This window comes from Helicoverpa zea, chromosome 4, assembly GCF_022581195.2.
Source record: "Helicoverpa zea isolate HzStark_Cry1AcR chromosome 4, ilHelZeax1.1, whole genome shotgun sequence".
NCBI lineage: Eukaryota > Metazoa > Arthropoda > Insecta > Lepidoptera > Noctuidae > Helicoverpa > Helicoverpa zea.
The window spans coordinates 3,896,071-4,040,249 of NC_061455.1; the positions used below are offsets into that span (position 1 = coordinate 3,896,071).

At 37.4% G+C, this 144,179-nt stretch overlaps 8 protein-coding genes and 2 long non-coding RNA genes across 12 annotated transcripts; 3 read left to right on the forward strand and 7 right to left on the reverse strand.

The window, feature by feature from the left end:
* Positions 1–5,401: 5,401 nt before the first annotated feature.
* Positions 5,402–15,640, reverse strand: LOC124630039 (nose resistant to fluoxetine protein 6-like). The gene is made up of 13 exons (XM_047163747.1): positions 15,271–15,640; positions 14,775–15,072; positions 13,970–14,158; positions 13,668–13,747; positions 13,308–13,501; positions 12,308–12,422; positions 10,824–11,038; positions 10,248–10,435; positions 9,808–9,934; positions 8,080–8,266; positions 7,252–7,394; positions 6,449–6,557; positions 5,402–5,845 (listed from the first exon to the last, which is right to left on the reverse strand). The coding sequence occupies exons 1-13, from the start codon at positions 15,455–15,457 to the stop codon at positions 5,778–5,780; spliced, it is 2,100 nt and encodes a 699-aa protein (XP_047019703.1). The 5' UTR covers positions 15,458–15,640; the 3' UTR covers positions 5,402–5,777.
* A 12,008-nt stretch (positions 15,641–27,648) lies between these two features.
* On the reverse strand, positions 27,649–30,278 carry LOC124629815 (malate dehydrogenase, cytoplasmic). The gene is made up of 2 exons (XM_047163384.1): positions 30,045–30,278; positions 27,649–29,074 (listed from the first exon to the last, which is right to left on the reverse strand). The coding sequence occupies exons 1-2, from the start codon at positions 30,045–30,047 to the stop codon at positions 28,082–28,084; spliced, it is 996 nt and encodes a 331-aa protein (XP_047019340.1). The 5' UTR covers positions 30,048–30,278; the 3' UTR covers positions 27,649–28,081.
* Positions 30,279–30,896: 618 nt separating this feature from the next.
* On the forward strand, positions 30,897–37,174 carry LOC124629755 (leucine-rich PPR motif-containing protein, mitochondrial). Its single transcript, XM_047163287.1, has 9 exons — positions 30,897–31,178; positions 31,648–31,832; positions 32,301–32,499; positions 32,667–32,985; positions 33,071–34,627; positions 34,727–34,963; positions 35,226–35,372; positions 35,590–36,307; positions 36,411–37,174. Exons 1-9 carry the CDS (start codon positions 31,045–31,047, stop codon positions 36,839–36,841), a joined length of 3,927 nt encoding a protein of 1,308 aa, XP_047019243.1. The 5' UTR covers positions 30,897–31,044; the 3' UTR covers positions 36,842–37,174.
* Positions 37,175–39,781: 2,607 nt separating this feature from the next.
* LOC124629650 lies at positions 39,782–47,282 on the forward strand. Its single transcript, XM_047163151.1, has 16 exons — positions 39,782–40,143; positions 40,232–40,359; positions 40,450–40,498; positions 40,989–41,109; positions 41,297–41,377; positions 43,563–43,782; positions 43,956–43,991; positions 44,285–44,406; positions 44,813–44,989; positions 45,234–45,368; positions 45,514–45,684; positions 45,767–46,051; positions 46,134–46,197; positions 46,318–46,600; positions 46,728–46,882; positions 47,054–47,282. Exons 1-16 carry the CDS (start codon positions 40,013–40,015, stop codon positions 47,143–47,145), a joined length of 2,250 nt encoding a protein of 749 aa, XP_047019107.1. The 5' UTR covers positions 39,782–40,012; the 3' UTR covers positions 47,146–47,282.
* Positions 42,007–42,964, reverse strand: LOC124629564. The gene is made up of 2 exons (XR_006984310.1): positions 42,868–42,964; positions 42,007–42,529 (listed from the first exon to the last, which is right to left on the reverse strand). It is a non-coding gene; the product is annotated as an uncharacterized LOC124629564 (long non-coding RNA).
* LOC124629563 lies at positions 47,279–109,161 on the reverse strand. Of its 3 annotated transcripts, none has more exons than XM_047163007.1 (5): positions 108,767–109,161; positions 53,811–53,939; positions 52,954–53,655; positions 51,522–51,620; positions 47,279–50,772 (listed from the first exon to the last, which is right to left on the reverse strand). In XM_047163007.1, exons 1-5 carry the CDS (start codon positions 108,830–108,832, stop codon positions 50,356–50,358), a joined length of 1,413 nt encoding a protein of 470 aa, XP_047018963.1. In that variant the 5' UTR covers positions 108,833–109,161; the 3' UTR covers positions 47,279–50,355. The 3 variants fall into 3 exon arrangements, with proteins under 3 accessions (XP_047018963.1, XP_047018962.1, XP_047018964.1); XM_047163006.1 differs by having other exon boundaries at positions 52,954–53,664; XM_047163008.1 differs by lacking the exon at positions 108,767–109,161 and adding an exon at positions 81,875–82,430 and having other exon boundaries at positions 52,954–53,664.
* Positions 109,162–111,240: 2,079 nt separating this feature from the next.
* LOC124629732 lies at positions 111,241–113,034 on the reverse strand. The gene is made up of 2 exons (XM_047163259.1): positions 112,723–113,034; positions 111,241–112,557 (listed from the first exon to the last, which is right to left on the reverse strand). The coding sequence occupies exons 1-2, from the start codon at positions 112,922–112,924 to the stop codon at positions 111,341–111,343; spliced, it is 1,419 nt and encodes a 472-aa protein (XP_047019215.1). The 5' UTR covers positions 112,925–113,034; the 3' UTR covers positions 111,241–111,340.
* Positions 113,035–113,167: 133 nt separating this feature from the next.
* LOC124629733 (WW domain-containing oxidoreductase-like) lies at positions 113,168–116,069 on the reverse strand. The gene is made up of 7 exons (XM_047163260.1): positions 115,756–116,069; positions 115,446–115,683; positions 114,931–115,199; positions 114,404–114,583; positions 114,057–114,171; positions 113,796–113,936; positions 113,168–113,657 (listed from the first exon to the last, which is right to left on the reverse strand). Exons 1-7 carry the CDS (start codon positions 115,842–115,844, stop codon positions 113,388–113,390), a joined length of 1,302 nt encoding a protein of 433 aa, XP_047019216.1. The 5' UTR covers positions 115,845–116,069; the 3' UTR covers positions 113,168–113,387.
* A 9,883-nt stretch (positions 116,070–125,952) lies between these two features.
* Positions 125,953–127,845, reverse strand: LOC124629734 (THAP domain-containing protein 2-like). The gene is made up of 3 exons (XM_047163261.1): positions 127,632–127,845; positions 126,916–127,090; positions 125,953–126,798 (listed from the first exon to the last, which is right to left on the reverse strand). The coding sequence occupies exons 1-3, from the start codon at positions 127,700–127,702 to the stop codon at positions 126,571–126,573; spliced, it is 474 nt and encodes a 157-aa protein (XP_047019217.1). The 5' UTR covers positions 127,703–127,845; the 3' UTR covers positions 125,953–126,570.
* Positions 127,846–131,433: 3,588 nt separating this feature from the next.
* LOC124629888 lies at positions 131,434–132,302 on the forward strand. Its single transcript, XR_006984356.1, has 2 exons — positions 131,434–131,719; positions 131,890–132,302. It is a non-coding gene; the product is annotated as an uncharacterized LOC124629888 (long non-coding RNA).
* Positions 132,303–144,179: the final 11,877 nt, after the last annotated feature.

A 144,179-nucleotide genomic window follows, 5' to 3' on the forward strand; every position in this document is an offset into this window, starting at 1 on the left:
ACGCTATTCTACAACAGTACGTATGTTGCAACCATTGATTGCAACGTTGCAAGTAGCTTGTTACAGTAACGCCCCGAGCGTTAGCGGAGTATTTTGTTTATTTTGTTCCCCGCACTGTTATTGTTACAAAGAATCAAAATGTGTATGTTTATTTTTGAATAACACTCGTTTCTCTTTATATTAGCACTGTATACGTGCTACGCTATATTAAATTTTCGTTTATTTATTTTATAAAACACAATTTTTTCTCTGAGTTGATTTTTTATTTTAAATTATGAATTTTTCATTTTAGATTTCATCACAAAATAGAACAAAAATAAAATAAAGCCCTAACTAAAAGAGCATTTTTAAGACATAGAAGTACTTCCATCCACATTTTAAGGCAGGTACGATAGCATGACTTTATTCACAAAAGGTATGCGTCGACCGGACCGCAACGACCACCACGCACGCTGGCCACGCAATTGATTTTAGTTATCCCTGTATGAATTCTAGTACCGCAGCCACTATTCCGGCATAACCAGGCAATGCTATTCATCCCGCGTCGGGTTAGTCGATGAAAAGCCTTACGAACATAGAACTTTTTACAATGCAACGTAGTGTGTAGCATGTTGCGCCCATTGGTTGCAATGTTGCGCATAATTCGTTACATCATTGCCCCAAGCGCTATGCTAAGCCACTCCGTCCAGTTATCTGAACTTCTGCAAAATAAACTTGTGCTGCAGTTTTTCATTCTTCGCATTTTTCTTTGATTCTAGTTTGATGTTGTTTTTTTATTTTTTACTTGTTGGAATTTTATTTTAACTCTGGCGTTATTGAAAAATAATGTCTTTGAGTTATTTCTGTCCTTTATTATAGAGGTCTGTAGAAAACGTATCATTTTTTCAGTAAATATGTTTTCATAAAACGATTCAGCTAGCTGAATTTCATATGAAACTTTGCAACGTCGTAAAAACGATACAACTTTTTCGCCCCTCATGGCATCTTGTCATAACATTGAATCGATCTCATAGTTTTCTACCACATCCTACCAATATGTATTTCTTTTTGATCCCAAACAAATTATCAACAGAACCACTAACATTCGAATAACTACGAACTTTCAATGTTAAAGAATAATCAACATCGGTAGAGAGGCTCTAAGGATTATCTCGAGAACTTTCTTCATTGATATCGTAAGTACTTCAGCTACGAGTCATTAATGTTTGTAAGTTTACTCTGTCTGCTTGTATGATATTGTTATGTTTCTTTGTCGAAATAATTGTAGCCTGTGAACGTAATGTGTCGCAATCACTTTATAAACTGCCCAGATAACAAAATATATACTTATGCTACACTTAAAGTGCTACGTATTAAAATTAGTAACTAAATGTTCTATGGCTCAGAATCAGTGCACTTTGGAACGAACTGAAAGAGATTATATTATTTTCGGAATTGGACAAAGGCATAGATCGAAAATCGACTGTACATCAGATACTTATTATGATAACTTTTCCATCATAAGTAAGGCATTGATATGTCAAAACTGTGTAAACAAGCCCAAAAAAAAAACAACCATAAAGTTGAAAAATTCTCTCGATTATTTATAAGAACCGCTACATAATTCGAAACACAAGCGAGGCAATATAATATGCAAGAAAACGACACTCGTAAAATGTAACTCGCCTCACAAGGGAAATTGCTTGAAGTGACGGAGCAACAAGACATACGACACAACATTCTTAACATCTAAAAATCGAAACTTCACATGAACAGGTAAGCAGTTTATTTTAGTACCAAACTCTGCAATAGCAACTGTGTACGAAATACACTCGCAAGAAACTTGGCCCACTAACAATTTCCAATACCACATGCGACTTTACTTTTGCGACTTTATTTTTTCGACTTTATTTTTCCGACTTTGGTAATGGAACGTTGTAAAGTGTTGTTTGAAAAGGACAAAGTATACACGTTCCGTCTTACGTAATGATCTGATTATTTCAGTGGCTGTTGAAGGGGATCGCCTAATATGAGCATAACATAGTAGTGTTTCGTTTTGAGCTAATTTTGTAAGACAAGTAATTTTCGGAATAAGGTTCTTTGCTTTGTTCGACACCTTTAGGTTATAGTAAGCTCGTGTTTAATAATAATATAAAGCCTTTCAATCGTGCCTATGAATTAATAAAAAAACGTTAGAATTCCACAAACAGTTCCATATTTATTACCTCAGTAGACTGTAAATACCTTGTTGTTCAACAATGCCTTATTTTTCCTTGGTGAAGAAATTTCAATTGTATTTATTTAGTCAAAGCTGAAGAGGTATATACCTTTTTGATATAAGTATATGGAACAAAGAAACAATGTTAGATGTTAGTCAAATTGCAGCTCCCAAAACTCCCAGTTCCCCAGTACAAATGTAGCGTTTGTAATGGAGTTTAGACAGATGTAACTTGTGTCGGCATCCGTTCTAGATGCAGATAGCTTATATAAATACTGATGCAGTACACTGAGTTGAAAAAGTTGCAGAAATTCACTAATTTGGAACAAAAGTACAACTAGTTCTGTATCAGATGTTACATTGATATATTTTATAGGCCTTAAAAGTCTACGATTGTTGGCAGTAGATCAAAATTTAGTGTCAGCAGAATTGAAAATTTCAATGTAGGCACAGTGTATTTCTTTGACGTACCTATTTTCTTTTGTAGTAAGTCAAGGAAAGCAGTAATATATTATATAGCGAATAAACTATCAAATGAAACGAAAATATACCTACTTTCAACACGTTTGTACTGCGTATTTCGAATCGAGGCTATTCTGTGAATGAGCCTCAGCCTTATTAAATTCAACCCATATTCCTAAACAATGTCCAACATTCTATAGCATCTTCGAAGCCCAAGACATCTTCACAGTCAGCCTGCATATAACTAACCTAGATATTAACAACATCTTCTATAGAAACCTCCGTGCTATTGATTAGCAAGCCACCATTGGGACCAACCTGGTCCTTCTGTGGCCATCTATTTCTATAGTTCCATCTCGGTCAGAGCTTTGGTCCTAACAGTACCTACACTGTTTTGTGGCTCAGTTGAAGGACTGATCTTTGTGTAACAGTTCGCTTAAACACGGACCGAGTTTGTCTAAAGTCGGGCGTTTCGACGACTGCTGTTTAGTACCTATGTTGGGATAGATACAGTCACGTTTGAGTGCAGTTTTGCTGTGCAAATAATTTAGGTGCTTTTGTTGTTCGTGTGTCTTTTGTTTCAGTCGTTTTTAGAGAATTTAGAAACGGACAAACGAAAATATTCTTGTCGAGATAAGAGCACGTCTTGATACCAATAAAAGTTTTCCGTTGATCTGTTACCGGCTAAATACCTACTTTATCTTTACAATATGCGTACTTTTATTCATCTTTACACTGATTTATGCCTAAATTAGCCTAAACAAACTATCGGCCGACTAAAAGTGTGCAAAATTTTATTCACATGCCGGAACATAATATACGAGTTTTCACTCTGATTTCTCAATAGGTAACAATGCCAATTAACACGCAGAGATGTAAAACACACACCCATTATACTCGCTATATTTTTTGTCCATACATTTGATACGTTTTGCTCCAATTAACATCATTTTACGGCAAATTAGAGCTGCACCAACGATGAATATTCAGTCGCTATCAGCGCAAACGAAGTTAAACCAATTCCTGCTTAATATGCCATGTGAGAGGCCAGTGGGGACCAAATATTACGTACATGGAATACTGAAATATGAACGATATGGCATTTCAATTTGATTAGAAAATATTATAAGCATATAAAAATGGAAATATGACGATTTCTGAATAAGTGAGGATCACAGCCATTTTGGATCTGCGAAGTCGATTTAGTATCGTCAGTAGTACCAACAGAAAAATCTTGAGAACCAGAGTTGTCATGCTGCAAAAATCAACGTGCTTGACTTCTAACCCGCGTGCGGGAAGTAGTTACCTTGGGAACCAGGTAGAACCGCGAGGAACAACTAGTATGACATAATGAGTAGCATCCTTCATACCATTTTATTAGAACTGCCATTTTTTTATGAATATTAGCTGCCACTTTACTTGTTCGAACACAAGCCTAACAAAACAATAGAACAAACAAAATATACCTACAGATTTTTGCTATATTTATACACACAATTTCATACTTTGATTACGTAATCAGAAACTTGCACCCTAGTTGAGATAAACCAGCGCACTGGTTGCATGTTCATTTAAATATCATAATTAATTTACCGCCCGTTTTAGATTAGAATTTTCCATATACCACTAAAATAGTTAAAGTTAAAACTAAAATATTATATAACGTAATTTATTGTTTTAATTTAGCTAGTGAAAATGTTGGCATGTGTTGTAACATTTTGCTAACACAGTTTAAATGTTACGTGTAGGGAATTAGAGGTTTTGTTCGTGACTCAAATAATAAGAGTCTTATTATTGAATATAATAAAGAAATAGGTTACGTAATAATTTGGGCACAGGCCTCCTTTCACATGGAGAAAGATTGAGCATTAATCACCACGCTTGAGGAGGCCTGTGCCCAGCAGTGGGACGATAAAAAGGCTGTAACAGTAACAGTAGCGTAATAATTTACGTATGCAGGACACTGGATAGGTAAAGATAAAATGTATCAGTAAACGGAAACCTGGACTTATGACATGAGGTCGCCATAATTAACTACCTAAACTATTGTGATCAAAAATCGTTTCTTTACCTATCTTGCCTGATGCCTCGCTTGTGACTTTATACGCAAAACGATGTTTAAGGGTGCGTCCACATCTGGCGAATGCGCCGCGAATGCGCAGCACGCGAGCCGATCGCGAGCTGTCCGCGAGCTGCGCGCGTGCAGTCACTGCAATAGTTCGGTGCGCCTCTTTAGCGCAACTCACGCAAGGCTCGTATAGAGCGCGCGAGCGGCGCGCGATCTGCGCGCAATCAGTTCTCGCCCTTACAGTTCCGTATATTGGCTCAGTACTATCGAAGATGGCAGACGTCGCGCGCCGCCTGCGCGCCGCTCGCGTGCGGCGCTTAGGTCGCGCGCGAGCTGCGCGCGGGCCAAGCAGAAGCGGCGCACGAACAAAAATGCACGCGCGCAGCTCGCGGACATCTCGCGATCGGCTCGCGTGCTGCGCATTCGCGGCGCATTCGCCAGATGTGGACGCACCCTTAGATAGAGAATAGTGAAAAACAAATTAAAAATAACTGCTGCATCTCACAATAATAGAACTAGGTACGTCTCAAACTTTATGAGAAAAGTTATTAACTAAGAAAGTAGACAATATTTCTTAGATAAACAGCGTCTAGGATATTAATTCTGATGAAGCGCAACTACTTTATATAAAAAAGATAAAAAGAGAAAAGATAATAAAATAAATAGAGACGTCATAAAATTTTATGAAAACAATTTTATTGAGATAGTCTTTTTATTATAGCCAGCAAAGGGCTTGCAGCTATCCCACTAAAGTTCCACAGAGTGCAGATTAAACTATTGACCAACTATCGAGTAATCATCAAAATTATATACCAAATTTTATTAATGTTTTTTTTTTTAATAAAATGGCTGAGGAAAAAACATGAGTTCTTTATCTGAGTCATGAAGATTTGGTGATTAAGAAGTCGTTCCCTTCTGACACGGGCACATACCAGTGTTAGTAGGTATGCGACACATTTATTTTATATAAAAATATTAAATCATTTATTAAATAACTTGAATACATAAATATCACATCGCTATGTACAAGTAGCCAGTCGTCAATATATTTCACGAAGTTTTTTCAATATCTTTCGTTGGATCTTCATCTATTTCCTTTCTGTGGGGCTTCTTACCACCTGTAAAATGAAATAAATTATTTAAATTATTTCTACTCATATTTGAAGAGTTATCATTGATACTATATTAAAATTGATAAACCGGCCAAGTGCGACTCGGACTCGCGCACGGAGGGTTCCGTACCAGAGCAAAAATGAGCAAAAAAATCACGTTTGTATGGGAGCCCCCCAAAATATTTATTTTTTCTAGTTTTCAGTATTTTTTGTTATTGAGAACGGAAATACATCATCTGTGAAAATTTAAACTCTCTAACTATCACAATTCATGAGATAGGTACAGCCTGGTGACAGACGGACGGACGGACGGACAGAGGAGCGAAAACAAAAGGGTCTCGTTTTACTTTTTGGGTACGGAACCCTAAAAACCACGCAATTTCTAATGCACTTCATCAATCAGAACAACAAAACGTCTAAATTCGCGCACCAGGATAGAAGTATGTAGTATATAGCCATCTTCGATACATGGGCTAATTAACATTGAAATATTGTTTTTTGATCCGATCTATAAGTAGGTCTTGAGATTCACACGTTCTGCAGCCTTATAATATCAGATAGTATAGGTTAATTTGTTCTATGTAAAATATAATGGAATGCTATATCTACCTCCTCCTAATAAAATCTTGAAGAGCGTAGAACACGGCGCATCGATTAATACAACTAAGAAGAATGTCACCGCAAACGATAATGAGTAGTGCGCTAAGAACTTGAATACCTGAAACAACATATGGAAATTAATAAAGGAAATATTCAATTTCGCTTAAATCGTCCCAATTTCGCGGTCTTTCGGGTATAAATAATATACGGCTGCCTCGTCTGTCTAGTGGTCCCAAGCGCGGCTTTTGTGCTCGAGTTCTCGGGTTCGATTCCCGGGTCGGGCCGAAATCGCTTTGTAGGTTTACTTAAACTTTCACAAAGCAGCCCGTAGTGTGGAAGATGGTGATTGATTCACCCATCCATTGGGGAGCACGTAAATGTCGGTCCTGCGCCTGATTTCTTTCCGGTCGTGTCGGATTGCCGTCCCATCGGGCTGAGAGTGAAGGAATAGGGAAGGGTGAAGGAGTGCACCTGTGTCTGCGCAAATGCTCGTGCACTATAATATGTCCTGCGAAGCTAGCTGATCTCCTTAAATGAGAACAGCCGCCGGCGCCGTGGCCGAAATCACGCTAATGTACTGAGTATAACCTCTACACAATGTATTAAAAAAGCCGCGTGAAAACTCCTATCAATTTGGCTACATAGACACTTAGTTATTTACATTGAACGATTTTTGAAGTCACCGAGAATAGACAAAATATATTACGTAGTTTTGTAATAGGTACAAAGTGATATAACACCATCCTTACTTAAGCATAAGTAGATACATCTATAAAACTGATTGTTCCAATAATAAGAAACTCAATACTTACATAAGATTTAACGGAAAAGTATGGAGGCGTAATAGCGCTAAAGTTGACAGCATTCATCAGCCCGTAGTGGAACAAATATATACCATACGACATTCGAGATTGTAACTTCCATACGCTTAGTGATAGGAACCAGTTTATAGGACCTGAAAGATAAAAAAATAAAGCACTTTTAATCGACTTTCCAAAAAAAGTGGAGCTTTTCTATTCTGATGTTCATATTTTTTAAGGGAAAGAAAACTCTTAGAATGGGATTTAGTTAAATTAGATTATTCAAGTTTTTCGATTGGTAGAAATAATTAGTAAAGTTCTTTTAAAGAAATAAATTCTTAGAAATATGGAGCAATCCTCAATAATTCAGATATCTTCAAATGTCTTATTCGATCACATCAGACTAAACTGTCGGCCGATAATAGGCTCGATGGTTATATAGTTAAAAGTTTATTTTGAAGGTAATCACAAATCAATGAAAATTTTTAGTCGCTCTCATATCGTTCGGATAATGGATTGTTGTAATGTGGACACAAACATTTATGTTTGTTAAGAAAAGTTTGCAGTGTATGAGGCTAATGTAGAGCTTATTATTCCATTAGTCGTTGTGAATCTTTAGACTGCAAAAGTCAAATTTTAGTAATCTCTCACATTTTTTTTGCCTCCAAATGTTTTATTATTCGGCTCATCCCCGCCCGAGGGAATTACTTCCCTTATGGAAATAAAAATATAGCCTAGCTAGCATTACATTCACAAATATACATAGTTCTTTCAAAATTTGCTTGCTATTGAAAAAATAGGTACAGTCAACAGGATCTTCTAGATAAAATCACTTCTTACCTCCATAACCATTAAAACATGCAAAAATCATGCATCCAATAAAAAGTCCCCATAGAGGTCGTATAAAGGAGTTGTAAAGACTATCCGCCACTTGATTGTCCCAATCAGCTTGGCTGATAGGATAACTCGTGTATATGATGAACGTTGATAACGTAAAGCATGCTGCCCAGTAACATACTGTTCCAATCTGTGTTAATAATATAGAAAAAAACATAAAAAATATAAATAAAAGCAGCTATATGTAGATGGATCTTTGGAATAGAAGACCTTTAAAATCACATCATATATCACAAATTTTACAAAAGAATGATGATTGGATGTTTATTACTCTTACTCTTTCACGGAAAAGCTACTGAATAAGCTTATCTAGCTTATACACCAAAATAGCATAAAGCCTACCTTAAATGAGGGCGAGAGAAATAATTCACTCAGGCCTCGGGTAAACCCACGGGCTGTAGATACTCATGAAATAATTAGGTAACACTCTTCAATATTTTGCGTCAAAACACTACCTACTTATCAATGAATCGCTTATCTATTAAACCTAAAGCTAATGCAGACGTAATTTAATCCCATAAATTAATCTTATCAACTTAAATGTGACATTTGAAAGTAATTACAGTAATTCTATCTTCATACCGAGTTTGTTCATTCATTAAAATAAAAGGTAATAAAATAAGTATTTAGGGAAATCCTCACGTGGATATTATCAGAGATCATAAAAACTTAGGATTTGGATAAAACACTACAAAGGGTTCTAAAGGCAAAAGTTTTTACGAAATACTATTCTGATGAAGTTAGATCTGTTTGTTTTATGGGCATTCTCGTAGACTATTCGATGTCGATCAAACTAGTGAAAAGTTGTGGTCCAACTACGTTACATTGTTACTACAGGATATCTTCAAAATTCTATCGCATGCAACAAACAATAATTAGATTTTTTCTCGCCAAACTTTATGTTAAGTCATGATGTCCCAGTCCAGTGGTTTAAGAAACTCCTTGAGCAAGCGTGATGATTAACGCCTGTGATTAATTGATGAGAATGATTAATTCCTTCTCCGTAGAGGAGGAAGTCTGAGCCCCGCAGTGGGAAACTAAAAAGGCTGATATGATGATGATGATGAAACCTAAGTGTAGGTATGTCTTATTCCAAATTATGATTATGATGTAATTTCGCGTCTTTTTTGTCCGGGTCTCACGGTTTACATTGACGTTATCAGATAATACAATCGTGGGTAATCGGGGTTAATCGGTAATCGTGCCACTGAAAATAGCATAATCTGGATTACGTATACGTGCATAATCAGCGCTCTCTATGAAATTAAGCTCTAGCTTTTATTTTGTTACTGGCACAGTATAATGGACAATACGGTGGTTGAAAACCAGTAAAATTCAATACTTTTAATGAACTGTCAAAAACGGATACGTTTTATGCAATTTGTGTGAAAATCCAAACTATGACATCGCAAATGGACATCAAGCTTATCTAAAAAAAACATCACATCAGTAAATAAAAGTAAGTACTTACCTACATTTTGTTATCGATGCTTTACTAAATAAATATAATAGAGTATTATGTATAGCCATACAATTACCTACCTAATAATCTACTGTTAGATGATTATCAAGCTGATTGCAATTTTGAATCTCAACGTTTCATCCATTATATAATATAGTTTTCGTATACATATGATGTACCTACTTATTTTATATGTAATATAGTCGTACCTTTGACATTTCCAATTTCTTAGTTTTCACAATATACCCGAATAGCATGCCGACGAAGAAAGGGGAGGCTCTTGTTAACGTGTTCATGTAATAGTTGACTATATAGTCGAACATACGGTCAGGTTGCCTGGAAAAAGAAAGTACTTAAGATGCATGAAGGTTTAATTTTTATTTTCAATTTTGCCAATATTTAATTGGACAAAATCTCAGAAAAGTCTGTCTCCTATTTTATACACATTGACTTGCCTATACTAGGAAGGACTTTCTTGTTTCGGTGTAATCACAGAAAAAGGTACATAAAGATAAAGATTATTTATTTGTGCACAATGACTGATATGACTATGTAGAAAAAAACAAGTTTAAAAAGGTGTTACATAAAACATACGATACTTCATCTGATAAGACAGTCAGCAACTTTGATACACAGCTTAGGTACTTGCCCCATCATAGTAGAAGGAAACTCCTTTATAAAGATGTAAGTAGTAGAAGCTGTGAGGACAGCGGCCAAAACAGATAGTAATGCTGCCCATGCGATTCGTTGCTTGCCCATAAGCACCCAGAATAGGACGATTGGAGACAGAATATGCAGTTGGACGTCTATGGCTAAGTACCACGTTTGGCCGACACACTGAAAATTTTGTAAATAGATCTATCAACTTATGTTGATTATGTATGTGTATTATTAGTATAAAGTAAGACCTAAAACTAAGCGCAGTAAGGGTCAGGCACATATCAACCGGTAAAGAGATCATCAACGTATCAATTCGAGCCGTTCAATATAATTTGTAGAAAACTATGCACTGCATCACACACTGATCGAAGTTATCATTTAATGAACGGTTTGTTTAATCCTTTAGTTTCTTTATTTCTTTCTGTAAATTGTGATAGATTAGATAGGTACACTGAAAATTTAATAAGATTCGCACACATTACATGTCTTTTGAGCGTTCTCAATTTAAAATGAGCTTTCCTCGCTACAACGTTCATGGATGTATGCAAAATATTGCTTAACTTACCGTAAAAGTAGGATTCATATAATTCTGCATATGCAATAAAGTTGACCACCAATAAGTTCTGCATCTATTGACTTGATCCTCCACCATCTCCCATACAGGGCCATCAGCCATGCGGTGCAAGTACGTAGCTTCAAAGAGCACAACCACAGCCAATAGAGGAAACATACGTAGGAGTCGATTCAGCCAAAACAAGTGGATGTTTTTGAGGAGTTGCACTGAAATTATGGAAATAATTCTTTGGGTATAAGCTTGATAAGGATCAGGTAAAAAGTAGTATCTTAAAGTAAATATTAGATAAAGAAGTATCATTTGGACCTGCTTTGAAATTAATAATACATCAAAAATAGTCATCAAAAATGATACCAAAAATAGTCTTATTAGGTAAATACAACTGTTTTCACTTTGTTTTCTTTCTTTTAAATTAAATCTTTGTGCAGTTCTTTTAATTAAATTAATTGTGATAAAAATCATACATAGACTTGTGAAATATTCAGTATCGTCCCACATTGATTAAAATTCCTTTAATGAAATAATTACTCAGATAGCGAAATTGATTGAGGAATTTTTATTTATCAACAATAATGGTTTCGAAACCTCAAGTTTTCGTAAACAGAACAGTTTTGACGGTAATATATCATCGTGTGACATTTTTATCATTTTTTACGGAAAGTTCCCAATTAATCCAATTGTTTTATCATTTCGAAATGTTAATATTTCCTAATATTGTTTCCTGTGCCCGCGGCGGTAGCTAAATCAGTGTTTCAATTACTTCTTTACTTATCAGTCTTTATAATACGTTTTCTTTTGAAACATCACTAAGATTTCCTCGAATTTATCCACAATGATTTATCATTATAGTACAAATAATGTTATGAAATTATTCTCCTCTTTAATTTATTTTTTCGATATCGGTTGTTTTCAACGCCATTTCCTTATTAAAGCATGAAAAGTATACCACGTGTGGGCATACATACTACACAGGTGATTTTATGAGTTACTTTGGTAGAGTCAGAAATGAGACGATTTTTTACCACAAGTAAAAAAATATTCATTTTCAAGCGGCAGTTTTAACAAAACGACGTACAAAATTATTAAAAAACTTGATATGTCACAACATTGTAATTGTAAACAACCACAAACTGCTGTAGAATAGCAGCCCTCTGATCAATCAGCGGATTTTTCAGCATGTCTTCTATTTACCTACTTTTTATTCTATTCAGATAAAAATCATTACTGCCAGTAATTTTAACTTTCTATTAGGACGAAAGACGTGGTAAGAGTGATTAAAACGTGTTCGCATGAACACTAATCTCGAAGGCGTTAAAAATACGCCAACTCTGACTTTTACTATGACGGACATTTAACGAACGTGCGAACAAGCTCTTAAGAAAACAATCACGAAATAACTAATTGAATGTTTCTCAATGTTGTTTCTTGGTACTTCGAATTTTGATAAATCATATCAATGCCATATCATTACTTACTTGAATTGAATTTTCCCAGAGCAGTATATACGACTAGAAAACCACTCAATGTGAAGAATGTGTCCACTGTAACTGTGGCTGATGTGATCCATAATGATTGCCATGATGATGCCCACTAAAATATACAAAAAATAACATCATCATCAAAGTCAAAGTCATCATCATCGTCATCGTTCGGCCCTTATCGCCATTTCTGACTCATTTTTAAATTATGACTAATTGCTCAATCAATCTGACTAAAACAAACAACTGATTGGATGAATTAACACTTAAACTATTCGATAATATCAAATACTAGTAAGAATCTATTAGATTCAGCCCTTATCACAATTTCTTACTTAAAATCATCGCGATATGACCTTCAGCTTACCTATATTTAATTTAAAGTATAACTAATCGTTAAGCGTTGTCTAGTTAGTAATTTTTTTATTTAACTTTTTTTTATAATCACATGCAATACGAGTTGTTACTATTTTTCCAGACACCAATCGACATTTTCTTTTATTAGTATGTAAAGCTAATTGTGAAAACTTGTAAATGGCCTTCAAGTGTCATATTATTTCTCTCATATTGTTTCCTCTAGCTGTAAGTTTTCCGAAAATGTTTAAATAAACTAAAAATATTCGCTTATAATCAACATTATTAAACGGAACAGATTGGATTAATAAATAACACTTAAACTCTTCGATATTATCAAATACTAATAAGAATCTACTGGATTCAATTTACAAAGCTTATAAGTGAGATTTGATCTCGATGAATTTACAAACTAAATACTCACTTTTTAATTGCGCCTTTGAAAGTACTGTATTAATTAAAACATCTTTGATAGGTTTACAATAATGAGATTTCCCCACTTCATCTGCGATACGTCTCATACCTACTCGAATTTGAATGCCTATCTATCTACATCTTCAAAGATCTCAACTCATTCTATCGTTTCAACGTAGCCAACAAACACCTTTATACCTAATATTAGTAAAGAATTACAATCACTTACCGTAAAGGCATCTAGCGGGTTTTGGAAAAACGCTACTGATGAAAAGGTATGTCCTAGGACCACCCATATCATAGCCATTGCTCTGATGCCATCTAAACACTCTATGCTATTAGGACTTGACTGGAAATTCATCACACGACGACCGTTCGTGTATACTGAGAAACATCTACCAATCACGCTCACTGTCTTAGGATCTGAAATACATTGACAACTTTATGGAAGACACTAAAAATAATAACTTATAAATGGTTAATTTGCGATAGATTTTACTTATGGCCGACGTGATGACGTTTTATTCAGAGAAATACATTTCTTAAAATGCACTCATGTCCTAAGAAAATATTACAATTTATGAAATACCTTTTTCCAAAATAATTGTGTGCCATATATCGTAGGATGTGCTTACTACAGTTAGTAGTCCAATTATAGAGAAGAGCACTCTGAAAAAAATCGAAAGGAATTACAACCTATATTAATAACGCAGTTTAGCATCAATAAATTGCATTGCAAGCTTCGCACATCATAAAAAAATAACTTATGACATTAACTAACTAAATGGTACTTTTTGTGAAAATAAAATCTTTCATTTGAATCCCACAGTCTCTAAAACCACTACCCCTTTCAAAATTTTCTATACACCATGTAGTTACAGATTTACTTACACAATGACTGTATCACCAGGTACCCAAGGTTTATCATCAGGCAGACGGCAGAAATCATCATCATATTGGAAGCCTACAGCAGTCATGTTGAATGCGAAAGAGTTGATCGCTTGTTCCGTTGTGCAAGGCTTGGGGACACAGACGGCTAGCCGGAATGTAAGCGACGCCAACGGGTTGTTTGGTGCTAGCCTACAAATAAACAAATTAATAACATCAAGAATTTCTAAAATGCGGCTAATTTTAGAGAAGTCACATTTTCTTTCTAAATTGTTATTGAATTTTTGAGACTCTTTTAGTATCCAAAAAAGTCCTTATTTCCTTTCTGAACAAACTGTTTCGAATCTTAAGTAGTCAAAAGTTGAAAACGTAAATATTCTTGAAAATTATATAAAAATAGAACATTGCATATACCCGTTCAAAGTCTGCATTACAATATAGATAAGTTAATTATATACTGATTTCTTACACTTGCGCGAATATAAGACATATACCTAAATAAAACTACTTTTACGGATCTTGTCGCGGTTATATTAATATGATTTAATCTCGACGTTTCGGATCCTTCACAGCATCCATGGTCTCAGGCAGACTAAGGTGTTGGTCGCCTTGATGTTTTAGTTACCAACAGCTACCCTACAATTTGTTGATTATTGACAATCTGATTCACGCAAAACTAGCTCACTGTATCCTTAGGTCTAGCAGTTTTCGGCTTGGATTTGGATTATGGGGATTAAATAATATTATTATAACCACAATTAAATCCGTAAAATGAGTTATATTTAAGTTATAATTATAGTTAAATTACCTATCAACATCAACAGCACCAGTCAAGGCATTCATTCCATTTTTCATAGCATAAAATTCTCTCAAACTCTTTATCGTTTCACCGTCCAAGCGTAGGTTATTAGGGTTGAAATTCGTCTCAGAATTCATCCATGGTGTAACGAATGTCTGATTTAAAGGTACTCGTATCATGCAGTATTTTCCTTGTAATTCAGTATCTGCTATATTTTGGTTCAAGCCAATACATTGGTGGTAATTGCCCATGTCCATAGTGTTTCCTTCTAGAAATCCTCTGGGTACCCTCATGCCGGCGTCCGCGACTGTTGAAAAAAGAAAGCCCCATTTTGAGAAGCGATTATTTGCTTATTTCCATAGCAGTTTTTTTTCGGTATTCTGGCTTCACTTAAAATTAACACACTTAATTGAAGATTTAAAGAGAACCTCTCGTCATTTTTTTAAATAATTTAATAGTTAAAAGTAAGTTAAGGGTCACTTAGTAAAGTCAAAATTGTACTTACAAAACAAGGATATCAAAGTGTTATTTCTAATAATTTGTATTTGTTGATCACATAATTCTGCATCCAGCACTTCTTCATAAAGATCTTTATTAAACGCTTCATTTCGTACCGGCAACACTATCGACCCTTTTACTAAATTAATAACTACCACGTTAACAAATAAACTTAAAAATAATTTAAAATGCATTTCGAATTTGCAATTATCACAGATATTTTATCATTAATTACGCATTTATTGGTTATTTTTTTCCTTTTTCAAGTTTGATAATTTACTTCACAAAAATATGCACACTATTTTTTATAATTGTTTTCTTTATTAACGGACTATCACGATCAAATAACAGGAGCCGTTTGATTATTTTACGATATTTCCTTTTTAATTATGCCGGCTAATCTAATCAATGTGCTGCGTAATTTGATTCACGAAGAAAGATTTTGAACATTGATTTCTAGATTATTTGAGGGTGTTGACCCGCGTTAGAATTGTCATGATTATGCCATCGATCATCTAAGGGTATCGAAAAAAAACATGATCTATTTTTGGCGGTGACTTCAACTGATTATTTTCGAAGTACCTACCATGTTTATCTTCTGGTCGTTATCTATGCACTGAAATGCACTTTTTTTTTGCTTAATCAAACATTGCATTTTTGCGTACATGTTTCATGCTAATACCTACATACCTAAGTATTAAAATCATGAATGAAACCAAAAAATATTACGTTGACAGCAGGTTCAAAAACCATAAAAAATGAGCAAAAACGTTATTATTAAAGGCTAGCTCTCCGTAGCCCCATAATACTGTTCTGTACTGTTGATGAAATTTTGTTCGTAAAGTGAGCTCCCAAAGTCCACTGGGAAGTGAAGACCCCATCCTACTTATTAGTATTCTGAAAACTTGTCATCATGTCTGATTTTCTACTGAAGGACGAATCTAAAGGGGATATCCTGATACCAAGTCGTGCATAAGTAGGAGGTACCGACCTACAGCAACGGGGATCATATTGTTTGGTATTGCCAACATAAAAGTCTCCCGAGCCTTTGCCCAACTATGTATGTTGGGAGTCTAACGAAGCCACGCAATGATAAGTAGGTGATTTAAGTCATATTTGATTTTATGTCTACTGTTTGTTTTTACTTTTGTTGTAATTTTACTAATGTATCTCGTAAGTTTGCACAAAATACCTAAATATGTTATTTCTTCAAAATACTATCTATCTAGGAATTAATCGATACCTAAGCATAGTTCTAATAAAGCTACTTCTAGGTCGTTTCCGGCTTAACAGAACATTTCCTCGAGTTAAATTATCTTTTTTTTTTGTTTATAATATGAAAGTAGGTGAATGTACGATAGAAATACTGTAGATCGTCACGAATCATGACTCATGAAGGCATAGCTGTAAAAGATGGAAATTATAATTTTAAGATTTAAACACACAGGTCGAATATTTTTTAAGGAATATTCTTGCAAGAGCAGTTCGCGAACGAGATGAAAAACAATTATGATCAAGATATTTCCCGCGTTTTCACCCACATACCTGAAAAACTACTGCCCGTACCTGCCCCGATAAAATATTTTATTTTTTTATTTATTTTATTAGGAATTCCAACAAGAAATACACAACTTCATTCATAAAAATACACAAATACAACCATGTGTTTCCTCACTTATAACATCCATAACATAATACCTATAGGTAAAAATAAAAAAAGTGACATAAAAACCAAATATTTTTTTTTAACAAGCAATTATGCGATATATACAGTCATGGTCAACTAATTAAAGACACTGTTGGAATCTTACCTTACCGGGGCATTTCATCTGTATTTCTTTTTTTCGATTTCCATTGGAGCTTTCTTTTCTATTTTAAAATATTTAACAGGGCATTGTGAAATGTTAAAACTAATGACTATATTCAATAATCCCCCGCACCCAGTTCTTTTTCGCTTTTTCCGAATCTCGGGCGGTATGATCCATAACGAAGCCTGGCCATCTAATTAAAGACACTCCATTTGTTCAGAGGAAGAAATACAAATTATTGATATTATTGGAGTTACCTATCTACAAAAAAGTTCCCTATACTATAATTAAACATTCCAATAAGTATTAATATTTGGTTTATTTCCTTTTACCTCAATAACAGTACGACATCCCTGAACAAGCAAGCGGTCAGTTTTGTAGCACTCGCTAAGGGATCTTTTTTCCATGCTTAATTAAAATCTGTGTTAAATTGATCGATGTTCCATATACGACTTATTGCCATGGTATTTTTCGCCTATTACCAATTTTTGTTTTATTGGATTTGCAATAGGCCAAACCATATAACCATACTCTTGCAGCGTTTTTCAGGACTTTTCTAATTTGGAAAGTCCTAATTACCGGTCAATTATGCTTAGCTTATAACAATATGCTTGTTTCTGAAATATTATAGTTCTTGAATTCGCCTATTTTTTATACTACCTTTCTGAAGGGTCTTGCACTAAAAAGTGGCGAGCAGCCCCACACTATAACATTTTCGCCTCCTACGTTTGAGAACTTTCTTAGTGTACTTTGGTTCCATCACATGTTTTGGAGGTGACTAAAATCAAGTTTTTTTTTAGAATTCATCAAATCCCTTTGTTTTATCACATAAAAAAATAATTTTTCAATACTCGTTCAGAGCAACTTTCACCTTTGATAGAAAACGCCAAACTACAGTATGGACATGCGGTGCTTTTCCAAAAGTAACATCTTCCGATACACATGCACTACAGGTTTTCCAGACCCGGCTGTCATCTTAAAGTTCTGCAGACACAATTTTCGTCCTTTTAGCATCAGATGACTCCGAAAAAAGCAGTACAGAATAATATGAATGGTTCTCTAGTTCCTTATAACACCACTGTAAAGTCTGTTTGTGGACAAGTTTTCCTTGACGTCGGTTTTCAGTTGTTCTTAAACCTTGACTTTTTTAGTGCCATTAATGCTTTTGCTTTTTTAGTGGCATCTTAAATAATAAAATTACCATGTCCTTAATATTACAGTTTAAGTGTTATGAATGAATCCGCATGACAAAACTTTATTTTAAAACCCTAAAACATTTTACTTATCAGAAATTTTGTTTTCGTCGTATTGATTGGACTAAAATGAAAAATTGTAATGAAGGAAACCTAAATTGTTACCTAATTTGAGTTTTCATAAATATTTTACTCACTTCAAAAAAAGTGTGGCGACTATTTCTATCTTTCGTTTTTTTTTTCTTAACTCGGCTATTACTGTCTTTAATTAGCTGACCAGCCAAGTATCCACTACAAAAGTTAGTGTTCAGTTCCCATAGAGCTTTGTATCTAAAGTAGTAAAGAAAGTAAATATTTTTTGTCCTTAATTTAAAGAACACTATGTAATGTTTGTTTTAATAATAATTACATTACATTTTATACCGTGCTTAAGCTCATGTCAGTACCATAACTGTTTATTACACTTCGAGTCAGGGGGTGTCTTTAATTAGTTGACCATGACTGTATATGCGAATATAGCCCATGTCACCCAAAATAGTGTAGCTTCCTCAACAGTAAAATTAATCACACATTAATCTTAATAACATTTTAGTACCTAGAGATGATTCAGATGATTGAAATCTCACGCGTTTCCTGGGATTACTCATGAAAAATTGAAATCGCCTCACCACTCCGAAATAAATTGATTGATTGTTTTTTATTTATTTAAATAGTTTGTACCTACCTACATTATCGATACGATAATTGGATAATAATTTAACATTCCGGTTAGGTATACAATGGTTACCTATGAAAATGCTTCGATAAGGCCGCTTATTACCATCTAGGTACCTAATTATTGTTAAGTGCCTCTAGATCTTATCTTCATATTTATTCTAAAGAGTTTTTGGTATTTCCTTATAGGTACCTGGTTACGCGTGCTGAAAGTGAGATAATGGGTTACTAGGAGGTCGTAAACTAGGTAGGTACCTACAAGGAAACGTGAGAGAGACATAAGGCGTAGGACATTATTAAAGGGTATAATTTAGGCGGTCACCAAAAATATTTTTAAGACTCTAAGCTGAGGCACCAAATAAAATAAACAACTCCAAAAAAAATCAATTGACTTTATTATGAGGGCCCTAAACGATCAAAATTATGATCCAAAGAAATGAAATAACATCAGAAAAATCACAAACCTTGCACAAATATTATTTTTGGTTCCTAAAATGGATCAACGGTCATCAAATTCTATCCAACTCAAAGATTAATATTACTACCAAAAATCATAGTAGTAGTAGTCTTGTCTGCCCTACCCCTAGAGTGCAATTCAAAACCGAGTAGGCGCGGAGGGGCGAGGCGGCCTGCGAGCTGAGGCGCGTGGTGAGCGTGAAAACCATCTGCGACGATAAGCTCGCATTTGACCACCGGAGCCCCGCAGCGCCGGAGCCGTGACAGAAGCCATGCTTGCTGCATGTTGCGTGCTTACATTTTAAACGTACTGAGTTACACCCAAATTCATATAATAATAAATAAGCGACGTACGTTTGGGAACCCTGACCCTAGTATATTACCTAATTGGTATTTGGGAAATATTCTAGCGATCGTTACCTTTATTAGCCTAGTAAAAATTATCAAATTAGAAATCATGGTATTACATATTTGGTAACAGCTAAGTAGTGACCATATATAATATTTAGTCTAAATTGTATTTTTAAGGCGTCCATATATTTTTATGCAAGACAATAATAGGAAAAAATGGATTTATTTCGTAATATTTTAGGAAACGTTATTTGGTGACGATTAATCCATTTTGGTAACCGTTTAGAATTTTTTGGTTGCGAAATACGTAAGTACTTTTTGGGCGGTGTTTAAACACAAGCCATTATAAAATATACATAAGTACTTTTTATACAACTTACCCCAGGAGACGGAGAGAAGAGACGATGAAAGAACAACAATAATTTCATTTATCAACTACACTAATTTTATTTTTCTTTTCCCGCGCTTTACTTAAACATTTTGACAGGTAGAAATCATAGTCAAACAAAGGCACTACCATAAACGAAATAAAAAAAAAACTAAATAAGTTGAAATATTTAAACTTTTTGAACCATAACTACCAACCTGGTTTTTAGGGCTCCGTACCCAAAGGGCAAAACGGGACCTACTAGATTTCGCTGTTATTACCTAAGTATATTAGATGATTAAGTATTTATGTTGCCGCTAATTATTTAAGGGGTCTCCGGGGACGTTATGTATAAAGAATTGAGACCTGATAAATAAATAAAGATTTACTTCTCACAGCGTACCATAGGTACCTAGTGCAGTCAGATCACTGAGTTGCCTGAAAGTCTTTATAGGTTGCTAATCTACTGGTTGCTATAATAATTAGGGAAGGAACTTCAATAAACAAATGGTAATTTTTTTGTGTAATTCAAAAACCATAATCCTTAGTGTTTATTTCCTTGACGCACTTGAATAGGTTTGTTGTAGGTATGGATCATTAGTACCTTGGATTCTACGTAGGTGGGTACCAAATAAAGCAAGCGACCTAAAGTAGAATCGGATTTGGAATAATTTGATCATACCTACTATATAAGTATAATACTTAACCACCTATCATTGTTATTCTATCAAGTCGGTCAACTTTTGAAAATTATTGTATTTTCCTTACTTTTTAAGTATTAGGTACAAAAACTACCTATTTCATACCAGTTATTCATCATAGTTCAAGTTCAAGGTAAGATATCGATGACCTATACAACTGATGACGCTAGCGACCTCCTTGCTAGACACTGAAGTAGATAGGTACCTAATACCTAAGTAGGTACAAATATAACAAACATAACAGTGCTTAACAAATATAACAGTGTCAGAACTCAGTTAAACTTATACGAAACAAATTAATGATGTTGCCTAGTTTGTCCAGATCCTTAGCAAATACTTATGAATGAACTCAATATTGTTTAGTCAATCTACCCCATTTGTCCAATAGTAATACAGCTTCTCTCATTGGACGCCGTTCTTCAGCATCCTCTAATTTATACTTACTTGTCCATGGTACTTGTAGGTTTTCTTACTCATAACCACGATCTAAATCAAAATACAGACTAAGTGGCGCTGCTATCAACATATTACCAGGCCTCTGTCACTCGACGTACTTGCGCGCGATAAATGCCTACCGCTCGCTGGGTTACCGGTAGCCCCACGCGGCTCAGGGCTTTCAACAGTCACACGCGCCGCGCGCGCTCCAATATTATTATTTTTATTTCGTGGCATGTTATGCTGTTGGTTTTTATTAGGTTTTTTAAGCTACCTCACAAACTGATGGATTATTTTGAGTTGTGTTGGTTTATATGAGACTATTGTAAGATTTAGAAACATTTTATATGTATGAACTTATCTAGTAATTCTATTTTTTTTTAATAAATTAATGCTTATCTACTTTATGATTTTAACAACAGAGATCATTAGGTACTTATTTTACTTTAGATACCTACTTAGTTATATGAACTGTATTGTGAGTTTTGTAGCTCAAAACACATCTCGAGTGTAAGTAGGTATAAATATGTAGTTCTGGTCCAACTAAATGACGACTCGGAACATTACGCGTGTCGCTACGCAGAAACCAATTTTAGGTATGTATCAACACTCGACGGAGTTGAACCTTATGGGGTATGGCACTTGTGCTCGAAAAATAGTTGGAAACCGCCTTTGATTTTGACGAAAGCTTTACTTAAGTACTTACCTATGCTTACGTATTAGGTAATATTTAGTAATATGTACCCATACTCCATTTTAGTAGGCAATACAATAGTTAACTAAAGAAAAATATTCTTGACTAGCTGTTGCCCGCAACTTCGTTTGCGTGGGCAATATAGAATCGTCAAAATACTACTTATCCCGAAGGTGCATTCTTTCACGTGACAGTATAATTAGGATTAGCACTTAGCAGTCGCATAGATTCAATGATCAAGGTTGTGTTGTGGATGTGACCATTTATCTAAACAAAAGAAGTAAAGTTTGTGACGTTGTGAATATCTCTGGATCTAGTCAGCCAATTTGGAAAATTATTACGTATGGTGCGTAAGTAATTTTCACAGGAAACAGCTATAATCTATGTCTATATGCTTTGAGTCTGACAAAGCTGTCATTTGTACATTTTCTGCAGCTGCTGTGACTAATCAGAAGCCAGAAAGTCTGTCAGTCTTACCATGGATAATGTCTTGTAATGTGACTGGATTGAAGAGATCAGATAGGTAGTCGCTCCAAGCAAAATATTGGTACTCGAACAGATTCGGCGACTGGAAGCCAACACCAACATAGTTGGGGAATAGCTGGATGGATGTTGAAATGAGTCATCATCATCAGCAGGCGCATAGGGTAGGATAGTTTCACTTACTCACTATGGTAAGGCTGACCCCACATTAGGCGTGCGCGATCCTCGGGCGTGTGAGTAGCGCGGGCGTCGCGAGCGCGCTGCGTGAACATCGCGTTTTGCTGCCCTGCGGCATGTGTGAAGAGTGCAAGCGACGCGCTCGAGGCGAGCACGCGGCGCTCGAGTTGCGTTCTTACCCCTTCGCCCGCTATCCCCGCCGCCCGCTAAACGCCTTAGCAGTTAAACGTCAAGGAGAGCGGCGCGTGCGCGCCGCGAGCGCGCTGCAAGTGCCGCAGGGCAGCAAAACGCGACGCTCACGCGGCGCGCTCGCGACGCACGCGCGGCGCCCGCGCTACTCACACGCCCGAGGATCGCGCACGCCTAATGTGGTGGCCTAAGCTGGGACTCCACCGAAATGTTTGCATTAGTTCACGAATAGGCAAAATGTACGTATCTGAGAGAGTCCACTTCATGTGTTCGTACTTGAAACCTGCAGTTTTGCCAAGATTTTCAAAATGTACGCTCGCAATTTGTCATTTCTTGGTGGAGCCAGCAAATCAAAAGAAACATAAGTGTTGTATACTGTGCGTCACTATCGCACACTGGGAAAATTTCGCTCTTGCGGAGGACGTTTATATACCATATTTTGTGTCACACGTAAACAGGACGTAAGTATCCACCGAAACACTTTCAAAGATCTGATGAACGAACAAATCCTTGGTCACCTGGGGCCAATCAGAGCTCTATGAAGCGATAATACGCTTTGGCTCCTACTGTTATTGTGGTTTCTGAAAATTTATTCACCTCATTCAACGATGAATGCAATTCTGATGGTACTATTAAGAACACTTGCTTAGCGCAGAAGCTGACGTTGGCAGGTCAACTCTTTTGACTTCTCGAATAGGATACCATTGGTTTTTGTGCAATGCACACCTGCAATGCATTCTGGATTAGGATAGGTTATAGGTGGATAGGATTTGCAACAGAGAACAATTCTGTCTTTGTAATTGAATGATATCAAACGTAGTTTTATATAAAAGGTTTTTTTTTAGACTTGGCTCGGGTCTAACTGAGACTGTTCGTAATCGTGAACAGTGTATTAATTGCGATCGGAAGTTGAAAGTAAGCATGTCTCTGGTATGCGACGCGTATTTTGTACGTTTTCAGACGCGATAAGGCAGCTCCCATTTCTTATCTGCACTTTGTATCTGGGCTGGTTTTTAAAGCTACAGAAGCCTACATTATCTCACGCTTAGCAGCGCTTGCGAGAGATAGATCCTGATTTCTTCTAGGATTAAGTTTTCATATTTTGCATCAGAAAAAATAATACTACTCACTCAAAGTAATTTGTTTAAGGCCACCACATTAGTGGAAGATAAGCTAAACTATGTTTATGAAAAAATCCTGATATGAACTCCATCTGTAACTTTAAATTATAATTAATTGTTCCACTAAAGTCATCATTTTTGACATAATGTTCAAAAAATAATTTAGATGGCACCGTTTTAAATTTGGCTGAGATCTATTAATTTTCCTTTCATCAAGGTAATAATTATAGTTGGATTTTGATGTGGCACGGCAAACTGACAAACACTATTGAAATGTCTATCGAAAAATTACACTACGTGTTAAAATATGGTGAATTACGGAAAATACACAACTCCATCTATTGAAATAATAGTATATAAAGAATGTAAATGGTAATTCATTGTTATTTACCACCTCGCTTCTTGATGTATTTTATTTACCACAGATGGAGCTACTTTAACCTGTACTGTTTTGTCAAACAGATTGCGTGTCGTAATATTTTACATCTTGAATTCACTAAATTAATCATATCTTTCGATAGAGTGAACCGATTTCGATGAAACAAAGCCTAAGTAATACCCCAAGTTACGTAGAACTTTTGTATATAAGCATTGTCTGCATTAAATTCGTAGATTTTACGTGAATCCCGAACAAACAATCACTTTCTACAGATTTATTATATGTATAGATATAGATATTACTTTTTATTTAAAAACTCAGTTTTAAAAAAGGCTATCTTAAAATAAGCGTAACTTTGTTTTCCTACTTAAATATTAATAAATTGTTAGAAGCAACCCTAAGCACGGCCACGGCACGGTTGCGGTCACTGAACTGTGCGCTATCGCATTGGAATAACAATCAAGCGCTCGAGCTTTTAAGGTTCATTTTATAACGCAGCTAGGAATTTGTAGGTAGTTGGGGAACTTGTAGGTGCTTATAACAGTAGGTACGGCCTTTTTTGTATGGAGTGATTTATCTGTTACGTAGTAACTATTATATAATCTGTGATATTACTCCAATTTACTCCATGTAAACCATTGCAGATAGCTAGTTCAGTTAACATATTTTATGTTTTATACAGATAGTGATATCATTTGTTTGTTATGACGAACATAACATTCCACCCTATTATCACCATCCAATACGTATGTAACATTATACAATGCATTGGAAGATTTTATCGTAGGTTCGTGATGTTTTTCAGAATTTTAAGGCACACCTAATAAATATTTTAAGATGTTCTTAGTAGAATTAAGTTTAAATATCCTTGCAGTGGAATCCTAACAAGGTCGTTCCGGGGGATCGGTAGTGGTTGTCTTCACCACCACTTTTACTGAAATTATTTTTGAGCAAATGTACCGAAAGTATGTATCTATACTTTGTATCTAATTAACTTTAAAGTTGCATCTTGGATATGGATATGTTATGGACCAAGTGATAAATTGAGCAGTATACATAATGCCCGGTCATTATGAAAAATGCCCAATATGAGAGCGCAATTTGATAATAATTATTCAAATAATCAAATTGACCGGGCACTATACATATTGCCCGTGACCTTTTGGGCAAAGTAATACAAGCAAAGTAATAACATATTTATATATTTAATTTTTTATTGTTATTGCCATTTAATTTAAAATAAACTAAATATTAAACCACTTAAATAATTAGCCTCATGATTTGGATTAATTATGAAGGACTTCTGCCTTAAAAATCCACTAGTTTTTGCATTTAAAAGTTAAGGAAAGTCATATTTAAAGGGTGCTTATTAAACAGGCTCCTTTTTAATATAATTATTCGCCCCGAATAATGTATGTTGCCTTCTAAATTACTAAGTCAGCCACAATTAACGAGCATCTAAATAATACTATCTCAGCCACTCGTTATCTTCTAAGTAAACCGCTCTAAATACAACTCCGCATGATGGTTATTTTTTAGCATCTAAATTTGTAGCATGCGTTCTAACAGTAAACTTCTAAAATACTATTAAATGACATCATAAAATTTATTTATTTAGCTTCTAATTTTTTAAATCAGTACGTTTAAAATGTAAGCAAGCAACATGCAGCAAGCATGGCTTCTGTCACGGCTCCGGTGCTGCGGGGCTCCGGCGGTCCCATGCGAGCTTATCGTCGCAGATGGTTTTCACGCTCACCGCCGCAGCTTCGGCTTGCTGGCCGGCTCAGCCGGCCAGCCTCAGCCGCGTCGGCTAGCGTTAAAACTACCTGCGCCTCAGCTCGCAGGCCGCCTCGCCCCTCCACACTTACGCGGTTTTGAATTGCACTCTAGGGGTAGGACAGACAAGACTACGTGGAGTCGGTTTTGCAGCGATACGTTTTCGTCACATCATCCTCCGAGCCTTTTTCCCAAACTATGTTGGGGTCGGCTTCCAGTCTAACCGGATGTAGCTGAGTACCAGTCCTTTACAAGGAGCGACTGCCCTATCTGACCTCCTCAACCCAGTTACCCGGGCAACTGTTACGTGGGATACGTTTTCGTCACTAACTTCAATTTTTTGCTTTATTATCAAATTGCCCAACTGTCATGTAGCAATATAATAATGCCCGTGCAATGTGATAAATAATGAAGTTAAGATAGTTATTAATCACTTGGCCCGATAAAGCTAGACATTATTCATAATGCTCGGGCATTATTAATAATGCCCGAATTAATCACATGGTCCATAACAGATATATCAACAGTGCATTTTAATAGAACATGTCAGGAAGTATTTTAGCATGACGCTATCACCCATAGCCTTAACTACCGAACCATCGGGTCATAGGCCACGGGCATATCAAACCGTAAAACAATTAAATATGGCTTTGTCACCAACTGAATACCCTAGTTACTCTACTAGAGATAATACATCTTTTTATGAATTGTGTTTTAACTATAAAACATAGGTATATCGTAAACGCTGCTCCACTGACCTGATAAAGAAAATATTGTTCATAAACAATATAATCTCTTATGAGTATCCTGCATTATAGATAAACAATGGATAATCGACTATTAACTATTATATCTTTCCACTTATTTTATTTTATCATTTCAATAAAACTGCAGATTCATTTCTATAATCTAGATTATCATAACGATGAAAAACAAAATTCCGAACAGGCACATTGATTAAACTCGAAGATTGTACTATGATATGTAGTATTTTACACAATATAAGTAACTAGCTGTTCCTCGCAGTTTTACCCGCGTCCCGAGGGAACTACTATCCGCACCAGCATAAGCAGCTTGTAGCCTTTCTTGATATTTAATGAGCTATCAAATACGAATTTCTCTGACTTCTCTAGAGATTAGCGTGTTCATGCAAACAACTTTTCAGCTTTACATCATGAGTAAATAATAAAACTTAAATAAAAAAATAAAAAAGGCTTGTATGCTCAAACGAAATCTACAATTTTGTTACATTATATAATAAAATGTACCTTGATATAATAAATGAACGAAACATTAGCTACTGTACATAATAGAAAGTAAACTATACAAGGTCCCTAAAAATTGAGTTCATAATAATCGTATGTCATTGTCTCATTTCAACCTTGAGACCTAGTGTTTCAATTATATTCGATTGCAGTCAATTGTAGTCTAATAAATTGAGAATAACTTAACGATTGTCGAATAAAATAAAATGATACCTATCATATGGGGGCTGATCTACAAAATACCGCTGATGAGATAATTAAACATAAAACATAACATAAAATAATAATAATCTTTATTTACAGTGACCTTCATCAAGCAATGGTTCAGTGTGTTATCAATTTACAACTAACAGAAAACATGATAACAGAATAGACTTATGTAATATCTAATTATTCAAAATATGAACCAGAAATATAAAATAAAAGTCTCAAAAATATTACGAAATTTATATAATATAAATGCTTTGAAATATGAAAATAAAAAACAGTATATTCAAAACCATAAAAGAAATGCCTAATTAAAGCAAATTTTTGCAGTCAGATGATATGACAGATTGGACAGACATATATATATTACGTGCGACCTTCGAAACTAATAGCTATGTTGATCACAATGAAGCCGTTCTGTGATAACAGTAATTAATGAGCGGCTACAGATCGTACATAATGTATAAACTAATCTATATTGCTTATTACTCTATGTGCTAGATCAATCTTTGCAAACGTCCATGGCCTCTTGTTTTTCTTCGGCCAGTTCCTTGCCCGTAGCATCGAGCATTTGGCGAGCGAAGTCATTGATGGTCAGGCCTTGCACGATCTTCCATTTGCCATTGGCGGTTGTGACAGGGAACGAAAATACGACGTCACGGGGGGTACCATATGATCCGTCGGAGACAACACCCATGCTCACCCAACGGTCGCCACTACCCAAGAACCAATCCCTCATGTGGTCAGATGCGGCTTTCGCGGCAGACAAAGCAGAAGACATTTTTCTTGCGGCGATAACGGCAGCTCCACGCTTCTGAACTGTTGTGACGAAGGTAGATTTCAAGTAAGCATCATCATTGATAGCTGCAGGCACAGGTTTCTGAGCACCACCAACAGTCACAACTGCATTGGACGCATCTGGGAACTGGGTAGATGAGTGGTTACCCCAAATAATAACATTCTTTACATTCTGTACAGGAACACCAATTTTAGCTGCCAACTGAGACTGGGCACGGTTCTGGTCAAGGCGAGTCATAGCTGTGAAGTTCTCTTTAGGAATGGATGGAGCATACTTAGAGCAAATAAGAGCATTTGTGTTAGCTGGGTTACCAACAACCAGGACTTTCACATCCTTGCGGGCAACTTTGTCAAGGGCTTGACCCTGTTCCTTGAAAATGCGAACATTGGCGGCAAGGAGATCTTTCCTTTCCATACCCTCTTTCCTGGGCATGGCACCAACGAGGAATGCAGCAACAACATCTTTGAATGCTTCCTCAGGTTTAGCTGTTGGCAGAACACCAGCGAGAAGAGGCAGGGCACAGTCAGCCAGTTCCATGACCACACCTTCAAGGACTCCCATCATAGGGGCGATATCAAGAAGGTGGAGGTAGACTGGCTGGTTGGGGCCGAACACGGCACCAGACGCAATCTGGTAGAGCAGAGAGTAGGCGATCTGACCAGCAGCGCCGGTGACAACAACTCTGATAGGTTCAGCCTGAAAATGATCAAAGATTTCAATGTAGCATACAGTAAATTGAGTCACTAAAGTAATTAATTAGAATGGTTACTTGCTTGATAAGCTTAACAAGTAGGTCATAATTATCCACCTGTAAGGGTCATGATCTGACCCTTACTGAATAGGACCCATAAAAGGGATTTATATCTTGTTTACAATTAGTTGAGAAATATAATCCATATCCTATACAAGTGCAGACTCATTAATATCTTTTAACTACCTCACATTCATAGAAAAATAGCATTTAACTTCAGGCAATCAGATAATCTTACTACTTGTCTATGTGTACTGTAACATGATGAGATATTTCAATGTAATCTATGTTATTCATGGCATTTAATATGAATTACAAGTGCTAAATTCATGAGTTCTAACTCTGCAGCTCTGTTAACACTGGATGGTATCACAAAATACCCTACATAAAAAAATATGCAAGAAAAATTATTCTACAGTAAAATTAGAAACTTGAATTCTTTCCAAAAACTAAAAAGTACCAACGCCTTCAGAACTCATGTTTGTGCCAATGCAGCACAGCATTATTATTATTATGTAACAGGTGCAAAACAAGATCACTGCCAAATTACTGTTAGACAGGTTACCATGGTTACACAGGACAAATTAACAGTAACTTTCAAAAAGTTTAGGGATAATTGGGCATGTTGAAACAGAAGAATAAAACTACAATAAAATTAATATAGTCGGTGTGTGAGCATGGCAAGAACAGGTTTTTTTTTTTAACGAACTTGAAAAAAAACTTAATTTTGTATGCCATTGTTTCCTGATTGAAGGTTCAAAGATCCACAATGGCTGCTAACTTCTTATATCATTCTACCAATCTTTACAGTCGTAATTCGCGTAACAATCGAGTAATTGATAAAGAAACCCCGCAATAACACGCTAGGTAATTAAAGGTCAAATCAAAGTCAAAGGAAGTTGTAATAAAACTTACCATTTTAATATTTTCTTGTTGGTTGTTAGCTTCTTTAAATCCAAGAGATTTTTAGTATTTATGATAACAACCGGCTAAACCTTCTGCTCGAAATCAACTGTGCCAAATACCGCCAGGTATGTAAAAATGCTTGCGTCGTGTGAACTCGTGTACAAGCCCGCCTGAGTAAAAAAACAGCTGACGGCTGTCATAGTTGACAGCCGGTGAAAATCATCATACACTTCAAGAAAAATGGCAACACAGACACAGCCACAACACTAGCCGACAGCCGTACCTCTGAAAAAATACATTCCGGCTTCCGCATCTTTGTCGTCCTATTTATGTGTGGACTATTCTTGAACTGATGCTTCCACTAGTCCGTGTTCACAATTTAATTCGAACAAATTCTTTAGATTTCTGCAATTTCAGCTTAAAATTAGCTTAAGTTACGCGAATACGAGGAGTATGGAAGGGCTCTTCTGTTTACTTCGACCAACTTAGCATCGCTGCGAGAGGCAAAGTCGGCGGCCCTTGTGTCATCTCGTCTCGCCGAGTAACTTCGCGAATGTTTTGGAGGACGAATAAGGTTTACCTATAGTTCGGCCATTCAGAGAATGCGTTCCTGACACGTCGCGATTGAACTGACGACGTAATAACATTCATTGATTATTGATATAATAATGTTGTTTTAATGCTCCTCAATTGTTAAAACGGTAAACAACCAGCAAAAATATTTTTATCGTAACTGCAACGCCATTGCAAAGTTACGTCGTCAGTTCAATCGCGACGTGTCAGGAACGCATTCTCTGAATGGCGAACTATAGCAACACCTAACTGCTCCCTCATGCCCATAGACACTTTTTTGACTATGCTCGTGAAATGACATAACTATAACCTCAAAGTTCTTTTCTCAGGTAGTTCCTGGCTGCCTTTGAGGTTTTGAAATAAGTTCAGTGATTCCTGCCGTAATTAAAGCGGGATTGTTTCTATTATTAATGTTTTAAAGATACCCCGAAACAAAATGTCTTCGCTTTTAAGGTCTACAAAGTTTGTGCGGTACTTTACTGGTGCGGCCCGAACGCTTATCCTGAACTCGGCTAAGACCGCTGAAGCGAATTCTTTAATTAATCCTAAAGCTCTATGTGCCGCCAATAAGTAAGTATATAATAATCTAATATATTGATTATGAATACATATACGAAATTCTGTCATATGTATTATCTAGAACATAATATTCTCATAAGATTGAGGTTGCTGTATTATAAGCCTTAAAATTGTCTGTAATGTACGAAACTAAGTAATAAAGTTATGTAAAATAAAGACTAACGTTTAATTCTGTTTTATAGACAATTCTAAACTCATAAAACAGAAGATCAACTTGTTGTATCCTATAAAAACTCTGAATAGGGTTATGTGTTAACAATCTTATCTGATCAAAAATATCTACTTTATATTTGCTCACCAGCAGAGACACCTATGCTGTGGTTTATGATCAAAATTGAAATTATATTAAATTGGAAAGGCACCACATCTCCAGGACATTTATTGATATGAATGTTAAGATTTTATGTACCTTCTTAAACATATAATTTTTTTTTTTATAAAAAATATTTTTCGTCTCCAGTGTTTTAATGAGAGACTATGCAACAAAGAAGAAGGAGAGCTTAGAACCCCTGCTACAGAAACTAGATGCTGAAGTGCGTAAATTTGGAAGAATCACAAAAAAGGACATTGATGAAGTATTTGACGAAATCAGGTCCAAAAATGACATCACCAGCTCACAATCACTGTTGGTCATCAGATGTTGTGGTAAGACACTGTAAATTGTTGTATTTGTGATTGTAAAGATATGTTTGTGGTTTTGCTCAGACTAGATCTTTAATTTCATTGATAGTTTTTTCTAAAATACTGTTTTAACACTGAATCAGAACTATCTTTCGCAGTAACTTGTGTAATAAGAATTCAAGAAAGAGACTTTGGTTACTAAACCACTGCCAACTTTTACAGAAGTTGCTATGAAAATTCTTTAACAAATAGTTTGCCATAAGACTGTTATGGCCTTACTACAAAAACTTTAAACACTGTTTTACACTTGTCTAAAAAAAATTTGGCTCCAAAATGAACCATATGTCAACGTCATAATTTGACATTTTTTTAGACAAGTCTTAAACTGACGTTTAAAAGTTTTTGTGGTAAGACGGTATATGTCTTATATAATTTAAAAATTAATTCTAACTTACTTAATCAACTTTAGCATGGGTTATGAACTATTTCTAGGTGAGTTGGTACCAGAAGAATTACCGGAACAAAGAACTCTACTGGTACAAAAGATATGGAGTGTTCTCACTGAAAGAGGCATACCTATGGACATCTCACACTACAATGCTTTGTTGAGGGTCTACATTGAAAATGAGCATCAATTTTCTCCAGCTAAGTTTCTTGAAGAGTTGGAGAGAAAAGGATTGCAGCCTAACAGGTAAAAGAAATCTCTTTATAGATCATTTTATATCTGACTTGGTTCAGTCTAAACCAGCCCAGGGTTCTACTTCATTCCTAATAAAGGGTTAAAAAATATGTATATTTTTGTTTACTATTAAACTCTCATTTGCTTTCCTAAACAAACTTGTTCTCCTATTAATTCAGAGTAACATACCAAAGACTGATGTGGCGTTACTGTCAAGAAGGTGATGTTGAAGGTGCCACTAAAGTGCTGGAAAAGATGAGAGAACTCAGCATGCCTGTGTCTGAACCCGTGCTGAATGCTTTAGTAATGGGCCATGCGTTCCATGGTGATACTGATGGAGCTAAGGCTGTTCTCCAAACCATGGCTGGAGCTGGACTCGAACCTTCAAACCGAACATACACACTGCTGGCATGTGGGTATGGCAAGAAAGGTGACATTGACGGAATTGAGGCAACCATCAAAACTGCAAATGAAAAAGAAGCTATAATGACTGACAGAGTAAGTTTAGAAAAAAATCTATTTATAAATATTGTGCCTTCAAGTTGTGCATTGACTTTGAAATTAACTGATATTTGTATTGTAGGATGTTCTGGAAGTAATCGAACATATGGCCACCAGCGGACATGGTGATAAGGTAGAACAACTGATCCCCTACTTGCAAAAAGGTTTAGGATATAACCAAGATGTGTGTAATGTCATACTGAGGCTACTAAACAAGGGACAAGAGGAAACTGCCAGGAAAATCATGAAAACAATGCCAAAAGCAACCAATATTGAAGATACTCCATTTAAGGGTGCATTCTTCGTTAAGCAGCTGCTGAGACTTAACAAACCAGCTGATGAGGTTATTCAGACCTGCAGGGAGTTGCAGAATGAAGGTCTTGTGCCAAGTGCCTTATTTATCGCAACAGAAGGAGCCCTTCAACATGGTCAAGTGGAATTAGCGCAAAAGCTTTTCACAGAATTAAAGAAAGAGGGTCTAGAAATAAGGCCACATTACTACTGGCCTTTGCTGGCTCAGAAAGGCAAAGAAAATGATGAAGAGGGCTTACTGCAAATCTTAAGAAATATGGCCAGTGAAGGTATTATGGCAACTGGAGAAGCTTTGAGGGATTATGTTATTCCATACTTGATAAAGAATGGCACTCCACAGAATGTTATAGTCAAACTACAAATCGCGAATATTCCAGCTATACATAGTGCAAGAAATGTGATGGTTGAACTCCTAGATTCAGGAGACCTGAAGAGTGCGGCTCAAATCGCTCTGCAATACCGTCCGAGGGGCAACTACAACCTCGTGTCTAGGTCCCTCATCCAAGCAGTGACGAAAACTAAAGATATTAACTCATTTGTATCCATACTTCATGTTCTTTGTAGCAAAGCCCCAGGTGCGCAAGCTGAAGAAGAATCCGCCAATGACGATGCACAAAGCGAGGAAAAACAGGATATCTACGAAATTAGCCGCATCGTCAAGACGTCCATAAAAAATTTGGCCAAACCGGAATACGCAGAGGCACTTCTCCAAGGTATTTACTCTAAAGGCTTAAGAATAACAAATGAGGCGGCAGAAGAAATCCAACAGTTTCATGGAGAAAAAATGACGACCACGCTGTCGGAGTTGCTAACGAAGTTATCGACGTCTAAAATGGAATTGGTACCTATTGAGGGTCAGCGCAGGTCGGGTGCCCCCAGAACTACGGCGCAAATAGAAAATCAGCTATCTCAACTCAAGAGCAAGGGCGCAAACAACTTAAACCGTATTCAGAAGCAGCTACTTGTAGCTTACATAAAGGAGAACAATGTCAGCAAGCTGAACAGTTACTTAGATGATTTAAAAACAACAAACTTCGAACTAACACCAGCAACATTAGCTCAGTTATTCGAGTTTTATTGTGAAAATGATGACATTGAACGGGCTGACGCTTACAAAAAGCAGCTAGCCGAAAAGGACCCGGAGTTTGTTCTAAACAAATATAAAATAGTGTTAATGGCGTACGCCTTAATTAGGGCCAACAGATTCAATGAGGCTGTGGAGTATTTGAAAACTAATAAGCTGACAGAAGAGAACCCAGGCTTTATGTTGAACTCGAAATGCTGGCAGATATTAAATACATTGGCAGAACAGAAAAATGAGGCACAGGTAAGTGTCTTTTGATCATTGTATATATTCAAATTACTTGATAATTTTATTTTTTATGATAGTATTTCTTCTTGAAGTAATTTCTGTTTTAATTTCCAGGTGAAAGAAATGACAAGCACACTACTTGACTGCAACTACATTGAGCCCACAAATGTGATTTTGGGTCCTTCCATCAAAGTACACATACTGAAAGATGATATTGATGGTGCATTGAAAGAATTTGAAAATTGTTGTAAAAAATTCAGAAGTACTCCTTGGAAAGGCGAACTGATGAAAGCATTGATCATGAAGGAGGATGCTACCAAACTGCAGTGGTTGGCCGATCTTAGTACACAGGTATATGTCTATTTCTGTGCTAAGACTATAACTCAATGGCAGTTCTAAATATTTAGTCTGCTTTGAATATTATATTGACGCATAATTCACTATCAAGAACATAAGATTATTATAATATTGATGACAATAAAGAAAAAAAATATACAGATTAAAATGTACTTCAAATTAATTTTTCACTAAAAATGTGCTGAGACTCGCATAGACACATTTTTCTGGCAATAGTATCTCAGAAGTAAACAGGTTATAAATAATTTGATTCCAGGTGCATGGAGAAGTGAACATCCTGCATGACTTGGTGCTCGCGTTCGTAGAGTGCGGCCGCTTGCGTCAGGCGCGGCGGATCCTAGAGACGCCCGGCTTGCAAACCCGACACCGACGACTTGATGACGCCTGCCAGAGATATGTGGAGGTAATGGTGTTGTTTACTTTTATTTTTCTTATTTCTTTCTCAGTAAAACTGATCTGAAGTACAATTTTTTTTTAAGATCAAACTGATAAAAAATCGTCCAACCATTTTGAATTTCCTTCGAGGCAAACAGAAATATTTTTTTTTATGAATGTATAGTATTTTTGACTAATTCTTTGGTTGTTAGCCCAATGCTTATGTTATTTCATATGTTTTGCAGGAAGGGAAATCTGAATATCTTGAAGGTCTACTCGAAGCTACAAAGGAATTATCACATATTGACCGCTCTAACATTTTCTATCATTTACTCGTAACTTACTGCAAGGCTAATGAAACTGACAAGGCCCTCGGTCTTTGGACAATTTTGCAAGAAGAAGGCGAAATCCCCAGTGACCAGTTCCTTTCATATCTCGGCCAACATTTGAAATCAAAGAATAGGGAGGTCCCGTTTATTATACCTGACCACAAACCCGTTAAAACTGTCAATAAAAAAGGCGATGTTGTTGAAAAAATTGTTGCGAAAAAGGAACCACAGAAACCAACCAAAAACGATGTGTCTGTTCATATCGAGACCATGATTAAGGATGGGCAATTGTCGCAAGCAATGGATACCGCTATCAAGTCTATTGAACATGGAGTGATGCCTAAGAGTAGCGTCCTGAAATATTTACTGAAATCTTTGGCTGATGAAGGAAATGTGGAAAAAATTCAACAATTGGGCAAATACATTAACGATTCACAGAAACGGAATGTGACATACGACGATAAGTTAACAAAGGCTATATTCGCGAGAGGAGCTGGGTCACAACATGTTGACAATTTACTACTTGCAATAAAATCGTCCAAATCAGAAGAGGAATTAGATATTGCATTAAGGAAATTCCCGAGGAGTGGTGCCCTTGCTGACGCAATTCAAGATACAGAGCTTGTGACTAAATGTGAGTACTGAGTAACATTCATATCTTCTTCCAAATATGAAGCATATTCTGATTTTCACCATGAATGTATTCTTGTTTTAAATTACAAAAACCTTTTTTTCAGGCACTCAAATAGCCGAAATAGCAGCAGAAAAAGGAAAGTTACTCCCTGCCAATTTAATATGGATGGAACTCCTATTAGCAGGCAAAGACAAAGAAGCTGATTTAATATGGTCAAAATGGCTGGTCAATGCACCAGTTGTTATGTTCAGAAGATTATTGCAGGAGTGTCACACTAGAAAACAACCAGTACTCATTGAAAAAATGATCAGCACATTGAGATCTAATAAAAACTTATCACATGCGTCGTTAGGCAATGCTTACTCACGCCTCATAAATTATTACTTGGTGGAAAACAATTCAGAAAAGTGTGAGGAAGTTTTATCTGAGGCTCTAAAACTGGGCGTGAAGACTGAACACTTAAACAAAACCACTTTGACACGGCTCAAGGGTGCCGTAGAAGAGGCCGGAAGGGTGTTTAAGTTCTCTATCTGAATTTAAGTAGTGATAAGTCACCTTGCTTCTTGCATTTCAATGTTAAAATACCACGAATGTTCATCTACTATCCAAAGTATTGTATTATGTAGTATATTGTACAATATTCATTTATTTGTTGATATATCTTATCATTGTTATTTTTTCCAACATATTTTATGTTTAACAGCTTGGTTAAATATCAGGATTATTTTTAAGATGCCATGTTTATTGTCGCCCTATTGTAAAGAATATAAATGATTATTGACTAACACTAAAATTATGGATGTTACAAGGATATTGAATTGCATCTGTAGTAGTTAATTTTAGTTACGATTAAATTATTAGTTAATACTTTTGATGTGTTCATTTATCACCCTGTCCTACAGTAGCAAATCAAATGCAATGCAATGTAGTTTCTGAAATGCATGACATTATTTATTCATCGACTGCTATCAATCAGCAAAATTGTCGTGCGCGCTCTTTCGAGAGGTGATACCGAGAGGTGCGTGGTTGCAGGCACGGCACGCCGAGTATTGAAAGATTGTGAGGGGTACCTACATATCGATGTTAGAGCAGTTCATACGGGCAAAATAAGAAAGTTTATATGAAAACTACGATTCTTTTAGTAGTTACATAACCTAATAAATATAAAAAATGTCGAAATTATTGACAGCGCAAACTTCTTTGCAAGGATTACATGTTGAAACACGAAAAAAACTTTTTGCAAAAAAATAAAACTGACTCCCAAAAACACTGAGAAGCAAAAGAAAAACTATTCTTAGGTGCATCGGCCTAGAAGTCAGTGTCTAATGGATGTACCTAAGTTTATTTCGCCACCGACTTCTAGGCCGATGCACCTAAGAATAGTTTTTTTTTTTGCTTTTCAGTGTTTTTGGGAGTCGGTTTTATTTTTTTGTAAAAAATTGATTATTTTTAGCTTTTCAGTGACAAGCATAGTTGTCACTATCCGATTAAGTAGAAAGTTCTCATCAATACGAATAATATAAGCCCAAACACGAGGTAGTTTACATATTCAGTTGTCGAGTTCCCTCATCCTTCTCTGGTCTCCATCATCAGGTCAGCTCCAAACCTTCACTGTTGCAAAGGTCTTGTCAATAGGAACAATATAAGCCCAAACACGAGGAAGTTTACACATTCAGTTGCCAAGTTCCCTCGACCTTCTCTGGTCTCCATCATCAGGTCAGCTCCAAACCTCCACCATTGCATAGTGTTATCAGACATACGCCTTAGTGTCAAGTTTTTACCCTGCGTATGCCTACAATTTTCGAAATTTCCCTCGATTTCTGAAGGTTTCCATCATCAGATCGGCGGCGTATGGTGGCGTAATGGTATCTGGTGATTATGGGACCACCTGGGAGGTAACCCCTATCAAACAAAAAAAAAACTTTGGTAATCGGTCCAGGCGCCTAAAAAAAAAAAAGATCCCGACGAATTGAGAACCTCCTCCTTAGGGCACGCCACCATCGTGGCGGTAAGTCCCCTCTTTGAGGAGTGGGTCGGGAGGAGTCATGGCGCCCTCACGTACCGCGTGACGCAGGTCCTCACCGGACACGGTTGTTTCGGGAGGTACCTGCACCGAATCGGTCGTGAGGAGGCGCCCGGGTGTCACCATTGTGCGGACAGCCCCGAGGACACGGTGGACCACACAGTCCAGGTGTGCCCCGCATAGGAAGGGCACCGCCGGGTCCTCGTCGAGGTTTTGGGCGGCGGCGACCTCTCGCGTCCGGCCCTGGTTCAGGCCATGGTCCGGGGCGAGAGGGAATGGGATGCCGTCGCCTCCTTCTGCGAAGCGGTCATGCTCGAGAAGGAGGAGGCGGAACGCCAGAGAGTTCGCACCTCTCATCCCGGCCGCCGCGCTGGACCAGGTAGACACCATGGGCGCCGGGTGTCGCGTGATGACTCCCGGCCACCGTAGGCGTGGGTCTGTGGGCGGTGAGTTCGGGTGGCTCATCGTCCCTCTGTCTGCTTAGACGACAGACCCGTGTCGACGGCGCGCGTTGTTCCACGCGCTCCTCAAAGAGATGTCAGCAACCCCAGCGGGGCCCAGCAGGGCCAAGGCCTGTCGGGGCTCCGGGTTGTTCGAAAGAGATACCACGGCCCTGGTACCTACATAAAAGGCCTATGACGGAACACGACGGTTTTAGTCAGTAAGAGTCTGGCACTCCCTCACCGCTGCTAACCCACAGCGGGAGGGGTCATTTGATAATTTTTGACGTCGTTAAAAAAAAAAAAAAGAACCTCCTCCTTTTTGGGAAGTCGGTTAAAAAGAAAACGTGTACGTTACCCAGGCCAGATGTTGTCGAAAATGGTCATTTGAATCTTATAGATAATTAGTTGTGCGGCTTCTGTAATTGTTGCGCACATTTTTTTTGTTGCGCTTATAGTTTTTTAATTATTTCACAAAAACATTTCCTGCTGGGGTAACGTGACGCCAGCCAGACCCTTTTTCTTTCTAATGGGAATATTTAAATAGATATTACCTTTAGAATTAGTTGTCTAGATAAAGTAAATGTTGTGCCATATTTTGTATTTGTTCTTTTTTTCGGTTGCGAAGTTATTCGAGATTTTGCTGGGATAAAGGAAGTGAATGACCGTGGTAACCCGACCAAGTTTAGGTGGTTACGAAAAAGCGAAAACGCAGAACATATATTTATCTTTTGAAATGATAAGAACCCGCTTAACCATTTCAAAGATCTAGCAAAACCAAAAACGTTACCCCGGCAAAATCTCGAATAACTTCGCAACCGAAGAAAGAACATATACAAAATATGGCACAACATTTGCTTTGTCTAGACAACTAATTTTATAGGTTATATTTATTTAAATATTCCCATTCCCACAGGCCTCCTCTCACACGGAGAAGGATAATAAACTACTTTACTGAAAATAAAGTACTACATATTATAAACAATTATTTACAACCTTTGACTAACGAGATTAATATCCAGAGTTTACAATCATAATGAATTTAATAAATGTTTTGATGTTTCGTTAAATTTCAATTGAATTTGTTAAATCTGAACGCAACAAAAACATTTTTGAAAGTTACGCAAAAAAAAAAAACAAAGTAAAGTGGCGGGAAATTTAGCGTCTCTCTTTTGTGCGCGTCGTGTCGTTTTTACATGCCCTGCATTTATTTTGCTCAATAAGTGCTATTTCTTGAACAAAATGTTTTACCCTGTAGATTCTTTGAAACGAGGAGGCCGATTTTATTTGTGCTGGGTCGCAGATTCATGGCCATTGCGATTTGCAACTATTACTCACCGGCAACTTTGGTCTCAGGATATTCGAAAAATATGGTAAGGTGCATGCAAAAAATGAATGTATTTATAATATTCGAGTTCTTTTTTGCCATAACAAGATGTTATTTTTCCTTTTCCCATCAAGTGACGATTTACTAGAAGTTATCACGAACGAGTCGGGTCGACCCGCCAAAAGATTCTCCCTTCGCCTGAGTTCACAACTTCTTCGTGGTTTAGTCAGACTTTATCAAAGAAAAGTTACAGTTTTGCTAGGTAAGTTACTTTTGAGCTACATTATTAAGAACCGTTTAAAGAATTATTTCAATATCACGAAGTGTTAAATGAATTGATGTTCTGTTTTAGGTGAAATATGTATGATCAACGCCAATGTAATAAAGCAGACGAACAAAAGGTAAGTAGATCAAACGTTCATAATCATATTGGTAGGTACCTATGTAGATTCTTTTTTGGATAAAATCATGAAAATGTGGAAAACTGTAAGTAAGATAATAATGGTAGAATGGTTCTCAGGCAGCAGGCAGGGCAGACTGGATTTCTTATTAGATTCTGATAAGCGACTTGCTTCACAAAACCTAAAATGAAGGATAGGTACATAATATTAGCAATATATAAAATGACTAGCCTTTGCCCGCAACTTTGTTTGCGTGGAATAGTGACTACCAGCAGATTTTTGATTTGACCAATAGATGGCGCTATATGTCCGGGATAATTTTATTTTTATTTTTTTTTGTAATAAAAACTATCCTATGTCCTTTCTCAAGTTTCAAACTATGTCTGTACCAAATTTCACACAAATCGGTTCAGTAGTTTAGGCGTGAAGAAAAGACAGACAGACAGACAGAGTTACTTTCGCATTTATAATATTAGTTTGGATTTCTTAGATGGAATATCCAGGAGGTAGAGATAGTAGAACAAGTGAGGCGTCCACTTCAGCAGCTTGACATACAAGAGATTATTCAAGAACAACCTGAAAATGAACAGACGATTGAGGAAATGATACAGGTTTTTTCAATTTATTACTTATTTGTATCGTTTATTAATTGTTATTTGCTATATCAGGAAGCACAGTTTTTTTTAAGTTTAAAAATTAATAAAATTCCCTTTTTATAATTCTGCATTGTTTGCCCAATAAGTAGGTACCTTTTGTAGTTAGATCACTCTACAAACTGAAGTTTTGGTTCATTTTCAGACAAGTGGCAATGTAGTGTCACATATTGATGAAATAACTCTGAAAGAGTCAACCATTCCTGAAATGATAATGCCACCAAATGTAAGTTACCTATAACATTTTTTTAAATATATTCAATGTTTTTCTAATATTTATTACAAGCTTAATTTCATATAGAGTTACTATATGACATCAACTTTTGTAAGTACCTTTATTTTTACTTGTTGAGTATAATGAGAGTATGATGTACCTACCTGCTTAAAATATTATTTTTTTTACATTGTTTTGAACCTAAATCATAACTATATTTCACTTGAGTCAGCATTTAGCTAAAGGTAAACAATATTGATAGGAATTTTTACTAAAATAGATATTAAAGAAATAAACTGGATCAATTGATTATGTAAAGCTGGGTAGGGTAGGGTGGCAGCCATTGAACCACCAAAAGTTTGGAGATCTCTAGCGCGCTCGTTTTTACAGTCTAAGAAAATATTTTTGTCTCAAATGATAGGTTATTTAATAAGCTGCCAAATTGTGTTGAAATAAGTGGAAAACATTTGCTGTTGCCTGATTTATACATGTTTTTTTAAAACATGAGAAATGGTTCATAGCGTACTCCTAGGGGTACACAAAGAACCGGGGGGGTGGTATTAAATGAACCATGTGGTACACAATGAATCACGGTGATATAAAAAAAACATTATCATTTGTTTTAAAGAAAAATAAATACACTATTTATAACTTTTTATAATTATTAAGTTTCGGGTTATACATACATATAAGAACCAACAAATCAGCCTTAAAACTTAATTTTTAACAATAATTATGAACATCTTAAAAGTTACGCACAAACTCTTTCCGGGAAAAAAGAAAAAACATTTTGTACTTGTATATTTATATGAATTAAAATGCTCTTAGCATTATAAAGTCGACGTGTTTTTATCACATTCAGACTTATGTATTTTTATTGTCCAAATAACAAATTGTAACAATCAACATTTCTTTATGCTGTCTTCATGTTGGGCAGTAAAAAATTTACTTGCATCATAATGGGGCTCTTTTGTACAAGACGGATTGTTCCTGTACTTTGTTTGTGACATATCTTCGCACAAGCACTTCGTCTGTCGCAATATTGGATAGAGAAGGTTGCAGTTTTTGCTGCTTTTCGAATGCTTAATCCTGACAAGTGTTTTTTCTATACCTCTTTGTGTAGCTTCCGCGGTGTGATACCCTTTTTACGTGCTTTCCTCCATGCTGAAATAGACGAATAATGGTAATTAATGATAGGTACTCACATTAACACTTAGAGGTTAACTGTCTAATAATACTTCCCACCTGTTCATATATCATACAAAGCACTAAAATGTGGTACACATACACAATGAACCGTGGTTCATTGCTTACCCAGGATAAATGGCTCACAGCGTACCCACCCCCTCTTAGGAAATGTTAGGTCATGTTTTATACAAAAACCGTTGAGAATTAATTCCAAAAAATAGTCTCAGACAAGCCTAATGATCTACATTACACATACATTCACACATATTTAAGTAAGAGTTAGATTATTAAAGTAACAACAAAAAGAAACTCACCTTTTTTTGTCGTTTTTGCTTGAGTAGAAGACTAAGACGCGGCTCACGGGTGAGTATATCGCGACAGACCCACGGCGAATAGACCAAACTTTATGACGTGGCAAGGGAGTCTCGACATAATTTTTGCGCGAGCTAGCAACGTTAGGTATGGCCGGTAGGTACTATGGTTCATACTGTACACGCGGTTCATTGGCTACCACCCTACCCTACTCACTTAGAAGTGTAGCACGTAACGTATCAGATACGGTATCAACCTGCAAGTGGGTACAGCTCGTCCACGGTCCTCGCGAGCACACTGCGAGCCGCCTTTGTATTCCCAGTGAAACCGCCACTCGGCGGGTCACTGCGAGCTTACAGCGCTCCACGCGCGAGCGGCTCGCAGCGGGCTCGTGCCTACGTACCTACTCACTTGATACCGTATCTGTCTCTGATACGTGCTACACTGGTAAGTGAGTACCCAGCTTAATAAAGTAAGTTAACAAGCATTTTACTTTTCCAAAAAAGTTGGTTCAAGAGTTTTAATAAACAAAGAGATTGTTTATCTTTCGATAAGTGCTTACTCAAAAGGATTATGTGTACCTACCAGGCGATCTACCTCCCGCATCACAATAATAGTGACCTACATGTACCTACTGTAAAGTTTTATCAAAATTCAGTTTTTTATACCTATAATAACTTACGCGTTTATAATGTAGGACGGATTCGGCGAAGAGCATCCGGACCTAGCGCTACAAATGCTTCAGGACCGCACTATAGAGATGATGTTGGTCCAACCAGACGTGTCCACTGCACACAGCGGGTTGGACGTCGCACTCGATATCACGGACAAGTCTCACGACAAATCCCGTCTCATGGTCCACGAGCCGGCACAAATGGAGAGGATTTCAGAACATGACCTTACATTGTTCAGAAAATGTAATTTTATTTTTTATTGTTGTAGTAAACGAAAAATTTACGCTCCATGTAAAACTTTGGTACTCAACTGCATACGATTACTGGAAGCCGACGCCGACGTAGTTGGGAAAAGGCTAGACAGATAATGAATAATCGTAAACAGCCATGTTTATTCTAAAACCTCTTTGTTTCAGCCACTGGAATGGAATTAATGCCTGAGTTTGAAAAAGGTACTGTATAAGATTGTATGTACCTAAGTATCAATTAAAGTGTGGGTATATCTATCATATATACCCATATACATATACCTGTATACAGTACATCTATATTTACCTATATACAGTGTGTTAAAGAGACTATTTACTTGTCCTGTGTATCTCATCTCACATAGGAATCTCTTATCACTACCCACGGCTCCATTCTTTCATAAAAATTATCCTATCTAATCATTATCCTTTTGTTTATTCCACCAATCATCTTCCATTTTATTTTCCTTGATACTACACCCTTGGTATTCCTGCAGACATTCCTGAAATACCCGAAATCCCGCCTCCCGAACTGCCTGTTCCTGAACAAGAGAAGTTAGTGTTTTTCCATGATATCAGGTTTCCCCCTAATTCAATGTACATAACCAATAGTCTTGATGTAACAACATAGGGTAATAATTATAATATCGATATACTGCGGATTACATTAATCGATCCATCTGTTATTTTGCGATTGGAGATTTTTTGAGTTTTGCTTCATATTAATTATTTCTTCAGTTATTGTAAACCGCAGATAGACAGGAATTCATTGAAGATTGCAACACTATCGCGTTCCTTATTTCAAATTCCACACTAAATCCTACCCTCCTATCAGAGAATTTTCTTCATACATGAAATTTTTATACTACCTGCCGTATTCATGTTTATCTTAGACACTAATGACTGTGTTTCGGATGGCACGTTAAACTGAAGGTCCCGGTTGTCATTGAACACCCTTGGCGGTCGTTACGGGTAGTAAGTCTGACACCAGTCTAACAAAGGGTCAGATAACTACATCCGGTTAGACTGGAAGCCGAACCCAACATAGTTGGGAAAAAGGCTCCGAGGATGATGATGTATTCATGTTCCCTATATTATTATCTAGGCATCCGGATAAGTCTGTTGCGCCCGAGGTACCCAGTCCTACAGAAGTTGAACAGCGAGTGCCAGTGAGGCAACCGCCTGCGGAAATTGAATTGGAGGTAAAGTTCTACTTTAGAACTTTAATGTAAACATATATGATTTGAGTCTTAAATGACTCCTACTAAACATCTTACAAGCGTAACTGATAATTTGACGCTTTAACGCTCAATTTACACCGCCAAAAAGTAGTAATACAAAATATTCTATAGCTTTTTTCTGGCTTGTTTTAAAATTGTAGATTTCGATTAATTCGCTCCCGTTTTCTTATTTCATCTTTCCTAAAAGTTAACTCGTTTGGTACAGGAACTGGAAGAACTTGAGCCACAACCAAAAAGGCGTAGGCTCAGAAATAGACTCATCATCGATAAAACGATCAAGATCAGCACGAATCAATTTCGCGCTAGGATTGAAAATCAGTTCGTAGAATTACGTTGCGAGGTATGTGACCAGTAGTAGGTAATCAGTTTGAAAAAAGAACTATTCGAAGTACCTACCTATGACAGAATTAGAATGAATGATTTTCTTTTTTCAAATATTGCTTTGTAGAAGTTCATTGTTAATGTACCCGCATTTCATTCATTAGGATAGCTCAGACGACATCATTTTCATACGAGTTTCTCCAGAGACGTATTTTCGGCGTCCGTGTCACGGCGGTGAAAGGATTCACAATAACTTGGGATTTACTATATCACGACTGTTTTCGAGGAATCTTGGCGTTATTTCTGCACCACCCTTAGAGGATAGAGAAATGGAGGTAAGTAAATAGTTTACTGTTCAAATAAATAAATTCTCCATATATTTCCATTTATTCTAATCACACAAAACTATTTCGCTAGCAATCTACAGAGGCTATCAGGCGTCAGTCCCATCGTACTTTCCAAAGATCTATGCTTGAGAGAATTGATGAAGTGCCAGAAGTGCCTATTGTGCAAGACAGGCCAGAGATGCAACTGGAAGTACCAGTACCAGACGTGAATGTAACGAATGAAATGTTAAACGTGTCCGAACAGCCCCGCGTCAGTGCACTCGTAGAGCTGGATATTGAAGATATTCCCACTCAGAAAATAATGACTTTGTCGCAAGCACGCAAGCGGACAGCAGAACAAATAATTACTGAAACGGTAAGTGATACCTGCATATTTGTTTTTACGTAGATTTTTTTTTTTTTTCATTTTTTAAACGTTATAACGCCAAACTTTTCAGCCGAAAAGACTGCGTTCAGTGGGTTATCGCTCAAGTCAGCAGGCAACAGAGATTGCACAAACAGGTAAATATTCCTTTATTATTTCGAATCATATGTGCCATTTTAATTAAATTAAGTAGTTTACCTAAAGAATCATCTTTTTTACGCTTTCAAATCATTACCAGTTACAAACCTTTCTTACAGATAAAGATGCCGATAAGGAAAATATACCAGCAAACATACAACTGCCGCCGCAAGACGAAGAGTTGATACTTTCTGCTAAGTTACACCAAGCTGGTTTAGCCGATATACAACAGCCTTCAGTTGCCGAGGTGGAAGTCCACTCACAAACTCAACGACCCGCCACCACGTCTCGCGGCAGGCGAACTGGGAGCGAAAGTTCTGAAACTCCATTAGGCAGTCTGGATAGAACGAAAGTTTCCCTTGGAGATTCTGAACATACCACTGATTCTAGGAGATTTATAAGGTATGGTGTTGCTGTGGTGCATCATAATACGCTTTCACATGACACTGATGTTACTTAGAAAATTATGCATTGATATTTCGTAAAAAATTATAATTTAGCATCTTAATCATATGTATTTTTGTTACAGGGATCAGTGGGGCACCGAAGGGACTATGCTGAAAGTCATGAAACACATACAAATCGGCCTGCAGCCAGTGACTGTGGCAAGTCTTCTTGCTAAAGGACCAGTCATTTCTGGGTACAAAGGCGTAATAGCCGCTCGGTGCTTCACGTCTCTACTTAGTAAGATTTTTTGTACTGCATTTTTAAGTTTTAAAACTTCTTAATTTGGAATTGTTTCCAAGGCCCTTTTCAGCAACATTATTGATTCATTATAATGTGTAACTGTATAACTTAATACATTGCTAAACGATACATGCTGCACGTAGTTTTAAGTTATTCATATTTTTTCAGAATTGAAGCAGCATGGCTTTATCAATGTGAAGAAAAATCCTGATTCACTGGAAATAATAGACATTACTCCAGGACCAAAGATAACTGAATAACTAGTTCTTATAACTTTAAGTTGTAGTTATTGATGTTTTGTTGATTAATATTATTATATTACTTTTTGTAGTTGATGTTTCGTTAAGTTTACTGATTTGATAATTTCGTAGGTTCTTTAAATAAAAGAATGCATTGATATGAACAATTTTATTTACGATCTGTATATAATGATATGATTTCTGTACACTTTACATAATAAGTCATCAACTAGATTCAAGCTAACTAGATAGATTTATGAGTATCTTAATAATAGGTAGGTAATGGCTTAATAATTTACAAATTCTAATAGTATAATCGAATGCTGTACAATTAACAGTCGACATAATAACTAATCTAGACATTTATTCTTAATTACATAAAATACAGCCATTTACATTATAGAATTGGTATATTATTATAAGTTTAAATCTTTAAGAGCTTAATTGGTAGTACATTATTATACATTATTCTTAAAACAGAGAAGGAATTACCAAATAACGGTCATTTGAATGGAGATTTCCTACATTGGTAAAGCATTTCTAATTTGTTATTTATACAAAATCAGTCTCCTACTATTTGTTAAGTCCGCCGTTATGAAATGTACACTAGTAAAAGGAATTAACATCGTAATCTTATAACTCAAAGGCAGTCACGCGTTGTCTCATAGGACGTACACCACTGGACGATTGGAATAGTTTTAACAACAATAGTATGTCTAGAACCGCAACACACGTTAACTAAGCACTATATTTTATTACTTCTGATTTCATCGATTACATCAGAAACAAGTTCAAGCACACTTCAGTGTTTCACAGCCTTACTAACAGTCGTTCCAAGCTCTCACTCAATTTACATTAAATAATTACAGTCTGTCCTTACAGGTTTAGGAATGAAAATACTTATGTTAAAGTAGCTACCATTATTTGTAGATTTCATCAATTCATGTAATACTTTCAAGACAAATGGAACAAATTATAATAAATTCTTATAAAATCAACCCATTTAAGATTTCTAGTGAGTACATATTTATATTTATCATTTCATGAATCAAAACATTGTCTATTCGGCTCAGTAACAGTAAAGACGGAAGCCGTGAATAAAATTATATAAGTATTAATAGAATGGAAAATTTATTCAAATTTTAATGATGTAGGTATAACACTTACATATAAGATTTAAAACGGGTTTTTATAAAATGAAGAAAATAAATAAACTCAATGCCCCATCGAGGGGTCGTGTAATACGAACAGATGATTCCAAAAAGTTAACATTCAAAACGGTGACATATTTATCACAGATCACTCGAGACATGACCACTCTTTAAGAATGGAATGATTGCGACCGCACATGAGAGTGCAAGCAGAGCAGAGGGCTCAGTGTGAGTTTCACTAGTTAACGTTATCGATACGCTGTCATCACTCAGTTAAATAGATTTGTATGTACATCATGTGATTCCATTTTGTCGGATTATAACGTTGACTATCTCGTGAGTGACTGCGTTTATAAAACGACTAAGCTAATGACAGCTCGAATGAAACAAACGTTTTCAAAATTAAATGCTACATGATTAATTGGCGTGACGATGCGTATCGGGAACGTTGAACTTGTGGAGTAGCACTACGCCCTCTGAGGTGGCTCAGGGCTGCAGCGAGTCGCTGTCGTAGTCTGCGTCGTGGGGCGGGCGCTCGCCGTAGTGCATGCTTTCGAAGTACTGCTGCGGCTTACCGTTCCAGAGGTGGTGGTCCTGCGGCGCGTAGAGCAGCGAGCGCTGCAGCTCGGAGGCGAGGTCGGGGTGCGGCGGGTGCGGGGCGGCGGGCGGCGGGTAGTCGGGCAGGCGCGGCGGGTAGTCGGGCACGTGCGGCGGGTAGGCGGGCAGGTGCGGCGGGTAGGCGGGCAGGTGCGGCGGGTAGGCGGGCAGGTGCGCCGGCAGCGGGCGCGCGCGCGGGAACAGCGGCGCGAGGCGGTCGGTCCGCGCGACGTACTCCGCCGCCAGCGCGGCCGAGCGCCACTCGGGCTCGTCGTCTCTCTGTCGACATGCCCAACCCTTGTTACGTACACCGTGAGGTGTACCGCGACCGCTACGAGTGACCGCATCCGCGAAGTGCCCGCGACCCATCACTAGCCATCCCCTCAGCGAAAACGACAAACTAATTCATTTTTTGTTTCTATTTCATATTTTATCATTGTTGGATTTGAAAATGAAAAACGGCTCGTAAGGATGGCTAGTGGCAACTTTGTGAAACGAATTCAAGTACAAACGTTTAGCAGTTTGTGATCTATTGCTACGACTCCACCGTGTCAATTAAACATGAACTACCGGATATTATTGTATGAGTTTATCTGTGCATAACTTATTATTCTATTAGTTACCAAACCAATTACCAAGAGTTATAAAGGCTTTGTGAGAGCTTTCGGTATTTGCCTTGTGATTAGCCAATTGTTTGTGCCATTATGCCACTATGTCAATACAAACATATAAATAAAAAATACAAAATCATAAATAACAAAATTAATACACAAAACTAACATATAATGTGTCGTACAGTGAGTAGTGGCTAAAATAATGATACAATTTATAAAAATGTATTTATCTTGCACTTACCATACCAGTCTTCAGAGTCCAGAAGATATCACAAAAAAGTTAAAATGTGCACTGAATAAATAACACTCGAAAATGTATGTTTAATAATGGTTTTTATATAAGTTAAGGTTTATAGTTTGATATTGTTGGTATGTAAAATCCCACGCCATTGAAAGGTGTCGCACGAAGGAATGGTGAGTTAATGCTTAAAATTACGATGTAAATAATAAATACTCACTGAACTCTGAGTACGACATCTTTTACAAACAAAATGTGTCAATTCATATATTATAACAATAATGTGAGCTGGTGACATGAAAATCCATTCAAATACTGATCCATGATAATTTATAAAATAAAAACAGTCACAGAGCTAATTAAAATTTGAAGCAATAAGAAAACATCAATTTCAGTACTGCAGAAGAGATGTTGACGCCACCCGAACCGTCGTAGTTAGTGACGAGGACACACAATCGTTAGCACATGCTCGCCTACACTACGGACCGACTCGCTCTACGTAAAACTAAATCAAAACTAGAAAGTAACCGAAGCGAAACGAAACCGCGGGGAAACAAAACTTACGATCGACATAATGGCATGCGAGACGCGGCAACACGAGCCGTCAGTCCGCCGAGCGCGGGCACTCACGTTACGAGCCGGAATCTTTAAAGAACCACGCCACGTTCCAGAACGAGCGAGCTCGCACCTTCGGGTCCGGCGCGGCCGGCGAGCGTCGCGGCGCCGCCCGCGGCCCCGAGCGGCCCGACGCCGCCGAGCGGCCCGACCGCACCGAGTGCGCCGACGGCGGCCGCGCCGGCCCGCGCGTGTGCAGCGGGATGCGGCTCGGCCGGCGCCGCGGCGTGTCGGCCAGGCGCGAGTCGTCGTCCGGCATGCACAGCGGCTCCATGTCGCGCATGCTGGAGTGCGCGTGCGCGGGCGAGGCAGAGCGCGTGCCGGCGGAGCGTGTGTCGGCCTCACGTGTGTCCGCCTCACGCGGGCTGTGCGCGCGCTCCAGCTGCCGCACGCGGGCGCGCGCTCCCTCTAGCTCGATACTCTTTTCCTCCAACTGTGAACAAAGTACATCATAAATTAGCAAAGTCAGTGAATTGGATTTAGGTCGCCGGAATCAGAAGAATATGTATCACTCTGTATACTGGAGGTGTAGAATCTATCTGAAAGCAAATCATTAATATGCAACAGCAAAAATGTTACCCAAACCACCGACATCGAAGGAACCGTAGCACTAACTATTCAGGACGAACAGCATTGATAACCAACAGTAGAAATAATAAAGTTACGATTTTTGCCTTACGTCATTTGCTTTGTGCGTCTGGGCGGTCAGTAAACCATGAAAAAAGTCGGGTAAACCCGACGATTTTGCCATGATTGTGCAAAATTCGTTTAACATTTAAGGAAAACAACTAGGTAATTCGTAATCACGAGACTCGTTTCTGAATAGACAACAGAATCAGAACATGATAAACTTGAAGATTCCGTTTGCCATGAAATTAACGATAAGGAAACATTGCTTAATGTTGTATTACGTAGAACTACCTACGTGAATAGACAATGTTATTTGCATATTTTCTATTCATACACAACATGCATTCATGCTTAGCTGCACCTTTAGGTACCAACTTCTGTATTACCTACTTATTTTCAAGCATAAAAGTTTACGATCCCTATTCGTGCCACTGCGTTCTCACCGAATAACAGATTATATATATGTATTCGCAAATAAAAAGAGCAAAATATAACAACAACTGTAGCACAATTCGTGATCGCTTAAAATTGTATGAACAACCGGGTACTCACTCTGAATTTGAGGTCTTCGTTGAAATCTTGCGCACGCTCCAATCTTTCCAACAACAGTGAGCGCTGCGCGGCCGCGCGTCTCAGGCGTTCGCTCAATACCTGGAATGCATATTATACACCAATAAGTACCAATACAATAAATAATTCGCCGAAACAATGGAAAACCTTGAGTTCATTCCCCAAAACAATGAAATAGTGTCAAGTCATCGAACAAAGCTTAGCATTGTTATCATTATTGGTGCATCGATCGATATCAAAGGCAATTTATCCATTAGCGTTTGATTATACACTTTCATATGAAAAATCAATATTCATGATGAATTTCTTAATCGCGATTAACGATAGACAAATATTTATATCGCAATTTGACTTCATAATGGAACTTTATGAAAAGGCTCTAAAGCAATCAATATTTTGCCCGCAAAAATCTTTGCAGTGCTAACGATATCATAAATGCAATGATTGCCTATAAAATACATTATGTACGAAATTAGTTACATACGTATCAATCGATATGTTTACATTAAATAAATCTTAATGAAGCAATGAAATTAGCCTTCAGAATTACCAGTTACTCACTATTGATTTATTTACACGTAAATGAGTGATAATGAATGACTTCCTTCTAGTGAAGGTGACATTAAAATAAACATACTCCATAAAGAAATAGCAAATCATAAAAAGGAAACGCACTAGTCAGCGGTTCAATTGCTATCAATCATTTAGAATAGGCCAAGGATTATGACGCATGCTTCGCTACAAGGTATGGCAGATTTGACGAGTTTTGCGATAGGCTTTGCACGTGATGGGTGAAGCGAATGTATATGGACGTAACACATTGTGACGGTAATGATCACTAAACACATCGAAGTCCACGACACATAAATACTTAATCTAAAAGGGAATGTGGAGTCTAACTACGGCGGATCAGCACGATTTCGGACACACTCCATTAGCTCCACAGATCTGCGTAATTCTGCCGAAATCTCAGAGATTACGTCACAGCACCAGCTCGTTAGTGCAACGACAATTTTGAAGAACGACTGGCACGTATTTTGTTACCTCACTCGTTCTGCAATTAACAGCCTTAACTGTTTTTTTATCTTTTTTGTTAATGCAACACAAGTTTCTAACGACCCAAAAGGCGAGAAACTTCCTAAATTGAATTCTTACCGCAATTATATCCACGCACGTCTGAGAAGATCAAATCAGAAAACTAAATAATATGATTGATAATAAAATTAGTGACAATAGTCTCAGGTTAATGCAGGTAGATAAGTAACCTACGCAAAACTTGATGGGATCCAATGATCCAATCATTCCTCACAATTCGTTTCAGTCAATCGTCTCTTTAATTAATTTTACTTGTCCACATTAGTTCCAGTATTGTTATTGTAAAGACGAATTACATTTAAAAAGAATTACAGCATACCTGATTTTGAACGGTAGACGTGAGCAACTGCCTCTGAAGTTCGACAGGATTGCTCTCGAGGAGAATCGCCGCGAACTTCTTGGAGTCAGGCGTGGCGACGCGCGGCGGGCGCGAGGGCGTCTCCAGCGCCGAGTCCAGGCGGCCCAGCGGCGTGGCGGGCGCGGGCGCGGGCGGGCTGGCCGCCGCCGCCGCCTCCAGCTGCGCCGCGCGCAGCAGCAGCGCGTCCCGCTCGGCGCGCAGGCGGCCCGTGTCGGCGCAGTCGGCGCACGGGGTGTCATTGAGCGCCCGCGCGAACGACTCCTCCACGGTTTCGGCGGGTTGTCGTTCGTCGAGTTCCCCGCGCAGCTGTTCTGCTTCGTCCCGTAACCGCATTCCTTTTCTCTGGATGACATCGAGCAACGCCCACAGCTCGTCTTCGAGTGGGCGAGATCGTGTGGCGGAGGCAGAGGCGGAGGCCGAGGAGGAATGCGCGTCTTTCCCGCAGGAGGTCTCGGTGCTGAAGCCGGAGTCCTGCACGGAGGGCTGCGGCTTGGCGCGGGTGGCGTCGCCGGCGCCGGCTGCCAGCTTGCGGCGCACGCGCACCCCCGGCTCCCAGTCGCGACGTGTGCCACTCGCAGGCGTCGAAGGCGCCATTTTGGAGCGCAGGTTTGGGAATGTCTCGATGACGAGGTCGCGAAACTCAAGTAAAGCACCGACTTCATTCTGGAGTTCCTAATAAATAGGAAAAAAACATGAATAATATACCGAGTACTGACAAACTTCCACTATATTTGGGCACGTTTTTAATTCTGATCTAAGGTATTATGATATAAAAGAAAACGGTAATAGTTATATTAATATACCGAAGGAATACTAACCTGTAAAGCGACGAGGGACTTAGCCTGCTCCGAGATGAGGTAGTGGAAGGGTCCGGGCGGCGAGCGCAGTTGCAGGCACTCCATGCCCGAACCACCTGAGCCGCCGCTGGCGCTGTCTGCACCGCCCGTCTGGAAACAACCACATTCTAATTAATATTATTGCTCAAGTTTAATCATTAAATTGTATGACAGCTGGTGCCTCGTGAGTACCTCAGCACTGTCCGATTACGTAGCCAGCGACCACGTGATATCAAAACACTCAATACGTGAAATCCTTGCCTGCGTATTTTACCTTTGGCCACCTAAAACGAACATGACACACAATACTGTAGCAATTTAGTAAATCACCAGTCATTAGCGGAGGTTTTTTTAAAGGAACACAAATAATGTCGCCGTGCGCCCCAGCGTAAAATTGCGTTGCGGTCGAGTGCGTCCCGGACACAACGTCCACAATTCACGACTCTCTTCCTTCGCGACCATTGTGTGCCGTTGCATTATAAAAACCCTATTGCCTAATCTGTTGGAATAGATCTTACTTCCAACCGAATGTAGAACCTTTACGTCTTGTTTCGAATCTTGATAAAATAATCAGTTTTGCAATAGCACTGTTATGTTTTGTCCAAAACTTCTCTAAATACTCCAAGCAAGATTTTGTATTATCTTCAAACTGATTGAGTTAGGGTTTTCCCAGGTTTCTCGGATTGGTTATATTTAGCAGTGAGTAAGGGACCTAATGTTTTTGCTTTGACTTCGTTTTATACTGCGCTTTTCCCATCAATTACTGCTGCACAGCATTCGTTTATCTAATGGGAAATACCTAAGTAGTACTCGTACTTATAAGTAATCTAATGTTTCATAACTTGATAAATGCTTTACGATGCTACTCTGGTAATCGGTATTGCCGCTTTCAAACGTAAATTGAAAACTTGGCTATCATTAATGCCACGATTAAGCCATCAGCGAGTTGACTCTCATTGACTTCTAGTCATTACAGTAAGGCTATGTGGGTTAATTGAAGGAATTTTCACTAAAGCTAAACCACTTTCTGCCAGACAATCCCCAATACGCCAACCCTTATCCAAATCCTGGTATTTATTCATTCGCCTGATGTAGGGAGAGTTAGGCACCAGATTTGTATGGGAGAAAGGACCCTCCCATATTATGATCTGTATAGCAAAGTTTCAACCAACACCGGTTTTAACACAGCTTAGCTGTTAATAACTTAGTAACCTTTATCAGTTTGATAAGAGTGCTTATGTTACATACCAGAGAGAATGTCGATGTCGTTCCCAAAGTGCTGATAATGCAGCAGTGTTGAATTTCAACATTATATTGCTACATACCATTGTTATCGTACGAAATGGTATTTTATTTATCTTACTTTAGATAAATATTATGTATCTGTAGACAGTCTGGCGAATATTTCTGTGCCTTAAAAAGGATACCATTGTGAGGTGGATAGTGTCACATGTGGATAGTGGACACATGTCCTGATAACTTGTTATTATAATTCTGCAGTCCTCAAATACGGACAAGGTCTTTGTGAAATAACTTTATTTTAAATAATACTTCGATATTAAGGTAAAACATCATGAATTTAGTAAATAACTAAAAGCCAGTGGCCCATTACACGCATCATCTATATACTACCAGTTATTTGACTGTCAGTGGAGTCCAGTCTAGCTGTGAATGAATGTTTCCATGTGGCAAAATGTCACAAGGAAGCATTGGTTTACGCTCTCTTGTATCCAAGCGTTCAGTCTTATAAGTTTAGTCATTTTAGATAACTGAATGACGCACTCATCTTCATCTGAAACCAGAAGTGAACAGCTGGGAAGACTGATGAGTCATCTTCGTGAATCGAATAATAAATTATTCAATATGATATTTAGAACTCCGAACCAGTATTCTGCAAAGTTCTTAGAAAGATAAATCTTAATAACTATGCAAAAGAGCGTTCATAAGTTTTAGAAACGTACCTAAATTATTTTGCCTTAAGTACTCTGACGTCAGATACGGCTGGTATACCTACCTACGTTGGATACCTACAGCATCAACTTGGAAGGTGAACGAACTACGAGAATTTAGACGCTGTCATTTAGGTAGGGTGTGACTTTTGGTGGATAACAATACCCAAGTGTCTGGCACCAAATTTGGAAAATATCAGTCCGCTCTTTGAATTCGCAATGAGCTGCAATGCTAGCTGGACTCTAGGAAAGGAAAGTTACCCGGATTGTGCAGAATCGTTTCCGCTATACCTACGTATTAGTTTACGGTTTTGAATAATTCTTAGTCAATTAACGAAAACTAGTTATGCTATCTACAATGGCAGGGTACGGTGTCGAGAAAGCGCGCTGTGGCGGTAATGGCCGGCCTGCGGACTTGACAAACGACCGCAACAATCGAGGGACTTTTCATTCAATGACACTACGTTTTGGCGGTTTGTTAGTTTCACTTTCTTTAAGATTGCGTCAGATCAAGGCCGTGTCTGCATGTACAGCTGTGTTATTATAATGGCAATTCACTAATGTGTTATGACATTAAGCTGGTCTCATGATTAGATGTTAGTGCCGGATCTGTCGATTGTTTATTTTCACCCGGCTCGACGTAACAATATGCAAATTATGGACGCGTGCAAATGTACATAACATAATGACACTTTCATAAATGCGAGTAATGATGAGTATTTAGATTACATACAGTGTTGGATGTCTAAATGTTTATACAATCACGACGGCAATGCAGCTCGAGGCAGCGGAAGATTTCTCCATCTTCAATATCATAAAATGAATGTCTTAATCTACAATATACTAAAAACAAACCCGTATTTTTTTAAATGCCTCATTCTTGTTTAAAGTACATGGAGGTATTTTAACAAAAAATATGATTAATCACGTAGATTCGAGATTGAGGACATGCAAAAAATCTTAGAGATTAAAAACCTGCATGAGCTGATACAAGTTGTGTCTTTCAATCTAAACAGACGTGTTGAAATCAAGACGAAACAGTCGTGCCATTTAACCTCCCAAATCCATCAACTGTCCCAGTAGGCTGTAGGCAGCTAATGATTGACAGAATAGAGGTCCGCTATTACGCAAATGGTCAAGTGTAAGAAACGTTTTGCTAGATTTGTCAACAAATCTTTGCTGACGAGATAAGTATTCTAAAACTGTTGCATTGTCATTGCCTTAAACAATGTTATTGTAGTTAACTAGATAATGATTAATTTTGCAATCTAGGTGCCATACAAGGACAAACGACTGCAGTCTGTGGAAATACTGCGAGAAGTTTGCCCGATATTGTTCATGTATAATTGGACAAAGGTTGGTATTTTTGTATTTATTGGCCTCAGGAAAACAATGCAGTATTGAATGATTGGATACTCTAATTCCTTGAACGTGATGTTCCAAGTTCATAAAATTTACGAGAAGATTCGTCTCGATGGGCGCTCTACATGCGCTGCGATGGATAACAACTAGTATTATCATACCGTTAGACCCATTCTCGAGTTCATATTTTTTATTATAATTTCTATAACCACTTATTACATCTGCGTACTCCGCCGAACGTGACGAGTAATATGCATATTTTAAAATAAATGTTACTATTACGGATTAGTTTTAGTCTGTGAATAGGGACAAGGATGGCAGTCTAAACAATGAAGCGGAAAATTATTATAAGAGATCCGGCCGGTTCATTAGGTAATCGTTTAATGAGTGAAACATTTCCTGCGTTTTTATACCATAGAAAATTATATACAGAACGTTTTTTGGCAAATGTTCGACATACATGAACCATACAACATGAATAATGGTGAGAAACGAAGACTTCTTTATTCACAGATCATGATGAAAAACAAAGGTCGGTTCATTTCGGTTATTGTAGTCTCGTCGTTACTAAAGAATAATTGAGAGATGCAATAAATTCAAGCATAATTCGTGCTTTATCATATTTGTTTGGCGCAGCTGCCGCTATTGTAGCAATACAGTATCACGACTGTTATCGCAAGTGTGATGTAAACGAGAAACGAATCAAATACGATCAAATCGATTACGTATCTATATGATGGATGTTCACCCTTCCATGATAACTGCAAAAACTGCGTGTCCCAGTTTTCACTTTACATCATTCAAGCGAAAACCACGGGATGATAAATTACCAATCAATCAACCATAAAGGTTTTCAATAAAATCTTAACTTACCGCAAATGGTTGAAGAAATCGCGTGAAACCTTAGAGGTAAAAGGGATAATTGCAAGACTTATGAAAGTTACATAGAGGCGTAATTGTGTATGAAAAAGACATTACACGAAGCGTCTGTTATATTCACATTCACAGCGCGTCTACCGTGCCCACGGCGAAAGAAATTTTGAGGTGTTTAATTAGAAAGATTAACAGCAACGGTAAATTTGGGCAATCTACGGCCGCTGAGGAATTTTAAGTTCTAATTTTATGAACGCACGCCCTGTTTGTTTTGAAGACAGTGCAACGTTTATTTCTGTACGAAATTAAGGTTATAGAAGGTAAACATACCGACCAAGTTTTCATACTTTTGTCTTTGGAAATGTGTTCACGTCTGATACTTTGATCAAGACTTAAGCAAAGGAGATAATCTTATCCTCCTGAGGTGGACAGCAGGAGTTTTATTCAAGAATCTAAGATTACATAAGGTGGAAAGAAAGGATTTTCTACCGGAACACTGACAAGATCAAATTTCAAAAAGTTTGGTTCCCCAAGGATAAAGAAAAAGTAAGATGGCATCCTTTACGCGTTCTTTGGGTCGCCTTTACTAAAATTTTATAGAATACGGAAAACTGAACCCTTGAGGATTAAATCTTGTGTAGGTATAAGATAGAGACTGAAAATCGCATTGTTCATTGCAAACATTATTATTACGTGTCTATATAATCACATCATCTCTTTCTTGAAATGGCCCTATTCCTACTTCTTTTAACAATATTGTCGAGAGTAAACTTTGTGTTTAAGATAGGTTCTTAATGTTTCTACCTACATTACAAAACCTTTTCTATTTAGTACGTGGCTCAGGTATCAGTTCACATCGATTACGATTGCTCACGACTTCGATGGCACATAAACCATTCCCTGTACATGTCTAATGTGAACAAAAACACATCTAGAACATTTGTCACAACACAAGTCATACAAACGAGCCATTACTATTTGGAACACTGGAAGTCCCACGTTTTTACACAATTCAGACTTTTTTACGTTATTGTAAAATGCATAATCATTATGTTACTTCATGATTTCAGTAAGTTGTTATTCGGTTCTTCTAGAATCATCTCTTCGCAATGGCAGAGGTTGGCAATTTTTCTATAGTTACTTCATATCTACATATTTTAACTGTCCAAAATCGCAATAGTGGCAAATAATTTATACTGTAAGCATATTTAAACGTTTATGCAAAATAATTAATTTGGATAATGTAACACCGATGGAAAGATAGTTAAACATTTAGTGAGGCAGTGTGTCAACCGCTTCATTAAGCGTTGCAGCAAGATGCTAAAACCGCTGCATGATAATTACTCACGTTCTTTATTAATCATATGAATGGCGAAAATACCTCGATTAAAATGGACATATTGTTAATAAGGAAAATTCATTCTAGTATTGTTACGAAGGGGAATCCATAACGCTATTGACGTTTATTCTTGGAATCTTATACGTAACCAAGTGTAGGTACATGTTTACGTGCCTAGGTAGAAAGTCATAATTATTACAAAAGGTATTGTTTTATCCTGGTCTTCTATTCAATATAAACTTGAAATCAGTCATCTGTATGCGGACCATTAATAAAATTAAAAATAATGGCAGTATTTAGGTCACATTAATATGAATCTATTCATGTTGTTGGCAACTATTATAAAAGGTACCTATAGAAAGCTTTTTATGGAAGTCATAACAACCCGCGCCGCGACACAGTAAGGAGACACTATTTGCATGATAATACAAAACAAACTCTTCATGCAAGAAACAGAAAAAGTTGGCCTGAGGCGGAATGACAAACATTTTGCACTTGAGAACACATTGTGACCAAGCCATAGAACTAACAGGTAGTTTGCGAAATAAACAAATACCGAAAAAATGGCAACCGTTTGCAAATAAATGATGATGTGACCTGTAAGCAATGTGTGAAATTCAATGATGTGACAAAACATGAAATAAATGCTGAAATAGCAAAATGCAGTCATAACGACAGTAATGATGTCAAGCCAGTCAGGTTTCGGAGCATAGCCGACCGTTTGGCCGATCAACCGGTAAATTATTAAAATTGGCAGATAGCAAAAAATGAAATCGTGTACAATATCGTATTCATTGTCCTATTTCTACAGGTAATAGGTATGTTAACCGCGTTTGTGCACGCGCCCATATGTATGCAAATTGTTACGCTACACTACACCTAAATTTTGTACTCACGATTTTAGCGAAAGGGAATTTTATCAAACATTATTTTGTCAGAAGATATGGGTCCATAAAAAATAAATTCTATTTTATTTTAGTTCTAGTATGTTAGTAGTATGTTAGTTCTTTCGTGTGTGTTTACTGTGTACATAAATGGTTAAATAAATAAATAAATTCATAACAATATCTTGCCTTACATATAAAATATTTAAGTCGGATCTAGTTGGTAACAATACATTGTAACAGTTGTTTATCAAGCCGTACAAGTTCTACATTAAACTCAAAGAGGTTTTAATAAACGAAGTTGGCTTCCATTTCACAAACAAATTGGATTTATAAGTGAGTAAACAATACAAAATATCAGGCGATTTCAATTTGAAAGATCAAGGTACACAAATGGCAGAAATAGCTGAGTCACTTAATGAAAAACGTCGGTTATTATAAGGAACGACTGTATCATTTGCAATGTCATATTTTGCGTGATATGTGTACATGAATTATTTTAGAACACGCGATTAATAATAAGCGTAAGTCATCAGATGGCAAGTACAAAAAATAGGACAAACTTATGTACGATAGCTGAGCGTGTGGACCACGATAAAAAAGTAATGGAATATAGCAGAACAAAATTATTCGACCTCTCTTTTGGAGGGCAAGACCAGAACAATTTATATGAGGGCTCTGCGTATGATGAAATTGTTTTATTGCAGTAATGAATAAACTTAGCTACTGTTACCGTCAACCAGTCCAATATGATATGATTCATATAATACAATTAGAAAATAAATAAATGTAGTAACTTTCATGAAAAGATCTAGACAGATTGAATATAATATTGCAGATAATCGCGTGCTGATTGATGAACATTAAATCGGAGTTGAATAAACAAATAATTGTTACAAAACTTCAGTTGATTAAAGCAATTATTGTGTTATTATTTTTGCTACTAACATTGTATTATGTTGTTTGGTGTTCTTTATTGTGGTATGGTATTTAAGACAAAGAATTCAATCATCAACATCCAAATCAACTTCTGATAAAATACGACATTTTCACGCAGGCACACCTGAAGTAGCCATGGCAGAATATTGAAGAAAAACCTCAAAACTTGGTAAATACCCACGAAGAATCGACGATAGTAACCATAACTAAACTCAATGTTGACAAACTGTTGACACTTGCCAATAAACAAAATAAAACAAGCGAGGAGCAACGTGATCCAATCAAGCGTTGCGTGCTTTCACTCTCTGGCTTGCTCGCTCCATTTTAGGGTTAATTTTCGATATTATGAGACCTCGAGATCCGTTGCAACCGATTTCACTATCGATAGCTACTCGACTACTCGTACGTGATCCTCATCATCTTTTTGTTGCGACAGCTAATGAGCCAAACAAAAAGAAGCGTCGAGTAATGGGAGCAACAAAAAATTATAAGATCACGGTCTATTATTTTTGTACGGAGTTGATTTAAAATAGATATTCTTGATGAAAGAGTAACAGTGTTAACAGAGGATTGAATGTGAAGTAAGATTGTTTATCTTAATTGTTTTCGTAAGGAACGGTGGAGATCGTACAATCCACTGAATGAAGAAATAGATACAACTCATGACGCGGATCCTTGAGAATTTGTTTAAGATCTAGTGATTGCGATTCAAGTTCATAATTTGCATATAAGCCACATTAGTCACACCTTTGACTTTGAAAGCAAGTATTCTAGCAGATATATTTAATTATAGACAGTTTTGTAACTGTAAAGTGTGCGATGGTAATCGTTCCTACAAATGTGATGCACAATTTCGCCGTGGAAAAATATTGCTTTTTCCAGACAAAGAAATGATGGTTAATTTCGATTAATTTTTAAATTTTCTTCATACTGTTCAACAAAATTGCTTGTTAATGATTAATTACATCGATCTGCAGCATCGATAATTATTCCAACGGCAAACAACAGGGGCACAAATATTTAAAGCTTATACTCCTATGATAAAGCGTATTCATAGCATCAAATTATACATGTATGTATTTTAGTTGGAAACTAGTGCACGCATACGGAAAAGCCCGCATGCCGGTGAACAGCCAACCGTGGTTGAGCACCGCCCAATCGCCACAGTGCGTGAAACCAAACCGGTGCAGGCGGCCATTGAATAAAAAAACACAATTGCATGCTAAGGGACCAATTTTAAAGTATTTCCTTCACGGATCTAATCAAATCATTGCGCGGCAATAATTGTATTGATCGACTAATCACTGTAGGTTTGAATAACCAATAAGTGCAATACATAGTTGCATGCAATAGAATAGAGAGTTAATTCCCATAGCTGACAAGCTCCTGACAAGCGAATATTGCCAACTTCGAAATCATTCTACATAAGTTTTTCTCAAATCCAATTAAACTAAGACTATTGATTATGACTACACAATAGCGACACTCGAAACCGAGATAAGAAAACCAAGTAATATTGACAAGACAAACGCTGGGTGAGTTTTTACAAATATTCCAATCACAATAATAAATCGAACAATGCAATTGGCAAATACAATCATTTCGAACCGTCGAGTTTGCAAAATAAACTATTCTGTTCCCATAATGACGCAAACATAAGGGAATCAATTAAATATGAATTCATTAACAACCTTTTGTGCACTCTAACAATAAACTACTAAGTAGTACTTGTGCATATTTTTATCAATGTTCATGAGCCTATGATGAATAGTTAGAATCATGGGTGTCTCTTGCGATGGATTCTGTTTTGCTCATCCGATCGAAAAAGACTCTATTCACTATCTTATTTATATGGACAGAATTTACTGCAACAGCATCAGGCAATACCAGCAACTAAACTAGTCCTAATGGTCTCGTGTTATTTCTAAACTAATCGCCTCTTATTGAACGCCCGACCCCTCACGTACGCAAAATATCGGGAGCACGTGCGCGTACACATATGGCCTCCATAGACTATATGCAATCTAATTAGGCTCATAATCTTGATAATCTTCACTCCAGACATGTCATCTTCATTGACATTTAAAGGTCGGGTGTGCAGCTGTCCCATAAATTGTAAGAACAATGAAACTGTTGCACCTGTGATCGGTGAAAGGGTCATAAAGGTCTTGCTCGCTTTGTTGCTGAAGTATAGCTAGCTAGCACCTCTGCCGACTCTCCATTAGTAATATAAGAAATGATAGAAATGACTGGTGGATTTATATCCCATAAGGTATACTTGAAAAGGTAAGTTTTCACCATAAAATCTTGAATTGCCTGAACAATACAATGTTGACTAAAATTGCAAGCTTTCCATTTCACAATGTTGAACAAAAGAACATAGTTTGTGTTTTATATACAAGCAATAAATTAGTAGAATTGACTCGTAGGATGTTGTGCCATACATGGCGGCGTTTAGAGGCTCATTCACGACTCATTGTTTCAGAGCAAGCGTGGGCGCATGATTGTTGCACCCACCATCTATTCCGAATTGCTGATGAATTGCAACGCGCGAAACGTATTTATCCCAATTAATCTCGCACGGTGTAACGGATGCGTTTCAATAAAGTTAATGTTGAGCAAAAATTTCTCATTTCAGTCACGAGTTGTTTGGGTGTTGAAATGTAAAATTGTGTTGAATCTTTAATAATCTGGAGATTTTGAAATTAAAAAGCTGTGAAGGCTACTGTAAATATTATCGACAGTGCTTGTTTGAATTTAGAATGCACACAATACATGACACGAGCCACAGAATAGTCATAAGGTGATAACGCATAAGCAGCCAGGTGCAGTAGGCAATGTGTAGGGCGTGCCCAAGTAACGACCGTGCCTGAGTACCCTACCCAGTGCGTCATTCATTAGCCATACAGGCTGTAATAAAACCGCTAATGCCATACCGATCCACATGACAGGACACATCAAAACAAGAGATTGTTAGCCATTTTGTAACTAGATTCCATTAAACACGACGAATAATTGCTGGAACGTTTCACCACGTTGGTTATCTTTCACAATGGCCCGAAACGAAACGTGTCAATTATTAAAATTACACAAAATATAGGTGGTATATTTGCGGTTGCTTATTACGATGTTCACAATTGATAACATACTGGTGTTCCGTGCAACTAAGTATGCAAATGAAATGAAAGGGTTACTATCCGTGAGTTATTCAATTACTGTTATCAAACATGTTTCAAAAGTTAACGGGTAGCATTGCTTATTGGCAACTTTTTGTTATGTGCATCATAACTATAACGGGTTGGGATTGAAGAAACACCATTACAATATCTACCTACATTATCAAATTTTCAAATGAGATGCGTTTATCAAAAATTCCACAAATTATTCTAATTGGACCATTGTATTATTCATAATGACAATTGCATATATTACTGCTAACTTAACGGGATGTAAGACGCCATTGAATGTTCTAACAGTGATTGCCCTGTGTAATACAAGTGTAATTACTTGTCACATTATTTAATCATAATTCGTCATGCAATGTAAGTTGATTATGTGCCGTAAAATCAAATCATGTTTTAAAGTTAACTTTGAATATTACGTTAGCTATGTCAGGCCTATAAATTAAGTAAGTACTTAAACATGTTTCTTGAAAATAAAACTTATCGAAAAACATAACATTTTCTCCTGAAATCTGAAAAGAGAAAGTAGTAATTGAAATCGCGTAGGCAGTAGACAGAAGATTAAAACAACATTAACGTTTTCACTGAGCCTCAAAATGTTGTACCTATCTGAAAATGATGTACACAGCTATTTGCCGCGATGAAACTCACCAACGCTTCTATTGTTTGTAGAAACAGTGAAGTATGACAGAGGTAAGGTAAGTTATATTACGTTTCTACCCATATCAAAACTATGTTTAACGTCACTTTCTACCTTTCTTATAACTAACACGTACCATCTTTTCATCATGGACCTATTTACTAAATGACAGATAGGAGAACCGTCTGTCCAGAGAAAAGGGTGAAAAACATTGCTCAAGGCATAGCAGTGGTCAAGCACATTTTTTTTTTTAGTTGTGACTTCCTATAAAATAGCCTCTTTTCAGGATTTTAAACCGATAGGTAGTTATGTGCTTAAGATTCACCTGATATTTTGTGACATTTGTGGGAATTCAAAGAATATTTTGCAACAATGATACTGTTAAATTGACCGTTCACTGTAATATCTCTTGTTAGAACAAGAGACTTGTTATCGTCAACGGTAAACACATTTTGTTTAGTCTTATCTTTCCAATACATAATTTGATTTGCAATCTACTACTGATAACAGAAAAAATATTTTACATTCAGAATTTTCAAACATTCATTAATAAATGTTGCAGCACACATAACAGAAGACGTTTTACATTAGAATGTAGAAAACTAAACTCGATTTCCGCGATTTGTCTCCAATCACAAAAACATAATCGAACAGCGGAAGTAAATTACGCAAAAGAAAAAGATTTGCTGAATATTGAGGAAATATTGTCACTTTCATACGATCATCGATCAGTCTAGAATCTAGATGTTTCCTAGTCAATCATCGAATCAAAATGAATGACTTTGGTCATACCATTGAAATCTACTTTACGGAACAATAACTACATAGATTGAATGGATTGCGATAAGATGAAATATTTTCAGTTTATACCTAAAACGCATTTATACGTTCTAACTTCTAATCAACACAAGGCCAACAGCGCAATATTACGGATATTGACCTAAACCTGGCCAAGTTTATTCAATAAGAATGTTAGCACCACCAATGCAATACACAGTTTAAACAAAGAAAATAAGTATATCGAGAAAACCAAGACGTAAGCTTATATTACTTAACTTCTAGATAGTGATCGTTCACAGTTCAGTATTGTGTGTAGTGTGAAACATTGGTTTATTGCACGAACGAAAAGCGCCCACAGATGCACTCAGCCGAGATAACACCAATTGGTGTAATTGATGTTAGAAGTCGGTGAACGACTCATAAGTGCCGTCAATATACGCACCCAACTGTACTTGTCTGAATCATTAAATGTACTACTTAAATAGATGGCTGCCTTTAATGGCTCAGCTGTCTGTCCAGCAGACGTTCTTAGCACCTATTCAAATGAAGATAAAACCATTTAACTTGATTGATAACCTTATTTATTGCTTTCGTATACGGTTAAGAGCTTTGCATTGATATCGAGAGCGCATGACATATTTTATTTAGTTAAACAACGCATTGATATATGCGATTTGAAAGCCACGAATGGTGCGTTAAGATTTAACGGCATTCTTTATTTGCTAGTCCAGTGATTCAGGGTAACTGGTGATTTAATATATAATTGCAACATTTAGTGCATTTGCGTCAGCTGTACAGTTGCAGTGGCACGCTTACGTCTCCTTAACGGAACTAATGAGACCGGCCCCTCAGACACAGGCCACTGCCTTTTCCGTCAGCTATTTGTGCCACACTGATCCTGTACTCGATGTGTCTCCAAGTGGTATGATGGAGCCTTTTTCACACCAGACAATTTAAGCATTACAAAAAAATAGTAGAAAAAGTGTACATTTCTTCAGCAGTACAAAAGATAAACGATATCGCTTTCGGCACATTCAAGTGGGTCGGCGTGTGTCGGCGCTAAGTAAGAACTTTGATAACACATGGCCGGGAGTCTAGAGAGTTAAGTGTGGGCGCGAACAATGCAGTGAATCATCACAGCTGTGAATGAAGTGTATTCGACAATGGGTCGGTGCTCCCGAAACAAAAATAGACGTTGTTGCATCGCTTTAACTATTTCAACACGCTAGATGCTTCAGGTGAAGCTGGGTATACAAACCTGGACACCGTGTTTGGTTGTAACTTAAAATAGCTCTCAGAGGAATGACTGTAAAACTTTAATGAGCTTGCGACCTGACGAGACCATGTGCGCGTAAAAGGCAGATAATGAGTTCTTATGTTGTGCCTTGAGCTACGATGAACAGATATTGTAACTGTAAAGCATTCCCTTCACGCACTCTCCTTTTGTTTTGATAAATATTTAATCATACACATGCCAATTCCTCAGTCGAGGGGGTCTTTTCCAATAACTTCTGAGTTTTTATTCGTCTGACCATACCTACACAACGAGTGCTGTAGAACGGCATTATCGTATAAACAAGGAAACGTCCGCGACCGGCGCCATGGTCGGTAATCTGGGTCAACTTTAAACTTTTTACCATAATTCTTTCACCTCCCACAATCACTGCACGTTTATTTACTCCAGCACGAATTTAATCTGATGCAGTTAAATTCAAGATAATTACATCTGTTTTCTTTTCGCAGAATGTAAGTTGTAAATACTCGGATGTGTCGGACTGAGATCGACGATCGAGGTACCCAGGTGTGTTGAAAGTGTGCATTGCAACATAAGCTTCTAGGAAGTCTTAGATATCTATCATATATCTTAGTGACACTTCAAAGAACGACAATCGATTGTTCTGAGAGTGGGACACTTTCACCTCAGCCCTGGCACACGCCTCTTTAATTCAAAATCCTATGTTATTCATTTCGTTATCGGGCAAACGGATTAAAATCGAGCTGCACAATAAATAATTCACATGCACGACACGTTTCGTAAAGGTTACATGCAACTATCACATCGTCAACACTTTCTCTGGCGTCGAACTGTTTGATGGCATCAAGCCATGACTCAGACTGTCAATTTATCGGTGTCGATAAGTAGAGATAATGAAGAGTGATGCAACTCAAACATAATTAACCGTGAACTCTAAAATCAAACATTACATAATAAGGAAATCAACTCCTACGTAGAACAACTTTCCGCTTTGTTTCTTGTAATAAATTCGTCTATTATGAAGCACGCCATTAGCGGTGTTGCCAAAACCGACCTAAAACCACTTTATTTTGCTCAGATGACTATGAAAATAAATAATAAAAGATTTCTAGAAAGAAATGCCAACGAAGACTAAAAATACAATAAATTGTAAAAATGACCTGAGGCTAAGCTTTTATACGCAAAATTTATTACAGAAATGAAGCGCAATTTTGGACTACAGTTGGTTGTATAGGTTCCCACGTGTGATGATCCAAAGATTTGGTGGTGATTTGATGAATACTTATTTTAATGGTGTAATACTGTGTATGTACTCATAATTCGACGGTTTTTGGCTGTGTATGTGAGTTAAGTCATGAAAAGCCGTATTTTGGCTTCCATTGGCATTATTTACCTTTGTCCCCTACAAGCCTTTTATATGGTTACTGTACACCATGCAATAATCGCTTAAAGGGTCAGTAAACTTGCGTAGTAAAACTTTACACAATACGGTGCCGGCTTCGAATGAGTCATCGACAGTTACCTTTACTATTGGCTTGTTAAGAACGAAAGAAGAATATATGTATGTAGATATTATGTAATCTCATTAGCGTTTATTCTGATTCCTCAGTTAGCCTCGTTATTAGTCTATTCTAGGCTGCACTTAGCTCTTGGAGTATCATATTCACACTGCAGCTTCCCGTTAATAATTAAGTATGCGCAACAACAGTGCACAATGCCACTCTCTAACACCATGTTTATCTCAAAATGAGGACTCACGGCTCAGTCATATTTAGACCAGAAATATGGCTTAGATGGAGTGATATCACGACCCAAGCAAGCATTTCTCTACGCGCTAATTAAAGTGCACGACGAAATCCGATAATGCGGTATCATGTGGCAATATGTCACTCGAAACGACATCAGGCGAGGCGCGGCTGTCCTACCCGACCAGCTCTGGTTTCTTGTGGTTCAATAATGTCTTGTTTTATAAAGTAATACCAGTATCGACTTTCTGTTGACTTCCCCGAGCTATGATTCATGTTTTAATCAATCTAACGGCTAACTTAATGATTCGCTTCGAACTCAAACCATCGTTTAATAAAAACTATATTTGACACAGATCACGTTCGTGTTCCAAATACATAATGTAGTAGAGTTTCTTGCATTAGCCAATGATGTGAAGCAAACAAAGCTAAAGTATTCTTGACCTTCTTCATAATGTAGGACTTGGATTCGACAAGACAGTGCAGTTGTTCTAACGGATAGGCATTTAAAACATTACCTGCTTTTAAGTTTATTACGAAATTAAGTCCGATTGAACAGTTCACATAATTCTGTGGTAGAAGGCGGAAACAGCGGCGGAAGCGGCGTCACGGTCCACGGCGCGCGCGCACACTATGAAGTGACGTCATCGACGGGGACTCAGCTGGATGTTACAATGAATTCCAAACAGGTTTTATTTGATTAACAACATTCATTCATTTTCATACAATCGTACATATGGCATTACTGACACCAACCTATTGAGAGTAGATTGTAGGTAAGTATGTTTGGTCATTAATAATGTCAAGAGACAGCTAATAAAATTTTATCTCACAATCATGCCCAAATCGTGAATAGCGACAGTTGGCCAACAATAAAGTCAAACAGTAACACAGAAATCTAAGCCCGAAATTGGAACAAAGAAGGTTGAATAAAATAACAATTCTTTTTAGTTTAGTATAAAGCTGGAATATCCAGTTGAATTGAAATCCGATACATGATACTTTTCGTTCACTTTATCAAATAACAGCAGTATCATATGACATTTCAAGGAGATTACAGTTTTGATACAGGGAGATAAAAAAATACTATGTGTTGTATAAACAAGAACATTGCTTGCTAAAATATTGAAATGAGAGGTAAATATTATACATTTGAATACAACTGAAACGTATCGAATTATATCAACAATAAAGTAAGGTTTAAAAAACTTTGGACCGAGATTGAATTTTTTGCATACGAAATTATGTCCCGTAACGACCGCCGATGTCATCCGTTGTTTTACGTCAATATAAAAACTGCTTTAAAATAAAATTTGCACTTTTTGTCTTTATAACAAAAAAATTGTTTTGACGAATGTTCTAGACTAGATAGCTGGGGCGTAACGCGATCGTTTCAGCCAATAAATAAATTAGAAGTAAAGGATGTTACGATGACTTTTAACCTTTGGCGTTGGGTGCCATTACGTTAGACGATAGAAAATGGCGAGCTATACAAATGAAATTAAATGGATTCAAGAATGGTATGCAGGATAATATAATATCAAGTCTATTGTGAGAAGCCAAGTAAGCATCAAGCTGATTTCGCAAGTCATTTGAATTCTAGCACCATCTCGATGTCTCCCCAAGTAAACATCGTCCATCAGCGAGTTTCACAGTTTTTCCTCACCAAGTATTAACCTAAAACAATAAAACCCGTCTGCATCAGTCACATAGTGAGAGATTGCGTGACAAGAATAAATAGCATTGCTTGCATAAAATGGCCTTCTACATAAAAGTTAACTTACATTAAAAACATAAATGTGCTGGACGTAAAAACAAACAAAAGATGGCCAATTCTTACAAAAGTATCAAAATTACATAAAACGTTTAAATTATAGATCTTTTAATCAGCTAATTATGCACAAACAGATGCTTTCTCGCGATTTCTCAGGGAAAAAAAGTAGAAAGTTATTCGTTCGAGACCGGCATCCAACGCACGTTATATCGAATTCAAATCGCTGCGTTCCATATCTCCTCCCGAATGTATCGTACCACGCGAGTATTATTTTATATGGCATACCGACCAAATGCCACTTGAACACGTAATAGTGCACACTACATAAAATGGAAAATAGATGACATTCTGTACCTACGTTCATCGCGATCGGTAGATAAACTCGAGTAAAATAACTATGACAATTAAACCTTACTGAATGTCCTTTTGTATCTTCGGGGGTTGTTTTCCATTTACTCTAGTGAGGGGTAAACTATAGGAAAAAAACATCTCAACAAACTCCAAAAGTGTTTCCATGTTTTATGAAAATCCGTTCTAACTTTTGTTTAGTTAACATTGAAGATTTTATCAGTCTTTCATATAACTGTTTCTACTATGGCCGTGACGTGGGTCTGTCAACTAATGAGATCAGTCAACGCAAACTAAATACGCCTTTAACCACTTAGCTATTAAGAGACAAGTATTAAGATATATTTTTGTCATAGGAGACATTCCAACTTGTTTTGGATAAAATTAAATCATAAATGGTGGGGGAACTAAACCGCTCCCCTGTTGATTTACACCCTCGAGCTGACAATAAATATCACTTTATATGATGAACGGCCGAACGAATTGGTTGACATTGCTCCCTTCCGTTGCGTATTTTTGTTGTTTGATGTTGAGTAATATCCGATTCCTTGTAAAAGTATCTCAAAAGTTATCCACTTTAGTGAAAGGATTTTCTAGAAATCTTCAAAGTTGGTATCTTTAACAATCAATTGGATAAAGTTAAGATATCTACTGTTAATTTGATTCTGGTAAATGAGAAATTGTGTTTCTTCAAACAATTCAGATTGCGAAACAAACGCTGAGAAAATTCGATTGTGCCAACAGCCAAACAAAGCCAATTTTGATACAACTTGGGCCTCGATCGATCAAGTAGCAGACAGGATGCTCCCTGAGGAACTCCGACCTCAAAAAAAAAAGAATTTGAATAGGACGGATACACGTCATAATATTACCAAAGTGGTCATTCATCACTGGTTGATATGTCTAATATCACAGACACTGATACAAAAGGCTAATGCTGTTTACTTTAAAGTTAACAGCGTTGCGATAAGAACTCTATTTATAGCAATATTTTCACACGGTGCTGACCGTATAAACCTTGGAAAAGATTGGCGAGGTATGAATGTATTGTGTGTATCCTGCTTGCGTAAAAATACGGGCAAAACTTACTGCTTTAATTTTGAGCTATTATTAATTGTCTTCATAATTAAAACAGTTGGAGACCAGTACCTCATTTACAGGTATTACCTTTGTCATCATTACATTATAAGTACTTTTCTGTTAATCCTAAGTAAGAGGAGGATTACTAAAGGCAATTTAGCACCAGATTACCCAACTAGCACTTCAACAAAGAAGTCTACTAGGCTTTCAAGCAGTGTTAGAAAACCAAATAACAGTCCAGTGTCATACTTTCGAGATTAATCAGGGAACGGTCCAAAGAAGGTCGCTAGAGAAAACAACGTAACTGGTAATGTGATGATGACATGACGTCTGTTACTGCTGTGTAGCGGGGAAGCCGGGCCACTAACCCATTTATGAGGTGCCGGTAATTGAATTACACTCGTCTGACGCCACTGAACGTTCAATCGTACTCTTGTGACTTTATTGTCTGGTCCGTGCGTTTCACTATTGTATTGCCTTAGTGCCTCTGATCGTAAGTCTGTTGTTTTATCTAGGAAAGTAGTGTTTGTATTGGTTTATTTTACTGTAGAATCGAACAAATTCTCTCTTTTTGCAAATCAGATTGACGGTAGCCTTCTATCTACATATTTGGGAAAACTAGTGACGCAAGCAACTCTTTTTTGAGCAGGTAAACCCCTGGATTATTGTTAACCCTATTTGTCCGTACAAAGTCTGTCTGTCGTCACGACTAAGTTCTTTCCCGCAATGGACAAAACCCTGAAGTAAGTGTTAAGTGAAAGTAAAAGTCCCATAAAAACAAGCAGGACGTAATTATCAAGTCGTGGTCGTTAGGATTATCTCCTCCATAAAGCAGTAAAGCGACTATTTTTACACCAAGTTTAGATAACCGTTTCGAAGAAATTAACTGATGCATAATAAAATAAGTATATTATTGTCGGCACAAAGGTTAATTGTTTTGTTTACATGTAAGGGGCAAATTCCTGAAAGATTTTTGTTTACTTACAAACACGTCTAAAACAGCTTTCGGGCATGCTTACCTGTAAAGAAGAACTAAACTTAGTCACGCATAACAACATAATATTTAAATAACTCTTGGCAAATATTCAGTTATATTTAGCAACACAAATACTCCTTATATTTAAATAAAAAATGCTTAAGACGGTCAGTAATTTATTCATTACAATTCTATAATTAGAAGTCCCATATGGTGTACAACATTCCTGGGAATCGAAAGACTAAATTCGCAGGGGGTCCACAAATGCAAGTGGGAATATCGATGTAATTCCTTAGCGGACTGAGAAAAACAGAGTGAAACACCGTTCCGCTATTTCTATACCGTAACTTGTGAGAGTTAAATAGAATAAAACAGGGTTAATGGTCAGTTTGCTAATGGGCTACTGACCAGCAATTAAACCAAATAACTCCACTCGTTTATAAGCAATCTAATGTTTTATTTTATGTTCTGAGGGTTTTAATCACTGCTGTCAACATCTAGGATACAATGGGAAGTGACTGGTGAAGTTGTAACACTATTGCAGAAATTGTTACGAGGGCGGTCAAGTTGTCTGGTTTCTGCTTCTTCAAGTTTTCTTTGGTGATGCTTATGATGGTATAAATGTTTGGTAGTCAATGAGAGGGGAGAATCATCATAAGAAAAGTCTGTAAAGGATTGGATAGGTACAAATCATGTAAGTAAAATGTGTGCAAGCCATGAGCTGAGCCCTCCCTCCTTTCGAAGCCAATTTGTTTTGTTGTGTCGCCATCGTGAAGCTGAGTCAATAATTTGCACGCGGGTGTAGTCGTGGGTGTCACGAGCTAATGCATGTAAATGCCAGTGAGACATCGCAACTTATGAAACCTTAGATTATCCTTTGGTCTGAAATCGTTACTCGTTTTCTTTGCAGGTCCTAAGGTTGATACATGTATCAAGGTATAGGTACCTACTATTAGAAAACTATGTAAGGTTTAATCGAATTCCAAAACAAATATTAAAAGACAGTTTCTAATTAATTGATTCCTTATGGTTGAATCTCACTTTTCTTAACGATCACTTAATAATATAATACAGTTTACTTTCCTGTTCCTTGTATCCGTTTACGATGTGAACTCTCAAGATACTGAAGTTGTAATTTCCAAGCAAACTATTTCCACATTGAAGTTTCACTCGGAGATGGTAATTAACGTAGCGCGTAAATTAATATGAGATTACTACTTGAACAGGTAGTCGTATTGGTAATTTACCCCTTCACATTTAAGTAATTAAGAAATCTTTATATCAACTGCAATCTAGCCAGCTTATCCAACGAAATCTATTAAAATTAATTAATATTACAAAACAAAATATCTCAAATATAAAATACCAAAACAGTAAGCAGACAAAAACGCTTATGCCCAGTAATTAATATGGCATAGTTTCATTAAAGGTTGCAAAATATGGGAAATGCTTACATCACCGCGATTCTATTATACTTTATTTTATGTAACAGTAGGTACAATGTTACATTTACGGTTATTATTTTAATAATACCATCAAAATATATTATTGCTGTGTTGCAATGGATCGAAATAATTTATAGCAATTACTAATGCAACTTATTCGCGTTTTTTTTTTCGATTTCTGAGTTACGTACGTGATATCAATATGATCGAAATTGCAAAACTTGGAATAGATTTACATCATTTCAGCAGTTTTTGATCTAGCTCTTTATATTGATACAAGATAACAAACTGTCAATACTGAACAACCTCTTAAGAGCAAGAGTGACACAGATAGCAGTCAGTCTACAAAAGGCGAGCAATGAAATAGAAAACATCCAAGCTTTTGTGATATTTATAGAACGTGATAAAGGTATTAACGCACACTACCTACTGCCGAACTACAGTCAACAAGAACTATCTAGTACGAGAAGATTGTTATACAGCTCTAAATGTCAGAGCATCATAAGAACATACAAATTTAAGGCACTGTGCAATGCAAAGGCTATGTGTAATGATTCCCTGGATGATTGTGAAAGAAGTAAAGGTGCAACGAACACAATATTTCTACGGCGACAAACGAAGATTAGCATAACATTTCACCATTGTACCTAATATCAAACAGAATATGCATAGTTAGGTGCAGTTTACACGACAGCAGTTCGTAGAAGTCACAATGTCAATTTGTTCCATGAACCGTATTGTTGCTTCGCTCATGTAAACATCGGCCGATATGCACTCAAAGCAAACAATAACCGTACGAGAGTATAACAATAGCTCACTGCGTCTGTGATTACGAGTGTAGACAACTCATAAATAGGTACATAATATTTCAGGTTTCATTTCTAATATAGTAATTTGAGTTGCTGAAATTAGTATATTAAATAATCAGTTATAGCTTCCTCATTCTCTTCTATCTGGTCGAAAAACTGTTAACACTTTCAACGAAAAACCAATTTTAATTCATTCCTCTTTTTTATTAGTAGCGTAAACACTTTTCCATTGTGAAAAAATAAAAACATTACAAAGCATTACAATCGAATCTTTACCACAAAAAACTAATATCAGCTTCATTTGTGGATTTTGTATTTGAAAATTGCGTCAATACACGAAATAACCGTATGCGGTTTCGTTGTCATTGAAATCAATGCTTTGGATTTAGAACGTCGACAGAAAATTGTTAGGTTATATTACTGTTACTAGTTTACATTGAGTATACAAGTCCGTTCTGCATGACCAATATCCTCGTCTCGTGCAGTCAAACGTGAACCGTCCACCAATGTCCATCGAATCACCCTTTACGAAGGAACTCATTTCATTTGGCTTCACATCCTTTATAACATCATTTGAACTACTCAAATGAGAACGTATTGAATATATTGTGTCAACTTTGCCGTAATTTTTATAAAATTCATATAGACACAATAATGTAAGTAAGACTATCGCATTTCACATCTCCGCTGCGGTTTCAGAGCGTCTGACCTTACCCCAAATATTGTTGCAGGCATACCAAACTAAAAATCTTGATTTCCTTGAAAATGAAAAGTATCGCTTCTGTAGGAATAATACTTTGTCAACAACAAATATTTTGGAACCGATACGATTGAATGGTGAATGAATGAAGTTTGGCTGAAGTAAATAAGGAAGAAATATCTACTGAATGTCACTGACATCATTGTTAGTTATTCAGCACAAGGAACGAATGCGAAGCATTTGACACTTTCTATTTATGTTCAGGCGCAAGCTCGCGTGACTGTTGCCATATTGGATGACATAATTTTAAATCCTATGGGACCATAGTTACCTCGTTACTTCCTGTAAATGGATGAATTATTTAAACCGAGTCGAGGGTTATTTAATATCTTTGTTGCTGTACCTATTCATTTCCGTGTGCAACTGCATTAAGACCATTTTGTTGTACAAACCCTCAGCTATGTTCAATTCCATTGATTTCTAAAGTCATACAAAAGCATAGGTCGTCGTTCGTTCGAGACGAATGCACCGTAGATGGCAAACAACCGCAGCACTTCGCATGCGGTTGGTGGCATTAGCCTGGAACATGAAAATAGATGCCATATAACGTGACTTTATCGATACCCATATAAAATACTAAGTAATACTTCAGCCTATACCTACTTTCTATCAGGAGTCACAACTCTAGCACGACGAGCGGATAATCTAGCAAAGATAACGTCAACAGCAGTTCTGGTGACCCAGAAAGGGGTAGAGTAAGCGGTGCACAAGCTATTTTAATCGGATTATTAGCTTTAAACCATTTAATCAACAAGTCCCTAATCGTACCTGGCATCACCAATTGGGACTAAATTGTTAGTGATCTTTAGATAAGAGATAGAAAGCAGTTGGAACAACACCAACCGCGTTACGCGCGCTGAGCAAATTCAAAACGGAACTCACCACCGCACAGTAAATAAGGTGCGAGCCGTTACCCGCTTGTGCAATGATTTGTAAGTACTAAAGTAGCACTTTAGATCAAAAATCCAAGCGCGTACCTACCATAAATGTGACGATGACTTTTATGATAAAATTGCTAATGTCTTCTTTGAAGCCAAAGACAACCTCATTCATACTAAGATTAAACACGAGATAGTCGCGCAGCTCACGCTATAAAATGTTTTTGGAAGGTGCGCGGGCGCGAAGGTGCTGCGAGCAACAAAACTCGATTCGAAATCGACGAGCCCAATGTCAGACACCACAAGGTCGCCTCTCACGATAAACGCCTCTGCAAACCGTTCAGACTCCAAAGAACCCGGCAAATCTGCGATCACATCGCTGCACAAGTATTCATCTGCACTTATTTGGTTCGTATCTACACATGGTAACATCTATTGTTCTGTAATTTGAGTTTAAGTACTGACATTTAGAACTAGCGTTTGCGTCGGCGGCATCGCGTTTGAACTGATCAAATCGATACATGCGTCAGACTATGTAATGGATACGAATCAAGCGTTAATGTTAACGATGGCATCGGTAGATAAAATTGATATGGCAGAACTGGATGAACGACGAACCGTTAATACCAGACCATCGTCGCCTATAACCACACCTGTATTTATCTGTAGGGTGGCTAGCGAAGCGTTGCTCACTTTATAAGGGACGGGCTTTTTATGCAACCGTGTTTCTACGAACGCGTTTTATATGCAGTTTGTTTTAGACGAGTTCTAAACGGACAACCACCTTTAACGAACGTAATAAATATGAAATAGCTTGACATATTTGATATGGTGACTGTGAATAATCCATCACGTATAGCGATGGCTTATCGCGATTCATACGACAGAGTCTGGCTTCCACGTGCCAGTAGGTACCACCGGTATTGCATAAACGTGTTACAAGTCGTTAAGTGTATAATAATAATTTATGAAATGCTTCTAATCCATTAGTAACACTTTCTCTCGGTATAAACTTCATAGGTTAGTTAACCCTTCCGTGATATTTTCTTGACTATTGAACAGTAATATCCATTGCAAAGACTATTAATTTTAGAAGCCCATAAAATTAATAAGCGATCACGGCCAACGCCGGTGCTCGATATATTTTTGCGTGGAAAAACTCTTTGCGAGTGAAACTTGCCATTCGTGCTATGCTCTCGATTTTAACATCACGACGGAAAGAACCGCACTGGCTCATGAACACGGGTTAATTGAGCACACAAAAAACCATTTAGGCTACCAAGGACACTGATATCGTGGTGAATACAATGCCATGACTAACTGAGGATCGAACGATTCAGACATTCAATATTAAATTGACTTCGGATTGGCACGGGCGGGTCTGCACGCTGAACGGCTGATTAAAGTAAAAGTCTGAACATTCGCCTCTGGCCGGGTTTTTATCTTGTGCAACCTGCTGCTGCAGTTTGAGCCGCTGCTAATGTATTTTAAACTCGTTCACCGGAAATTATTTATTTTGTCATGGCGCCCACCTGCCACACAAAAGGAACGATAAAAGAAGTCGATGACGTTGCGGCAGATGATAAATTGAGGTTTAACCTTTTTTATTTTTTGCCGAATGTTGTTTTAGAAAACTTTTGTCGGTATATTTGCTACTTAATGTTAATTTGTTTGCGTATTTCAATCAAGACTCATATAAATCTGAAGGCGACAAACTAGTACTTATGCACGTATTTATGCACGTTAGTTTACGGCAACCTTTTCACAATTCAAAATGTTATTGCAGCACGTGGCTTCGAGCTCGAATTACTCAATAACATGCTTAAAGGTAAAACGTGAGTTCATTCACATAAACACCAGAAGTTTTAGATGAGAATCAATAGACACGAATATTTTTACAAATTATGAAACCGATGAATCATCAGTCAGGAGGTGTTTTACAAACGTGAAGCAAGATTATCTTATCGATAAAATAGTCACTCAGAAAGATATACCCAGAATTGGAAAATTACGCATAAAAACATTGGTGTATTTACAAAGATTAAGCACTGCTTCGGTTTCACAAGAAGAGAGAAGATAGAGACTAAAACAAGATAAAATATACTGAGAAAAATTTCATTTTGAAAATAATTATCAAGTTCTTAAAAATAGATTGACTTGTTGTTACATACCTACTTGTTTGGAAAAGTAATACAAGTGTTTAGTATAAACGGTAAAGTAGCCAATAATAAATTACGAACACACATATGTAAACAGATTGTTTACTCATATTATTTGCAGTCCAAATCAGAAATGTTTTTAATAGAACAATTCTAATGAAAACTTATGATCAGACATTGAATTTCTTTCCAAACAATTTCAAAGAAAGACACAATGTTGGAAGCTGTTCCAACATCGAGAATTGCTGAGACAGAAACGTGTAGTTAGGTTAAAGAAGTTAAAAACGTGTGAGTACTCCGAGTGCGATAAATTGCACCTGACACGTCCAACACGAAGTACTGATGCAGTCGGATACATCGAGCGGCAACTCACGACATGTATCGCTATGAAAATGCAATTCTTCATACTGCACAAAGGCATATAATGTGGTAATCGGATAAAGTAACATCATAACGACAGCTAAATCCAATTTGATAGAGACCTTTCAAGTAGAAGCGTCTGCAGGTAAATTAGGACAATGAATTACTCTTATACATATGTAGGACAGAAGGCCGAACTAAATTCGTACACCAATTAAGTGTTCTGTAGCAACGGGTAACGTCATCAAACGAGGGTTTCGTAGTACCAACCAGATGTCTATTTGAACGAGTTAATTACGAAAACTACTGGGTTGAGTTGGGTACTATTTCGCCACCAATTAAAATGTTTTTAGGGGGATTTTTTGCTTTATTCTCGATTGGCGAGGCCTCTAGCTGAACCACGATTTTTTATTATGTCAAGTAGATCTTATGTTGAGCTTGGTTTATAAATTGTTATACTGGGAAATTCAATTTAAAATTGAGACCATCAACTAGATGAACAAGCGTGACTAGTTCACGTGTGAATTGTAATTTTAATAGAATGTCTAAATGATTTGATTGCCAAAGACCACGAGATCACGAAATCATCTTTCAGCATTAACGAGGCACAAAAATAAATCGTAAATTACCAAAATTCGTCATTGAAACATAATGCGTGATGTTGTTAAGTACCTTAGCTTACTTTATCCAACCACTAATGTCCACCATTTCGTAGTCGTAAATTTTTGTTTTGGAAAACTCGGCTGTCCTCTAACCTACATTCTGTGGGTAATAGTGACTTATGTAATGCCAAACAATACTGCGTTTTGAATAAGTAAGGTAATGACTGTTAAAGGCAAGCCAAGTGCGAAATGACTTGAGATCTTACGTCTTTCCGGCCTATTGCCAAAGAATCATGGAGGGCCAAGAAGATTCTATCACAATACTGCCAGTACAGCAACTATCTAGTTACAGTGCACTGGTAGAAGCCCCTATCTAGAGCAACGGAAGTTACTGATTTTCTGTCTATATCTCACTGAGTATATCTCTTCGAAATAAAGGAAATCCTGTGGTCATAGGTGTATTTCTTTAATATGAAAGAAGTGTTTTAATTCTTTTAGGGTCGCAGTAATTTTAATGAGATGATTTCCATGTCCGACAGCTGACAAAACATCGAAATTGCGGAAATGACGAATTGGTTTTCAAAATCGGATGATGCTTGATACCTACATAGAATAGTTTTAGTAGGTATTACTTTTGTTGGAATACACAAGTTTCTTTTTTTATCGAGTTCTAGTTTGATACATTATTTTATTGTAGCTCAATGACAGTTCAATGGCGAATTAGTGGAAAGCCAGTGGCCTCAAATGACAAGCATACTGTTGAAACCGGCGTAGCGTTTGTAAATTAGCAGAATCAGGACCCAGATCATTCTCGACTGTACTTCAATACAGATAAATTGTGAGCTCATGGGCATGCAACCTCAATTCATGACGTGATCTTATTGAAACGTTTTAAAAGCAATCGGAATGCAGGTGGTTCACCTTTAAAATATATGGTTATGTGTGCCGACATGTCAAGGATCAAATGTTTAGACAAAGTTCATGCACGAGCCGACAATTAGTTATGCGGACACGGACAAATTAAAGAAATGATTATCATAAACACGATTTGAAATTCAATAGGTAATAAAGTAAGCGTATATAAATTGAATAGCGGAGGATAACGACAAAAAAATGCAAATCTCACTTTTTCTAATAATTTTTGAATTCTTTATCATCAGTCCCAAATAAAGGCCAAGTTTAAACACCTGTCATCTTAGTATAAGATAACTACATACAGAAAAAGAACAGAATATAGAAAGAGACACTCTAGTGCTATGTACCCAAATAAACACATCAATATTGGAGAATTTAATATCCAATATTTGTATGTAAGTATTCGTGTTCAATACTATGGCGGTTATTCCTATAAAAACCGCTTAAAGCGCGTACATACAGCAGACAATAATTACGGAAACTACTTTCTAGTGTGACTCATGCTAACTTCGCCGGTGACTAAATGAAGCCTTGTTACAACTTTTGGTGTAAAATTCATGTGTATGACAATATTGAGGCTTTTTACATCTCTATTTTGTTTAAAATGAAATAAATTATACTGGGAAACATTAGTTTTAGCATTAGTATTAGATATAGCCAGCCAAGTTCTTATCATCGTCAAAGATAACGTATAGGATAGGTGTAATCAGAGTTAGGTTTTCACAATGCTCACTAGTTTTATTAACAAGCTAATCACTATACTTGACGATTCTTTTTCAAACTAGCAATTTCAGTTCAGCACCCGTGCGCATTATCAATCTAACAGCTTAACTGTTAATCCCTTCACAATTTACCTTGGAAACTTGTTCATAAATTGTTGAATATGCACGACCGAACACTGTAGTATTTGACAAGCAATTATTCAAAAGTTAGAAAATCAACGTTTGCCAGTAAACAAGTATTAAGTAAACGTTTGTGTAAAGAAAGCGAACCTGTGGTGCGAGTACCGGGGCTGTCTCCGTAGCCGCCGTTTTGCCGGAGTCTGCGAACACTAGACACAAGCTGGCGGGCCAGCATGACGCCCGCTCTTCACAGCCACCTTCCTTATACAAGCACAATAATTCTCCATCAGTCACTTGCTCCTCAATAGAAATGATACCGCGAGCTGTAACTTAACACTGAAGACACACGAGATGGGCCCGGCGATTCACTGGGCCGTATCCAACACACGCACTCACAATTTAATTGTCAACGCTCCCTGTTTCAGTCACAACTCCTTTGGTGACATGTCGCTAATCATATGTTTTGAAAACAATACTCGCCGTTTTGAAGTTTGTCAAACTTTGTTATATTTTACGTATTTAATCGATTAATCTAATCACTTAAGGCACTTTAATATGATTGGAATGGACAGTTATTACTGCAATCGTAACAGATCACGTCGTCAATTATTCGATATGCTCGGGTTCGGTTACGGGTTCATCTTAACGTCACTACGTGACAGTCCGTGTCTCTTCAAAGCTTTTACCGTACTGGCTAGAAGGCAGTAGTGCGAGCTCGGAAAAAAGAGAAAGAACGATTATGACGTACCAGAGTCACAAGCCCATAACCGCTCATTTCGTGCATGCGGATATGAATCTTACAGTGCTTGGAATAAGGTAAGAATTCTTGACAGCGCTTGTGTCAGCTGGGTTGGTTTCCTCGAATGTTGCGTGTGGAAAATCGAGACAGATTGAGCAGCGCAGTCATTGAGTGTAACAGAGATAAAAGCAAATATCGAATGCTAACGACGTTTGCCGATTGGAGTCCGACCGCCAAGGCCGACTCACGTCACGTTTCGCGAGACTAGACGTGCCTCCTGTATACAATACGTATGTGCACGATTGTAGTTTATTGCACTTTGTTTGACTGTATGAAAACTCACTCCAAGAACTCCTTAATATGTGATCCTTATCTAATTAAGCCATTATGACTTTGCGAGAAGCTTAACAGTAACAAGCTATTGTGGCTCATTACCACTCAATGTTATTGTTTCTTGGTGCTAATGATAACGCATACCATTGACAGATAATTTAATATTTACATTGTGATTAATTTTGATAAGATATTTTTGCGAATTAGTTACTTAGTAATACATAGCCGTTCATGAAAACAGCTGACAACGTTAATAATGTCTCATAGAAACAAATTGACGTCAACAAAGTGTCAATAGGGACAATGTAGAATTATTGTTGTTTTAACAATGACTGTTCAATCAGAGTATAATGTATCGAAGGTTGTGGATAAGAAATTATTTTCAATATTGTTACTTACTGTTGTTTCAGCTCTTGTTATTTCTTATTAATAAAATCATAATTTACTGCATGCAACGTAATCATCAAAAATCAGATTTTATTAAATATGAGGGAAAGGCACAATCTGGTCATATCCTGCTTACAAGCGGTCAATTACCCAACTTCTGAATACTATATAAACTCAATCGTATCATATTTAATATACATAAATTAGTCGTTATGACCGTTGCGTCAACTGGCGTCGGGTCGTCAATGGACGCGGATATGTACGAAAACACATAAAACATCAAAGTTTTCTCCAACAACATTCGCTGGAGCGTGATGAGACAGATATGCGAATAATCTACAATAGTAACAATGTTGTGAATTTGATCTGTACGCCACATTTCTCTTAGTCGCTACGCCGATTATGGATGTAATAGATGATTAAACAAGAGGCCTGTGAGTACTTACTAGAAACAACTGAAAAACCGAGCCGTTTTAGAAACATTTCACGACTTTCAAACACTCATGAAATGTTTCTAAAGCATAATACATTTCTTTTTTATCAGTATTTATAACACATCGCATATAATAAGAGTCAAAGTTCTGCTTAATGTTAATAAATGCAACGGCATAAGTTTGTACAGACATCAAGGTAAACAGAACTTGCTCAGTTAGCAAGTTAGCTATCTAACTTCGTACCGACAGTTCCGGAGACAAGATCCGGTTAGAACAAATATTGACGAAAGATAAGATTTGGTTACATGTGACTATTTCAGATCACCTTGTTCTCAATGGCGGAAGATATACGTGACAATATCGTGACAGCTTCAATTCGCCTCAAATCCAAACTAATATTATAAATACGAAAGTAACTCTGTCTGTCTGTCTGTCTGTCTGTCTGTCTTTCTGTCTGTCTGTCTGTCTTTTCTTCACGCCTAAACTACTGAACCGATTTGTGTGAAATTTGGTATAGACATAGTTTGAAACTTGAGAAAGGACATAGGATAGTTTTTATTAAAAAAAATAAAATTTATTACGGACATGCAGTGCCATCTATTGGTCAAATGTCGAGCTGTTCCTATGCTCCGTAGATAGATGGCGTTAATCGCGCAATGGTGTCATTACACACAAATCTGCCGGAAGTCACTATTCCACGCGAACGAAGTCGCGGGCAAAAGCTAGTGAAAACATAAAACCGGCAACAAAACAACTTTTTGAAATAACGGCCACCGGATTTATTAAGATTTTATCGTCAAGTGGGTTTGTTATGCAAAATGACAATAAAACTGAGACTGACGACACAGGACCTTAACTGGATTTGCCAGGTGGAGTGGTTCCACATTGCATCAGCATTTACACCCTGCTTGCGTATAAAGACGACAATTTATTTGATCATTATTTTCATTAAATGATCGCTTTGTGGCAATCGATATGTGTAGGCGGAGGCTAAACGGTCAACTTAGCAGAAGTTCGGTTTCTTGGTAGACTAGTAGAACTAGAGGTTCGGAATTAATAGCTTGTCTTATTATATCCTTCCAACCAAGTTATAATTCCTAGTGTAAATTGGAGGCTTTTGACCCGAGAAATCATCCTGGTCTTCACTTAATTTGGACAGTGGCCATAATTCTCTATACGGTCCGAAGAAATTAAATCTACTAGGGTATTTAAAAGTCACATCGTTTTAGTTTTATATTGATGACTAATTAACCGAATTTGGCATTCACGTAATCAAACCTCAAGTGGAGAATTTAATGTCTCTGACTATAACAATTTTCCGCCTACATAATGACCAAAACAAAACAAACTTTTTGGGGAAGGATGTATCTAAGCAAACTTTTTATTACGAAGCAAATGACTTTTGGAATTGAATCCGGAATAAATTGTGAAACATAGATTGGTATTTGGAAATGAAATAATAACCGGAAGGAAGAACAATTCAATATTGCTTCAAATGGGAAATTTTGTATTTCTGCTATAGTAAGGTTATTTTATCCTATCTAAACATATTCTAACGTATGAAGTATCAGCTCGTAGAAGTGCGAGATTAACTACTTTCTTTTTACATCCCGAGGCAGAGGTGACTCGTCCAGTTTGTTAACATTAATGTAAATGTCATTGAATGCCGTCCGACCGGTTACGATGAATTTTTTTAATCGACAACTGCCTCTGGTGTTATTTTGAAAGCTGCGAATTAACTTAGCGATCCTTGTAGTCCCACGACTTGCCTATTAAAGCTTCTTTAACCTTTTGATCGATCGTTTATTTAAAGGAAAAATACTATTCTAGTTGATAATTGATGGTCTTCGTAATTACTTCTACTTTTGACTTAATAACAGGTGCTTGCATGCCTTACATGGTTAAGCTGGGCACGTTATTCGCTATTTTTATTCCAAACATACGAGATGAAACGAGTGCACAAAAAGATTATTTACATAAGTCTGATTAACACAATAGCCTCTTTCGCTTGGATCCAGTCGAATAATTATAATGAATATTAATGACGTTGACTTGCTAATGGAGAGTAAGATTTGAAATTCATATCTCTAACGTGCCGAGAGAACTTTTTTTTTCTCAAACAGTCTTGGACAAACACCGATCTTAAAATATGCCAGAAGATACACGAAGAAAATTCGATAATATACCATATACCATAGGTATACAAAATTGTAATATTATCTCATGACTGTGTTCACGTTTACGAAGGTTTTTATTGTGTAAAATCATACATCTAAGAATCAATAAGTAGGTGTCAGATGGTGCGGCCTCAACTCAATTGAAATCCAATCAAACCGCAGCGTATCACGGGACAGCCGATTGTTACTATGTTTAAAAGTGCGCACAGCACTATTACCACAGCCATGGAGGCAATGAGTTGAATTGACAATGTTGAACACAATTGACAGGCAGCCAGTGACCTGACGGCTAACGATGTGCACTGCGCACGAACACTCTTTATTTGTAATGCAAAACTGCAAACATCCTAGCGTCACGACGACTCTTCATACGACACAAATCACAATACAAGTAACGTAACTTCAATCATAACAAACATTTCAAAATCATATTTATCAATGACGCCATCGTACTACTTCTGGCTTCAAATTAAGGCGTTTTTTTTTTTCAGTTGAAACTAGCTAGGAAGTAAAAAATACATAAGGTCAAGATGACTCAACGCTAGACTTTTTGCTACGGTAATAAATTACTATGGAGTTCCTGTGAGTTCTCATAATATTACATTTATTTCATTACAGATAACATGTGTAAGTTTAAAATGTAACGATCCTTGGAATCGCTCCTTTGATGCACGACATTGTTTATTAATGAGAAACAGACTTTGAATATGCATAGGGAACAGGTTAATAAAATGAGCAGGAGTTGTTAACCCTTCGAGAAAATAGTTGCCTCACGGTGACGAATCAGTAAATCGTTAAATATCAGTTTTACAATCTAATCGGAATTAAAATATTAGGTAACTTTTGTGCAATATCAGATACATCTCCAATAATATTTTAATTTTCAGTTGATTAAAAACGGGGCCAGTCCATTGTAGGAAGTAATTATTTGTACATGATATTGTAACACATTCTTTAGAACGCCGAATGACAGGGCAAAATTGAGATTCATATTCATTTCATCATCTTTGATGATGGACGGACTGTGTCGACATGATACCTCGACCAAATGTCGAGCACAGCTTTGTATAGCTCAAAAATACATTTTGTTCTGCAAAGTTATCAAAGCCTTAAATAATGGAAAAAGCCTAGGCAGATGGCTTAAACAAGATACTATAGTAGGAAATCCGTAATGACCTAGATGACTAAAAACAGTTGAACGTAAAAATTAGCGAGATCTCAGATCTAATTAAGGAAATTGGTCCACTAAGTATAAAAATGTTAATTTCCAAATCATAGTTGAGACCGAAGAGCAGCAATAAATCATTGTATTTTAAATTCAATCGATCTTCTATACTGAAGAGCAAAAGGTAGTTAACATAACTGCTTAACAAGTGATGTGGTGATGACTGGTATCGATGATATGGGCGAGGCCTCAATTAATCAACATTATTTCCATATATTTTTTTGATGATATTGAGAACGTACAATTACGCCGTCAAACAAAAACTTACATCACGAGCAATTAGATTGTGTAATTTGTCAGTAAGAACACCGCCGCCGAACTTATGTAGCTCGTCTTTTGTTAGATTAGATAAAATCATTGTTATACTTCTCATTTTACGTAATGCTCAAGCATCGCTTACATCTGCTCACATGCCTTTGTACTTATTACCCGACAGAATAGTGAAATAATAATACTCTTTCCATTTATCCAAACATAATGTAAATAAAGCAATTCGCTCATGCGTCACACAATTGTGCCATTATTGACACAATTGTAGAGCACAATCAAAAGAAAACTTGCTAAACTTGAAACAATCAGTGTTTAAAAAAGTTTACAGAGTTTTTGGTGGAGACGAGAACTGAAGCCGATTTGTAATCCTTATCTGGATACTGGATGTGGCAACCTCATGATATTCAAACCCGGCGTGGCGGCGTTAAATAACACAATGAAATGTACTAGTGTTTGCAAATGTCTCAGCTGTCAGACAATTGTATACTGAAACGAATTTGCTGGAACAATAATTGTTGAAGAGATTAATTTTCGGACCAAGAGTTTTAATCACTGGTCGATAGTGAAAAGTATATTTCCTGGTTTGGCATTAGCTTATTTAAATGTTCATTTAAATTCAATTTATTTTGCGTTTACGCAAACCAATCTTCTCGTTACCTAAATAGGCATATCTGTGCACTTTGCTGCGTGCTCACCTGTCGTCGCTGAAGCAACGGTATTCAATCCATCAGCGGACATTTGTTAAGCAGTTATGCTCCAGTTTCAGATAATTGCGTTTGCACTTATTACGTGAAATCAACCAAGAAACCAACATAGTTGACCACTATTAGCCAACATGTAACATGAATGATGCGTGAAAATCTGCCAGCTATTAGTTACGTGTACGTGCATTTACATTCGGAGCTTGTCTCATTAAGAGAGTCGCTACACGAATTCATTGCTACCGGACACGGTTAGCTTGAAAGGAAGATGTAGGAAGCAATTATTTTCTTAAACACGTATTGTTGTACGAGATAACGATGTCACACATTGTTATGGTTATGTGCCTGCAAGTTATGTTTACAACAAACTAGGTATGTCTATTTAATATTTTATATGTTTTAAGAAATACCTAAAGCCATTTTCAGCCCTAATTTGCGATTCAAAGTGGAGAATACTTGGACGAAAATTGAATCTTGGCACTTCGCCGGGATAGCTGAAGCGTTACCTTCACGTTTTAAGTTCCTTTTCCTTTAGGTTTACGTAAAATAGTGTTGAACTAACATTGGCCTGGTTCAAGATTCCTTTAAAATCATAGTACCTATTACGTAGCAGGTTCATGCTATCATTACCTATTAAGTAGAATAGACGCCATTTCCGTGTTTTTACTAGAGCTGTGTCTACGTGACATCGCGTGTCTTAGTATTGCCTGTGTAATTAGGACGTAGGTGTGCCTCTTAGGCGTAAAAAGATGTTACGTAGCAACATCATCCGTGATTTTTTACTGAAACTTAAAATATGTATTGAGAATATAAAAACAGAAGAAAGTTTAATAACGTAGAAGAAATATGTTAGCTTCCACAAGCCGAGCGAAGACTAATGAAGCAGAAAAAAAATGTAAAGAAAATCCAACAATAAGCCTACGTGAAGAAAAATTACACAGCGTCTACGTCAGCTGAATAATGAAAACCGACAATAGATTTCAGAATACAATATGGAATGGTAATTAGCACATTAGCAGTCCACGATTGGCTGTCTGTGTTGCTCGATCCCACGCTGGTGCCACTCATCAACTGTCAATGCTCATCGAGCTGCGTTGGTCGTGTTTATTGTTCCGTGTGGTTGGTAAAGCTGGGTCTTCACGAGACAATCAATATTTGACGAAAGCAGTCATCGTCGTGAGGTTATCTGATGGCATTGTGAATTATGGCGCATCGGTACCAGCCACCAACGTCACCGCCTACGAATATTACGATAATTTCGTGTAAACCTTCGTAGAATGTTCGGAGATAGTATACCACATTGAAGGTATAAATGTTATGATTCTGATTTTATTAAATTCTCAGCTTTATGGTTATAGAAGTCTTAGGTTTAGGATTATGAGAATATCAAATCTATTTATTACTGAAATAACGATATCGAATAATCAAGATTCCTATTCCTAGGTTTGGTTAGAACAAAAAAATAACCCTTAGAAATACATACGTGGTATAACTAGGAGACTCGGAAATACGAATTCATTTTGAATATAATAGACTACATAATCACATACATAGAAAACTCGACACCAAATTGAGCATAACTACTCGTATCACCTTGGAGCCCCGATCATTCTCAATAGCAAGTATTTCTCAAAGTTGGGGTCAAACAACTTGCCCGCGGCATGGTAATTACTTCCTTGTAATAACAACCAGGTATCGTGATGCTTTTTGTTGACTTTTTCTAATGGTGCACGTGCGAATTACTAACCTCGAGCACGAGGGCGCACTCCATCCGACCGTGAAGGTGTAATTTGTGCCCTTCCATCAGCTCACCGATTGAAACACTACTGAACTTGAGGTGTTCTAAAGCTAACTTAAACTTCTACTGGGTTTATTCACATGAGACTTAAGCTTACACAGCTTTTCCTTAGATTTAGCTGTAGACTTTCAACTTCTTGTGCGGGCAGATAAGCAGCTTATAGATTGTGTTTGGCTTTGACCCCGCGATCCGACAAGTAAAACTCATATAAAAAGCAATATTTCAACGTCCACCCTCGGAATATTATGCAAGACTGAGATGTCCAGTAAAACATAATTTCACTTTCTTTCGGACCACAGTCGGCGTAGGATGGGCGTGACGGCGGCAGGCCGCCTCCAGCGGCACGTAGATTGCATACTTTCCCTGTTTTTATGGGAACTCATGGGGCGCCAATGATATAACAATAATGTGAAAGCTATGGAGAAACATGACACTTTTATACACAAAGAAAATGTTTCCAAAAATCTCGGTCATGTCAACCTATTCGAACAATTGTAACAGAAGCCTGAAACTTGTATGGTAATGTAACGCTTCCATTAAGGACAGCTAGCATGTAACAAATGTTTGCTTTTCATTCTGTAAAAGGAATGAACTGAATGTTAAACCAACCTATATTGGTATTTGAAGTCTTTACTAAAGTGCAGCATTTAAACGAGAAAGTTTTTATGCAAAACCTCCAGACAAGTAGGTACTTCGTAAAAGTTTTGTGCTGGTCTGTGGATAAATTATTACTTTGGTATATGTGTTTTACATACTGCCGAACACAGGCACTTCCCATCGTTGAATGACCTGGCTATAGCTTTGGTTATCGGAACATTGTCGCCATTACCGAACAGGTGGGTGTGACAGCCAATCCTACACATCGATAGGGTTACTAGTCTACAACCCGAACCCTTTGTGATGAGACACATACGTACTAAGTGATGAGATCATCAAAGGCTTTCAAATCGCACACCTAAACTTTAACCTTAAGTTTAAGCGTAAAGTGGGTGTATGCTATTTGTTATTAGCATTGACACACATAATGCTTGCAATTGCAACGACATTCTCTACAATTCGACTCGAATAATAATTATAATGAGTATGTGGATATTGCGACAGCTAAGGTTAATTCGTGGGTAAAGCAGAACCTTAAATAATGTTATAACATTATAAAAACAATGCCATTAAACGGTAATGTACAAGGTTTAGACTAATAAGAAGAGGTTATCCTTCCGGCCAGCAGTTTAGAAATAACCATAATATAAAAAATCACCAGTGGACGATTAAATACGAGGAAAATACAGGAAGCAGCTTTTAAAAGCAGACACTCCCAGAGGAGACTCAGGATTAAGCAATTAACCGATTTAAAATAAAAAGATTAATGTTTGTTTTCCATTACAGAATATGATTGTACACACATGTCCGTCACGCTTTTTAACTACAAAAATAAGTACAACCTCAAGCGTAGCAAGTATTTTGACACCAGTCACGGGGCTTGAAATGATTATTATTCGGTTCAAAAAAGCGACAAGCCGTAAACAATTACTTATATTCTTAGTAAAATGATCTACCTATTTACTTCACACTTAATAATGATAAAGAAGATACTTATTTCTCTTTTGTCATCTGTTAGTATGAAAGTTCTTTAAATACAATCCTAAAGTCATTGAATCATGCAGATGTCAGTTGTGTAATTCTCAAATGATTGAAGACTTTGGATAACGACTATTAAAAAAACATTTACAGTCTATACAACGCCAATCATTAGCTGGATATAGAAGTTCAGCTGGGTCAAGTTTAAACGGCGTCCACGCAAGGTTGAAGGTTTAAATCACGATGGCAAAGGACAAGCTATGTTACGTGATCATTACGACAGGTTAATCGAGGTAAGAGACGCGGAGAAGTCTTAGCAGACGTATTTTAAACCTATTCATATTTTCAATGAAATTCCTCGTGTATGCAGTTCTATATATGATGAAGAATATTTGAAAGCATATAACACAGGTATTGATAGACAGATACCAAATCACGAATCCGAAAATGCTCCTCTATTAAAACCTGCTTGCTAGATCCATCTCCTTAGCTAAATTTCACATTCAGGCAAATGAGCTGTAATTATAGAAGATCTTGACGTGGGTGTTAACAATAGCAGATGGAAACACTAATTTGGCCATTGTGTCGACTACCAAGTGACTGACACGCGCTCTTGCAAAGAGAAATTTGACAATGCACTTATGAAGAAAGTTTTTATAAGTCATCAAAACGTGATTAAAACAAACGAAACGTGTCTGCCTTGCTAATTAACTAATGAAACAGTTGGTGAGCAGATATATTTAGCGAGACCAACACATCCGATAACTTTAAGAACGGGATGTTAGTATTATTTATGTCTTTAGCCTGAGTAGATCGCACTCTCGATTATACTTCCCTTGCTTATTTCTTAAGTGCTTTTCTACTGCAAAACCTCATGCGCTTTCATTTAGCAACAACATCTTTCGAGCATTGTATAAACTACGTTAGGTCAACGATCTACTGGATTACGAGTGACATTTTCCACAAGACAGACTAGTGACTTGTTAGCGTATGTTGTGTCGTAAACTGATTTAAATATATTTTGCATAATGCAACATATATGTATTGATACAATCAGTGGCGGAAGACGAAGAAAGTGACACGGTAACCCGGTTGTGTCGGAGTCGAAAGAAGCGAGAGTAATCGTATGACGTCTGCGATCACAACGGGAGCCGTTATTAACCTCAAGCCTTATAATACAGGAACTGGCCAATTCATTGTCTCCAGGGGTAATTAAACGACTTACATTTGGACCACTCTCTATAAATTAGAGCGTTTGACAAAATTAGGTGAGGCTTCATCAAAATTGCTATTTCATTAATTAAATGAATGCCTGGTAGTCACGCCATACAAAGTCTGCTATAGCAAAAATTATTTGTAAGTACATAAATTGTTATTATGTATAAGTTAGATAGGCACAGGCACATAATAACACAATTACTGTCAATGGGAGTAGACGTAACATGGAATCAAAATTTATGTTATTATGTCTCTGTATAACACACCTGTCAGTTTTGACGGTTATTTACTAAATCATATGACGAAAAGCAATTTAACAACGATCTAATTTCGAAATTCGTACTGACAATGTTCAATTGTGTAAATGTGGTAATGAAAGCGCGTTAGCGATTTCGACTCGCAAAACAGATAGACGCAGTTTGATCGCGTAATGACTTACAGCATCGAATAAATCAGGACAAATTATATATTTGGCCCCGAAATAGTTCACCCAAACGTAATGCCTCACATTTCTTAACAATTTGAGTGATTGCAATATTTAAATTGCATTTTAATTTTAAATGAAACGCATTCTATCACATTTAATCATTTAACGTAACGACTTAATGATATAACAAAAGATAATTAAGCAAAAATAGCACCTTCTTTTGCTATAGTGAAAGAAGATAGCTCTTGATTATAAAAATAGGAGCTTTTAGGTACACTTTTTTGTACGTTTCTCTTAAATGCACTTCACTCCGTTACATAGACATATTCAATTTCTACTGGAAGTAACTTAAAAGGAAACACTTGTTTAACACTAGGAAAGGCAAATTGCTGACATTTATTGCGTCGGATACTACAAAATGACGCTTTTAACCATACCAATAGCATGGTTTGAAACAAAACGTAGGAAAAGAAGGACCAGCTTTTATCCCATATTTTTAGGTAGGTAGATACATGGTCCAATTTTAGTTTTGGTTTAGTTTGCACGTTTTATCGCTAGTTATAGGTACCTTTTAAATATCCCGAAGTACGCAAGGACATGAGAGAAAGACAAAATAATCTAGATCTCGTTTTACATGAGTATGTTTGAATCTATTTGAACACCTGTTACTTAGCAACAATTTTAAATTCCATAAAAGAGTTGGCCTACAAGCCGGGTGACTTCATTTATTATCCTCAATTAATATTATTAGAAGTAGACCTTCTGCGTTTCCATTCTTGTGACGCGAGCGCGGCGACGATCAAACTTCTGCGCACGCGCAACACGCAACACAACTACTTTCGCCGATTAAAATCCGACGCCGTCCGAGATATTGTACGTGACAGACGTTTAACGCGTACCTATTACGAAAGTACGTCACGATTCATACGAATAATTTATTTGATAGCTAATGATGTGTCGAGATCATACCACCATGTGTTCATGTATGTACATTATACAATGTTAGATTTATTTGTGATTGAAAACCATGACATTAAACATTAATTAAAGACATTCAGCAAGCATGAATTACCTGTTTTAGTAGAATAGAAACACTGCAAAAAGTAAACAACTGCACACGTACCAATACTACTTTCAAATTTAGAAACGTGCCTAACGAATTGTGTCCCCATCATAATCGAGAAATCATCTTAGCGAGAAGTCATTTCAATATTTATTAAAATGACTCGTTAAATTAAACAAACACGTCTAGTCGGATCGGAAATAAACTGGTTCTCTATGTAGGCAATCCTGTCTATGGCCTCTGATTGATGAAAGCCGTGAACTATGGCAAAGGATTACTTTCCGGTGCCATCGCTTTCTCCTTTAATATCGATTATAAAATACCAAACGATAAATCATCTGTAACAAGCAAATTGCTGCCGGAGGCTACATATGAACATATACACAAAAGTTATACAGATTATAACACTTCAATCGATACCCAAGTGAAATTGGACCGGAACATCGAAAAGAAATCGATACGATACCTAGCGATGTGGTTAAAGGCAATTTTGAAAGCTTATGTCTTACTCTGCCGACCATATGCTGGCTATAAAAGAATAATTTTATTGATACTGCATTTCTGTTGAGTACTTCCGAGTCTGCGGTGTAGAGAAACCACATTGGTTTTTATCTTCCTCATAATATGATTGTATTACAGTAGAAATCCGAGGCTTAGAGATCCACTGTGATTTTCCATGAAACAGCGCAGCTATTCATAGTTATCCCACATATATATAATAATATAACTACATTGAAGGAGACTAAAGATGAATAGATGAAAGGACGAGTCATTACTTATGTCCTGTGGTATACTAAGAGTAGACGTAAAATTCGCTACATTAATAAAAGGAGACCAGCAAATAAGAAAGCATAATTTACCAATCAAAAGCGATAAATGGAAGATTATAAATTACAGAACTGAGAGACAATAGGATTTGGTAACACACACATAATATGCACCGCAACACGATAATATCAACTAAATTGGCATTAGCGATCAAGTCGTGAGCATTAATGTGCGCTCGTGTGCACATAATTAAGTTGCGTTTGTTATAGGGAAAGTTATATAACACAGCGAAAGCTTTGGATATTTGCACATGACACAAAAATGATACTGCACTAGCCAGTATGGAGCTAATAAGACTTGATACAAATCGACCATAAATGTGATTGTCACGTTTTTCAAATTGCTACCAACGTTACGGATAATTGTCACGAATTTGTCTTAAAATTAGCGTACGGCGTTGAGTGGGTAAGTAGAGCGCGTCGCGTTCAGTAAAAAACGTCTATTGCAGCGCCTGTCAATCAAGCGATGTGCATTTTTTTTTCACTCAAGTTTACTGTGGCTTTCTGCGCAGAAAACACTTTCCATCAATTAGTTGTTGGCTGAAAAGTTTAACCCACATGATTTTTTTCGAAGCAGGTATTGTGAATTCAACATATTCTTTGATATAAAGAAACTGCAACAGCAAGTTGTCAATCTGAGTTTTTGGAGAACGATATTATTACCTAATTGTTCCCTTTTTTCCCTTATCTGATATTCACAGAAAGGCTGTATTGGGTACACGATTACTGCAAGACCCAATCAGCATAAAAGTTAGCTGCAGAAAAGGTAATGCAGTAGTTTTCCTATTGTTCTGAAGCTCCCGCCCCTGTTTCGCGTGCTACAAAAGGGTTGGTCATACTCAGGGATCCGCCAGGTGGGGCTTCGTGAAAACGCGACCCACTATCCGTCCCATAAATAGGTTAATGACGTGTCATGTCGCCTATTCCATAACAAAATATGTAATCACCTTTGTCACGAACTACGAAAATAATTGACACTGTTTATGAGCATCGTTGGACCAAATTAAGTGGCGAACTAGTTTCATAAACCATTGGTCTAAATATTTGCACTATTAGATGTTCCTTCAAACATTTCACTTTCATTAGTTTTTCGCTATTCGTGACTTTTCGTTCAACAGTTCTACAACGAAGGTTTAAAATAATTTGTATTATTTCAAGCACTCAACACGCTGTTCATTATGACAGGATATAAGAGAAGTCAAAACGTTATTTTACTGCCGACCGTCCACAGTTATTAATATTAATAACAGTGTTAATATAACATTGAAAGGTGTAGTATGACCAGGTAACTTTGAATTGTGTATACCAGTCTAAATATTTCGTCAGAGTAAAATAGAACGAAACATTCACGCCATCAAGTCTGTCTGACAGAGTGGTAGGCAGGTATAACTAACTAGGCTTATGGTGACACTTAGTTGATTTCTCTATTCGATCGTTCAAGCACTAATTCTAAGAATCTCGATCGGGAATGTCAACTTGTATTTTGAAAGTTCTTCAATTTCAATACGGTTTCTATCAATATTTATCAACAATACAAACCGCAAATTAGACAGTCGTAAATCGATCTAAATTGATCGATTTGGTCATAACAATTCAACCACTTTCTGAGAAATATTCGGAGTAAAGGTTAGAAGACGCCCTATTATATTATTATACATATCTAAAAGGTATTCATCGGTTTATCGCAATATAATAACAACAGTGGCAAGTGTCCTATTTAAAAACTGGTCACAACACAGTAGCATTGGAGTCGGCTCGGCGAAATGAAACCCGGACCGGACGCGATCGCCGATATCACATTAGAAAACCGCTGGGTAGGTACACACCTTGATGCATATTGGTTACACAAGTCCAGCTACAGCCAAGCCGGCTAATTTGTTCGAGTCAAGATCAACTTGAGCAAAAATAGAGCAATCTAGATCTTCAAAGGTTTCTACTTAAACTAGCACGGCAACATCATTAGGTAAGATGTTGATAGGAAGACTGCAATTAGTACACCTATTTATACGATGGAATAGTTTCTAATCTGCACGTGTAATCGAAGAAACTTTTTCAGTCTCATAGGCATTGGATGAGTCAACTGCAAGTAATCGGAAACGGGGCCAGTCGTAAAGGAAAGGCTAATCAACACCGTAAGTCATTTTCTATTGAAATCTCTAAAGCTAGTGTTTCTAGTAGATATCTTTATAATAAGGCTTAAAGACCCAGTTTTGCTTGGTGTGGTAAAAAAGCATTAGCGCGGGCGACACAAAATTAATGGAGTCAAAGAAATGAGAATTTATCTAGTGTCTCAGGTTGTAAATTAATCTATAAAAGGAAAAAGGCGGTACCTGCGCACTAAGAATGTCTTTTATATATACAATAAAAGAATAAATATATCAAGAAAATACAATGGGTATTCTAATGTCATTATTATGTTAGAAATAAACAGACATAATCGGAATTGCAGTGATAGAAATAAAATAAATTATAGCTATTAACGATATTAACCGACATTCACTATGAGTGATGGTCTTTCGAATCACGAAATGCTGAAACTGATCAAATCTACTTCAGAGATATTATCGGCAAGAAGATATTTTTGGTAGCACAACCAGTGTCCATTAAGGACGTGGCACATTACAGCAGCACGGCAACAGCACGGCTCCACACCAGCATTTAAGTTGTCATTCAATTTAGAGCATTAAATCGTGTATATTATAATATATTTCGTAATGTCAATATGAAAAAGCCAACGGCGAGCAGTCAGCGTGCTTGCCGCTTCCACACAACTCGACTCGCCGCCCGCGTGCTGCAAGCGAGCGGTCCTCATGCATACAGCGCGCCGACGGCGTGCTAATTGCGCGCCGACTCCGAGCCGGCAGCGACAATCATAACATCAATCATAATCGTCTTAAAATAATATTGAGTTTGCGGTGACAGCAAGCTTACACCTCGCGGCCGGCGCGCGGCCGGCGCGCCGACGGCGAGCGGACGGCGAGCGGACAGCGCGTGGTTGGCGCGCTGTCCGCTCGCCGTAGTCTTAATTCGAGGCGACGCCGTGCTGCAGCCGTGCTGTTGCGGTGCTGCTATAATGTGCCACAAGCTTTAAAAAATCATCGGCGATGCTGATGATCGAGATAAAATCATTTGTAAGTTGCATAATGGTTTATTATTTAACCCATTGTTGTGTATACCGGTTTAGCTATTCATTATGACAAACTCCATTATGAGTGTTATTGAATATCTGTGGGTTATCTTTTCGTAAGTTATCTTATGACATTACTTATCGACCTTATCAATTCGCTTGAGAGTGTATAAACAGAATATACGATATCCATGTTTTATTTTGGTGTTAAAGGAGAAAGATATTTTTGATTACATATCAACAAAAACAACATTCACAGAGTTGATTTTATATGTAGGTATTATACCTGCACCGACTCTTGAAGTGTTTTCTTTCTTTTTCGAACTTAACTGATTTTATTCTCAGAAGAACTATTGCATCGTCAGAAATAATGTCTTCATACGTGATTTAGTTACATTTATACAAAATGTTACTTAAAACCAATTCCTAAAAACTGGTAAGGTTCATGAATTACTTAATAACAAAGAACATTTTAGAACTAATTTAAGGCTCATCCAATGTTTGGAAGAGATTAAATTGGAGTCCGAAGGTGGAAAAGGAGATGGGACCTACGGTCAAATACTGTACAAATGATCTTTATTCTAATTTAAAGTGTATTTAATTCAGCATTCTCGGTAAAATTCCCATGACAGCATTAAAAGACTGGTTTGTCAGTACTTTGTATAGCCCTCCAACGTCAGGATAAATGACTTCATCAGACATAACTATCAAGCAGGCACCACTGCGATCACAATTGTTATTCGTTAAGACAATGCCTTGTTTTAATACCAATACATCGTTTACAATATTATAAAATACTTTAGCATACCATTCGTAAGCAAACTTGGCATTTTCAAATACTTTATTAAATAAACACATGCGTGGGAAGAATGAAATAACTAAAACAAAATAAGCTAGGCTTTATGTCTCGAGGTCGAAAAAAACAAATGATACCTAAGTAATGACTTTCGTAACGAAGCATTGCCAAATGTATCTTGTACGTAGGAAGGTAATCAAAAAGTCAGTTTGTTTAGATACTTATAAAATAGAAGGACACATATTATACACAAGGTTCTCGCCGTTTACAACCAAATATAATAAAAAATGCGTTTTTCACAAAGGCACTTTCCTCCATTTCAGGTCCTAAATAAAATCGGCAAAAAAATATACGCCTCGTTACCCTTAAAATATTATCCAACAGTCGCGTTTAGTATTTTTAACAGCGACCTTACCCTTTCAAACCCTTTTGTTGGGACTAAATTAATTTCTATTCCAACCATGCGTTCTGCAAAGTACAGACCATTTGCCACAGAACATAAAATGTGTAGAAGGAGCTAAATAAAATTGGGAAATATTCCTCAAATAAAACCGTTTTGTCATATTCATGTTTATGACTAACCATTCAGTGCGTAACATAGAATGTGACAGCACTCACGTGCGCTTGGAGTGCCTAATACCATGCGGTCTTACCGCGTGAATTCACAGATCCACACAATGCAGACTATTGGATAGGGGCTTCGGTTATTGCCGAAATTAGCCACCCTTCAGAAAATGCACGTGAGCGAAGCCTACAAACACACACGTTGCATCGGATTGTAATTACGCTGGTCAGTCTGTTAATTAAGCTTGGGAGGGTATTTGTATATTAGTGGTTGCTGGTCTGCGGTGACAACGGCGAGCAACAAGCGTGACGACACGGAAATGCGGGTTGCGTTTAGAAAGCAGTTTTGTTATTTGGTACGCATATGTGCACATTGGTATTGGATCGCAAATAGCAAATTATCATTGAATACGCTTTATTATTTTACATAATCATTATTAGCAATCCCGAGAGTTTGAAAGAAAGTCTGCGGGGCGAGTGGAGTTGCGAAAATTGTAGTGAAAAAAAAAAAAACAATCTACAGAACAATTTACAAACTATTAAGACTTTAAAAACAAAAATTACTATAGCATGAGGGCAAAGAAAAAAATTGAAGTCAATTTAAATAGCTTCAAAGTTTTAAAAATATTAAAAGGGTAAGTAAATGATTAATATTGAATAATAATCAGTTTCCATTTCCGCGTAATGTCTGCCCTTGAGTACGTAACAAATGTAGGGTTTCAAACGTACAGGCAAGCCCAACAAGTGAGTTAGGAATTCTAAGTTACATAAACTACTCGTTATAACTACATAAATTCAAATCAATTAACTGTTGATCAGTATGAGATTTCTTTATTATGTGGCCAAGCGATGTGAAATGTTAAACAGTACCTTCATACCATAACTTAAAATATGTTAATAATACTTACAGTAATTAATTACATCACGTGCATGAAGTTGGTAAAGACATGTTTTCATAAAAAACTTAAAAGAAAAAACTTATTATCAAGATCTCTGTCCGTCTTACAAGTTCTACTGTTCTCCTCAGTACATTCCATTAGATCCTATTAAAATATATTAATTCACAGGACAAACAGGGTGTCTCCATTAGCTTTTGCATAATCTGTACACAACTAAGCACTGCAAATGCAAATAGGTACCAACGATGCAAGTGTTTAACTATTTACTTATCACAAACTGTTTTCAAAGAACTATATTATTACAATTCTTAAGAGACAGCTAAGCATTCATATTTAAGTGAGAACAGTTCTGACCTAGGCGAAGGTCATATCTAAAAACGAAAATATTAATTTTGCTGTCAGTACAATCTATTAGCAGTTCGGTAATAGGACTGGAGAAAGTAACTAATTACCGTTGAAATGCGAATAATGTAGTCATACACCCAGACATGCAAGAAATATGAGTGGCAAAGCTTTCATCTTTGCATTGGATACGGCCTCTAATGAGTGTATACCACACCAGAAATGAGCAATCGATTACACACCAATTCAAATCGATTTAAATTCATATCGATATGAAACGTAACAGTCTACGATTACGATTTAGCCGTAGGAAACCTCAACTCAGAAGCCATATAGAGGAAAGAATATTATAGACTTTTCCGTTGTTGCATTCGTAATGACAGTGATTAAGTGTTTAAGGTCTGTAATCGACCTCAAGATGGCTGCAACTCGCTCCGAGTTTAAATGGCATGATTGGTAGACGTCGCAATTAAATGTTTTGGCGATGAAAAGTTTCGAGTGTCTACTGACAAATACAGGGTTATGTTACTGAATATCCGTTCCTCAAACGTTGAGAAACACTTTGATTGACGAGCAAGCAAACAATTTCAACACTACTTCTTTGTCTTTCTAAAAGGCAATTTGATGCGCAGAAGTATTGAAGAGAATCGTTAATACAATAAAATATTGATTGTAACATCTTGTTTGATATTAAGAAGATACTGTCAGTTGCGATATCAGTTAGAACTGATAAGCATCTGATTAGATGGAAGACTTCTTAACCCGTCAATAGGCTATTATGATGTTGCGCAAACTGAACATTACGTTTTAATGGAAATTCTTCTATCTTCACAGAGCTTCTGGTATCGATGTAACGCGAAATTAGTTGATGTAATCGAAATAAGGTAAAAAAGCGATTGGACTAGAACGAACGAATGACGCAAGCTGAATGGATGACGGTATGTCACAGACAGCAGTAGTATGCTTCACGTCTACGGTTCCAGGCAAAATATGGTAGAAAAATGCATATTACATATTTTGAAACTGTTTTCCTGCTACCAGTTTTTTCCTACGTTACAAATTAAACCATGTTTATACCTTTTCGTGTGTTGGCGAATTAAGTTTTTGCTCAAGTTTAATGCGCAATACTTTGCAAGTATCCGTTTATGTACAAGAAAATGGTAAGATAACACAGTTTCAGTGTAAAAATAAAAAAAAAACATGACTTTCTACATAAAGTACAAAGGTATATGAGATGATGTATCTGATTAGCTTACCCGTGCAATGTTCTCGCTAAGTGCACCACTACACGTTATCTATTACATTACATTATAACACGCACCGTTTTCCTCACTTTCTTTTTTGGAAACAAGATTTTTTTCATCGTTGTTGTTTCACTATACACTATGGCACATGTTTATAGATTAAGTGTACAGAACACTAACAATGGTTGCCGTGGAGGTCGGCACTCGCGAGCAGCAAATATTTCGCAAGTCTCTGAAACAGACTGGCTGACGGGACCGAACATTGAACATTGCCAACTAGGTAGATAGGTTTTGCCACAAGCACGCGATCGGTAGTTACGTACCTTATACAATTTTAATATCGAGTGTACACGAAACAATGTATTCAATGTATTCTCTATGATCATTGCCCTGAAAAATAGCTATGAATAATTTTAAGATATTCGTTAATTAATTAATACGATTTTTTACTGAAATATAGTGGCTTGTATGAGAACTTCAGTTTATACGACAACTGGATGTCATACAATAAAGATCATTCTTTATTGTATGACATCCAGTTGTCAGCCATCTCATGATGGCTGAATTTCACATTAGCTATTAGCAACTCGCTTAAGTGTGGAAAATATCTCCCGATCTAGCTATTCTCACACTAAAATATTCTATGTATCATAAAAGTTACATAAAACATTAACAGCGTAAAGAAATTATACAAAATTCGTAGCTTAGCAATGCAATTCGGGTTGCTGTCAAGACATACAAAATGTAACTATCGTAGTGAGGGGACGATTCACGCGAACCTCGTCCCTGGTACCCTGGTACCGACAGCAGCTATACTCTGAACATGCGACCTAAGACGCTATAAAAAATCGTTTATCTTTCTTTATTATAGTTACAAAAACAAAATTACTCTGCAAAGAAAGTTCTGCACTTTCGTTTCGGAACTTTAGGTGTGGGAACAAAGTATTAGTAACATAATACTCGTAGGAGTGGATTAAGGTGCAAAGCAAGGTGGTGAGAGTAATATTAAGTAGTATCAAAATGTTCAGTTTAATCATAACCTCTAGATGCCTAGGTTACCTGCCTTGCGTAACCGTTGATATTTGATGCTGCAATCAATTCAAGATAAAAATACATGAGTAATACAAACACGGTTGCATTTCATACGATATGCTATTCTTACTTCCATTTAAACATGGGATTACAAATCATATTGTCGATTATTTAAGACAAGTTTCTTTATACAGCTCCGAAATAAGTGGCTGCTTGCAACATTCACGACAGCTGTGCAGTGGCAGATGCTGTGCGAATTCTTTATGTGGCGAGGCCCCCACATCCTTATGTAAATGAGTTATTTACACAGAACAAGCTCCTCTACGTACATGGATGCAAAAACGATCGCATCGCACAGGTGGAAGCGTGGGAGTAAAAAGTAGATATTACTTTAGTGCACAATTAATACACCAGTGGTGTCGTGGCGTTCCGTGCAAATTAAATTGTGTCAGCTGCTTGGCCCACATCGTATTGTCTCGCCGTGGGATCAAGATACTATTATTGTTCATCGGCAAACTGTTGGCAAAATAGAAAATTGTGAACAATGGCGTGTTATTTTTTAACTTCCCGCGCCGAAGCACTCGGAACCAGGCAAAGAATAACGCCTATACGTAAGAGCATGCGACTGAAATGTGATCAGCATTTCTAGTCTAGCTGCACATACTTTCACGAAGGAAACATCGGTTCATAATAAACAATCATAAATTCTAATTAAAATAAAACGTTTTCGAGTTCAGCAGAGGTAAACAATTGCAAATCTTCGAGTTTCACTTTGCTTTCTTTAGTGCATAGGGAGTTGCATCTTTGTATGCATGTAAAGCTGAAGATAAAGCATTGCGAAGGCAGCCGTCGAGAAACTGAGGAACCTAACGTTCTTCGATCGCTATAAAGATAAGTTCATATTTCGTTCTTATCCCAACATGTAGACATTGCATATCAACAATAATTTTACATAAATACATAGTTGTTGGTCGTATCATGGCGAAATCTTACGGAATCTGGCAGTTAAGGTGGAGACGTACTATGTATAGTATAGTTCCACGGAGGCATTTAATTCAAATATTCTTGCGAATAATTTTGTAAGCACATGAGTTTGTTAATCGCCACATATTTATTGCTCCTGCGTGCTTAATGTTGCACGTAGCTCCTTATATGTACACATATTAATTTTGCGTAACGTTTAAAAAACATTAGATATGGTAAAGTATAATTAAAACTGTGAATTTATTTTTAAAACAAATCACATTCTCTTGCCATTCATCTCAATGCATCTCAAATATAAATGCATGTTAGAATCAACACGCAATATTGGTGTTCTCTTAAGGCTAACAAAACCTTTAACCGTTTCAATGGTCTCTAGAAATTAGTGATTCAAGTTGTAAGTAATAAGTAAGTTAATTTCAGAATGTAAAACATACTTAAGTAAGGAACTTTCCATCCATTGTTTAAAATGGCTATTCATGAATTAATTGATAACAATATTGGAACAGTAATAAAGCTGATGTTCCAAAAATAACAAAAACTGACTTCTAGAAATAAATAGACCATTAGTAGCTGTGACCACAGATAAGATAGTGTTGGGTAAGCAAGTCAATACTTGAAAGGGCACTGAGAGCTAGCTATCACTTCATGTTAATGAAATCTAAGTTGGTGTTATGTAAACTATTACAGTGCACGCTAAGCAACTCTTATGCAGCTGAGATTAATATTTACTTAGAATATCATTGTATAATCAAACCTAATGTTTTTATTCCATTATAGTCAGTACAGCTGTCAAAACAGTCTGACAATGACAAAACATCGCTCAATCAAAGCATTTCTTTTAATATGTTTAAGGCTGAAGTTCACCGACAATATAAACATCAGTTTTCTTCAGATGTTCATGTTATTAGTGCACGTGGGCCTTAGTTTTTCAACGTAGTATACGTACACGTAGTATATGGGTCATTCTAAGTTAAGAAGTACTTTCGACGGCAACAACAAAAAATACATTTTTTTTCAATAAACTTTACAAATAACCTATTTATCACTTAAAACTAAATGTTTCCTATGTGGTCACTCAAATTTATTGCAGAAATGTACGTAATTAAGTCACAATAAGCTCTAATATATGAAAAATGTCTCTCCCCTGGTCTGTCCCCCAACCGACTTTATTTGTAAATCAGTAATTATGAATGTATTAAAATTCAATAATTATTATAAACTCTTTAATTTTATAGGGACAGTAAACTTAGTAATAGTATCTTACAAGTAAAAGTGCTTTTATTTCAATTCTTTAAAAAAAATATGAACACCGAAATTTGTCCACCGAGTTTCGTGTCTCGTCCCCTGGTCTTTTGTTTTCGTTCAAAAATCAGTTTTGCTCTCCTAGTCTGTAGAAGTTGTGACCTTGAATGCATAGTGTGTAACGTGAAGTTAGCAGCAAACGGCGCATAAGCAACTGCGCCGCCTTTATTGTCGGCCATTTCGTTCACGCTACTCGCTGGGTGCAGAAGAGTTATGTGAATGCAGTCTTTCCTCTGGTAAGTTTTACATTGCAATTTTTTGTTAAAATACTAACATATACTTCAATATTTACTATGAATAGTGTGTACATTGTTATGTTTGTGTGTGAATGACGTGCGCGAAATACTTTTACGGCTATTTTAGATTTCTATCGAAAATGTATCTCCCCTGGCGTATTTCCCCTGGCTCTTTTGATGGCAGGGGAGATACTTAATGTCCAGGGGAGATACATTTTTACGCGTTTCCATTAATACTTCTAGTTTTCTCTAATCCTTTACTTGGCGTTATGCTTATTTTAGCTTTACAATACAATATTACGTTTTATTTACAGAAAAATGGCTTGAAAAGAAGAGGATAGCAAACGATTACGATATCAAAGAATTAAAAATGACCCGGATAAGTATTTCATCGTTGTACTTGTTTTTTTTTGTAGCGTTGGACTGCACAGATTTAAGTGGATCTATTTCTTCCGCTTGTTTTTTTATTTTCAGGTTTCTTGCTTTTCTTGCTCGAGTGGACTTTTGCTGCACGATCTCCCGCGAAGCAGCTGGCCTACTGCCAGACTGCCACCGTGGGATCTGGAGGCGAGAGTCTTCTTGCGCCTGTACTACTGGCGCGAGGAGGCTCAGGAGGGCCGGGAGGGAACTCCGTTGCCGCGGCAAGTTGTCGAGCAGCGGGCGGAGCTCCGGCGCGATCTCATGGTGGCCTGGAGGGAACGACTGTCGCAACCCAGTGCAGGGCACGCCACCATAGTGGCGGTAAGTCCCCTCTTTGAGGAGTGGCTCGGGAGGAGTCACGGCGCCCTCACGTACCGCATGACGCAGGTCCTCACTGGACACGGTTGTTTCGAGAGGTACCTGCATCGAATCGGTCGTGAGGAGGCGCCTGGGTGTCACCACTGTGCGGACAGCTCCGAGGACACGGTGGACCATACAGTCCAGGAGTGCCCTGCGTGGGAAGGGCACCGCCGGGTCCTCGTCGAGGCTTTAGGCGGCGGCGACCTCTCGCGTCCGGCCCTGGTTCAGGCCATGGTCCGGGGCGAGAGGGAATGGGATGCCGTCGCCTCCTTCTCGAGCATGACTGTTTCGCACCTCTCATCCCGGCCGCCGCGCTGGAGCAGGTAGACACCACGGGCGCCGGGTGTCGCGAGACGACTCCCGGCCACCGTAGGCGTAGGTCTGTGAGCGGTGAGTTCCGGTGGCTCATCGCTCATGTCTATTTTTAGACAACAGACCCGTGTCGGCGGCGCGCGTTGTTCCACGCGCTCCTCAAAGGGATGTCAGCATCCCCAGCGGGGCCCAGTAGGGCCAAGGCCTGCCAGGGCTGCGGGTTGTTCAAAAGAGATACCGCGGCCCTGGCACATAAAAGGCCTGCGACTTTTGATGCTTTTTGACGTCGTTAAAAAAAAGTTGACTTTTGCTGTGCTGCCTGCGTTCGCCTGTTTATATTTTGAGGAGGCGGTGGGCCTTCATTATCTGAACATGGTGGTGTTACAAAAGCATTACTTATATCTTGGAGTGCTAAACGTCTTCTACGAATTTTTGCTTTTTCTCTCCATATTTCAAGTTACTGTTATTCAAAAGAGAATTTTTTGTTTTTGTTTCTTTTTATTATTGTTTTTCATGTTTTGTACCTAGCACATAAGACTGCTAAGAAATGAAAAGTCTGATTATAAATAATTCATAATTAAAATAAATAAAGATGATTCTTAAAATTAACCTTGTTATATTTTTTATCTCTTCCCTGTTCATGAAGTATCTTCCCCTGTACACCTTGTCTCTCCCCTGTATTGTGTATTTCCCCTGGTCACTTATAAAACGAGATAAACCCAAAAAATTGACTGGCCCCTTTGTAAACGTTTTCAACGTAGCCGTTTACATTTAAAAATGTATACTTAAGTAAAAATATATAAAAAAAAACTCGTGCCGCCATTTCATACAACGAATTACCTCTTAACTTAGAATGACCCATATATTAACTAGATCTGCAGTTCTCTGGAAACACACTTTCCATGGCCTTTCTCTCGGGAATAGTCTATCTACCCAAAGGTTAGATAATTTTTCAAATCTGTTTAGTAGTTTCAGAGCCTTAAGAGGACAAAGAGAGAATTTTGCCCCACTTATAAAGTGTAGAAGTATCCATAGATTAAAAGACATAATTTTATTATTGTCATTTAAGTAGGTATGTATCAAAATAAATAAACAGCTCTTATCTGACAATGATCCCAATTGACAGAGGATTTTAAACTCTTGGCCCCATTTTTAATAGTTGTTTTTCTATAGTGTTCAGTTTTTAAAGCCTAACAAACTGGCAATTTATTACACAAATCTTTGTTGTGACATGAACAGATGTTTTTTTTACTAAGATTTAATGGTACTGCCGTGCAACATATATTACTCAGCAACCATAGTGTTATTCCATGGATTCTGATTTGAGCAAATACTTCATACACAGCCCAGCACCTTAGAGCCAATATTATGTGCTAAAATAAGGTAAAAGTAGTACTATAAAAGTTTATGACGGATAATACTTACTCAAGGCAATAAAAACAAAATATTTACACATTTTACATGGGTAAGTATACAAGGTAATTTTATATTTATGCTATTTTACTATTTCCTGATAAACAGTAGGCTTAGCTAATTCTGCTTTCAATGTTATTGCTCGCTGTAGCGATATCTTGTTTGTGCACCTTGAAGTTACCTTGCCATTATAATGATTTGTATATTATTACAGTATATTTGAAACTTGATCATATCATGATTATCTGATACTAACAAGAATCAACGCAAAAGATTACACCCCCGACTGGTGTGAAGGTTGAACAATTTAATTTCATAACAAAAATCAGATCTCATCTAAGACATTGGTAAAATCAATGAGTGTAACCTATCATACTAGCTAGATAGAAGAAAATCTTTCATGAAAACCAAATAATTATACTGACATTATTTTAATCCATGAAAATAATAATACATCCTTCCTAAATATTGCCATATATTTTATTTTTAAAATAAAATAAGTGTGCTGTAGTGATGCACTAACAATAAAAACTACCTTGGGGGTAGTGCAGCTTCTAGAAAGGTACATTACAACTTTAAGGATGCTCAGTACCCACCAATTCAAATATCTTTGTTTCAGCAAGTTACACATTATTCCAAGGTTAATTTAGACATTCAAGTGAGCACTAAGTATAATTGAAGTGGAAACAAGTTTCATTGTTGATTTTTTATTTCAAATGAAGTCACATTTGAGAATAGTATTCAACATGTTTTGTTCGGAATTCACAGCTGAAAGTATATTCCTGCAATAATGTTTCCAGTCTTTAAGGTAAAAGTGAAGCAATAGTGATTACTTACCACATTATTATAATTGAAGGCTGTGGCCCCAGGCTCGAAATATTCTCCGTTAATCTTATCCCCCATCTTGATGTTGGCAATCACTAACTTTTTAAAGTTTTTGGTACACACACAACCATTTTAAACAACAACATTACTTAATTTGATTATTCTCAAAACATTTTCTATGATTTAAAGGAAATTCAATGACCGTTAGGAGCGTCCGAACTAGCATCATTTTATTCAACTATTTATCAGCGTTCATTCTAATTTATGGTTTTCCAGTATTTAATATGTACAATGGAAATGTATCGTTAATTTAATAAGTAACACGGATTTTTCTAATATTAATAAAACAAAATTATTATATTTCACTAAGGTACTTCTTGACAATTTACCTTGACACATAAAAATGTGTCAAAGTCGCCATGTTTAGATTCACAGATAACATAAAGTATAAAGGCCCTTCACACTGATAATATTTATGATTTGAGCATTGATATAGAAATAATAGATTTAAATATAAATTTAATAAATTGAATTTAATAAATTGTTTGTAATTGGGCGCACACTTGTTGAACAGTAGTCTTCTTAGTTAAAAAATGTACGAGAAAACAAATTGTGCTTTCGTGTGAACAGACTTAAGCTAGTATGCTCGTACTCGTACACAGACACACATTACACAAAAAATAAGTATCTCAGCAGGTAATCACCCACGCTTCAAACTAATCGATGTCAATTAGTGTACTGGAACTTTACATAACTCACTTACCTTATTATAAAAGCCAGGACATTTGACCAGCTTGCGTTAATCCTACCCTCCTACATAATATCCTTTGTGTCGATAAATCACTTTTCACTTTGGTGCGTGTTGTTTTATTTTATACTAGCTTCCGCCCGCGTAGAGTTTGATTATATCGCGTTTCCAAGAGAATTCTTCAAAAGTCCGGGATAAAAACTATCGTACTGCCACGTTGGATGGCAATGCTTAATTTTTGACCAAAATAAAAACCAGCCTTTGGGTCACTTGAAGTGTCAGCAAGTCGCTTTGACAGATCTTTAAAAAGCAGATGAGCACTTGGATCCCACGGCCCGAGGGTTTCAACCCCAAACGGCTCAAAGGTATAGATAGTTACCAACCAGGGTGCTATATTTGTGCCGTTTGAGGTTCTCTGCAGCCGCAGCAGCGGAACCAGCACATCGCGCCGAGCTAGGAAGGTGCAATGCTGCCAGCCTCTTGGGTACACTCCCGGTGGGCAGCGATGAGGAGTTTTTTGATGCCATTTTTTAATTGTTTTTAGTGTATATAAGTTAGTTGTATGTTGTATATATATTTATTATTAAGATAAGATATTGTAAAAAGTTATTTGTAAATCCTAACTAATATTATAAATGTGAAAGTAACTCTGTCTGTCTGTCTGTCTTTTCATCACGCCTAAACTACTGAACCGATTTGTGTGAAATTTGGTACAGACATAGTTTGGAACTTAAGAAAGGACATAGGATAATTTTTATTTCAAAAAAAATATATAAAAATAAAAAATAAAATTTATTACGGACATATAGCGCCATCTATTGGTCAAACCAAAAATATGCCGGAAGTCACTATGTCATGCGAACGAAGTCGCGGGCAAAAGCTAGTAAAATATAATTTTCCTCTGTACTTTCTCAAGGTCAACTCTATCTCTGTACATCTTAATCATCAAAATTGATTGCACTAGCATAGGGATTATAGATGTTTGTTTAAGTTTATACCTTCATACTTTCCTTAACCTTTGCCCCTAACAGGTAACTACTGACTCAGCAAAGGAAATTGAAAAGAAAACTAAAAATCAGACGAAGTCAAAGTTATGGTATACAGAACGATCTTTTCGAGTGACTGCTTCAAGAGTCGGTGAGGTTTGTAAATTTACTGCTAAAAAGGACCAAGAAAAGTATGCACAAAGCCTTATATGTAATAAGAAAATAGTAAGCACGGCCTTAGAATGGGGCAAGTCTATGGAAACCACAGCAATTGAAGCATATGAGGGGAAAACTGGAAAAAAAGTAGAACGCTGTGGTTTATATGTTTCTGTGCAGTACCCTTTCATTGGCGCTCCTCCTGATGGATTAATTGGAGATAACAAAATTTTAGAAGTTAAATGTCCATATTCCATAAAGGATGAAATGATTGGATCCAACAATTATTTCCATTTAGAGCGCGATTCGGAGTAGGTATTTGCAACTGAAAGAAACAAGCAACTATTATTACCAAATCCAAACGCAGTTACTTGTCACAGGAAGAGATTGTTGTGATTTATTTATATGGACTAATGTTGATGAAAAAATAATAAATGTTAAAAAAAATGATTCATTTATACAAAATATTATAATCCCTCGAGTAAAAGCTTTCTTTTTTCAATTTATGTTGCCAAAGATAGCAAAAAATATGTATGATTGTTAATATATTTTTATAGTATATTGTAAGATTCTATGTGATAGAAATTAGAACAAAGTTTAATTTTGTATTTTTGTTATTTATTATTTAACAAAGTATGTTTAATACAGTACTGGTAAAAGCGACATCAAATAAAATAAAATTGAAAAAAACATGTTTTACTTTATAATATTATTTTTGAAATTGGTTAACATAAAACATACAAATATTATTCTATCTGCTAAAGGCACCAATTTTGAATCCAACTTGCCGCTTAAGATCTTAAAAGTTTTAGCCAAACCAATGACCCTTTCAACGTGTATCCTTTCTGAAGATATTTTTTTTGACCTTGTCAGTTGAGAAGTCTCAAATTGTCCATCAGTATTTTTTAAAAATTCTGGCACATTAACTGTAACATCTTTATCGCACACTAGGTCTTGCACATTAAAGCCACGGTCACTAAGAATGATATCATTAGGTTCAAGTTTATCAATAAGTCCACATTTTTCAAACAATTCACGATCACTCGTAGATCCACCATATGCATCGGACACAAATGTAACGCAGCCTGATGCTGAAATCCCAACTAAAACTTTTAGAGTATTTGCTGATTTGTAAGTGGAATATGTAAGTTGTTGTGTAAGTGGATTTTTGGGCTTCTCTATTTTTATTTCCGTGCAATCTACTATCACAGTGCATGGATTAATCTTGCCATAGTATTTCATATTTTTATCTAGGCATTGTTTTGGCACCCAAACATTTAACTCTTTCAATTTACAATATAAGTAATTGATCCATGTTATAAAAATGTTACTTAGTACCGTTTTATCAATCTTCGATCGAAAGGCGAGTTCTGTAAATAGCATGTTCCGGCGTAATTTAATTAACACTAGAAGGAATTGATCACAAGGGTTTAGAAACGGCACCTTCAATGTTTTCAGTTGAGGATAGTATTTTAAACAATTTACTTCATCTCCAAAAATACTAAATATGAATTTGATATGTTCATAATCTTGGAAACCAGTATAAAACTGTACTTCGGCCGCATTGGTTATATCCAGCACATTTGCAATTGAAGATTTTTTTTTTTTGTTTTCATTTGGAGGACATTCTTTAAATGTTTTGAGATTATCACTTCCATATAAATCACATTGGATACCAATATCTTTCTGTTTCTTCTCGAATTCAATTTCTACTTCGCAAAAGTTTGTAGTTTCCATGAGGAAGGTGTCATCCTTCTCTTTTTCATTGTTTATGTGTACTTGGACACTAATTTTCCTTTTATTTCGCGCCGAACGCCTTTGATGTCGCTCCTTCTTTTTTTGATGCAAGCTAGAATTTTCTTCATTCCATGGGAATCGACTTGGCACTGCACATTTTTTCAACACAGGTCTGGCTGAAATAATAATTCAATAAATATAATGTTTTAATGAAGTAATTTTTGATAAGGCAAGTACTAAAAAACGTTTGCACTACATCATTGAAGGTTAGTCGCGCACAGACATAATCAAGGTGACTTAACTAAAGTTTATCATTATAAATAAGTACAACATATTCTTACGTTTTTCTAATACTGAGTCCTTCGGTAGCTGGTAATCGTCCTCTGTGAAGTGGCTTTTGCAAACGAGGCTATTTTTCGTTGGAGTAAATTTATCTCTTCGAATGGCTACAAGCCACTGTTTTAATCGGCTTTTATCTTTTGTAGGGAACTTATGTCCTCCTTTTTTATTTGCACACATAGGCACTGCACAACACTGTGGCATTTTGGAAAACAATATTTCGTTTGTAACGTTTTTAAGAATAAATAAACCAAAAAAATTATCGAAAAATATAAATCGTGTATGTGTTTTGACAGGTACCTGGACCTGACGCCTCGGCGGGTGCACCTCGTGGACGCCATTTTAGAAAACCCTCATTGAATGAAGCATACTACAGCACTTAGATTTAACAATAACGATTTTATGATATATTAAATCTACGAGGTAGGTTTTGAATAAAAAAACACATTTTCGTTCAAATCTTTACACCTTTTATAAATTATAATACTTTTTACATTCGTTTATAAGTAAGGTATTCTTATTTCATTCAACATTTTGTGTCAAAAGTTCAGTTAAGTATACAAATACAAAGTTAACATATTACTGCATGCGCTTTAAATGCTTTAATTAAAAGATATGTACAAGTTAATATCATCACATTGGAATTAATAAATAAATTTTAAAACTATTATGTATTCGAAGATTGTAGTTTTCCTTCGGATTCTCCTTTATCAACAGGCTGTGTACCCACGTACTTATCTAAGTACTTTTGTAGGCCTTCGGCGCCGACTTTAGCGGCGATCATTTTGAGCGACATGGCGAATAGTTCGTGCGCTAAGCTTTTGTCACGTGCGAGAGCTGACTCTTCGCAGTAGAAGCAGTTGTTGAAGTATAAGCCAGTGACGCCCTCTAACTCGGCGGCAGTTGCTGCGTAGACTGTTGTTGCGGCGGCTTGTTGCTGTAACAGATTTTATTTATTTTAAAAATGTATTAATCCTTTAAGTTTGCTATGAAAGTAACTGAAAATTAACTTAATTAAAAAAAGTGCATTTTATATTTCAACATTAATAAAAAAAACAGTGTTGCCATTTCTTACCATAGATTTAGTGAAAGGTCTGACTAAGAAGAATGCTAGTCTGAAGAGCCACCATGATCTGCTTAAGTTTGTGTACACCATATTTCCTGGATGAAGAGAATTCACACATATGCCTTTGTTCCTCCATTCTTCACTTAGCACCTGAAAAATAATATTTTAAGTAATGAAACTGAAACCCTATTTAAAAAATATATTTCACAAACTTGACAAATCGGTTATATTGTTTGAAACCATTCATGAAATGAAAAAATATTCAGTTACCTTAGCAGTAATAACATTATACAACTTGGAATTGTTGTAAGCCATCATAGTACTATAGGAATCTTTGGGCATTGCAATATTTTGCAGTGTAAATACATTCTTCAGATCAGCAAATCTGAAAATAAAGAATTCCGCATTCACATTTTGATATGCAATGATAGATTTTGAATAGTAGATAACAAGCCCCTTCAGCAACTTATTGATATGTTTTCTAAATAGTTGATAAGTAGGTACTAGAATTATTTATTAATTCCAGAGAAAAACATTCTTTTAGAGCATTTTTTAACTGGTGATAATTGCCAATATTTGAATTAGTATGACCAAACTGTTATCTAATTAATGCATACCTGTGTGATTCTGAAGACACAAATATAACTCTAGAGCCTTTCCTCAAAAGAGGTTCTAACAATATAGCCAGGTACAAGTGGCTAAGATGATTGACTTGGCATGTAATCTCAATATTATCTCCTGTTTCAGTATATGGTAAGCCAAATACACCTGCATTTAGTATTACTATGTCAAGGTGGCTGAAAACAAAAATATACATGATTAAATAATGATTTAAAAAATGAAACAATGCACTTAATGTCTGGGTTTAAGTAGAAATTAAAATCAATCTTATATAGAATGTTTATTTTTTTCTCACTGTAGTACCTAATAGTTCAATTAACTTCAACTAAATACCTTGTAATCAAACAGTAACACTTTTATTATTGCTTGAGCAGTACAATAGTTAATGTGCCAGTCATTAAAAATATCTACCTACAATACAATTACTAAGTCTACGCTCTTTTTTCCTAGGTAAACCAAGAAATGTTGTTAACATTTCTATAATCATCTGTTTCACATAATTTCATAGTAAATTGATACTTACTCTGAGAAAACAGTTTTAATAGCTGCAGCACATTTCTTCACACTCAGTAAGGAGGTTAAATCTAAGTGAATAGATTTTAAATCATCCTCCGAAGCTTTGGTTTCCTGCACTATGGTCTGTATGGCTTGCTGTGTGCTTTCCATGTTGCGATTTGCAAGTAGAACATTGCAGCCGTGTCTGGCCAGTGATTTGGCAGTTTCATAGCCAATGCCAGCATTAGAACCAGTTACAAGAGCATATTTTCCTGATAAATCCACACCATGTAACACCTGAAAAAATACGATAGTTGAATACTTACTTCTACAAATTTAAATGTTTTCAGCATTTTTGTCATAATTACACAATTGTTATTATGTATTAAAGTAGTAGAAGTTGACTAGATATAAAAAACGACCTTCAATGTAACATTTGAATACATCAGTATAGAAAAAAATCTGGATGGGAATTTATTATGCTGCCTTGACTTGATGTTTGATGAAAAAATTGAATAAATTATTTAATCGTTCAGAACTGACCTGAAAAGCAGTGGAGGAAGCATCAAATCTCTGTCTAAAGTCATGCACATGTTCCTTTGCATCTGTAGCAAACGCTAACCTAGGGTCCACGTATGTTTTGTTCCCAGTCTCCTTATGAACATAAACCGGCTTGCCTTCATCGTCCACAGATTTCGACCAGCCGAAAGGCAATTCTTTTGGAATTTCCTTCTTCCGACCAGTTCTTGGATGTGTCCATTGTGTCTTATTGGTACAAGTGCTGAAGTTCAATAGTACAATGATAAAAAAATCACATGAATAGATATGAAATTCAAAGGTTGTTGTTACTTACTTTATAAAGTAAACACTGCCGTCTTCTGTTGATTTCTGCTCCCATCCTGAGGGTAACTCATCTTCACTATCAGAGTCTATGTTATGCATGTTATAAATTCAAAGTTAATTTGTGTCTGAGACGACAAATTGGTTAAACAATGAGATGGTCATCAATTATCTCAACTCTATTCTATTCTATTTTTATTTATGGCAATCCATGTTGATCCATACGTCGACGATTCTGCCAATGACAAGTGGGATGAGAAGCAAGTAGTGCTTGTGATTGGCAAAGGATAAAATTAAATTGATCTTGAAGTCAAACTTGTGTAACTTATCGTGTTAGTAGGACGGCACTGAAACAAACAGAAATACATTTACATATATAAATAATAACAATATGTTAGTAACATAAAACGAATTACACCGTCTCTGACATATTTAAAAACAACGAATAACATATATACCACAACTATACAAACAGTGGTCTAAATAAATAGGCCACAGTTTATAATTTAATATTATTTCGATGGATAGACATCAATAGCGCCTGGAGCTATTCTGGACAGGAGTAAGTTAAGAGGCAACGGAAATTAGTAGGGAGAGGAATCTTAAGTTTTTGGAGACAACCATATAAAACAAAAGATGAGTTATTGGGACAATTAAAGAATATATGGTCCAGGGTACCCTCATCCAGTCCACACTCGCAGAGGGATGAGTCCTGCACCCGAATTTTGCGCAAGAAGACCGGAGTACAACAATGACCTAATCGTATTCTGCACAGGACTGAAATAACCTGTTTAGGGTATTTTTTAAAATGAGTGAACCACGGTTTTGATTTTACAACCGGTTGGATAGTGTTATATGAACTACCCTTCTTTCTGCTGGAGATATTCCACCATTCCTGCCACGACGTCTGAAGACTCAATCTAGGAACGTTTAGTAGGTCATGCCCTTGAAGGGAGAAGTGTGCAAGGTCCGCTGATTCAGACGTGCATGCATCTTTAGCCAATGCGTCAGCACATTCATTTCCCGTTATACCGCAGTGGCTAGGGATTCAAACTAAGTGAACAACTTTCTCTTGCCGAGAGCAGGAGAAAAGGGACTTTTTGATATCCAGGATAATAGGACAATGGAGTTTAACCATAGACATAATATTAGTAAACAGGACTGCGCATATAAACCCAAAAAACGAGCCGAGTGAAACAGTTAGTACGGAGGCTGTCTGTCCCTTTCTAATAGGGTGACTATGAGATTAAGCTATGTGAGACAAATCCGAATTTGCTAAGATTATTAAACACAGATTAGTATTGAAGTTTTAACTTACGCAGTTTGTGACCTTAAGATACTAATAAAGGCTTTTATAATTAGCGGAAATTAGCAGTATAAAAGCAGGAAGATTCGAAGTGAAGACTGTTTTTTTTTGTATTTCTACTTCATATGTAGACTGCTGAGCCATTTATGTCGCCTTTCTTCATTTTTTGGGAAGCTATAACAATAGTACAACAGTTTTAAAATCCATCACCCATATTTTGACTCGTTACAAGAATTCATGGGCACCCTAGTTGTTTGGTTTACGAAAATGTTATTATTAGCTAACCTGTGGAACGATATATTGCAACCACCATAGGATTCACTTTTGCAAGTAGAAACGTAACACTTTTTCACCATTTTAATAGTTTAAATTGATTTAATACAAAAAAATATAAACAACATTTTAAATGCCGATTACGCGCCAAGAATGTTCAGGGTTACCGTTAGAAAATAAAAAAAAGCAAAATAAAAATTTATGTTGTTTATGTTTTAATAATAAATACGAATAAATTAATGCGATTGTTATTAATTTATTGACTTACAATTGTTAAAATAAGATAAAAATATAAGTGATTCAATTGTTTTTGGGAAGACAAAACTTTTGATCACAACATTTTTTTATGCTGGCAAGGTGTTAGAAAGAGACAAACAGCCTCCGTTCGAACTATCCCTCTCGGCTCGGATTTGCCTCTGTGTATTATGCAACCAATTTAGTACCTTATTGCGTTAGAATAGAGTTCATTTTCGTAAATATATATTTTGAGCGTGCGCAATCTTGTTTAGTAATATTATATCTATGAGTTTAACTCAAATCAACATCAACACAGTGTTGCCAGATGATGATCTAGCATTCTCCCCAAATCTCACCCAAAATCCCCCCAAAATGTTAGTGTTTTGAGAGAAAACCCCCCTAGTAATTAGAAAAATATTTATTTAAATACAATAATTTATAATAATTTTGCAATCGCTTCCATTACTGGATCAGCATCCTCACTTGCGTCGTTGGCTGCAGTTCCATACATTTTCTGCGAGTTAAATCTCTTGAGTATCTTTGAAGTTACTTTAAAATTAACACATCCTCAATCAATCGCAACTTGCGAGAAAGTTCTTTCCACAACAGCGTTAGAAAAAGGCAACGACAAAATTCCTAATGTCAATTTGCTTATATGTCCGTAAGTTTTATCACCAACTGCATTTTTGTGTGTGGTGCTATAGTGGAATCAAATGAAGTAGTAAGTAATTTGGTCGCGTTCAGTCATAAAACTTTTCCGAAAAATCCTCCAACTCCCTCCAAGCCAATTTTTAATCCCCCCGCTGATCCCCCCAAAGGATTGTTCCCCCCAAAAAATCCCCCGTGGGCAGAAAATACCCCCAAATTTGGGGGGAATCCCCCCAATCTGGCATCACTGCATCAACAAACCCTATTGACGTTGACGCAAGTCAAGACCAGAACTGTAATTTTACTGACGTTGTCAGCTAGACATTTCGTTCAAAAACGATTTGACAGCATTTTTTGGCTTGAATCTTAGTCTTTTGATACGAAACTATATTGTATCCTTTTTTTGCAAATGTTGGGTTTAAACTTTGATTATATATATGTCTAGATGTAGCGTCGAGTGCGCGCAAGCGTGGAAAAAAATGTCGATGAACTGCTCATCGACAGGAGCTTTCCTGTCAATCAGAACAGTAGCCTTATTCGCTAACTCCACTGACAGCTCGCAGATATCATCAATTGGTAAAGTGTACATCAGTATATTGTCAAACAGCTATTTTCTTATTCGCTAACGCCAGTTACCAAATGAGATGACGTCATCAGCATCGACACAGGCTGATATCCACCATGACTCATTTTGACAGCGGTTTCTGTATCGATAAACGTTATATTGCGATTCCGTAAGCCCAGTGGACATCAAATTGATAGCCAATGTCATTTTTTGAAATACACTACAAATAGCAGTGTTTTATGCCTCATCACTGGGATGTCTATACTATATTGTTGCATCAGACATATTAGATTTCTCTAATTTTGCGATTCCAATAGAAATACAAACCCTGAGTCATTTCCTTTATTTTTTGATAGTGTTATTTTTAATTGTATTATTTTTATTTGTTTTATATTTCTTTGTGTGGAATATAAATTTCGCGTGTATTTTTGCTGGCATTTGTGGAATAAGAGACAAAACGAAGTTTATCCAGAATCCAGAAACGTCGTATGCGAGATTGCAATAATTCTCTGGATTTACGGGAGAAGGAATTCATGGCAAATTTCCGTATCAACAAATCAAGGTTTCAGCGAGTTTCGGCAGAGTTACGTCCGTTTCTGCAACGTGCTCAAAAAAACACTGCTGTTGCAATTGAGCTAAAAGTAAGAATTTATAACGTAAAAAGTTAAATAAATACCAATATTACATAATTTGATGTTACTAATTTGCAGCATGTCTCAACCTTCATTTAGTAAGTGAGGTAACCGATGCTCTCAATGTATGGGACGACCTACTCAAGTACGTAAAGTTACCTTCCTGTAGTGTACCAATTTTTTTTTTGCATGCAAAACATAAGAATCTACGTATCAAAATATTGTTTACGTTGTTAAATTTATAATAACTACATACAATACTCACAATATTCTCAATTAAAATATTGTTCAACCACACGGAACTTTAGACACCAAGTTCACACACAATAGAAAGCAAATACTGAATTTTACCGCCACAGATTGTTTTTAAATATATAACACGCTGAAAATAAAGCGTTCTCTCAAACGTAGTAATGTAATGCTAATAGGGTATTTCCTACTTAGCAGTATAATAGTCGATAAAAAAATAGAGTTGTCAAGTTGTCATCGTAGTTTTGGCGTCAGCAACCGTGTAACGATATCCACCGATATCCACTTCATGCGATACAGAATACCAATGTTTTGAACTTATAGGTTGACATCAAAGTTCCGATGACAACTGAGGCCAGTTGACATCTGAGAATTCGAAAGTTAGCGAATAAGCCAGCAGATCGTGCCGCTTAACTGTCAAAACGTATTACGCGCGCTAACTAAAATACAAATAACAGAGATAAAATGACGACATGTGCAATTAAAGTCTGCCGGAATTATAAAGGAAGGCTAAAAAGTGCAAATAACATCTCCTATCATCGGTAACTGACCCAGAAAATAAATAATTGTTTTTTGTAATTATGTTTACTAAATCCATTGACATATAAATAAAGGGACAGGAAATGTCACGAAAAAAACGTGCACACCTACTGTCAGTCTGCAGTCGTAACTAAAATGGCTGCCATTACTAGGGTTGTACCGCTACCGGATTCAACAAATATCGATATTGTATTCTAGTTAGAAGTACGTACGAGTCTTACTGGGTGCATAAAAATAACCGAGTATAAATAATTTCTTCGTCATAGAACTAACTATCACATTAATTTCACTGATACTAATAACCTCAACAACATCAACCAAATGGGAGGAGTTATTTCAGTAGGGTGATACCTTTGAAAAAAAAAAACACAGGCAAAGTAATTATTAATTATTTATATTTTTTATTTGTTGGGTTCAGTTTATGTACATATTTACATGACGTAAAAAAAAGCCTTATTTATACATATATACAACTAAAAAATGGCATCAAAAAACTCCTCATCGCTGCCCACCGGGAGTGTACCCAAGAGGCTGGCAGCATTGCCACGTTGGATGGCAATGCTTAATTTTTGACCAAAATAAAAACCAGCCTTTGGGTCACTTGAAGTGTCAGCAAGTCGCTTTGCCAGATCTTTAAAAAGCAGATGAGCACTTGGACCCCACGGCCCGAGGGTTTCAACCCCAAACGGCTCAAAGGTATAGTTACCAACCAGGGTGCTATATTTGCGCCGTTTGAGGTTCTCTGCAGCCGCAGCAGCGGAACCAGCACATCGCGCCGAGCTAGGAAGGTGAGATGGTGCAAGAGTATCGACACAAGTCGCGTCCCATACTAAAGACCTACCCATCTTCCACGGGAACAACGACATACCGTCTGGTCTCTTGCCATCGTCGCGTGCCAGACCACTGGGTTCTAATATGGCTGGAACGCCTACGGCAACAAGAGCGCGACGGATTATGTCATTGATATTCGCATGCCGTGCAAATCGTCCCGCGCTGCGGCTGCACGACAAGCCGTGGTGTCCAAGGCTGCTGACAGCTTCGCCACAGTGGCAGCGGTGAGGAGAGCAGCACGGAGCACCCAAACGCAAGCAAACAGCAAGCCGGAAAGTGGTGTCGTCAAACAATGTGCCTATGTTTGACGACGGAAGTGCCAGAAGCCATAGACCCGACTCCCATTCGCCCACAGCCAGAAGGCGCGCTCGCTCTGCAGAAGAAATTGACGTATTTAGCAGATTGTTCCGTATAACTCTGCAGAGCGGCTCATCCCACTGTCTCTGGGAGGACGGGTTGACGGGTGGATCAGTATTCGGGCAGGTGATTTTCCAAGCCTCTACAGCCTCAGTCAGACATGGTACCTCGCAATTGGCCAGTGTGATAGGAAGAATTTTCCTGGTCAATTGCTCAGTACCATGGACGGAGGATATAAAGGCCGGTAGGCTAATACTTGAAATTTTGCGGACGCCAAGCCCTCCCATGCGAACGGGAAGAGTAGCCTGAATCCAGGCTCGGTCGTCCAAGGCCACATTTAAAATTGATGTTAATGTGTGTCTAATAATTTTGTCAAGTTGTTCCAAAAGGTTTGTGTGCTTCCATAGAGTGGAAGCGCGCAAATAGTATGTTAATTTTGGGCCAAAACAACAATATCTAATGATTGTGATGGCTGAGTGCATGTTAATTTGGAGCAGCCTTTCCGAAATATGATTGAAATTTTGTATTTTGTCCTGAATAAAATTCGAAAATGAATTTTCATATATTGGGGAACCAAGGAGACAAAGAGAGTCCTTATCAATTAATTTAATATCCGGGGCTATTGCATTGAATTTTGAAAGTGTGTCTTGTCTGTCAGTATTGTCCGGTACAAAAAGTTCGCATTTGGAGTAATTTAAATTTAGACCTATTTCTTGAAATTTGTTTTGGAGAAAAGAAAAATCACCAAGTACTGTATCTACTTTGCCCCCCAAGGTTCCGTCATCAAGATACCAAACGTTAAATTCCGAATTTAGCTGCCGAATTATTAATTATTTATTATTTCAAATAGCGTGGTGGCCTAGTGGGCAAAGAACCAACCTCTCGAGTATGAGGGCGCGGGTTCGATTCCAGGTCAGGCAAGTACCAATGCAACTTTTCTAAGTTTGTATGTACTTTCTAAGTATATCTTAGACACCAATGACTGTGTTTCGGATGGCACGTTAAACTGTAGGTCCCGGCTGTCATTGAACATCCTTGGCAGTCGTTACGGGTAGTCAGAAGCCAGTAAGTCTGACACCAGTCTAACCAAGGGGTATTGGGTTGCCCGGGTAACTGGGTTGAGGAGGTCAGGCAGGGCAGTCGCTCCTTGTAAAGCACTGGTACTCAGCTACATCCGGTTAGACTGGAAGCCGACCCCAACATAGTTTGGGAAAAAGGCTCGGAGGATGGAGGATGGATATTATTTCAAATAGCCCTATGAAAGTTCTTTCACGTCAGACTAGTTGCAGGGTGCCAAAGATTCGGTCTTATGAAGAAGAATCCGCAAGAAACGCCATAAGTAGATACTCTCTTAAAAAAAATACAATAATTTACAATCGTTTTCAAGCTATTCATGAGAAAGTTATATAATGCAAATGGAGCTAATTATGTATTAATCGATTGTACAAAACAATTTTGTGCCGGCGGCCATATTGGATTTACAATGTTATTGATATTACTATATTGTATTGTCATGGGAATTAAAGGTGTATACAAAATTTCAGATTAATCGGTTGACAGGAAGAGGGTGAATTTTGAATTACTAAATTTGACCCAAGAATAAATAATAAACCAAACGGGGTGAGCAAAGTTATTCATTTCTAAACAATATAAGCTTATTAAAAAACTGTCTATGAGACAGTTTTTCAATTCTTCTACAACCGTAGTATCTGAATCTTATATCTAAAAATGTTTTAATTATTGACTTGATCAAAAGGAACTTGTGGTTAGTACTGTGATTGGGATCACAGTCAAAAAAAGTATTAATTTCATAAAATTCACACATAAATTTAAAAATGTATAGATAATAGACTTCAGGTTTAATTTTACAATCTAAATGAGTTTTCACGAGTTTCTCTGTTTTTTTAATTATATCTATGACGCTACAAGAGGCATATTTCAGCCCTCCTCTTGTTTTTACATAAATGAGGCTATTGATGTCTTCCTCCCCAATTAATAATGAAACACAAACGTCACATTTAATGCTACGCATTAACTTTTTAACGACGTATCCAGATATATATTCGATGACTTTATCAGAGTACGTCTCAGCTGTGGTATTTAAAATGTATTGCATATACGTATCGTACAAATCGCTATGATCCTCTGGGATATCTATGAAATTCTTTCTATCACTCAATTCATTTATAGCTAAAACCGGATTTTTACTAGAGCAATTTAGTACAGTAATTTGCTCTAGTGGAGCACAATTCCCAATGCCATCATCGCGAATCTCAGCTCTCACTAATAACTTTTTGTAAGCTGCGCGAAATTGAACAGCATTGGGATTATTGTTGAAACCCCCTCTAGCTCTCACAGCCGAGAAAAAAAGCTCTAAATGATCTTGGCTGACTTTATAGAGGGGGATGTATTTGAGCAATTTTGTGTCTTCGACCAGGTAACGATAAAGCGACAAAGCGCTTTCCATATTAACAATTAAACCAATGAAGCCGGTTTTTCTTCGGGAATTTATTACAAGTTCACCTGATGGCAATTTTAAACTTTTCAGGTAATTTGTCGCACATTCAAATAGAGCAGATATTAAACCAATATTGGCAGGACACATAGCTTTTTTGAATCCTGGGGGACGGATGGAGTGGCTGTTTAATACGTCGAATACGTTGTTCATTAAATTTATAAAATTCACCGTGCCATCACAATTTTTAAATTGTTTTAATTTTAGTTCACAACGGCAGTAATCAAGTGCATCTGCTACTGAGCTACTAAAAAGCTGTGTCGCCAGTTTTACCTTCATTTTTTGTTTTTGGTAAAATATATGAGGTTTTTTAATTTTATTAGCAAGATGGAGGCCCTGTTTTTCTTGAAGTTCAAGAAGTTTTTCTAGATATTCGAAATCTACCTTTCGCCCGAGTGAGTCTATGAACACTCTAAGTTCGCCAAATGCATTTCTTATTAATTTTATCGCGTGGCAAGGGTCAATAAAAGCGTGAACGCGAGTGCCATATTCAAAACTGGTAATATCTTGCTGTCGGAAAAGATTACAGCCAAATGACGTAAACATGCTAAAATTTGCGGCAGGTCCATCACAAGTAATACTAACTACCTTTACGCCTATTTCTTGACATAACTTCAAAGCTGTGCCAATAATAATATACTTTTGTTCGCCGGTAAGGGTTGTTATGAAAAAATAACCAATGGGAATTTTCCACGAGTCGTTAATAGCTGTCAACAAGACCACTAGAACTTGATTTGCTTCCTCGGTACTGTCACTATCTAGATTGTGTCCTAAATTAACTCGACCATGAAATATCTGATCTCTTGGATCCCAGGTCAGAGACTTTCTTATGGCCATTTCGTCGAAAACTATAGTTCGGCCATTCAGAGAATGCGTTCCTGACACGTCGCGATTGAACTGACGACGTAACTTTGCAATGGCGTTGCAGTTACGATAAAAATATTTTTGCTGGTTGTTTACCGTTTTAACAATTGAGGAGCATTAAAACAACATTATTATATCAATAATCAATGAATGTTATTACGTCGTCAGTTCAATCGCGACGTGTCAGGAACGCATTCTCTGAATGGCCGAACTATAATGAGCATATTATAGGCCGGGTACTTCTCTGCACCTTGAATTTTAATGTGTCAAATGCTTCTTTAGTAAATCCAGGTTCGCAATTAACGTGTTGGTACCATTTGCATAAAGTTCTTGTATGGGGTAAACATGTGTTATAAGTCTGCCTTATATAATTGTAAGCTTTAGGGGACAAGAAATGTAAAGTCAATGCAAACTTTCTGATTTCTTCGGAGTACATACGAGGTGTAGGCAAACCTTTAGACTTCATAACTTGCCTTTTCAAAAAGTCTTTTGGTCCCGCTAAATCTTCAATAGCTACAGCTTGTTCACTGTTGACACAATTTTTTCTCTTAAGATCTTCTACAATATCTGCTAAATTGGCTATCTTTTTGTTACGCCTTCGAATCGTCTCGTTGAGACGTTTAATTGTTTTCTGCTGTGTGAGACATTTGTTTTTCAAAGCCTTGACTTTTTCAATCAATACAATCTGGTAAAAAAAAATCACCTGTAGGTATAAAGAAGCAGGGTATGTCCGTAAATATATATGTAAAGAGCATTTAGTTGGTGTAAGATATTTCACCTCTATGGTTTTATTTTCTTTATGAAAATTAAGCGTACAAAGGGACATAGGGACAGGAAAAGCGACTGTGTTTTATATATAGTGATACTACATATCTATACTACATATCTATGTAATGCTACTACATACATACTCAGTCGAAAACTGAACTTTCTTTTTTAAAATCTATACTAATATTATAAAGAGGAAAACTTTGTTTACTTGTAATGAATAGGCTCAAAAACTACCGGACCATTTTTAAAAATTCTTTCACCATTCGAAAGCTACATTATCCACGAGCAACATAGCATATAAGAAACCTATAGTACCAAACTCCCTTAAAAAATATTAAAATACTAGCCTTAGCCTACGCTTTAGAAAGTTGAAATTGTTCATAAAGACCCGGACTTATACACAAAAAGAAAAGACATACAAATCAAATTAATTTATTTATTCATATACATGTTGGGTATTAAATATGTTCACAATTTTAATAAAATTAGTACCACCAAAATCTGCCTCAGAAGGCGTATGAATGTAATGTCAGGTATGAAGATTGTAGTATTAATCACATACATTAATTTTCATGTATTAATATTCAACAAAATCAAATTAAATGCATTTTCAACAAACAAAATTAATTACAATGTCAAAGTTATGATAGAAAAATAAAAATATTCACATCACAATAACAAGTAAGGATACAGTAAGTATGTAATATTAGGAGAACAGGGCGTATGTCAAGGTGTTTCTAAGTTATTGTCATTTAAAAAATCATTAATGGTGTAGTAACAATTTTTGACCAAGAGGGCTCTAAGTGCTCGTTTAAATGTGGTCAAGTCGTATTCTTTTATTTTTTGTGGTAATTTAAAATACAAACTAGATAATATATACTTTAAGAATTGTTACAAATGTTTTAATTTACAAATAACTTTTTACAATGTCTTGATAATAAATATATATACATCATACAACTAACTTATTACGTAATATATACACTTACTATAAATATAAATGTATAATTTAAGAATCATTTGTTCTATATATTTCTAATTTAATTACTAATGTTGCTATCCCTTACAAGGACCATTGTAAATACCTCTTTATGACGGACAGTCTGCTTCTTCCTTCTTCTTTCGTCTGAAACAAACTCCTTATGCTTTGGTTTTATATTTTCATAGGATAATGGGAACACATCAGTTGATGTGGCAGTATCATTATGCTTTCTGATGTTAGTAATATCATGTAAAACCAACGACTCTTGGGGGCCTTCTTTGGGTGTCTGAAAAAAAGAATATTCCTTTAATAACGATTGAACGGAGAGATATACTGTACTAATAATATAATTACATAGGATTTGTCTAACAAAAAAAAAAAAAAAAACTATCTTAAGACTTACCAAAAATAATGTGGGAACAGAGTTGTCACGTAATCTTAAGATATCCAGTGTTCTATTAAAACAACTATCTTCAAAGTGAAGCGAACAGACATACCAATATTTATGTCTGGGATTAATATTTTCCTCACCAATAGCTTCTAACCATTTTGTCCTTAAATCATTTCGTATAGGAAACCTGCAAAAAAAGTTTTTTAATTAAAGAACATCAAAACTTGAACTTATCTATAGATAGGTACTTTGATTATTTGTTTGGATTGAATAGGCTCCGAAACAAGTTGACCGATTTGAAAGCTACACTTTACCCGGTATAGGCTATTACTGTTCGCGTACGGGAATTGGATCCGTCGGGACGCGAGTAATACCGCGATGAAAAGATAAATAAAAAAGTAAGTAAGTAAATAACAAAATAGAGATGTTCTATTCAACATAATACACAACTCTGAGGGCTCAGTGTCTTAGGAACAGTAACTTCTGTTGTTAAAATTAGTAAAAGCTGAATTATAAAAGTGGATATTATATCGATACAGTTATGACAACTGTACAGCACTATGCCATATGACATGTTATTGTAAACAACATTTATTTCTAAATATAGCTTTTTATACAGAAATAAACTTAAATATAAGTACTTTCACCATCAATTCATGTTTCCGTAACATATTTTTTATCCAATGTGAATTAGTTTATGTAGAATCTAGCAAAAACTGGTTACTAACCTGTGTAAAGAAAATCCTGCTTGATTTTTGTGCTTACTTGCACGACACTTCACGATACAACACGTAGGCATACTCGTTGATAAATTCAGTCTTGAAATAGTAAAGTCTTAATAGTAAACACGTAAAATACACACATAAAATAACAAAAATAAGTCACGAAGAGCACCTATTTGACAGCACAACTACCATGACATATATGGCCAGATATGGCACGCAGAAGGATTTCAAAAGTAAATGTCACCATTTTACGCAATCACAAAAATATTGTTGTCCCTGTTTTCAAATACACTTATCTGCTTAGAAAGAGTGAGACAGAACTATGTTGCATAGTTTGTTTCATATTTATATAACTATAGATACGTCAATATCAAAACGGCGTCTCCTTATAATTCTAAGCTCGATGACTAAATCACGCCATATTGTATCAGTGTTGCCAGTTTATGTTTTTCATTTTCCCAACTTCACGTGTTTATGTTATGTATAAAGGATATTTTTTTAAGCATTGCGCAAAAAAATAATAGGTATAATTTCCATTTTATTGCTCGGATAGACATTTTCTGATTCTCCAAAATATTATCTACTATTATTTGATTACTAAATGATGGTCATCAACGTAACATCATTTTTTTTTAGTATTCCAAGTAATCCTCTTGTTAGGAGTCAGTGGATAGACCGCATTAAAAAAACCGCGGTGATGCTATGTGGACACCAACAAAAATACCGTAGTGTGTTCCGATCACTTCCGCAGCAAGGACATGAGTACTGTCGACAAAATGGAGCGCCGAAGACTTACAAAAGGAGCAGTGCCAAGCAAGGTTCAATTTTCTATAAAGTTATAGTTAAACCGAATAACACTATACGTATACAAACTTGTTTAATTAGTCTATTTTTTTTTTCATTATTTATGGGAGAATCGTAGAAGCTGGTATCATTATTTACGTCAACTCGCGGGGTAAAATGACACCTACACGCACACATGCATAACAATTTTGTCTCTGCTTCTTTGTTGGGATTGTATGGCATAGACATAATATTAGTAAACAGGACTGCGCATATAAACCCAAAAAACGAGCCGAGTGAAACAGTTAGTACGGAGGCTGTCTGTCCCTTTCTAATAGGGTGACTATGAGATTAAGCTATGTGAGACAAATCCGAATTTGCTAAGATTATTAAACACAGATTAGTATTGAAGTTTTAACTTACGCAGTTTGTGACCTTAAGATACTAATAAAGGCTTTTATAATTAGCGGAAATTAGCAGTATAAAAGCAGGAAGATTCGAAGTGAAGACTGTTTTTTTTTGTATTTCTACTTCATATGTAGACTGCTGAGCCATTTATGTCGCCTTTCTTCATTTTTTGGGAAGCTATAACAATAGTACAACAGTTTTAAAATCCATCACCCATATTTTGACTCGTTACAAGAATTCATGGGCACCCTAGTTGTTTGGTTTACGAAAATGTTATTATTAGCTAACCTGTGGAACGATATATTGCAACCACCATAGGATTCACTTTTGCAAGTAGAAACGTAACACTTTTTCACCATTTTAATAGTTTAAATTGATTTAATACAAAAAAATATAAACAACATTTTAAATGCCGATTACGCGCCAAGAATGTTCAGGGTTACCGTTAGAAAATAAAAAAAAGCAAAATAAAAATTTATGTTGTTTATGTTTTAATAATAAATACGAATAAATTAATGCGATTGTTATTAATTTATTGACTTACAATTGTTAAAATAAGATAAAAATATAAGTGATTCAATTGTTTTTGGGAAGACAAAACTTTTGATCACAACATTTTTTTATGCTGGCAAGGTGTTAGAAAGAGACAAACAGCCTCCGTTCGAACTATCCCTCTCGGCTCGGATTTGCCTCTGTGTATTATGCAACCAATTTAGTACCTTATTGCGTTAGAATAGAGTTCATTTTCGTAAATATATATTTTGAGCGTGCGCAATCTTGTTTAGTAATATTATATCTATGTTGTATGGTGACACTCCATCTAGACATATATATAATCAAAGGGTTTAAATAATCTTTATTCTCAATAATAACATACATGTCACTTACTTGAGAACATAACAACATATGTAGGTAAGGTTAGGTTCGACAACATCTGGACAAAACACGACAATAAACAAGACCCATCTAACACATTCATTTTTCGAGTATTTGATTTAGAAGTAAATATTTGTAAAGCTGAGTTTTGAATGCGTTGAATGAGTGCAGGTTTCATAAGCGTGAAGGTATTTTATTATAAAGCTGTGCTCCTTCAAATGTGAGCATTTTTTTGCCATAGGTAAAACTAATAGACTTGCTCGCCGGGTACTTCGTTGAGTGACTTGTTTGTGTTGTGTAAGAGTAATATTTGAATGTATGGTTTTGTTAAGAACTTTTCTGATAAAAATGCATATGTTGTATGTGTATAATTGTTTTATATTCATTAATTTTGTGTCTTTGTATATCTTTGTCGTTGCTGTTAGGTACGGATAGTTGAAGAGCATTTTTATTAGTTTATTTTGTGTGATTTGTAGTTGTGACAGTTTTGTTTTTGATGCACTGCCCCATATTTATTTTATTTCGAGAATTATATATAGTGTACCGTAATCTTTGTGGAATACATCTGACTATGTGCAGTGCTCCGACTAATGACGAAAGCTTATTTTTGACGTAATCAATGTGAACAGTCCAGGAGAGGGAGCTATCTATTCTAAGCCCAAGATATTTTTCGTAGGATTTTAGCTGTAACGGCTCATTATTTATTGTAAGTGGATTAAATGGGGGAATATGTTTATTTTTTGCCTTATATATTACATAGCATGTTTTTGAAGTGTTTATTGTTAAAAGGTTGAACTCATCATCCTCCGAGCCTTTTTCCCAATCATGTTGGGGTCGGCTTCCAGTCTAACCGGATTCAGCTGAGTACCAGTGCTTTACAAGAAGCGACTGCCTATCTGACCTCCTCAACCCAGTTACCCGGGCAACCCGATACTCCTTGGTTAGACTGGTGTCAGACTTACTGGCTTCTGACTACCCGTAACGACTGCCAAGGATGTTCAATGACAGCCGGGACCTACAGTTTAACGTGCCATCCGAAACACAGCCAATGGTGTCTAAGATATACTTAGAAAGTACATACAGACTTAGAAAAGTTGCATTGGTACTTGCCTGACCTGGGATCGAACCCGCGCCCTCATACTTGAGAGATTGGTCCTTTACCCACTAGGCCACCACGACGTTTTGAAAAGGTTGAACTGAAACCAGGTAAATATGGAATTTAAATCCTCTTGGGCTTGTGAGATTATGTCATGAATCGAAGGCCCAAAGTAAAATAGACATGTGTCATCGGCATATAAGGTAAGATGACCGTGTAGTTTTATATCATTTATATTATTGATATATATAAGGAAGAGTAAGGGACCCAAAATGGATCCCCGTGGAATACCAAATGTTACAGGTCTTGCGTCACTCTGATAATTACCCAATTTCACCACCTGCAAACGGTCTGTTAAATATGATTTGAACATTTTTAGGGCTGTGTCAGTTATATTGATTGAAATTGAACTGTATCAAACGCCTTTTTAGGTCTATAAATATGCCTAAACATATGTTCATTTCAAGAATCTCGCAGTATAATATGATAGCAGCGATTTTATAGATAGGTAACTATGTGGCCGCGGCTGCTGAGTCCGGAGGGAACTACTTCCCAAACCCGGATAAGAAATGGTCTATTCGCAGGCTCTACACTATCTTTATACCAAACATTTAAATCGGTTCAGTAGTTTTGTTGTGAAAACTAGATATACAGAGTCACGGACTAGTAAAAAAAGTAAGGACTCCGCGTCACCTACATAAAAGTGAAGCACCCAAAACAAGCCGGCTCCGTGTAAATACGAACCTACACGCACACACTTACATAAACATAAGCCGATAGATAGACCGCCATTACGCTCGCGACCATCATCGGTGACAGTTCATATTTTTCGCGTATAAAAAATTGACATAATGCCGTCATGTGTCGTGAAATGGTGCAAAAATAATACCACTTTACACAAAAAGTGCCAAGGGATTACTTTTCACAGGTAAGCCAGTTCTAATAACATTATTTTCTGTCCTTTTTTAAATAAAAATGATAACAATATTTGGAACACAAAAATAGCCAGTGTGGCCACGAAAAAAATAAGGACTTTACCCGAAAAAGTGGGTAATCCATAATGTTCTTGGTAGATACATTTTCTTTATTTCTTTGTAGGTTTCCTACCGGAAATGAACCTTGGAAAAATGATTGGGTGAGAATAATAAGGAACTCTAGAGGTCAAGAAGATTGGACCTCAACCAAGAGTAGTGTGGTATGCAGCATACATTTTGATCAAAATGATTTATATACCACGTCAAAAGGACGCCGTCGAGCAACGATCGCCGCGCTCGACGCGGATCGCGACGCGGCGCGTGGGCTGCGCGAGCTTCATACAATATTGAGCTGTTGATGCGATTGATGCGAATAGTAGAACATTGTTACGATTAGGATTACCGAATGTACTTATTTTATTATGTTTTTTTTTGTGTTGGTAAATGGCCTTACTTACGTGTCAATTTTCAATTTCATTTTCACTTGCATTTTTATTTTATTTTATAAGTACTTTGAAAATAAATCACTCAAACGCACATTGTATTATTATTATTAAATTCTTGACCGTTATTTGAAGCTTACTAGTTTGAGATAGGCACCTACGTGTTTTCCGCTTTTATCTCCGTCCTTTTCTACCCCATATCTTGCATCTCTCTCGCACACCGACCAGTTTCACTCCCCACCAGGCAGGAGGCGACGAGTGTTCTCGGCGGCCACAGTTCGTCATTGGCGTCTTGTTTTCCGCCCGAGAAGGTTGTCTAACCAACCGCTGTAGTATTTCGTTGAAAAATAAACTCAGTGCTCTCGCAGAACACAGGTGAGTTTATAATATTTTATACAATTTGTTAACGGTTTTACCGTTCGATATTCGATTTTGCGAAATCAAGTGTTAATATTTTGTACATCTACCCCTTTTTTGTCACGAGTTTCTTCCGTGTACTTTTTTTTCAGTAATTTGTTTTCAGAATGAGTGACTTATAAAGCAAATACAGATGCGGTAAATAATAAAGCTACCACAGCCCGTGCACGTGACTATGGAAAAGAAAGCAAGCCCGAAGTTCCTAAGGCACCTGTGGCCCTAGTTCAATCCTGCAAGGCGTTCAACGGTTTGACAAAAAAGAATGGTGTGAGGTGCGGTCCAACCAGCATCTCCTTAGTTCGGACTGATCACTACCGCACTTGAAGAGGGCTGATGGTGTCAAGAAAGCTTTTCGGCCTTGAAAGACTTGGTACGCTCCCCTCGGACTACCAGTAAGTCTGTTAGCCACCTCCCATGGGGGTCGGCTCATTATCACGACGTGTGATGGTTTTCGGCCTTGAAAGACTTGGTACGCTCCCCTCGGACTGCCAGTAAGTCTGTTAGCCACCCCCCGTAGGGGTCGGCTCATTATCTCGGCGTGTGATGCTTTTCGGCCTTGAAAGACTTGGTACGCTCCCCTCGGACTGCCAGTAAGTCTGTTAGCCACCCCCCGTAGGGGTCGGCTCATTATCTCGGCGTGTGATGCTTTTCGGCCTTGAAAGACTTGGTACGCTCCGCCTAGGACTGCCAGTAAGTATGTTAGCCACCCCCCACAGGGGTTGGCTCATTTTCACGGACCCGCGCAGGGTACCAATCTTGCATGTTGCGAGACGCAGCATCATTACAAAGTGGGGACCAGTAAGTATACTAGCCACCCCCCACAGGGGTCGTTTCATTATCACGGACCCGCGCAGGGTACCAATCTTGCATTTTGCGAGTCGCAGCATCATTACAAAGCAGGGACCAGTAAGTATACTAGCCACCCCCCGCAGGGGTCGGCTCATTATCACGGACCCTCGCAGGGTACCAATCATGCATGTTGCGGGTCGTACCATCATTGCAATCTACCCTCGCAGGGTGGCTTTTTGGATCGACTTTCGAAGAGTCGCCATTATAACCTTCCCTCGAAGGGAAATGGTAATCACACTCACGCTGAATGGCGTGTGACGCAAAACTCTAAAAGCTCCCTTGGGATATCACGAGTAAATTACAATAGGAACCATGTCCAACAGAGGAAACAGAAAGCGTCCAGGACCGCAGGCGGACTTTGATGCGTCCAACAAGGCACGTAAGTTATGACTTTCCAGGCGGGTTGCCTAACATTATATCAAGACCAATGGAAAGAAATGGGAGCTCCGCCTTTCTTGTCAAAAATAATAACTGGGTATCGCATACCATTGGCCAAGAGCCACCTTTGATAGATAATGCCAGATTTGACCAGAGAGTCCAAAGAGATGGATGTCGTCATATCCCAAATGATTAAACAAAAAGTTCTATTGATAGCTGCAAATTCTGCCAGCTTTCTTTCCAATATGTTTCTTGTGCCCAAAAGGCGACGGAAAGAACCGTCCAATACTCAATCTCAAGGTTCTCAACAAGTTCATAATTACGGAACCCTTCAGTTTAATAAATGTTTTTCGGGTGCTAGAGTTTCTTCAGAAAGACGAATGGCTGTGCAAGTGGATCTCGCCCAGGCTTACTTCTACCTTCCGGTAGCCGGAGGTCACAGACATGTTCTTCGACTAGTATACAGAAGAAGACTGCTTCAGATTACGTGCCTACCATTTGGCTTAAGCACGGCACCCAAGACCTTCGCCACAGTGACCAATTTGGGTGGCTCAAACTTTGAAAACTCAAGGGTTACTTATAATTGTGTATCTCGATTTTCTGGTGGCTCACCAAGATATATTTGCCTACTTTGGGATCATTTGCACCACGTTTTGGATGGCAAATGAATAAATCGCAAGCATTATCAACAAGATAATGACAAAACGCACTACGTGACAAACAGCACGACAAACTTAGAAGACCTGCATAGCTTGATAGGACTTTTAAACTTCGCAAGTTTTCGTTGTTCCATACGGCAGACTGCATTACCGGGCTCTCCTCACTTTCCTCAATGCAGTGTTGAACAGCAATCTATACCTACCCTATTCATGGAACCGTGAGCCAAACGGTGAACAAACCATAAAAAGGGTTCTTATAAGTCACGATTGAAGTAATGATCATATTTTATAAAAATAACTACGAAAGTAATATACTGACAACATTAGAAATGATATTTTAGAACGATGTCTGTGGAACTTATGCAATCTTTTCAAACTTATTTGAAATCAAATATGTATAATAAAGGCCGTAAATTATTTTCTTAATTTTAATGAAATATGTAGTAAATCGTTTACATGTAAAATGAACCTAGAAGTCTTGACTGTCATACATAGAACCCTACTTAATTGAAGACCACGATACTAAGAACATTTTACATAAAAATGTGACGTTTTTGTCATCGGTCGGGTTATACCCACCATTTTGAAAAAGTGTCATTCTTTGGTTACATTGTGGGCTCACGGCTCGGTGAATGGAGTATAGCAATGTTGAACCTACCAGCAGATGCCTTAGCAGATCTAAAGGGGTGGCTGGTCAGCTGCCACCAAACCTTGGATATTCATTCGCCACTTCCCTGTCACCTTATAACCACGGACGCCTCCGATGTAGGATGGGGGCACAACTGAACGGAACTCCCGTAATGGGTTCATGGAACGAGAGAGAAAAAGGCTTTCACTGCGATCTGAAAGAGATGCTTGCAGTATTACCTGGAAAATCACGGCAAGTTGCTAAAGAGATCAACAGCCATTTTTCAATGCAAAAATGGGACTGTGGTGTCATATCTAAGAAATCAAGGTGGCACCCGATCAAGGAGCCTACCGAACTTGACGTACAGAGTATTCAGTTATCTTGAGCTGTATCAAATCTATCACGTCGTGAATCATATACCAGCCCTATTCAACAGTCAGGCAGACCATCTCTCCCGACACAAACCTCCACCGGAGTGGCATCTTGTATCAGCAGTGGACCTACTTGCCTCGAAGCGAGCCCAGGGACACATAGTTGTGTACTACGTGCCCCTAGATCTGAAGGACCCGAAAGCGGGGTTCCACGATGCCTTTTTCTCAAGTTTTGACTTACCCGCTAGCATGGGTATTACCGCCACCTTACCTTATACCGTAGGTCCTCAGTCATCTCAATTCAGGAATGGGAGTTAATCTCATAGTAGTTCCTTCGGTGGCACCAGGTATTTTGGCGAGCAGATTTGAAGTCCCGATCATTAGCAGTACCCTACACACTGATGAACCTCGAGCAGAAACCGATAGACACAGCAACGGGGATACCCCCTGCCAAGGTCAGGGAAATGGGGGGGGGGAGGGACAAGGAGTCTCTCCGACTGAAGTCTTCTTCAATCCACACGCAACACTTATCAATCAGCTTGGAGTCGATGGTTAAATTGGGGCGAAAAGTATGAAATTGGATCCTATGAATCCTTGAATCCCTATTTGGACCTATACTTACCCAATTTTTAGCAGACTTACACATAGTAAATAAACTAACATACAATACTATTTTATTACACAAGTCAGTTATAGCTACACTATGCAATGCAGAAACCACTGGAGAGCTAGGTTCACACGTTCTAGTCGGACACAATTTAAAATCAATAGCGCTGAGCAAACCTGTTCCCCGGGAAGCCGTCCATCTGGAATAATGACCAATTGGTAACCTACTTAAGTGCAGTAAACGTAGACGAGAATAATCCATTTGCAACTTCCAGGCACACTGCTGCTCTTTCTTTTGCTAGCTTGTTTCGGAAAGGCGAGTCCATGATCTTTCCTTGCTTGCAATAGACCCAGAACATTTCAAAAACAACAAAGATAATTTAATCTTATGGCCAGTCTTTGGCTCTAAGACCGACAGTTCTAGTCATAGGCAGTCGGGTTGCTGTTTGATGGATAATCAGGAAAATATAAATCTAAGTCCAGTGTATTGGGTCAGAAAGACTAAAGCCTTGTTAGAAGATAGACGGACATCGGCTAATTCCTTAAATTTATTTATATCCGTTAGAGGCCAACCAAAGGCAGGCACCCGAACGATGATGCGGGTGGATTAAGACATTGTTAAAAGAGGCAGGAATAACTACAACCCCAGGAAGCTTCCACTCGGCGGTAGCGTCAAAATCTGTGTTGACAATATACTTTTGGACGATATATTAGCAAAGGGTAATTGGCGATCAGGCAATACATTTGCCCATTTTTACAGAAGGGAAAGATACCCACTAAATAGAAGTAGCAAGTTATCTCGATTATTTAATTAATCCAGCTGATTAATGTCTATATTTTTGTTACTATTGTTATTAAGAAGTATCGCAATGTTTTTGTTAATTACTATTAGAAAATGAAATCAATTTTGCTTTTGTTCTTGCATCTCTCTTTTAATTTTTATTACTCATCCTTCGAGCCCATTTCCCAACTATGTTGGGGTCGGCTTCCAGTCTAACAGGATGTAGCTGAGTACCAGTACCAGTTAACTTTGATTACATTAGTATTCCAGGACGCAATACACATACTTACATGTGATTACTCGTGTACCTAAGTACCTATTTACATACACAATTTCATTGTGCTTTTGCTCACATTGGCGTCCACTTCCACCAGGCGATAACAAACACGTCTCAAACTAGTAAGCTTCAAATAACGGTCAAGAATTTAATAGCAGCGTTTTACCTGAAATAAAACGCATATTAAATACTTACCTTATTTGAAGCTTACATTTTAATTTCTGCCTGGTGTTTTCGACTCAATGACGAACTGTGGCCGCCGAGAACACTCGTCGCCTCCTGCCTGGTGGGGAGTGAAACTGGTCGGTGTGCGAGAGAGATGCAAGATATGGGGTAGAAAAGGACGGAGATAAAAGCGGAAAACACGTAGGTGCCTATCTCAAACTAGTAAGCTTCAAATAAGGTAAGTATTTAATATGCGTTTTATTTCAGGTAAAACGCTGCTATTAATTGTATTTTTTTGTATTTTTTTTCTAAAATCTACCTCCATATTTATTGCACACCGATGGCAAAGAAGCAAATTAATTATATGATTACTTCCTTTTACTTTTCTTTACATTCAGATGAAACCAAAAAAACTGAAACTCTACCAAGATAATTATAGGTAAGTAATTTATATCGCCATTCCGATATCAGATTGGAGGCTCTTTTTTTTTTTTTTTTTTTTTTTAGCGACGTAAAATCATCAAATGACCCCTCCCGCTGTGGGTTAGCAGCAGTGAGGGAGTGTCAGACTCTTACTGACTAAAATCGTCGTGTTCCGTCATAGACCTTTTATGTACCAGGGCCGCGGTATCTCTTTCGAACAACCCGCAGCCCCGGCAGGCCTTGGCCCTGCTGGGCCCCGCTGGGGTTGCTGACATCTCTTTGAGGAGCGCGTGGAACAACGCGCGCCGTCGACACGGGTCTGTCGTCTAGAAAGACAGAGGGACGATGAGCCACCCGAACTCACCGCCCACAGACCCACGCCTACGGTGGCCGGGAGTCATCTCGCGACACCCGGCGCCCATGGTGTCTACCTGGTCCAGCGCGGCGGCCGGGATGAGAGGTGCGAACTCTCTGGCGTTCCGCCTCCTCCTTCTCGAGCATGACCGCTTCGCAGAAGGAGGCGACGGCATCCCATTCCCTCTCGCCCCGGACCATGGCCTGAACCAGGGCCGGACGCGAGAGGTCGCCGCCGCCCAAAGCCTCGACGAGGACCCGGCGGTGCCCCTCCCATGCGGGGCACACCTGGACTGTGTGGTCCACCGTGTCCTCGGGGCTGTCCGCACAATGGTGACACCCGGGCGCCTCCTCACGACCGATGCGGTGCAGGTACCTCCCGAAACAACCGTGTCCGGTGAGGACCTGCGTCATGCGGTACGTGAGGGCGCCGTGACTCCTCCCGAGCCACTCCTCAAAGAGGGGACTTACCGCCACGATGGTGGCGTGCCCTGAGATTGGAGGCTCACCATTTTATTTTTATTTAAACTGTGTGTGTCAGAAACCCGTCACTTTGATACACACATTGATGTTGACACAAGTAATTATATACACATTACATATAACCATTATGAAAGATATAAACACTGTTACAATTTAACATTATTAGAAGAAATAAATCTAACAAAGGCATTTACCATTACAGGGTTAGGAAAAAATGAAAGAAGATGACGAACATTTACCGGGTATTAAATTTTAAGTTTAGCAATGACACGATCAAAAGAGAAAGCATCATTCAGGGGGCAATTAAGAAAGATATGGTCAAGCGTGCCTTCATCTAGACCACATTCACAGAGTGAGGAGTCCCGAACTCTTATTTTGTTTAAGAAAACTGGGGAGCAACAGTGACCAATACGTATTCTGCAGATAACGGAAATAACGGTCTTGGATACTTTTTTATGTTTATAGAACCAAGGCTTCGCAGGAATGGATGGTTGAATAGAGGCAAACAGACCACCTTTCATCTTACTGGACTCGGACCAGTCAGTTTGCCAGGACTGGAATAGGTCTGATTTAGCTTTGTGGGCCAGGTCATAGATCTGCACCGAGTAGTGTTTTTTATCAGCCATGCTGCTACTAATCGAACCTTTGGCTGATACATCCGCAATTTCATTACCTCTAATACCAACATGACTAGGAATCCATACCAATACAATCTCCACGCCCTTTGTAGAGCACAAAAGCAATACTGATTTAATTTCAACGATAATTGGGCTACGGAGATGGTCCTTAAACGAATTTTTAACAATCGCATCCAGGGCACTTTTGGAATCAGTGAAAACCACTGCTTTTTTAATAGCAGGGTGAGAGGAGATAAATAAACATGCCTCGAGGATCCCAATGCACTCTCCCGTGAACACCGATGACTCAGGAGGACATTGAAATTGGAGAAATATCTGAGAGTTAGAGTTGTATACGGCAACACCAGTCTTTCCATCAGTGGTTAATTTTGAAGCATCCGTATAGAATTTATAATAATCAGGCCACTTGTCATTTATAGTGCAGAGAAAATGGGCATTTGCGTTTGCAGTATCTTTCCTAATGTCAATATAGGAGACATTTGGCACAAAGTTACACGTGTCAAAGGAGCAGGAATACAAGGGAAGTTTATCTTGCTGAGAGATTAAGGAATTATCCTTAATTTCAAGGATTTTTCGAAAGGAATTAACTAAAAGAGGAGGGGCTTTATGTCTCCAGTAATCACTCTGCCTGCATAGGCCTTCAAGAGTTGACAGCCTAGGCAGAAGCAGGTGCTCACTGAGGAAATAAGTCTTGTAAAGAAACTTGTCGGCTAAATACTGTCTACGGATGAGAAGAGGGGGGTCGCCACTCTCCACTTGCAAGGTGTTTTTAGGGGTGGACCTCATGCACCCTAAAACGATTCTAAGAGATTTAGCCTGAATGGCCTCCAGCTTAGCAATAGCAACTTTATTACAGGGTTCAAATAAGAAGGAGCCGTAATCAAGCAAGCTTCTTATTGTAGCATTATATACCAATTTTAGGGTGAAGGGGTGAGCACCCCATCAGACTCCTGCTAGCGCACGAAGCATATTAAGTTTCTTCTCGCACTTAAGGCTAATGTAGTTGAGATGAAACACCCCTGACAATTTAGAGTCCAATATAACCCCAAGAAATTTCACATTATTAACAACTTCAATGGGAGATTCTTCAATTTTAAGGTTGACATTAGGAACAGTACGCTTACGTGAAAAAACAACCGCAGAACTTTTTGGAGCAGACAGTACAAGGCCATGGTCAATTAACCACTGATTTAAGGAATTGAGTGATATTTGCATGGACTCACTAGCTCTTTCAATAGATGAAGTAGGGATGTACAACAACAAACACAGATCATCCGCATATTGAAGAATCTGACAATCCAAGTTGAGGGAATCATGAAGATCCGAGGTGTAAATATTATAAAGTAGCGGACTAAGAACGGACCCCTGAGGAAGCCCACGCCAGACCGTTCTACAATCAGAATCTTCTCCAGGGATACGAATCTTGACCCTACGACCAGAGAGCAGGTTACATGTACAATGCAGCATCCGTTCAGAAACACCCAGCTTCCGTAGTTTTTCCCTGAGAACCGAAAGAAGGACATTATCGTATGCCGCTGTTATGTCTAGGAAGACTGCTAAAACCGATTCATCTCTACTGAATGCTATCCGGGTATCAGTTGTCAGGATGCTAACACTGTCCATGGTACCTGCCCCCTTTCGGAAGCCAAACTGCGACTTAGATAAAACACCTCGGCTCTCCACAAACCACTCCAATCGGTTTTTAATAAGATGCTCCATAATTTTGCCTATGACTGGAGAAAGGGCAATAGGACGAAAGTGATCTGGACTATCCGGGGATTTCCCAGGTTTAAATATGGGGATGATCAACTGTGTTTTCCAGCTATCAGGGATATATGACAGAGTGAAGCAAGTATTCATGATGTCCAACAAGTATTGGCGTCCGCAGGCACCCAACTTCTTATAAAAAGAATATGGATGGCCGTCGATACCAGGTGCAGTGTCCTTGACATGCTGGAGCACGGCATTGAGTTCATTAATGGAAAAGGGGGCTTCCAACGGGTCTACCGACATGACCTCACTACTGGGAGCAGAAGGGCATTCTGTTACAAAAGGGACAGACGAAGGGGCTAACTTGTAAAGAAAAGAATCTGCTAGGTCAATGGGGATAGTTGAAGAATTTTGAACAGAACAACCACGTTTAAATCTTCTAAAGTTTTGCCAAATCATGGAAGAAGGAGTGGAGGGGGAAAGCGAAGAACAGAATTTTTTCCAACCTTCATATTTCTTTTTCTTAAATAGGCGTCTGGATCTCGCAACAATCCGGTTATATTCCACCAGGTTTTCAATAGCCATGTTGAGAGCATAGCTCTGTTCAGCTTCATTGCGGAGTTTGATGATGCTGGTGCATTCGCGGTCCCACCAGGGCGGGGATGATATTTTTCCAGAAGCCGAATTCTTAAGAGGTATGCTCTCATCAGCGGCTGATGAAATGGCATCAGAAAGTTGCGAAATACAGACGTCAAGGTTGTCAAAAGACACCTGGGGCAAGGTATGGATTGCGTCCTCAAGGATCTGAGAGTACAGGTCCCACCTAGCATCAGACAGCCTGTACTTTAAAAGAGGGGGGCTTTCCTTTTGCGGAAGGCACCTAGTGGTGAGAGTGGTACATATAGGATAGTGGTCACTACCATGTGTTAGGTTAAGCCTTTTCCATACCATATCAGCGGCCAAACGGGCCGAACACAGTGTTAGATCTAAACAACTTAGCGATTGTCCAGGTCTAGGAAGGCGCGTGAAAGATCCATCATTGATAACACATAACCCCAAGTCATCCAGCAGATTCACTAATTCATTACCCGCACTATCACAATGGTCAGATCCCCACAGAGAGTGGTGGCAGTTGAAATCACCTAGAAAAATTACAGGATAAAATAAAAAGCAAATAGAACGTATATACTGGAAACAAGAGGAATCAGGAGAGGGTATATAGACAGAAATAACATTAACACCGACAATATTAACACCTACGGCATTAATCTCATCTCCGTGTGGGGGAAGGGATAAGGGGGAAAATGGGAGAACATTATTAACCAGTATAGCCGCTCCGCCATAACCGTCAAGACGGTCATCCCGATGCACGCTATACCCAGCCATATTAAACACGAGATGTGGCTTTAGCCATGTTTCAGAAATTGCAAACAATGCCGGTTTGTACTGATTAATTAAATGAGCAATTTCATTTTTTTTGGGATCAGACTTCTGGTATTCCACTGTAGAAGATGGAATGTGCTGAGATTTAATGGAGCTGATTAAATTTGTGGCAACGTGGTCAGGTAAAGGAAAGTTAACAAGTAAAGAGGATAGTAAACGTATAATAGATTGGATGGTCTGTACATGATCTTTTTCAGAAGGAGGAGAATCCATAAGAGCACAGCCATTAGGCGAAGGGGAGAACGAGAAGCTATTAATAATATCCTGGTGAGCCCTTCGGTCATAGCCAGGCTGCAGCGAGGGGTGAGGTTTAGGGCGGGTCAAAATAGTTTTTTTGTATGACTGACCATCAAATGTGACGACCACGCTTGATGTAGGGACCCACTCCGACTTACCTTCATTGACAACCCTCCTATTTAAGCGTCTCACCTTCAACATTTTAGCATGGGGGGACTTAAGATTGTCGATGACCTCTAATTCTGACCAATCAGTTGGTACACCCTTCACTACCCCCATCCTTGTGATGTTGAAGGTGGGAATAGTAGAAACAAAACCTTTGAGCTTAATAGCTGGGCTTTCAATAAAGATATTAGCATCCTCATGGCTTTCAAACTCCACTGAGATCTTATTTCTGCCAATTCTCTTGATCCCGCCTAATTTAATATTCTTAATGTTTAATTTTTGCATTAATTGGCCAAATCTTATGGGGTGAAGGGTGGATCCAGAAGTGGAGTCTGAATCCGTGAAGGAAACATATACCAGATATGGCTCCCTATCTAAGTTGGTATATTTAGAACGTGACACCAATGATGGAGGGGTGACTCGGTCGCGTTTTGTAGCATTAACATTATTAACATCAGTAACATCCTCGTCCTGACTAGGATGCTTTCTCTTATGAGTTGAAGTTTCCGCTTCCATTGCCTCAAATTTAGACAATGGGACGGTCATTACTGTTTCAATTGCAGAAGTACATGAGGGGTCGGGAGGGCGTCCCGGCGGCCCCTGTTTGTCCGCCATGTTTATTTATTGGCATACGCCGACGTCGCACGAAATTAATTAAAATACAAGACTACTTACAGATGAAATGATGAAATGATGAATAATGAAACACAAATCTACATATAAAACACACTCAAAACTAAGCAGGCACCACAGAAAACACCAAAAAAGCACAAATATAGCTCAAAATTTGCGTTGAGAAGAAAACCACATGTGAACACCACCAACTCAAAATTCGAAATCGATGGGAGAATTAGATATTTGTTAGCTGGCATCCCCGTAACGCATACATCATTGACATATAACTATAGGGACAGGAAATGTCACGAAAAAAACGTGCACACCTACTGTCAGTCTGCAGTCGTAACTAAAATGGCTGCCATTACTAGGGTTGTACCGCTACCGGATTCAACAAATATCGATATTGTATTCTAGTTAGAAGTATGTACGAGTCTTACTGGGTGCATAAAAATAACCGAATATAAATAATCTCTTCGTCATAGAACTAACTATCACATTAACTTCACTGATACTAATAACCTCAACAACATCAACCAAATGGGAGGAGTCATTTCAGTAGGGTGATACCTTTGAAAAAAAAAAAAAACAGGCAAAGTAATTATTTATTATTTCAAATAGCCCTATGAAAGTTCTTTCACGTCAGACTAGTTGCAAGGTGCCAAAGATTCGGTCCTATGAAGAAGAATCCGCAAGAAACGCCATAAGGAGATACTCTCTTAAAAAAAATACAATAATTTAAAATCGTTTTCAAGCTATTCATGAGAAAGTT

Coding starts and splice junctions, on each gene's coding strand:
- LOC124629733 (XM_047163260.1), bottom strand. CDS start 115,844: ATGCATAACATAGACTCTGATAGTGAAGATGAGTTACCCTCAGGATGG. Junction 115,684..115,755: donor GGCAGTGTTTACTTTATAAA/GTAAGTAACAAC, acceptor ATTGAACTTCAG/CACTTGTACCAATAAGACAC. Junction 113,937..114,056: donor ATAATGTTATTACTGCTAAG/GTAACTGAATAT, acceptor ATTATTTTTCAG/GTGCTAAGTGAAGAATGGAG.
- LOC124630039 (XM_047163747.1), bottom strand. CDS start 15,457: ATGCATTTTAAATTATTTTTAAGTTTATTTGTTAACGTGGTAGTTATT. Junction 14,159..14,774: donor GGTGCTGTTGATGTTGATAG/GTAATTTAACTA, acceptor GTTTATTTGTAG/GCTAGCACCAAACAACCCGT. Junction 10,436..10,823: donor ATATGAATCCTACTTTTACG/GTAAGTTAAGCA, acceptor CAAAATTTTCAG/TGTGTCGGCCAAACGTGGTA.
- LOC124629563 (XM_047163006.1), bottom strand. CDS start 108,832: ATGGGGGATAAGATTAACGGAGAATATTTCGAGCCTGGGGCCACAGCC. Junction 51,621..52,953: donor CGTCTACCGTTCAAAATCAG/GTATGCTGTAAT, acceptor TATGCATTCCAG/GTATTGAGCGAACGCCTGAG. Junction 50,773..51,521: donor ACGAAGACCTCAAATTCAGA/GTGAGTACCCGG, acceptor CTTTGTTCACAG/TTGGAGGAAAAGAGTATCGA.
- LOC124629734 (XM_047163261.1), bottom strand. CDS start 127,702: ATGCCTACGTGTTGTATCGTGAAGTGTCGTGCAAGTAAGCACAAAAAT. Junction 127,091..127,631: donor GCAGGATTTTCTTTACACAG/GTTAGTAACCAG, acceptor CTTTTTTTGCAG/GTTTCCTATACGAAATGATT. Junction 126,799..126,915: donor CTGTTCCCACATTATTTTTG/GTAAGTCTTAAG, acceptor TCTTTTTTTCAG/ACACCCAAAGAAGGCCCCCA.
- LOC124629650 (XM_047163151.1), top strand. CDS start 40,013: ATGTTTTACCCTGTAGATTCTTTGAAACGAGGAGGCCGATTTTATTTG. Junction 43,783..43,955: donor CCTTACATTGTTCAGAAAAT/GTAATTTTATTT, acceptor TCTTTGTTTCAG/CCACTGGAATGGAATTAATG. Junction 45,369..45,513: donor TCGTAGAATTACGTTGCGAG/GTATGTGACCAG, acceptor TTCATTCATTAG/GATAGCTCAGACGACATCAT.
- LOC124629732 (XM_047163259.1), bottom strand. CDS start 112,924: ATGCCACAGTGTTGTGCAGTGCCTATGTGTGCAAATAAAAAAGGAGGA. Junction 112,558..112,722: donor GGACTCAGTATTAGAAAAAC/GTAAGAATATGT, acceptor TTATTATTTCAG/CCAGACCTGTGTTGAAAAAA.
- LOC124629755 (XM_047163287.1), top strand. CDS start 31,045: ATGTCTTCGCTTTTAAGGTCTACAAAGTTTGTGCGGTACTTTACTGGT. Junction 32,500..32,666: donor AAAGGATTGCAGCCTAACAG/GTAAAAGAAATC, acceptor CTATTAATTCAG/AGTAACATACCAAAGACTGA. Junction 34,964..35,225: donor TGGCCGATCTTAGTACACAG/GTATATGTCTAT, acceptor ATTTGATTCCAG/GTGCATGGAGAAGTGAACAT.